Source organism: Cervus canadensis, chromosome 11 (genome assembly GCF_019320065.1).
Source record: "Cervus canadensis isolate Bull #8, Minnesota chromosome 11, ASM1932006v1, whole genome shotgun sequence".
In the NCBI taxonomy this organism is placed as follows: Eukaryota; Metazoa; Chordata; class Mammalia; order Artiodactyla; family Cervidae; genus Cervus; species Cervus canadensis.
In genome coordinates this window covers 21,120,576-21,263,495 of record NC_057396.1, presented here as the reverse complement: position 1 = coordinate 21,263,495, position 142,920 = coordinate 21,120,576, and the positions used below count along the sequence as shown (strand labels likewise).

Below are 142,920 nucleotides of genomic sequence, written 5' to 3'. Positions count from 1 at the left end.
TCAGGGTGTGAATGGGGAAACGGCTGGGCTCAGCCCTGCCTCCAGCTCCCCCACTCCCGTCTCCCCGAGCTCCTCCCCGGCTGCCTTCAATGTCCACATCCAGTGTCCCTGTTGGCCTGGGTCTGTTTATAAAGAGCCTATTCTGTGCCAGGTGGGGCTTCCCAGGTGGCGCTAGTAGTAAAGAATCTGTCTGTCAGTGTAGGGGACATAAGAGACGTGGATTCAGTCCTTGGGTTAGGAAGATCCTGTGGAGGAGGGCATGGCAACCCACTCCAGTATTCTTGCCTGGAGAATCCCATGGGCAGCGGAGCCTGGTGGGCTACAGTCCATGGGATCGCAAAGAGCCAGATACGACTGAAGCGACTCTACACACACACATGCACGTTCTGTGCCAGGCACTTTGCGTCTGTCATCATGTAATCTGTAAAATGAGCTTTTGAGAAAGACTGACCCCCCACCCCACTTTCACCAGAGGGAGAGCTGGGGATCTTAGAGCATGATTTACTGCAACCCCACAGATGGAAGAGGACAGAGCTCAGACTTACTCTGGGCCTGTGTGACCCCACCAGTTCATCTCCATTGTTGTGACATGGACTCTGCAGGGGCCCGGGGTTTAGGACAAAGAAGGATGACCAGATTGCGATCAAACAGCCTATTGCAATAGTAATGGTTGCCATTTTTGAGAGAGTGGCCAGGCATTTAGTAGCTGGCGAGTATTCAGTTTTTACATGAAAACAGTATATTCAGGTACTGTCCCAGCACATTATTACCCATCTCATTTAGCTTTACTGCCATGCTGCCAGAGAAGTAAATTTATCCCCATTTTACAGATGAACAAACTGAGACACAAGGAGATTAAATTCCTTCTCCATTGTAATACTTTTAATTGAAGTATAGTTGATATACAGTGTTGTGTTCATTTCTGCTGCATAGTAGAGTGATTCAGATATCTACATATATATAGACAGGTAAATGCATAATCTTTTAAAAGTTTTCTTTCCATTATGGTTTATCACAGGATATTGAATATAGTTCTCTGTGCTATGTTAGACCTTGTTGTTTATCCATTCTAGACATAAAAAGCTTACATCTGCTAGCCCCAACCTCCCACTCCACCCCTCCCACGACCCGCTCCCCCACTCTTGGCAACCACCAGCCTATTATCCATCCCTGATTCTGTTCCTGTTTCATAGATATGTTCATTTGTGTCATATTTTAGACTCTGTATATAAGTGATTTCATAAGGTATTTGTCTTTCTTGTTCTGACTTACTTCACTTACTATGATAATCTCTAGTTACATCCATGTTGCTGCAAATGGCATTATTTCATTTTTATGGCTGACTAATACTCTCTCTCTCTCTCTATATATATATATATATATGCCACATATTCTTTATCTGTTCATCTGTTGATGGACACTTAGGTTTTTTCCCATGTCTTGGCTATTGTAAATAGTGCTGCTACAAATATTGGCATGCATATATCTTTTTGAATGACAGTTCTGTCTGGATATATGCCCAGGAATGGGGTTGCTGGTAATTCTATTTTTAGTCTTCTGAGGAAACTCCATTCTGTTTTCCACAGCAGCTGCACCAACTTATATTCCTACCAACAGCAGAGGAGCATTCTATTTTCTCCATACCCTCTCCAGCATTTGTTATTTGTAAACTTTTTAATGATGACCATTCTGACCAGTGTGATGTGGGATCTCATTGTTGTTTCAATTTTCATTTCTCTAATAATTAGTGATGTTGAGCATCTTTTCATATGCCTATTGGCCATCTGTATGTCTTCTTTGGGGAAAAGTTTAGGTCTTCTGTTCATTTTTCCATTGGGTTGTTGTTTTTTGTATGGACTCTTCATATATTTCGGAAATCAAGCCTTTGTTGGTCACATCATTTGCAAATGTTTTCTCCCAACTGAGCAGCAGAATAGCCTGGGAATGTTTTGCAAAATATATGAGCCCCTTCCAACCCCCCAATGTCCTCCATCCACTTCTCCATCCTCTACTAACGCAGATTCAGTTCGCTTGCCTATAGTTTGAGTGGTGTGCTTTGAAAAAAACTTTTCAGGTGATACTGATGTGCAGGTTTGGTTAAGACAAATGAACAAGTGAATGAATGAATGAAACATACGAGCTAATAGGAGGAGTTTTAGTTGGGACCAAGAAACTGTGGGAGCAAAGACAGATGAGCCTTCTTTACAGTTTAGGAAATTGGTAAGGTTGATCTCTCACTAGTCTTCCTTCCTTCCACTCAATTGGCAAAATAAACACCACTAGCTGGGGAAGCAAGGAGCGGCTCCTTCCCCTTTCCTATCATTCCTTCTCTTTCTTTCTAGAAGTCAATAATTGCTCGGAAACAGGAGTCTAGCCTTTTCTCTTTGGGTTCCAATTTGCAGGTCGCCATGGTTGCTGTCTTGTTGTTAGCACGTAGATTGGATTGGAAATTGAGGTCATGGTGAGGGAGGGAGCTACTAATGGGAGAAGGAATGAGCCAATTCGAAATCTGGTGATTAATGCATCGTGCTCAGCTCAATCCATCAGGACCCTGGAGTCTGAGGAACCGTTTAAGATATTTAACCTGGGCAGTAACAGAGAAAGTCAGGGATGAGGGTGAGAAAGAAAGAGACTAGCCAGTCAGCCCTGCAGGCAGTGTGAAGGGGACCCCTCTCGACTCACCTGCTAACAGAAGGAGGCACAGAAGTAGCCGCTCTGCTCTGTGAGGACACACCTTCTCGGCCTTCAGAGCCCTCCACAGTCGGCCAGGGGGAAGCAAGGGGTGTGAATCAGGAACATGAACTGAGTTCAGGAATCTGCAAACCACCAATGGCTGGGCTTACAGTAATATTTATTAGAAATAGCAAGATAATGTACATAAGAATAACAAAACCCCAGAAGTGGTTTTGGCTATCAATGTCCAGTGATATTTTCTGCAGTGGTGGAAATGTTCTACGGTGGGCTGTCCAACAGGTCAGCCACTAGCTGCATGGCTTCGCAGGTAGCACTGTGTTAAAGAATCCACCTGCCAATGCAGGAGACCCTAGAGGCATGGGTTCGATCCCTGGGTCGGGAAGATTCCCTGGAGAAGGAAATGGCAACACATTCCAGTATTCTTGCCTGGAAAAGTCCATGGACAGAGAAGCCTGACTGGCTATAGTCCATGGGTCCCAAAGAGTTGGCCACAATTGAGCATATGCACACACACACTAGCTAGTGTGTCTGTGTGTAAAGTGATTAGAACAAGGAACTGACTTAAATTTTATTTCATGTTATTGAATTTAAATTTAAATAGCCACATTAGTCAGTGGCTGCCACATGGGTAGCTCAGCTCTAGGCAGAGAGCTGAATCGGTGGGCAAGGAGTAGGAAAACATTGACACATATGTTGGGCAAAAATTACAAGTCCCTGGTGTGTGTGGGGGGATTACTTTATAAAACATTGACCCTCATAGTGAGAGCCAGGCTCTCTGAGCTGTGGCTTCTTGAGACCTTGGCCTAATGAAGAGAATTCTCATTTTCATGGCACCATAAGGGGAGGCTACCACTGCATCTTGCAGCATTCAAGGGAGAAATGAATCTGTTCTTCCACTGCAACTGTTCTCAAAACACTTGCCTTAAGCAGCCACTACAGAGAACACTATGGAGGCTCCTAAAAAACTAAACATTAGAGCTACCATATGATTCTGCAACCTCACTCCCGAACATATATCTGGAAAAGGCAAAAACTCTAATTCAGAAAGATACATGTACCTCAGTGTTCATAGCAGCACTGTTTATAATACCCAAGATGCGGAAGCAGCCTAAATGCCCATCAGATGAATGGATAAAGAAGACATGGAATATACACACAATGGAACGTTATCCATAAAAGGCTTCTCAGGTGGCGCTAGTGGTAAAGAATCCGCCTGCCAATACAGAAGACTCAAGCGACATGGGTTTGATCTCAGGGTCAGGAAGATCCCCTGGAGGAGGAGATGGCAACCCATTCCAGTGTTCTTGCCTGGAAAAGTCCATGGGCAGAGGAGCCTGGCAGGCTACAGTTCATGGGGCCACAAAGAGTCTGGACACGACTGAGCGACTGAGCACACATCTGTAATGAAGAATGAGACAATGCTATTTGCAGCAACAGGGATGGGCTTAGAGATGATCATACTAAGTACAGTAGGTCAGATAGAGAAAGACAAATATCTTATGATACCACTCATATGTGAAATCTAAAAAAATGATACAAAAAACACAGACTTTCGAAACAAACTTACGGTTACTGAAGGGGAAATAGGGGGGAGTATATATTTTGTAGCATAAGGAATTATATTCAATATTTTGTAATAACCTAGAATGGAAAAGAATCTGAAATATATATGTGTAACTGAATTACTTTGCTATATATTTGATACTGGACTTCCCAGGTGGCGCTAGTGGTAAAGAACCTACCTGCCAATACAAGAGACATAAGAGACACAGGTTTGATCCCTGGGTCCAGGAGATCCCGGGAGAAGGGAATGGCAACCCACTCCAGTATTTTTGCCTGGAGAATCCCATGGACAGAGGAACCTGGTGAGTTATAGTTCATGGGGTCACAAAGAGTCAGACCCAACAGAGGCAACTTAACACACATACTTGAAATGAATATATCATTGTAAATTAACTATACTTCAATTTAAAGAAGAAAAGCCTTAACACGAAGGAGTCACTAGAAGAAAAAGCCTCTTGCTGGACCAAGCGCAGAGCTGGGATTAGAGCTCAGAGCTGTCTGGCTCCAGAGCCCCAGACACTCGACTCTGTGCAGCCACCTCTCAGATGGGCGTCCAGACCTCCCCGAGTCAGAGCAGTTATTAACTTGCTGAGGGGCATTAAGAAAAATCATTTGATTTACCTGAACCTTATCTATAAAATGAGGGAGTCAACAGCCCCTAAGATGCCCAAGGTTCTTTATGGATGAAAAATACTGTTTCTGAAGCATTTAAAATCCCCCCACTAGATCCCAGTTGAAATCAAATGGGCAGCGGAATGGCTTCTCTTACTACTGTGAGCTTTCCTTTCAATGCTAAATAGCCTCGACATTAACTGTTTTATTTATTAATATTGTCATTACTATTAGAACAGATTATATTTTCTGCAATTCAGCCTGGATCACTCCCAGGAAAACCACTGCCAGCTGGAAACTTGCACAGTCTGGCCCTGAAACCAGTGGGGTTCACATGGCAAGAACTGTAATCCTGCCTTCTCTCGCTCCCTTTTCTGTTTTTAATCATCCCCCCACTTCTCTTTTCCCATTTCCTCTCTTCTGTTTCTCCACTTTTTCTTTGTCGAAGTATAATTGCTATACAAAGTTTTGTTAATTTTTTCTGTACATGGAAGTGAATCATATATACATATATATCCCCTCCCTCTTAAATCTCCCTCCCACTCTCCCCCATCCCACCCATCCTGGTCATCACAGAGCATGGGTGGAGCCTTCATGAATGGGATTAGTGCCCTTATAGGAGTTAGGAGAGAACTTGCTTTTTCTCTCTTCCTGCCACATAAAGAAAAACTGGCTGTTTGCAACCTGGAAGAGAGTTCTCACTAAGGCCCCCTTTCCAGCCCTATTCCTCTTTGTCAGTGGTAGCTGAGAAGCAAGGGAGGGGAAGACCTGTTGTCTCTAAGTCTGCAGAGTCAGTCTGGAGGAGTGAAAAGAACCCTAAGTCTGGGTTCCTGGCCAGAGCTACCACTTATGAGCCTTGTGTTCCCTCCAAGCCTCATTTTTTTTTCATATGTGAAATGGGAATAGGACACCTCCTTCACTGGGGACCTTATGAGAATGGAAAGGGTAGTAATAGATACCCCTTTGTCTTGGATGGTGAACAGGGGGTTTGGTTAACCTGGAAGCTGGGGGATGGACTCAATAACCTCTTTAGGTCACTGCCTTGCTTGGGAGTCTATAACTATAGGGAAACTTAAGTGATTTCAGAAATGACTGTGCAATTGGCTGAGATAGGTGAGGCTTAACAGCTCATTACTTGTGTGGCTGACAAAGCGACAGGGCCCTCAAGCAATTTCGAGAGAGTCAAGAGAAGGTGGCAATAATGGGCATCTGTTTAGCATCCGGAGCGAGTATCTCGAGCATCATACATCAATTTCCACGGCTCCTGCTGATTTGGTTTTCACTGTGGTGTGGTGTGGAATGGCTACCATTGATACGCTGGGAAGGGGAGAACAAAGGGAGCGTTGTCACTTTTGAGTAATGTCGCCATTCAGCCAGGAACAAAGGCGCTTGTTATGCAATAGACATAATGGGAAGGGCCAGCCCAGGGCAGCAGCCTTGAATTGTAGAGCCATGGAGCAATTTCACCAAGGGAGACAGAACCAAACTAACTTCAGGTTCCAGCCTTGGGCAATGGGAGGAAAGTGGCTAAACTGAAAGAGACTGTCCAGCCTTCAAGAAGAGAGATGTTCTTGATAACTACCCACCAGGGCCACTAGTGGTTACTAGTCCAGTGTTGCTAGTTTGGGTAGTAACATAGGCTTGAGGGCAATGAGTGATGAGTGCAGGGCTATAAAGAAACGGCAGGTAATAGGTCAGTTATGGGGAGCCGAGATGCCAGGAAGCTGGTTAAGATAAAGGATCAGGTAAGTCTCAATGACCAAGGGCAATGTGGATACCAGAAGGGCCAGAGCTCATGGTGCCAGTGACCAGCAGGCACCTCCCCACAGAAGCTCCCTGTTCTCCCCTCGCTAACATCTCTGCAGAATTAGTCAAACTGAAGGAAGCTGGAGCCAGAGGCAGAATGCAGAAACTTGCTTAGAACCAGGGCAGAGCTATTAGGTGTCCCTTCAGGTTGGGACTTTCTTGTGGAAAAAGAAAGGGCATGCCACATTCTGGGATGGGTGATTTATTTAAAGAAGGGTGACAGGTGGTGCTAGTGGTAAAGAACTCATCTGCCAAAGCAGGAGACATAAGAGACACAGGTTTGATCCCTGGGTTGGGAAGATCCCCTGGAGGAGGGCATGGCAGCCCACTCCAGGGTTCTTGCCTGGAAAATCCCATGGACGGTGGGTGGAGGCGGGGGCTGGCAGCTTGCAGTCCATAGGGCTGAATGAAGTTGGACATGACTGAGTGACTTAGCATTCATGCACACATGCATGCAAGACGTCCTGACGTCTGTATCTGTCGAGGAAAGAGAGTCTAATGGAGCAGTAACACTGCCAGTGAAATCAGAGGAAGAGTTTCCTGATTATGAAGATGGTGAGCATGTGAACAGAAAGTTGGGAGATTTCTTTTGAAAGAGACAGGGTAGCAAGCAGTATGGGAGGGGTTTCAAGGAGATTTTCTTTCCATCTGGGATGGTTAGGGGTAGTTCATCTTATAGGAAAGGGCATGCAAATCGTCTCTCTGATTGTCAGGTTCTACAATCTTCTGATCCACCTGTACGGTTCCCCTTGCTGCCCAAACCATCTAACCAGACTCAACGTATATGATAGGGGTGGGTGACTTAGCAGCCATACAGCTTATCACAGCAGATCATGTTCCATCTAAATACCCGCCAGGATCCAGCTGCATGAATAGGAGGGCTATCATTTTTTGGTGTCCACGAATAATATTTCAAATATCTTGATATTACCTCCTTCTTCACTGTGCTGCTATGTGAAAGAAGTCAGCCTTCTCTACCTCTTTTGTCTCTATTTCTGTCTCTGTCTGTCTGTCTCTCTCACACACACACGCCCCGATCAGAATCCAGCCCTGGACCCGACATCTAAACTTGGTCTGCACATCCTGATGTATTCACTGGCGGGGGGCACACACGGGCCATTTGCATAAGTGAATCGAGACTAGTTATTACCAGGATACTGTTGTGATGGTTCTTCCCTTGGCTTCTTGCCATTCAAGTTGTCTGAGGACTGCATTCCTCAACTGCATGCGGAGATAACCTAAGAAGAAACACAAGGAGGTTCCGGAGCTGTGGAGCACAGAGCAAGGAGGGCAGAAGCAATTTTCTTGCCCTCTTTCCGTCTCCAGGGGAGACTGGGAAACACCGCAGTCATGATGATAAAGGTCACCATTGCTGAGCCCCTGCTATGAGTGGACACACACACAGAGATGCTGATCATGACACACGCCACTCTTTAGTCTCTGTCCCTAAGATGCATGTATCTTACATACATTACTGCATTTACTCCTCTCATCAAGCTCAGGAGCAAAGCATCATTATTCTCATTTTACAATTTTTCCATTTTATCACAGATATCTTCTATATAGGATGAGGCATCTGCCCAGCCTCATAGGCAATAGAACAGTCAGAATTTCCAAACCCAGGTTACTCTGGCTCTAGAGTCTCTGTACTCAGTTACCCACTGCTGTTTCCTGTTGACACATATATATGAATATACATATTATTTTCCAGATTCTTTTACATTATAGTTTGTTACAAGGTATTGGGTATAGTTCCCTGAGCTATGTAATAGGTCCTTGTTGTTATCTATTTTATATGTAGTTGTGTGTATCTGTCAATTCCAAACTCCTAATCTATCCCTCCCCCACCCTTCCCCTTTGGTAACCATAGGTTTGCTTTCTATGTCTGTGAGTCTGTTTCTGTTTTGTAAATAAGTTCATTTGTATCTTATCTTAGTTAACTTTTTTGACAGCACAGCACAGTTTGTGGGATCTCAGCTCCCTTAGTGCGGATTGCTACCAGGGCCCTCGACAGTGAAAATGCTGAGTCCTAACTATTGGACTACCAGGGAATTTCCTGTATCATATTTTAGATTCCACATATAAGTGATATCAAATGATATTTGTCTTTCTCTGTCTGATTTACTTTACTTAATATGATAAACTCTAGGCGCATCCATGTTGCTGCAATTGGCATTATTTCATTCTTTTTTTTATGGCTAATATTACATTCTATATATCTACTACATCTTCTTTATCCATTTATCTGTCAATGGACATTTGGGTTGCTTCAAATACAAAAGTTGCTTGGCTATTGTAAACAGTGCTTCCATGAACATTATTAGTCTGAAACGGTATGAAATCAACACCAAGACAGCTAAAAACGTTCATACCTTGTGACCCAGTAATTCCTCTTATAAGAATTTATCTTATAAAAATGTTTACAATGTAAGGGCAAGTAAACTTGCAAAATACTTGTATAAATGGATGTGTGTATCTTTTTGAATTATAGTTTTACCTGAATATACATATAAAACTAACTTTAATTTGTAGTAAGTGTGAATCACTTATTTTTCCAAGAAAAGTCAATAAACTGCAAGCACCTATTAAAACTCTTATATAATAATAGTAATAACAAAAAGAAAACACCCTGTTTCTATTCAGCTAAAGGATCTTTTTTAAAATTATAAATGAATGTTGCATTTTATCAAAAGACCTTCCCACAACTATTGGGATAGTCATATAATTTTTCTCCTTACCCTATTAATAAGGTAAATGACCTTGGTCAATTTTTCTAATGTTGAATCAGCTTTGCATTTCAGCATTAAATCCAACTTACTCATGCTACATATCTTTCTACAAATCATTGGATTTGCTTTCTAAATTTTTTTGAAAATTATTGCTTCTATGTGCAACAGTGAGATTTGCTTATAAGTTTCATTTCTTTTAATATTTCTGCCAGGTTTTGGTATCCAAGTTATGCTTATGTTGGAATGTATTTACTTACTTTTTATTTCTTATGATCATATAAAAATTCAGTTTTCAAGACACATTTACAACTTCTTAGACACTTGTTTCTTCGAAAGGTGGAACCTAATCCATAAATTTCTGATAGACTCACTGGTGAAATCAAATATGAAATTAATATGGTGAAAATAAAACTTGGAGTTTTATATTCAGAAATGTATATTTACTACTAATTCAATTTCTTTATTGCTTACACAGAATTTTTCAGTACTTCTCCATAACTTAATTGAACTCTATTAATGGAAATGCTAATCACTTTGAGTTTTCACTAACAAAGGGTACTGCAATGAACACATTTATACAAGTATTTTGTCAGTGTATGTGTCTTTACATTGTAAACATTTTAATAAGATAAATTCTTATGAGAGGAATTTCTGGGCCACAAAGTATGAACATTTTTCGCTGTCTTGGTGTTGATTTCAGACCATTTCTTCCCTGAGGGGGCAGCACTGGAGAAAGCAATGCCCTCTGTATTAGTTATTTATTGTGGGTAACAAATGACTGCAAAACCTGATGGTTCAAAGCAATGATAGACAATGATTATCCTCACAGTTTCTGTGACTCAGAAGTTGGGAGTGGGTTAGCTGAGCGGTTCTGATGTGAGATGGTCATCAAGATGTTAGCCAGGACTGCAACATATGAAGGCTTGTTGGAGGCTGGAGCACCACTTCCAGATGGCTCACTCACGTCGCTGGAAGTTGGTGCCGGTCCTTGTTGGGTGGCCACAGTTTCTTCCCCAGTGTGGCCTCGTCACATGGTTCTTGAGTATCACAGCATGGCAGTCAAGTTCCCCAGAACAAGCTATCCCAGAGAGGCAGATACACACACACACACAGGAGCGGTGAGATGGGAGCAGCAGTAGCTTTTGGGCAAACTTTAGAAATCACACACCATCACTTCCGCTCTACTCTATTCCTTAGAAACGCATCATGGACTGTAGCCCACATTGAAAGGATGGGGTATTAGACTCCACCTTTTGAAGGAACAAGTGTCAAAGAATCTGTAAGTGTGTTTTGAAACCATCACAGCCTCTCTGTACACCTAGTTTAAGTAGATCGATCTCCTTGAGTGAACCTTCAGAAATGTGTTTCATTTCAGTGGGCCTTCAGCCATTGAAGTCTCCAAGGCAAATGGCATCAGCTGGTGAGTGTAAAATTGGAGCTGTGAGCTGTCAAGCACCTGCTGCCCTTAGTGTCCAGTGTCTTTAGAGTCCTGGCTACTATCCAGCCTCAAGATTTATGTCTTAATTATGTAAATAGGGCAATTATGCCATCAGGGGCTCTGGTAAGCTAATTACTAAACAAGAAATCAATGCCGCTGAAGTCAGGCTTAATGAATCCCAAGGCACCCAACACTCTGACTGTAACCACAATATTGGGGATCTTATTTCAATAGATGATGCTCAAGAGCTTGGAGGGATAAGGGTCCTTCTCGCCATGACCAATGCACTGAGACCCTATCCAAGCTTCCTGTTCTCACGGATATTGGGGCCTGGAACCAACCCCTGGTCTCCTTCTCCTGTCCCATGGCCAGTTCTGCACATACCCAATCAGAGCTGAGGTTCTGGGAAGCGACCATGTGGATGATTAAACAGTGCCAGTGTGGAGGGAGAGGCTCCAAGCAGAGCATCAGCTCAGCTGGATGTGACATTTACATTGAAACAGAAAGAGAGGGTTTCAATGCGACCCCTTTCTCCCCAACTCTCTGCCTTGCATGAGATATTAGATTGCCCCGACAATGGACAAGACGGGACAGAGAGGTCTCCTGACCCTAAAGGTCCCTGAAGACACAAGAGTACCTACTCTCCTCATCCAACCCTTTGTCCTCCCCTACTCCCAAATCACAAGCCTCTGGGCTCTGTCTCTCTTGCTTTATGTAGCAACTTTCCAAACTGCCTTGTCTCACCCTTGGCTTTTATCCAGTGCTACTACAAGGAATAGCCACGTGCAATCTGGTTCTGTAATTATTATAAAACTACTGTTGAGGACCCTGACTTGTACATCTGTAACACATGATGGGGGAAGGGTGTTGTCTTCTGTCCCGGAATTGTGAACCATGTCCAAGCCAAAGCAGTTGACAAGATGCCCTGAGGAACTCCGCATTCTGTACAGTGCTGCCCAGGCACTTCCCAGGTGGCCCGCTGGTTAAGACCTTCCCATGCAGGGAATGCAGGTTGGATCCAAAATGTGGGTCGGGGAGCTAAGATGCCACATACCTCACAGCCAAAACAACGAAACAGAAAAGAAGTGATACTGTAACAAAAATCAATAAAGAGTTTAAAAATGGTCCACATCAAAAAACAATCTTAAAGAGCACTGCCCAGGAGCAGAACCCGTGCATCCTGGCAATGACAAAGTAGTTTGACACAGGCTGCAGAATCAGCCTGCCCCCTTCCAGCCACTCTCCATCCTGACCCTTGTCCTTCCACTCTTGTCTATATGGAAAGAGGGTCAGGGAATGTGGGGAGATGGCATCAGAGCTGCCAGCCTTAAGGTGCTCCTGATGAGGGGCGATTCCGTTTTCTCCCCAGGGAAAGAGAAATGTGATGACAGAGACCACTGGCTACTTCTGGTCCAGAAGTTTCTGTAGGGTTTCTGTGGAGGTGGCCCGTGCCAGCAGAGGAAGAAGGGACTGCGGAGGACCTGGGAAGGAAGAGCTAGAGGAATCCACATCCCAGTTCCCCTTGCCCTTGGAGAGCATAAAGGAAGTCCACAGTCTTTCCTGCGGTTGCACCGCAGGAGGTGCGTGGAATGAGGGGAGTCAGGAGCTGTGAAGAGTGAGGAGAGCCTCCATCCAGAGGAGGTTGGGGACCATAACCCGGGTTGAAGGAGGACTCTGCCATCTCCACTGTGAGTGAGTCCTCCTATGAGAGGAGACCCAGGTTAAGTTGAGCATTTCTCCAAAACACGCCCCACTCCCACTTTCCATGTAGAATCCACCAGCCTCACAGGGATCAGACTGAACCAGGAGAAGGTTGAAGGTGCTTCCTCCCCAGCACTGGGCCTCAACCATGCCGAGATGCCTCCTGCCTCCCCATCCCTCCATCTAAACCTAGAAAGCCAGACCCAGGAGAGGGAGGAACAGCAGAGGGAAAAGAAGAGACAACACTGCTCCTTCCTCCGGGTCCTTGGAGCCATGATCTTCCTGGGCTTTGAGTGGGAGGAAGAGCTTTGAATCAGATACAAATGAGCAGTTTTAATCTGGACTGAGTTTTTAATAACTGAAAGTGACAGGAACGTTCACTTTCTGCCCAAAATTTCATTAAGTGATGAGGAAAAGGGATTTGACAGAACACAGCAGAAGGCAGTGACTGGAAAAAATTAACTTTTTGTTTATACCCCACTGAGTTGAGACTCTTCAATAACCCACTGCACATCATTCCAGTCAGTGCTCCCTAAATAAAGCCCTGTGGAGGGAAATTATTTTCAGAATTTTTTGCAAGGCTCTCTAGGCCGTGAGGAAATGAACACATGTACACATGATGGGAGTTAAGGTAAATTTGGAAGGTCTTTGAGGAGGACATTGGAAATGTATATCATAATCCTTGGAAAGTGCATACCTTTGACCCAGCAGCTTTATTCTTAGGAATATAGTTATTTATTCAACAGAGTTTCACAGAGTCCCAATTGTGTGCTGGGCACTGTTCAGGTACATTGAACAAGACAGGCATGATCCCTATTCTACAGACCTTACAATTTACTGAAGGGGAGACAGAGAAACAGGATATTACAGTATAGCCTGAATGATGCTCTAGCAGAATGAAGGGCTGGTGACGGTGGCCACGATGGGAGGGATGTGTGATCCTGGTGATAATGGTGAAGGCAGGGTGACAGGGGAGATTCATCTGAGGAAGTGATGTCTGAACAAGGAGAAGGGTGAGCTAGGCATGGGATCACAGGTGACGAGAGAACGCTCTAGGCCGGAAGAGTGCATACAAGATCACAGAGGCAGAGAGAGCATGGTGCGCTTCAGGAACCTTAGAAAGTTTATTTGGCCAGAAAGAGAAGCAAGAGCGAGAGGATGAAAGTGAGACAGGATGGAAAGGAAGGCAGGGGACCCTAAGGAAATAATTGGTGCATACGAAAACTCACCACAGCATCAGTGATGGTTACACAGCTGAAGCCCGAAGACAACTTAGATGTCAAATAATAGGTTCTCCGTAACACCAGTACCACAGAACACTGCGCAGCTACAAAGGATGCTGTGGAAGAATAACTGACACAGAAAGTGCTCAGTGCTACACTGTCAAATACAAAAACAAGGATACACATTGTATGTATAGTATGGTCTTATTTTTATGTTTAAAATTATGCATAGATTCTGGGGGAAAAAAACATAAGTTATTAACACTTACCTCTGGGTGCTGGGGTCATAGGTAAATGTCATTCCTTCCTTTTCACTCAGTTGTAGTTGTGACTGTGGTTTATCTCTGTGCAGGTACTGCTGTGGTAATAAAGCGCTGAAAGTTACAAGGCACAAAATCACTGAACTGTAAGCTGAAACAATCAGAGGCCAGGAAAATCTTGGTTTTCCTGTTAAGCTGAAGAAATTATCCAAAATTGAGAAGGGGAAGTTGGTGTAAGTGCAACGGACATGGAGTATTAATTTTAACATTTGTGGGCTTCCATCGACTCTGCAGGCACATTCAGACTGCCCAACCCCGTGCACGCGGCCATGTCCAGCCTCACGCAGGAGTGGCAGGGCTCCTAGGCAGCACCACCAATTCTGGCTTCTTGGTCCTTGAATAACAAAGCTACGTTCTCTAGTTTCATCTCAGATGCTTCCTTTAATTTCTTTTAGGCAGCTTTGTTGAGGCATAATTTATATACCAAAAAACCCCATGCTTGTTTAATGGATAAAATTTGATGAGTTTGGACATATGCATACACCTCAATCAAAGTAATAGACGTGTATCACCTCCAAAAGTTTCCTGGTGCCTCTTTGTGGTTTATGTGTGTGCCTGTGTGTTATTAACACTTTACATGGAATCCACCTTCTTAACAAAATTTAAAGGGCACAAGACATTATTGTTCACTATAGGCTCTATGTTGTATAATGAATCTCTAGAATGAATTCATTTTGTATACTTGAAACTCTAAACCCACTGAAAGATTTGCAAGAAGATAATTCACTATGAATTCCAGTGAACTCAACTGGGTCATGTAGCTTTGTCTAGGAAATAAGCATATTTTGCTGCTCTTGTACCCACTTTGGTACCTGCACACACACACACATTTCGAAATTATGAATATATATGGAGGTTTGTACAGTCTAGGGTAGAGGAGTTGGCAGTGTGCTTTCTCCCATTGGATAACAATTCTTTGTTAGTTATCATGATTCCTTTTTCCCTGGATGCTTGTAGTGCTCAATTATTAGGATGAAAAGGAGCTGTTTAGAGTCAGCACTTTGAGTTCAGTCTCATCCTTGTATGTGGTGTTGCTCCAGCCACATGGTCCTTCTGACTCAAGCAGACCAATCTCCTCTGTCTATTGAAAGAAGCTTGTTTTCCCCATTGCCATACCTGTGTTCACACTGGTCCCCTCACCAAGGATTTCTTCTCTGTACCACTTATGGTCTAGCCAAATGCTACTGATTTGCCACAATCAACTTGAGTCTCACCTGTGGGTCAGCCTCCCAGACGCCACTATTTACATGTACCTGGAGTCTACATTCTTCATGGAAAGAGCATAGACTTTACCACTAGAAGCCCTAAGATCCCGTTGTGACTTCACTATGTACTAGTTGAGTGATCTTGGGAGGTTTACTTAACCTTTGAGAAATTCAATTTTTCACAGAAATGTCACAAGGATTACAAGATAATTTAAGTCCCTTAAATTACCAAACACTGCATGTGTTCAACAAGCATTTATTGAGCACCAGCAATGCAACCAACATTAAACTAGACATTACACATATGCCAGTTCTAAGACTCAATAATTAGTAATAGTCTTCCAGGGAATCTAGCAACTAACATCTGCTTTGTGCTTTTCATGTTTCACCTGCGAATATCTCATTAACTCTTTTGCATTTTTCAGGTTAACTATTTTGTGTTATGAAATAGTTATCAAATTTCTACTGTGAGCCTAGTGGGAATAAAATGGTGAAGAACCCATCCTCCTGCAGTGAGTTGAGTACAAAGATGAACTTTTGAAGGCTCTAAGGAAGGCAGTGATTTGATGTGACTTATATCTTCAAAAAATAGTTTTATCTACTTTTGTTGGAACTGTCTTCTCTTTGTTGCCTGGCTAAGTCTTAATGTTCATTGTTTCTCAAATTTGATGTTACCTGCTCTAAGGATGGGCTTTCTAGGTGGCGCTAGTGATAAAGAACCTGCCTGCCAATGCAGGAAACATAAGAGACTGGGGGTCTATCCTTGGATGGGGAAGATCCCCTGGAGGAGGGCATGGCAACCCACTCCAGTGTTCTTGCCTGGAGAATCCCATTGACAGAGGAGCCTGCTGGGCTACAGTCCATGGGATTGCACAGAGTCAGACATGACTGAGTGACTTAGCACACACACTCCAAGAATACTTTTCTGACGTCCCATCCTGGGTTTGTGCCCTCCCATGTGTCTTTTTTTTAAAAGTGCAAGTATAGCTGATTAACAATGTTGTGTTAATTTCTACTGTACAGCAAAGTGATTCATTTATATATATATACAATATACATTCTTTTTAAAAATATTCTTTTCCATTATAGTTCTCTGTGCTATACAGTAGGACCTTGTTGTTTATCCATTCTAGATATACAAACTTACATCTAACCTTAATCTCCCACTCCACCCCTCCCCTGAGCCCCTCCCCCTCGGCCAGCACTAGTCTGTTCTCTACGTCTCTGATTCTGTTTCATCGGTAGGTTCATTTGCGTCATATTTTAGATTCCACATATAAGTGATATCATATGGCACTTGTCTTTCTGACTTACTTCACTTAGTATGATAATTGATGATCTCTAGTTGCACCCATGATGCTGCAAATGTCATTATTTCATTCTTTTTTATGGCTGAGTAATATTCTATTGTATATGTGTATCACATCTTCTTTATCAATTCATCTGTTGATGGACATTTAGGCTGCTTCCCTGTCTTGGCTATTGTAAATAGTGCTGCTATGAACATAGGGGTGCATGTATTTATTAAATTTTGGCTTTTTCTGGATTTATGTCCAGGAGTGGGATTGCTGGATCACAAGATAAGCCTATGTTTAATTTTCTGAGGAAACTCCATACTGTTTTCTACAGTGGTTGCACCAAAGTACATTCCTACTAAAAGTGGAGGAGGGTTCCTTTTTCTTTACACCCTCTCCAGCATTTGTTATTTGTAGCCTTTTTAATGATGGCCATTCTGACTAGTGTGAGGTGATATTTCATTGTAGTTTTGATTTGCTATGTGCACTCTTTATGTCTCCATACAGCTCTCAGCACACTGTCTTGTAATTATCTGGTTACCTGTCTAGGTAACCTGTCTAGGTACCTGTCTAGGTAGCCCTAGACCATGAGCTCCATGGGCCAACAGAGGTCCTGCGTGTCTTTCAATATTTATATTTTCAATATCCAGCTGGAGCACAGAGGACAGGTTTGGTAAACACTGCTGAAAAAATAGTGACCCTGGCAAGAGCAGTTTCAGGGAAGTAGTGGAGCAAAGTCAGACAACAGCAAGATGAAGCAAGAATGAGGGTCGATGAGACGAGGCACTTCTTTTGAGAATATTACTTGAGAAGAATATGAGTGAGTAAGGCAATAGCTAGAAAAACACACGGGGAGATGGAGGGCATGTTTTGTAAGATGGAAGAGACTTAGACATTTAAATACAGCTGAAGACTGTTTGGAAGGAGATTCAGATATCAGAGTCTATGTTAGTCAATACTAACACTGCAATAACGCTGAGTAACAAGCAAGACCCAGTCCCAGCCATTCATGGTGAGGACAAACATTTAATTGACTCACTTGTGTGTCTGCAGGTTGATTCTGTGCCGTGTTGCAGGTCTGCATATCAGGCTGCTCCATGTGGCTCCCACCCTTCGGCCAGTGAGATAGCCAGGCGTGTTCTTCTCATCATGTTGGCAGAGGCTGAAGAGAGAGGAGCAGAAAGAGGTAAGGCTCTTAAGGTCTTGGCTCAGAACAGACACACTGTCACTTCTGCTCATGTTCTGCTATGCAAAGTAAGTCAGGTGGCAGTCTCAATGTGGACATCGATCAGGCAGCAAAAAGTGCTCTGCCTACAGAGAACCATTGCAAAGCGGGGAAGAAAGATTTGTGATCTGAGAATAGAGAGGTTTGCATGCTTGGGGGAGGGAGAAAGAGACAGACAGAGAGAGAGAGAGAGGAAACAGAACCAGCTGGTGTGTGTAACCTGAGGATGGAAGACAGCAATAGAGTAGCTCAAATAATAAACCATGTAGTCCAGGCTAGACAGAGAAGAATGGAAAGAAGGCAAAGGCTGAGAGGGTGAGTGAGTACAGGGAATAAGAGGGGCTGGTAAGGCTGAGGATGAGATGGGTCCAAGTACCTGAGTCAGAGGTGGGGAGAAAAGAGGCTAAAGGAAGAGACTGAGGCCTTTGAATGTGAACTTTTTGAAAGTGGTGTAGTCCAAGCCTCTGACCAGACTCAAGCTGTGACTATAAGTAGCTGGAGTGGAAGGGAGATGAAGGTAGTCAGAGCTAAGGCCAGCAAGGCACTGGGAGGCCCAGGGCTTGGATGAGTGGTCCACGCAGATGATGAAATCCTGAGGGTTATGGCAGCACTGGTTTGGAGAACTAAAGAGTCTCTTGATGAAAGTGAAAGAGGAGAGTGAAAAAGTTGGCTTAAAACTCAACATTCTGAAAACTAAGATCATGGCATCTGGTCCTATCACTTCATGGCAAACAGATGGGGAAACAATGGAAACAGTGACAGACTTTATTTTTGGGGGCTCCAAAGTCACTGTAGATGGTGACTGCAGCCATGAAATTAAATGATGCTTGCTCCTTGGAAGAAAAGCTATGACCAACCTAGATTGGTCATAAAAAAGCAGAAATATTACTTTACCAACAAAGGTCTGTCTAGTCAAAGCTATGGTTTTTTCAGTAGTCATGTTTGGATGTGAGAGTTGGACCATGAAAAATGCTGAGCACTTAAGAATTCAAGCTTTTAAACTGTGGTGTTGGAGAAGACTCTTGAGAGTCCCTTGGACTGCAAAGAGATCCAACCAGTCAATCCTAAAGGAAATCAGTCCTGAATATTCATTGGAAGGACTGATGCTGCAGCTGAAACTCCAACACTTTGGCCAGCTGGTGCAAAGAACCGACTCATTGCAAAAGACCCTGATGCTGGGAAAGATTGAAGGCGGGAGGAGAAGGGGACAACAGACGATGAGATGGTTGGATGGCATCACCGACGTGATGGACATGAGTTTGAGTCGGCTCCAGGAGTTGGTGATGGACAGGGAAACCTGGCGTGCTGTAGTTCATGGGGTCGCAAAGAGTCGGACACAACCGAGCGTCTGAACTGAACTGGGTTGGAGGAGACTGTGAGGCAGGCTGTCTCCAGGGAACCTGGAGAAGATAGAGGTGGAGCGGGGAGGGACACAGACCTCTGGAAGGCAAGGCCTTACATGGAAGCAAAGGCACAATTTGTGAAAGCTGCATCAGGGAGCTTGAAGGATGTCATTCCTGGCTCCTGACAGAGACATCTATGGATGGTGGAAGAAAGAGCAATTCCTCATTGAGAAGCCTGCAGGGGAAACAGCATTTGAAGGAGGTTCCAGTTAAGCTAGGATGAGAAGAGCCATTCAGCTAAAGAGTCTGAGGGAATGGGAAAGTCTTTACTGAAAAGTTGGTTCTATGGGAAACCATGGCATCTGGCATTGTGGTGGAGGAAGCCCAAAGCAGTGGGAGAGGAGAGAGACATCAGAGGAAAGAGCGTGGATGTGAGGCACGGTAGGGTCAGTGGGGGAAAGAAAGTCCTGGGTATTTCTGGAAAGAAGGAATCCAAAGCCAGGGAGTTAGGGGAGTTAGTTCCTGACACTCTCTCTCATCATGTGGGGAGAAGAACAGGTGTCCTCGAGGATGAGGCAGCCCTAACCCACTAGAAAAGTACCAGGTGCTTGAGAGACACTTAATAGAATGAATACATGTCCAGAGAAAATACTGGATCCATGAGACACCTTATCCTCTGCCGGAAAGGGCGAGGGCTCGAACCTTGTCCCGAACAGGGAAAAGTCAGCAGCCTGCTGAGCTGCAGGAGCCTGACCCCTGTGGCTCCCAAACATGGGAATTTCCTGCCCAGAAATTTCAAAACCTTTGATTATGGGTTTTGATTTCTCATTCACTTTATGGGGTTTACCTTAGCAATTAAATTACATGTGTTATTTACCAGGTCATCATCTCCAGTTGAGATGATAATGAGCTTCTGTGTTCTGCCAGATATGTATCAGCCTCTCTATGAAAAAGAGCTTAATGAAACACTCAGGACAGGTAATCACGTTAATAAGGGGGAGCCCCTGGGGAGGATTTGAGATGTCTGACAATAGAGTGGAGGGTGACGGGACTTCATGGTAAACAGTACTGACAGTCACAGACCCAGTGGCCCTGGAGGAGAGTCTGGGCCAGCTGGGAAGACTGGGTGCTTCTTCCCTTGGCAGATCACAGAGACAGGAGGCTGGTGCAACAATGTGAGCAACAGGTCTTGACAGAATGAAGGCCAATGACAACTTCTACTGCTGCTGAAATTTGTCAAATGCCTACTGTGTATAAGGTATTGTGCCAGGGGTTCTAAAAGCATTATGCCAAGTCAGACTTGCTGAAAGCTTCTACGTACTACACTAAGTGGTATTTTCCTGACAAAGCAACTGAGGCCCAAGGGACGCAGTAACTTGCCTGAGGTTATATGGCAGAGAAGTAGCAAAGCTGAGAGAAAAACAAATATGTATTAATGCATATATGTGGAATCTAGAAAACTGGTACAGATGAATCTATATCTAGGGCAGGAATAGAGATGCAGACACAGAGACCAGACTTGTGGACAAGGGGTGGGGGAGGAGGGGCTGGATGAATGGGGATAGCAGCACTGTTGTATATATATACTCAGTCAGTGCAGTTCAGTCACTCAGTCTTGTCCGACTCTTTGTGATCCCATGGACTGCAGCACACCAGGCTTCCCTGTCCATCACCAGTTCCCAGAGCTTGCTCAAACTCATGTCCATCGAGTCAGTGATGCCATCCAACCAGCTCATCCTCTGTTGTCCCCTTCTCCTCCCGCCTTCAATCTTTCCCAGCATCAGGGTCTTTCCGAAAGAGTCAGTTCTTTGCACCAGGTGGCCAAAGTATTGGAGTTTCAGCTGCAGCATCAGTCCTTCCAATAATATTCATTTCCTTTAGGATTGACTGGTTGGATCTCCTTGCAGTCCAAGGGAGTGTCAAGAGTCATATACTACCATGTGTAAAATAGATAATTAGCGGGGTGTAGCTGCTATATAGCACAGGGAGCTCAATTCGGTGCTTTATGACGACCTAGATAAAAGGGGTGGGGGTGGGGGGAGGTGCAGGAGGGAGAGGATATATGTATCCATACAGCTGATTCACTTCATTGCACAGCGGACAGTAACACAATATTATAAAGCAACTATACCCTAATTTAAAAAAGAAAAGAAAAAAAAAGTAATAAAGCTGAAAGTTGAACTCTGGTTGAGAGTCTGCCCTGTGGCAGGAGAGCAATGTAAAGCAGAGAGGTTCTGGTTCCGACAGTGCCTGCTCCCACACCCGTGTGGCTGCCACAAAAACGGCTTTGACCAAAGGCGGCAAATATGTGACACATGTACTACTGCCTGTCACTCCCTCCGATTCTCCCTGTGCCAGACATCTCTAATTTATCATGCTACTCTCCCACGGAGCACAGATGTGGCCTCGTAATCCTTCTCACCACAGCACTCTAGGCAGTGACTAAGTCAATCAGAACTGACAGGTGAGATGAAATCTCTTTGCCATCCCTGGTATAGGTGATGCTCCATGAAAACACAAGGGACCAAGCACTGGGGCCTGGAGTTCGAGGGACCCAGCTTTGAATCCTGGTTCTCCCTCTTTGAACAGTCCTAGAGCCCATCTTGCCATCTGTGACATCCGAGGGCTGTGGGGATCCAACACCATCAGAGGAAGCACAGAGCCTGCAGCAGAGTAAGCCCCAGGGAGGAGTCGTTTCCTTTTTCTGTAGACAGCGACCAATGCATTCAGACTTGGATCGGAGGCAAGGGTGTGTGTTCAGAGCCACAGAAAACTCCGTGGAGGACACAGGCAGTGAGAGAATAGCCTGGACCCCAGGGAAGGCAAGGGGAGTGTCAGGGTCCTGGGGTGAGGACCAATAGTGATGAGAGTGACTGAGGGGCTCAAGAGCAGTCTCTCCGGGTTTGCAGAAAGGCTGCCAGGGAGCGGAGAGGCAAGGAAGCTACCAACCAAGGACCGACTCAGACCTCATTCTCTTCTGATTTCTTTCCACTGGTCCCAGAGTGCAGGGGGCCTTCACGCAGTCCATGCAGTTCAGCTCCAGGGCACACCGCAGATGGAGAAGGCTAGAGAGAGGCTTTTAAGCTCTTCCCTTCTCCAGGAGATCTTCCCAACCTAGGGATTGCACCCAGGTCTCCGGCATTGCAGGTGGATTCTTTACCAGTTGAGCCACAAGGGAAGCCCAAGAATACTGGAGTGGGTAGCCTATCCCTTTTCCAGCGGATCTTCCTGACCCAGGAATCGAACCGGCGTCTCCTGCATTGCAGATGGATTCTTTACCAACTGAGCTATCAGGGAAGCCAGAAAGCAGGCTAGGAAGGGTAAAGTCTGACATCTCCAACGTGGAGACTTTTTTTTTCTTTAAAGATGTTTTATGTGGACCATTTTTAAAGTCTTTATTGAATTTGTTACAATATTGCCTCTGTTGTTTATGTTCTGCTCTTTTGACCATGAGGCATGTGGGATCTTAGCTTTCTGACCAGGGATGGAACCCTCACCCCCTGCATTGGAAAGCATAGTCTTACCCACCGGACCACTAGGGGAATCCATGGAGATGGTCTTAAATTGAGAACTTGATCACTGCTCTGTGGTTCCTTCATTTTCTGGCTTGAGTTTAGCTGATCTATTACCCCGTGGCTAGCAGAGAACCAGTCAAAGGAGATGGAGGCCAAAGTAGCAGTAAAGACCACCTGCTGTTGAAAGAGCAGGCCCCAGAAAACAGAGCCCTGTAGGCCTGGAGGGCCGGCCAGTCTGGCAGGTGGATGTCTGGGGACTGGGGAACAAGCAGCAGGGTACAGGGGGTCCACGTGGAGGCTCACAGATGGTCCATCCAGCTGGTTAGGCAGCTGTGAGGATGCTCAGGCTGGCGTGAGACCTCAGCAGACAAACTCAGCTCAACATTAACTGAGTTGTTTTCTCTATTTCTGGCCCCATGGTAGGCACTGAGAAAACTAAAGATGGGTGAAATAATCCTTCCTAGTAATTCCAGCATAATGGGAAGTGTGGTTAGATAGAGGGGCACAGTGTGCTCTGGGGGCCCCACTGGGGACCTGCTGGAGAGAAGGATGCCTGGGGACAGAAATGCATTCCAACAGAGGGAGGCGTATGAGCAAACACCTGTGGACGTGAAAGCCTGCGGCGTGGTTGGGCACCGCTGCAGAGTCAAGTGGGAGAGGAGGAGGCGCAAGAGGCGTGGCTGAGGACTGCGGGGAGGCAGGAGAGGCTGTACGCATGCTGGGAGCAGACATGGAGGACCATGCTCCCTCGGGGCCGATGGGCAGCCCTTGAAGGGCTTAGCAGAGGGGCAAGGTGGTTACATCTGCCATGGGATGACTCTCTCTGGACCCTGAGCCAAAGTTGGATCTAGGGGTAAGTTAGGAGGCAGAGAGAGCAGTGAGGACGCAGTTACAATGGTCCAGATGGGAGGGGACCAGGGCCTGAGCTAGACAAGTGTGCCAGTGGGAACTGATCCTGCAGACTCCATCAGAGTTCAGCTACCGGCCCTGCGCCAATCATACCTAGCGTGGTGCTGGGAACCCTCCCCCAAAGGACTGAAAATATTGCTGCTGCTGCCTCCTCGTTGCAGGTGGCTTTCCCCAGCTGTCTGAGTAAGCAGTAAGTTCCCCTAAACCATCCTTAGGATTGTCATAGTCCCCAACAAATTATATTGCCTATACGTAATTATGGGATTATTTATGAGGCTAAGGGAAACCTGGGCAGTTCTCAGGTTCCCAGCCTGAGTGGCAAAGAGGGAAGCCAATGCCCTCTAGGAGGGCCTGATGGATGCTGCTAGGAGCTAGGCAGGGTGGGGAAAGATGAGAAAGGATCCCATCCCTTCGCTGGAGAAGATATTCCCCAGGAGAGTCTCAAGAGAGAATGGGATGCCTGTGAAAGTAGACAGGTTTACTCCATAATTCCCATTAAGTCAGTTGCCATCACTAAAAAACAGTAAATCCCATGTAAAGAGCCCTTCCTATGGGTCAAACATTCTTTCTCAGGAAACTACCACATACAGGGTCACATATAATTTTCACTAAACTTTTAAAAATGAATTATTATATCCATTTTACAGATAAGGAAACTATGACTCATTCAAAGCCACAGAGCTAGGCAGAGGCACACAACGTTTGGGGCCCTTCACGGGTGTGGTCATCTCAGCGCAGACCCCTGTAGCAAGTGTGTGATAGAACTCGGGGAGGGAGAATCAGACAGGAAAGCTGGTTGCTTGGCTCTGTGGGAGGGTCAGGACACGGGCAAGGGAGCTCTGCTCCTAGAACCCAAGCAGACCAGGGACTCAGGTGGGCCTGGGAGACTGGTGTGGTGTCTCCTTTCTCTCCTAGCTCTTTGCAGAGGAGAAGGGGCTACACCCAAAACAGGAACATGTCACACAACAAAGAGAGGCAGGTATGTCTTTGGTCTCATCCTCCTCCTCATCTTTCTCCTTCTTTCTCTGCTACCTCTCACCTCTCCCTACATTTCCCTCCCCCATTCTCCCCTTGTCTCCTTCCCTGGGACTTCAGAGTCAAGTCGACACCCAACTACTCTCTCGAAAGCCCTGATAATTAAACCCACTTGTCCAGCAACCCTCTGTCCACACTCTGGGCATCTGGACCTCTCTCCTTAGCCCCTAGCTCTCCCCATTCTTACTCCCCATCAAGGCTTCCACATCCCCAGAGACTCTCGGCTACAAAGTTAGGAAGCAATGAAATAAAACAACTCACAGTAAATTGGGTACAACAGACAACTCTCTTTTAAGCCCTCAGGGGTGTCTGTTCATTAAGCCAAATGGATGACTAACTGGGGAGATTTCTCTTGATAACTATTACTGAGAGTCTGTTCTGTGCTGGGGGATGGAGTGAGGGACGCAGGGGAGCCAGGGGATTTCACTGCTTAGTCAAGAAGTAAGACAAGAACACAAATAATCATGCCGTGGATGTCACAAAAAGGTGCGTGAGTTTACTAAAACTGGGGAGGGGCATTATGTCTGGGTGGGGTGAGGGAGACGAGGAAAGGCCTATGGAGCACAGTATCTGAGCTAGGCTTTGGAAGACCAGTGGGAATCAGACATATAGATGGTGGTGGGGCGGTGGCGGGGGGGGGGGAGGGGGTTGTCAATCATTTCAGACAAAGAGAGCACTGCGGACACAGCCCTGGAGATGGGCCTGGAACATGACTCAGTGGGCAATTCCAGTGTGAGAAAGAGGCTTCTGCTTGAAAGTAGGCAGAGAAAGGGATTTAAGTCCCATCCCCTGGCTTGTTACTGCAGTGGAAAGACCCAAGATCGAGGATCCCTCTTCCTCTCTCTTCCCATGATGCCCCACCCAGTCAGCTCCCGTCCTCACTGCAGGGAGGGGCCAGGGGGTGTTTAGTCTCTCTCCAGTCTTTATTTTTTTTTAATATTTTTTCATTTATTTGGCTGCTCCAGGTCTTATTTGTGGCATGTGGGATCTAGTTCCCTGACCAGGGATCAAACAAAGGCCCCCTGCATTGGAAGTGTGGGGTCTAAGACACGGACCCCCAGGGAACTTCCCTCTCTCCAGTCTTATCTAAGGGCTGGCCTTGAATCACCTCTCATCAACTCAGCTCCCAAATGACTCCAAGTCTGTGGCAACCTCACCTGCCATCAGACCTGCTAGAGCCCAGATGATAGACCTGGGGGCCCTCTATGGAGCCTTAGAGCTGCACCATAATCTTTCCCAATGGCTCCTTTCCCTCTCCCCATAAAGCTGACCCTCGCCAAATCTTGGATTTCTATTCAGTTCAGTCACTCAGTCATGGCCAACTCTTTGCAACCCCCTGGACTGTAGCACGCCAGGCTTCCCTGTCTATCACCAACTCCTAGAGCCTACTCAAACTCATGTCCATTGAGTCAGTGATGCCATCCAACCATCTCATCCTCTGTTGTCCCCTTCTCCTCCTGTCTTCAATCTTTCCCAGCATCAGGGTCTTTTCCAATGAGTCAGCTCTTCACATCAGGTGGCCAAAGTATTGGAGTTTCAGCTTCAGCATCAGTCCTTCCAATGAATATTCGGGACTGATTTCCTTGAGGATTGACTGGTTTGATCTCCTTGCAGTCCAAGGGACTCTCAAGAGTCCTCTTCAACACCACAGTTCAAAAGCATCAGTTCTTCAGCACTCAGCTTTCTTTAAGGTCCAACTCTCACATCCATACACGACTACTAGAAAAACCTTAGCTTTGACTAGATGAACCTTTGTTGGTAAAGTAATGTCTCTGCTTTTTAATATGCTGTCTAGGTTTGTCATAGCTTTTCTTCCAAGGAGCAAGCATCTTTTAATTTCATGGCTGCAGTCACCATCTGCAGTAACTTTGGAGCCCCAAAAATAAAGTCTGTCACTGTTTCCATTGTTTCCCCATCTATCTGCCACGAAGTAATAGGACTGTATGCCATGATCTTAGTTTTCTGAATGTTGAGTTTTAAACCAATTTTTTCACTCTCCTCTTTCACTTTCATCAAGAGGCTCTTTAGTTCTTCTTCACTTTCTGCCATAAGGGTGGTGTCATCTGCGTATCTGAGGTTATTGATATTTCTCCCAGCAATCTTGATTCCAGCTTGTGCTTCATCCAGCCTGGCATTTTGCCTGATGTACTCTGCATATAAGTTTCTGTAACTGCAATTATATTCCTCTCTCAGAGGAAGGGCTTACTCTTCTGTAAACTTATTCCCTCTGTAAGTTTGCCCACTTTTTCTTTAGTTGCTGTGTCTGACTCTATGCAACCCTAGGGACTGTAGCCTGCCAGGGTCCTCTGTCCGTGAAATTTCCCAGGCAGGAATATAGGAATGGTTTGTCATTTCCTGCTCCAAATTACCATGCTCTATGTGCCCAATAATTACATGTAGAAAACTAAATCGGTCCAATCAACTTTGCTCAAAGTTTTGCTTCATTGCAGCACGAAAACTGATTCATACACACTGAGTATTTAACCTATTCAGGCCTTGGCTCACATGTCTATGAAGTGAGGGGGGTGGATTAGACAGTGTTTCCTCATCTGGCTAGTGCTTGGAACTGCTGGTTGGCTTTTTAGAAATACTGGAACCCCCGTCCCCTGAATTCTGATCTGGTAGGTCTGACGTTGGGCTCCCATACCTGTATTTCTCTCAGTTTCCCCGGCATTTCTATTGCATCTAACCCAAGGACTGATGTTTGGGAAACTCTAGGTAGCTCATTTCTGTGATTCTTCCTGACACTCATTGATTCATTCTCTGCAAAGGGGACACCAGCAGAGATGAGACTGGAGAGAGGCAAGGGACAGATGTGGCAGATTTAATCCATTTAAACAAGATTAGAATTTATCTCAAAGGCAAGGGAAAGACTTTGCAGGGTTTTCAGCAGAGGTGACATGATCAAATTTATGTTTTAGAAACAGCTCTCTCATGCAGTGTGGAAGACGGGCTGGAGGTGGGGGACCTGAGAAAAGGCTTTGGTGATAACTGTCTGAGATGCTGCTGCTGAGCTGGATTGCACTGGTGGCAGCGAGCGCGCGTCCAGAAAGTAGAGAGGACGGAACTGGGTTGTCTCTTGTTTCCTTTGGATCTGGGACGCGGTGGGTCATCGCTGTTCGGCTCTGCAGCCTCCTTCCAACACTGGAGAGCCCCTCACTGTGTAGTTCTCGGTCAGCTCAACAGGAGACAAGTGCCCCCGATTTTGACCAGGTGCTGATGACTCAGAGAGGCAGAGACCACAGAGCATCCACTCCAGAGGTGGCACAGGCAGCCCCAACTTTCAGTTTCCAGAAGCAGCAGGACAGAGTGTCAGAGGGAGGCCAGAGTCAGATGCCGTCTGGTGCCCTGGGTTTACCTGCAACAACTGAATGCTTCCTGGACCACTAGGTGGGCTTGATTTTAGTTGCAGATCTAACATCATCTGGCTGTTTTGTTGCTGCCTGTTTTATAAGGCTGATGTTCTCATCTCCCTCGTGACTCTGTGAGCCTTACAATATTTTCAGTGACTTCCTTCCCTGCTTAAACTGCCCAAGTTGTTTGTTTCTTGCATCCACGTTCCCTGACTGATACCCTGACTACGTCAGAGGCAGCAAGGGCATGAGCAGCTGGGTAGGGTCCTCAGACAAGGCAAATGTGTAAAGGGGCAGGGCGTGAGAAGAAATCCTGAATGCTGCTAGTTGGCTTACAGACTGAAAATACCTCTGCTTCTGATTTGTTCATCCTCGATAAGGAAAGCTCAAATGGAGCTTTTCTTAGAAGGCTCTTAGAAGAAAGCTCCACTTGAGCTTTCCTTCACTATTAGAACTTTCTCTGAACTGTACCACTCCATTCAAAACCTGAATGCTTAACGAGTTTGGGATCAACACATATATACTACTCTATGTAAAACAGTAACCAACCAGGACCTACTGTACGGCACCCAGGACTATACTCAATATCTTATAATAAGCTATAATGGAAGAGAAGGTAAAAAAAGAATACATACATACATATATATATGTGTACACACACACACATATAATTGAATCACCTTAGTGTTCATCTGAAACTAACACAACATTGTAAATCAATTATATTTGATAAAAATTCAACAAACAAACAAAGCTGAGTGCTTGAATGTGCAGACTGTCAGAAAACTATCACCCTCGTCTATTCCTATGTTCTAGAAGGGGACGCCCCTTAACCTTTCCAGCGCTCACCCCAAATCATGATATTTTTGACATCACAGAGCTACTGGAAGTAGATGAATCACAGAAAGGGCTGAGGAAATCTAAGGCAGTACTGACTGAACTTCCCTAAATACAACTTCCCAAGTTAGATATAAATTGATCACTTTCTAAATTCAGTCACTTTTCCACCTATTTAATATCTGGTAATTTCCAAGATGTTTTATTTTGTTTTCATATATATGGTGACTTCAGTGGCTACTGAAACACAAGATTTATATATTTTATGTATGTATAGTATACATACTATATACAGTAAAATATAGATAATATATAATTTATCAGCTTAGTGATTTTTAAGCATACAGTTTAGTGACATCAAGTAAATTCGTATTGTCGTGCAACCCATCACCACCATCCATCTCCAGAATAGGCTTCATCTTCTGAAACAGAAACTCTGTACCTTTAAAATACTAACTCCCTATTCACCACTCCCTCCAGCCCCTGGCAACTGCAACTGGAATCTCCTCCTTCCCTAGGTACCTCATGTAAATGGGATCCTACAGTATTTGTCCTCTGTGACTGGCTTAAGTCACTTAGCTTAATGTCCTAAGTTTCATCCATCTTGGAGTGTGTGACAGGATTTCCTGCCTTTTAAGATTGGATTAATACCCCCACTCTATGTAGTACTTTGTTTCATTTATCTGTTCATCTGTTGATAGGCACTTGGGTGGCTTCTACCTTCTGGCTGCTGTGAATAATGCTACTATGAACATGGGTGTACCAATAAGGCATATATTTTTATGACCTCTGCCCATCAAGCATTAAGTAAATTTTTCATGTGAATAATTACATTTTATCTGTTTTGTAACTCTGTTGTATAATAGATGTTCTTAAAGTGGGTCACACCTGTATTCTTTACTGTTCCACAACAGGAGGATGCAAAGAGCATCTATAAATGTCCATTTCACACTGATGTGGGAAATCCCTGTGAGCATCTACAAATGTCCATTTCACACTGATGTGGGAAATCCCTGTGAGGAAATGAGTCTCTAAGGGTGACCTGCACACGCAGACGTCAAAACTCTCAGGTAACTCTCTCTCTGCTCTCCTGTCTTGGTCAAGGAGTGTGCCCTGAACCTTGCCTTTTACAAGAATCCTCTCCATCCCACCCCTTCCTTGGGAGGCCCAGCCCCCGCTTTCTTCAGTCCCTTCACTAGGCTATTCTGACATGGGGCCATGGATCTCTCAGCAACATGGGTAACCAAGAACTCTCTCTCTAAGGTTTTCTGCACTTTGATAAAAATAATGAAGTCTAAAAAGGACACGTGCATTTTCTTTGTGCCCTGTACCTCCTCTGATCCAGAAAGATTGCCACCTTAGCATTCTCAGAGTTGTCTGCAACTGGGATAAGCACAAAATGACAAAAGGGAAGAGGACAAGAAAAGAAGCATTCCCAGAGTTTGAAAGTAACGACTCTGTTTTCATCTGTGAGGTAGGTTAAGAAATCTGAAAAGTAGGCTGGGACACCACAAAGAGTTGTGTGCATTTCTGTCAGCACTTCTCTGGTTGAAGTTTTCAGTGAGAGCAGAAAGCAGGCAAAACGTATTGATTGAGCACCGATATGCCGGTGGTCGTTCCCACTTAATTTCCACGATAACGCTGAGATAGGATCGGCATCCCCGCTTCACAAAATGAGGAAGCGAAGCGGGGGCTGGGAGACATTCAGAACTTCCCCAAGGGCGTGGAATGTGGCGGTGAACTCCTGTGAGTCTCCAGCGATGCTGCTTCCCTGATCCGGCTCTGCTTCCTACCCCTCCAGTGAGGGCACGGCCCTCGTCTCCTGTGGAATGATTTCCAGAAAGGGCCCTTTGACAGCCTGTTTGTGTCTCTCTCTGTGGATGCAGGGTTTGACAGAGACCAGCAAGGGACTCTCCCTTCCAAGCCCCAGCCATGCCTCCTCCTCTGGCTCAGAAGCCATTCTTGGAGCACAGAGGGAGTTCTAGATTTTCCTTCCTGTTTGTTGGATCCATCCTTTGCTTCCTTGTTACCATGGGCCAGCAAAATTTCTACCTGCCTTAACCCATCCTCTGCCCCTAATAGTCATTGCTAAACATTGCTTTACCGTTTTCAAGGATAAAGAGTAGAAATAGAGGTATAGATACCACACCAGGAACAACTTCCTGACTCTGAGGTTCTGGAACATATGGAAACTCAAGGAGGCTCCTGTGGCCCCCTTTCCAGGAAAGCTGTAAGGGAAAGGGCCACCCTGACACTGCCCGGCCTGCTTGGACTGGGGACAGTTCTGCCTGGAACAGAGGGGAGGCACCCAATGATCTCCAGAGGGCCCTGCCACTCTGGGAAGCCTGAGTCTCCGGTACAGCCACCTGCTTGGCCACAGATGTTCCCTGTCATCAATCATTCAGGGCATCTGTTTGCTGTGCCACTTGTTTAAAGAGCGAGGCGTTTGCTAATTGAAAACTAAAAGATCCATCCGTCTCACTCAGAGCCAGCATGAAATCCACTCAGCCATGCAAGATCAGGGTGGAAAAGGCAGAACAGAGCTACCGCTAATGTATCTTTGGGTTGGCGCAGAGATGACCCACGGAGGTCATCTCCTATTTCCTGAGCAAGCCTGGCTCCCCTCCCCACCTTGTAGCAGCCAGGGGCTGCCCATGTTATCATTTCTCTAATACTTCCTCATCTATTATCCCCAGTGTACTCCAGAGAGATAGGTATTTTTAGCCCCAATTTATAGATGGGGGATCTGAGGCTTAGAGAGATTAAACTATTTATCCAAGGTCACACAACGGGTAGGTGACAGAAGCAGGACATCAACCCAGGTCTTCTGACTGGTCAGGAGAGGGGTGGCCTGTCCACTGTGTGGCTGTGGGCCTCGACTGATGCACAGGTGCTGAGCCAGGAGGTACCAAGTGCTTCTTTAAGTGGATTTTAAACGTCACTTGGGAAGAGTGATGTGAGGCTATGCAAGGCAGAACCCTGAGATTTCAACTATGTCTGCAATTTTTTATTGCTTTAATAGCAGACATGGCAAAATGTTAGGATTCCTGATTGTTATAATATCTCCCCATCAAGCCTGCAGGGAAATTGGAATGGTCCAGATCCACGTATAGCGCCAAAGGCATAGAGCAGGGGAAGAGACGTGTCACGCCACTAACGTTTCTTCCCTTCCCTCCGGTTGCCTCCAGAAATGATAGATGTGCTGGTCTGAGCCCCCAGAGACGGGGGACTGATGCAGAGCTGGATCTCCGTGGCATCTGGAAGGGATTCCATTTCTCTGTACCTCAGTTCTCTCTTGCAGAGTGATGAGTGGGATTTAGATGAATGTTAATTTGTTTTTCCAACTCTAATTCTTGATAATTGTGTGTGTCACTGAAGGAAATGCTGAGTCAAATTTAACCTTTAGGGCCTAGAGCCTCAAAGTCTTGGAGCGGCTTGACTCCAGCCACGATGGACTGACTCCCTGATATATAAGTCTAATTCTCCATGCTATTCCCCCCTGCCTGGAACACTGCCTTCTTCCCCCAAGGGAACTGGTATTTGCTTCTTCAATGCCTAGCTCCTGTCAGGCTTCCCTTTTTGTTTGTTCCATGGCACTGGTATAAGCTACAGGTACGTTGGCTTAAACTGGGAGGAGGTGAGAGCAGGAGCCTGGTTTCATTCCTCTTTGCGACTCTTGAATCTGACACAGCCTGGCAAAGGAAGGACAGTCAGTAACTACAGCTAACCCTTGAACAATGTGGGGGCTAGGGGTGCTAACCCTCAAAAATCAGCATTTAATATACAGTCCACCCTCCTTACCCACCTTCTCCATGAGTGGTTTGAACCAACCCCATATAATATAGGTGGTTTAGTCACTAAGTCATGACCTGCTCTTGCGACCCCATGGACTGTAGCCCATCAGGCTCCTCTGTCCATGTAGTAGTGTATTATTCACTGTTGAAAAATATCTCATTTTGATCTGTGATGTTCAAATTCCTGTTGTTCAAGGGCCAGTTCCTTGAAGTAAAGGGAAGAGGGAAAGGTGGGAAGGCGGTTCCTCTGCAGGCAAAGACCAGCGGCAGAGGACCAGCAGCAGAGCAGTCCTCGCCACCATCTCCCTTCCTCTCACTCCAACCCCTTACTGCTTCTGGCATCAAAGGTGAGCTGGAATCTCTGGGCCTCTTGAATTTCCATGTCAAGTCAGCTCCAAGCAGGCTTTCTTTCCCCTGGAAATGAGGTAAGCAACGGAACTGCTCTGACCAGAGCTTTGAAGAGATCCTGGATCTCTCCTTCTTCGACTCCCTGGATGGGAGGTGCCTCCCCCAACCCTTGTCCTCTGACTCCTCAAAGGAGGGAAGAGACAGGCGACGACAACACCTGTCCCCGCCGCCAGGCATTTACAGATTGCTACTTTGGGGGTGTGGTGGGACAGCTCAGTTCCTGCCTGGGCTCCATCTGCCTCAAAGTCAAGGATGGCGGCAATGCCCACCTGCCAGCGACTCGGGTGTTGCCGGCACTAGAGGCTCGCTTACCAACGGGGGCGGGACGGGGCGGGGCGGGGCCTGTCCCGGGGGCGTGGCCTGTTCCGGGGGCGGGGCTCGAGGCGCCCCGTGGTCCAGGCGGCCCCGCCCCGCCCTCCCGCGCTCCCCGCGCTCTCCGCGCTGGAGCGCCGCGGAGCTGTCCAGCTTTTCAGTGCCGGAGCCGGCCGCCTGCCGCGCGCAACGCGCCGCCTCCGCGCCAGGTCTCTGCGCCGCTCGCCCGCCCCGCGCCCTGCCGGCCCTGCCCCGCCCCGCCCCGCCGCGGCCGGTCCACTGCTCCCCGCGGGCCGAAGCCGGCCAAGCGGCTGCCCGCCGGGGCTCTGAACGGCGCGGCGGGGCCGGGAGCCAGGGACCCGCCGAGGAGAGCGGCGGCCCCGGACGGCTGCCGGAGGGGCGGCCGCGCGTGGATGCGGCGGGAGCCGGAAGCCTCGAGCAGCCGGCGCCGTCTCTGCCCCGGGGCGCCCTATGGCTTGAAGGTAAGCGCCGACAGGGTGCAGGACAGGCGGCCCGGGCCCAAGCAGGGTCAGTGGGAGAGGAGGAGGGAGCTCGAAGGGCGGCGCGGCTGGGACCAGAAGTTTGTCCGGCCACTCTGGCGCTCGTCTGCCCGGGGACCGCCCTGCCCTGCTCTTCCCGGACTCTCCGTCGGGCCGCTTCCCCGGGGACGAAGGTGAACATCGGCGGCTATCCTCTCTCCCACCCTCTGAGCATCCTTCGCACTGCCCGCGTGCGAATTCTCGCTCCGGACACGGGCGGGCAGTGCCATGTAGCCTCCGGCGGAGCGCCGAGAGCGAACCCCGCGAAGCCGGGGCTTCGCAGGGCGGCCGGCTCCCGGACCATCTCGTGAGGGCACTTTTCGCCCGGCACCCAAGCCGGGAGCCCCCCGTGCGCGCGGCCAGAGTTCCGATCGCCCTGGAGGGAAAAGGGTTGTTCTTGGCAACTCTGCATTTGTGCGACCTGAGACTTTTCAGTTTCTAAGGACCGAAGCCAGTGATTCTAACTAATTGCTCTCACAGCCAATATGCCGCTGTCCTTGGTTCTGAATTTCCGTTCTTGGCCGTCTCTCCGTTTGTGATTCAGTGGAGGAAGGAGGTTGGGGTTTCAGACCCATCTCAACCCGGGAATGGGGGTGACGATAGGCGCAGAGGCAATGGGTGATTCTCCTACTTTGGAATGGACCAAAAGCCCCGGTAGGGCGGTGTACAAAGACAAGAGGCAGCTGTAAGCGCCAGACAGAGCGCGTGTGCATCTCTGGCTGCCGCCGGTAGCCTGTGAGCCATTCCTCTTGAAGAGCAGAGGTTAGAGGGTGCCTGTGCATCTACACAACAGGCTTCGCCATGGACACAAGTCACAGCACTGCGCCTCCGTAGGGACAGGTCCTTTCTCTCAGCCTCGGGGAAGCTATCTGAGTGAATGAGTCACACTGTTCGCCTACCTCACACCCCACTACTTTTTGTCCTGGGGGGTCCTGAGGTTGGTAAGGTGCAAGACAGTTTGTGGATCCCTCTCTAGTTCCTTCTTCAGATCCAACCATTTCTGGATTTTGACCAGGCTATAAACCTTTCAGACTAATTCTTGCTCCTCCCCAGGACGACATCAACAGGGATTCTTACCCCATTGGATGCAAATGCTCTGCTTACCCCTGATTCATCCTGTGTCATTAGGACCACTTGAAAAAGAAATCATTTTTTGTTTCATTTTTCTCCCTGTTGCTGCTATTTAATGAAGGTGGACAGAAAGAGAGGCTTGTGGTGAATGTGACCAATTGCAAGAGAATTAGTGACCTGATTTGTTGTGTCCCAGTCCCCTGCCTTTGACTTGTCTGCTTAGTATTCAGGATTCCTGGCATATTTGACTGGGATGGGAGCTGCTGATGCCTTCTCTGAAATCAGACATCTGGTGGGAAGACATTTGAGAGGGTTAGACTGAGAGCCAAGTGAAGGCCACCATGGTTCTAGCCTTGGTCTCTTGAAGAACATTCTGAGTTCCTTCCGTCTTACCTGTACCTCCTGGGGGGAGGAATGTGCCTAGAACAGAGGAGATTCTGAATTATTATAGAGGTCTGGGACAGCATTTCTCTAAGGGCTGGGTTTTGTTTTAATAAACTCTCTGTATCTGAATCACCAGAGAAGCTAGTTTAAAATGCATGATTTTGTTTCTTGTCTGAAGAACAGCTGAATGATAGTCTCAAGCTGAGGCTCAGAAATGTATATTTTAACAGTATTTCTGGGTGATTCATATGTACACTGGGTTAAGAAATCATCTCTCATACAAGTTATTACTTCCTTAACTAGAGAGAACATGATTAAGGTCTTGAGTCAACCCCCCTGCCTTCTGCAGTTACACGTGTTAAATTCTTTGGTTGTGGGCTTGTGGATGAACCATCCTCCTGGTCCAGTCCCTTTGCTGTGATAGAGGTTGCAGCCCAGTCTCCTCCCACAGGATCTGCCTGGGCTTCCCTTTTTTTCTAAAACAGATTTTTGGTCTCTCTAAGAATCACCAATATGGGTTTACATTGACCTGTGTAAATACTAAGTCTCCTCTGGGGGCCAACCCAGTGTGTTTTCCCTCCCCTCCCCTTGTAGGGGAATCATCGTCGTTCAGTATGTTTATGCCGTGATCTGCTAACCCAACTGCTCCTGAAATGCCAAGGAGTGATTAGTTCAGCTTAGTAGCACACCATGTTCCCCAAGGCTGATAGCCATGTGTGCCCTATTGGCAGTGACATATTGACTGTATCGATCTGGTTCTTGTGCTCTATAAAAGCTGGGAAGCTTGTAGCGGTGAATAAGGCCAGTGATAAGGCTTGTGGGCTAGTCAGTTTTTTTCCTTCACCTGTAAGGTTGAATTATTTCTGTCTAGAATGTGCAGTGATATAGGAGAATCTGAACTTGGGAGAAAGCCTGTTTTTTCCTCCTACCAGTGGAAACAAAGGGAGCTCAGGATCTCATAAAAATTTGGCCTCACACATACCTGGGGCTGACCTGCTGAAGCTAGACTGGTCTAAGATCCCTGTTCTCTGTTTAAACATGTATCGGGGAAAGGCCTGTGGACTCGGTCTGCAGGGAGCTGGCTCCATCTTCCTTGCACGTGGAAGTTGTATTTCGGTGTTGGGGAAGAAGCTATGAAGATAGCACAGGTGATGTGTGTGGTGAAGGTAGGGGGCAGAGCGTGATGAGACTTTCTTGAGTCAATCCTTCCCCTTCCAGTGACTCATACATTCTGACCTGCCACCCCTCATTTTGCCCTCCCATGTGGTGTAATACCCATGAATCTCCAACAGTGAAGGCTGAGGAAGGGAGAGGAGAATCAAAGTTGATTTATAATGCTGGGACCCCAAGCCATATCTCCAGCATCTCCCAGAATCAGATTGTGTATCGCAGGTCACAGCAACCTAAGATATGAGGGCTTGAAAAGAACAGGATGACTGCCCAGTCAGTTCCATTTCCCCTCAGACATAGTTACCAGGACTTTAAAATCCTTAGATTATTTGGACTTCCTCAGAAATCATTCTGGATGTTCCTGACTCCAAATACGGCAGCTTTTTCTTTAGTCCAGAAATATGGTTTCTGTCTCCTGTTAAGAAATTTCTCCAAAAACTGAGTGGTGCACACTTATAGAAAGAACTTATGGTTGCCAGGAGGAAGGGATAGTTATGGAATTTGGGGTGGACATGTCTACACTGCTGTATTTAAAATAGATAACCAACAAAGAGCTAATGTATAGCACAGGGAACTCTGCCAAATGTTATGTGGCAGCCTGGATGGGAGGGGAATTTGGGGGAGAATGGATGCATGTATATTTGTGGCTGAGTCCCTTCAGCTGTCCACCTGAAACTGAAGCTATTGCAACATTGTTAATCAGCTACACCCCAATACAAAATTAAAAGTTTAAAAAAATAAAAAAGTAGGAGATTAACTTAAAAAATATAGCCTGTAAATAAATTTCTTTAAAAAAAAAAAAAGTGGTGTAAGCTTTGCAGTTCCAGTGCACCAGGATTGAGCTTGGCAATCAAAGCTTCTCTGTCTTATCAAGAGCCCTGCTAGCAGGAGAGCATCCTGCATCTAGGAAGTACTTGGAAACTACAGGCAGCAGAAAGGGCTCAGCTTCCCAGTAGGCGTCCTCCTCTGTGTGTGGCCTCTCACTTAGATGACCCCCAGTGTCATAGTTCCTTCCTTTCACCCCCCAGTAGGGCCTCTTACGGCCCTGGGAAGACTACAGCATTTGCTTTGGGATTCTGTATGAACTCTCAAGGTTACTACATAGAGCCACTAAGCAAGTTACTTATTTACCAATTCTGGGTGGTAGACTGATATTATCTCCAGCCTATTTAATTATTGCAGCAGTGTTGGAATCCGATGTTAATATACTGCTGCCTCTAACCTGTCCCTGTCACCAGTGTAATGGAAGATTTCTTTCTTGTTTTGTTTTTTTAAAAAACAATAGAATCATATTATCTAAATGCATAGGCTTGGAAAATAGCTTGATTATAGTGTCAGTACATGTGGGTGGAGGAGTAAAACTCCACGATCCAGCCACTTGGTTTGTTCCTGTTTGGGTCCAGAGAAAGGAGAGAAATTTGCCCTTCTGGTCTTGTACATTTCCCCTCTTCTTCTCCCTTTCACATCAATCTGATGAATGAGGTAAATCAACACCCTTGGCAGGTGGGAAGCCCCCTGGAGGGTGCAACCTCCTTTCTCCCTAGGAGACCTGGGAACGTGTCTCTGGAGGAGCAGAGGCCCCTGCTGGCTTCAGCGAACAGAAAGGAGCCAGAGACAATGCCCTCGGGCCTGGGGATTCCCCCTTCCCAGGGATAGAAAAGGCTGTGCCCACGCAGGGTCCCAAACTCAGAGCCCTGGACGCCGTGGGGGCCTCTGAGAGTGTGGGGCAAGCGTCATGGATGTGGGAGCTGAGGAAAGTGAATTCTTGAGGGCCCTTGGAAGCAGTTGATGTTCAATATGCATGTGTAAGGCATCAGTGTGGCGCAGATGGGTGATTTGTCGTAATCCGATGGCACCTGTGAGGATTTGCACTTTTTCCAGGAACAGACAGGGCAGGAGGCGTCAGCCCCTCACCACACAGACCCGCCCACAGAGCTGCAAGCATCCTAATGACATGGCAGCCGACTTTCCCTAGAATAAGTGATCCAACAGTAGAAGAAGGTGGAAATCATGTCTCCAGTGATGGCGGGATGGGAGGGAGGGGGAAGAAGGGAGGACCCCTGGCTTTCCCTGGAGCCCTCTGAGTGATGTCATTGTGTTCCCAGACAGAGGATGATGGTTAAGTGAAGTCAGACAGATTCGGCCCCGAGGGGCCTTGTCTATAAGCCTGCAGTCAGCCCGGGCAGTCAGCCCGGGCAGACCCAGCTTCCAGGGCACTGAGGTTCAGCACCCAGAATGGCAGCCACAGTCCCCAAGGACATCCCCCTGCAGACGTCTGGGAGCCAAAGTGAGTCGTGGGGCACGTGCATTTGTCACCGGGCTCCTTCAGAACGTGCCTCATTTGCACCCCCACCTTGTTGTTATTGTTTAGAGTCTAAGTGGCCCAGCAGGGGAAAGGCATTAGAAATGAAATTATGTTTGTTACACGCTGTATAATTGCCTCCTCTCCTTTCTGTTACCCCAGGCAGCAACATCACTAGCAATTCCCCTGGAACCTTTGGTCTGGAAAAGTGGCTTACTCACAGGCTTCCTTACAAGGGCTGCTCTGAACAAGTGACCCCGCTCACCAGTCCCTCTGTCACTGACCTAATCATCGTAACAGCCACCATTTGTCATGCATTTGCTCTGTGCAGGACACTGTGCTGCCCACATGACATGTGTTTTTTATTTCAACTCCCATTCCCACGACAACTCTAGGAAACAGGCACTGTTATTATCCCCATCTTACAGAAGAAGTGTGGCCTTAGAGAGGTAGGTAGCTTGCGCAAGGTCATGGCTAATGAGGGAATTCAAAGCCGGACCGTCTGATGCTAAAACAGTGCTTCTCTCTAAGTGGCATACAGAATGAGGGAAGAGAATATGGATAAGAAGTGGCATACAGAATGAGGGAAGAGAATATGGATAAGAAGGCATTTTCTTCGATAAACTGGGGTGACTGTGACCTTTGCATATGAAGGCAGGAAAGGAGGAGATAGCAGAGGGGAAAGAAAGGATGAAATAACTTCTTGGGATTCTGAAAGCTGAGGACCATCTAGGAAGTAGCTCGGCAACTAGATCTAGGTGTTTTTGGATGAAATGCACTAGGAATGAACCTCAACAAGTCCTGGGGGTAGAGGTGGAAGAGGTAGGAGCAGGAGGAGGCCTGGGGGTGGAGGAGCAGGAGAGTATGGACTGATACAAGCTTTCCTGAAAAACACTGATAATATCACCTCCTGTTTCACACCTCTCCAAGGTGAACTGAACTGTCCAAAACCGGTAAAACCCAGACTTCTTCCAACCTTTAGGCCTTTGGTGTTGCTTTCTTATTATCACAGGATGAAAACTTGTTACATCTCCAAGACTAAACTCCTAGATTTTCCAGAGGCAGCAGGGGAGTGGGGCAGGGGGGTAGCATGGCCTGGGACCCTGCACAGATGCAGGAATGACTCATGGGAGCTGGGTGGGCGGTCAGTGCTTTTCTGGTGGATGAAGGCAGTAGAGGTCCAGTAGCCCTGAGCAGGGTACTTGGCCACATTGATTTCTTCAGGAATAAAATCACGGGATTGAGATTCAGCAGCACAGAAGGCTCCACTGAAGTGATGAGATAATGGTGTTCACCTCGTAATGAGCTGGAAGACTTCCAGACCATTGTGTTGAATCTCCCCATGAATTCTATGAATGATACTCACCAGCATTTGTTCCCTTTTTTAAACCCTTTAAAAACAATATAGTGTGGTGGTTACAGCTGTGGGCTCTGGGGTAACACTGCCAGTGTTCAAATCCTGACTCTAAATACTGAACTGAACTGATGGTACCTTAAACAAGTTGGTTAACCTCTATCACCTTGAGTTTCTCATCTATAAGTGGGTATATTAATACTGACTTCATTGGGTTGTGGTGATTGATTAAGGCATTTAGATGTAAGACATTTGGGAGTCCCTGACAAAAAGAAACACTGTATAAATGTTAACTCCAATGACTGTTAGTTATTATTAAGAAACTTTAAGAGGAACATTTTCAGCTGTTTTTCTTCTGCACGAATTCAGCCTCTGATTTTACATGTCTGAAATTAAGCATGTTTTTAGAACTTTCACAGACTTCAAGCTTACCTTTCTTTCTTCCATTCTATTTATCTGCACCACAATTCTTTGGCACTTGCCTGTCGAAAGCTCTTACTCATCTTGAGCGAGAGGGGTTCAAGTTGCTTGTCATCCCTTTGAATTAGGTTCCGCTGAGCTCCCATCTTACCACGCACAAGCCGGGAGGAGGCGTTGGCCTTCTTGGTGATGCTTTGGCACAGCCTCCGTTTTCTTCCTGGCTTCTCAGGCCCTCCATCTGCCTCCTCGTGATTGGAATCTTCTTGATTGTCATTGTCACATGGTGTGGTGCACTCTGGCACAGACCACTTTTTATTATAAATGAAAAACAAAGAGAATATATTGCTGCCCAAGGACAAGGAGATTTTTCTTTTTCTAAAATCTCCAAAGCTGGTGGAAATGCACATTCTCCATCTTTTGGAGTCATTAACGGCAGGAGCAAATGCTACCCATTTTTTTTTTTGGATGAAGTATGGGACCTGTCTGAGAAAGGAGGATGGAACACGATAGCTGCAGCCTTAAGAGTCTCCAGTCATGAAAGAAACACCCTCTTTTGGGCTTTTTCTTTTCTCATGAAGCCTTCCTTGGGTAGCATTCTTTCTTAATTGACACATATACTTCTAGGCAATTAAAAAGGCTTACTGTTTAACCATGGTAGGGGATTTCTGAGGCCACACTGGTATTCTGTTCCCTGACCATCTTCCTTAGGTCATGTGGCCACTCCTTTCTTAGACTCTGGGCTCCCTCTCCTCTTTCATTTATTAATGGCAGGATCAACAAGAGAAATGTGCTGGCAAGCAGAAACCAGCATCCAGGGTCCCAAATGGAAGAAGTCAGGTACCCTAAAATGGATCCATGTTTCCATACATTGCCTTGAGGAATGTGTACAGCGGAAGGCCTGGAATTGCTGTTGATGACTTGTGACACAAAGTCTGCCTTCTGGCCAGTCGTCTCTGGTCAGCCAAAGAGGGTGGGGGGAGATGATGACTGCTCTCCATAGATCCATGCTGCTGCCACACATTCTGCATTCTTGCTGAGTTTCATTCTGTGGTAACCAGCCTCCAAGATGACCCTCAATACTACTCCCTGCCTTCTGGTATTCATGTTATTTTGTAATCTTCTCTTACATGAAGTAGGGCAGACCTGTGTAACAATAGAATAATGCATCAATGACAGATTGTGACTTCTGAGGATAGATCATGAAAGATATCATGATTTCCACCTTCTTCTGCTGTTGGATCACTTATTCTAGGGAAAGTTGGCTGCCATGTCATCAGGATGCTTGCAGCTCTGTGGACGGGTCTGCGTGGTGAGGGACTGAAGCCTCCTGCCAATAGCCACATGAATGAACCATCTTGGAAGCCCATCTCCCCTCCCCTGACAAGCCTTCAGATGACCGTGGCCGCCTCCAAGGTTTTAACCACACCTTTTGAAAGACCCTGAGCCAGAACCACCTGACTGAGCTGCCTGAATTCCTGACCCACAGGAGCTATAAGATAATAAATTTTTGTTGTCTTAAATTGCTAGGATTTGGAGTAATTTATTATACCTAGTAGAAAACTAATGCACGCTCTGAAATTATTCAAACTTTTCTTCTACAATGACATGGAGTCTATTTGCTCAATTGTGTCCGACTCTTTGTGACCCCATGAACTGTAGCCCTCCAGGTTCCTCTGTCTATGGGGTTTTCCAGGCAAGACTACTGGAGTGGGTTGCCATTTCCTTCTTCAGGTGATCTACCCAACCCAGGGATCGAACCCAGGTCTCCCGCATTGCAGGTGAATTCTTTACCTTCTGAGTCACCAGGAAAGCCCTTTAAATCACTAGGATTTGGAATAATTTATTATGCATAGTAGGAAACCAACACACACTTGGAAATTATTCAAACTTTTCTTCTACAGTGACGTGGAGTCTCTTCATTCTCCATGTGTAAAGACGGATTCCTCTCATTGGATTAAAACTGCCTCTGTGAGTTTTAAGGGGTGCTCTCTTGCTTGTTATTTTAGGATTCTAAATCACTCATGTTTCACACATTGCGGTCATGAACTTCTCAGCCACCATCATCCCAAGACCAGGCTGCTGATTTCTGTATTCTGCCTTCCTGTACTCAGTCTTGCAAGAATGACTTCTGATGTGGCAGCCATTCAACATACATTTCACTTCTCATTCTTTCATTGAGCAAAAATCATTGAGAAACTACTACATACTAGGTACTCATTTTGGTGCATTGCAAATGCACCAATGATGAAACAAAGATCCCTGCACACATTCTGGTGGCAGGAGAAAAATGATAAACAATAAGTATAAAGAATGAATTCATGAATGTGTTAGAAGGCAATAAGTACTTGGAAAAAGACAAAATTGATTAGGATTAGGTGATGTGGAGTGCTGAAGGGTGGGAGGAAAGGAAGGTTTGCATTATTAAATAGGTGGTCAGGATGGACGTCATTGAGAAAGTGACATGTGAAAAATGACACAGGATATGGGAAAGTGAGCTACGTATATATCAGAAGGAAGAGCATTCAAGGCAGAGGGAGTCTACAGTCTACATGAATTTTTAAGCATTTTAAGTAATTGTCTTATTCCCTAAAGAGCAACAGTAATAATAAGCTGCATTTGGAACTCCATTTTCATTTTTAAAACCCATGAGACAATAGTAATTTCTTTCATTTGTAACTCACTTTCACATATTGTTGTTCAGTCACTAAGTCACGTCTAGCCCTTTGTGACTGCATGGACTGCAGCATGCCAGGCTTTCCTGTCCTTCACTATCTCCCAAAGCTTGCTCAAATTCATGTCATTGAGTTGGTGATACTATCTAATCATCTCATCCTCTGCCACCCTCTTCTCCTTTTGCCTTCAATCTTTCCCAGCATCAGGGTCATTTCTAATCAGTTGGCTCTTCACATCAGGTGGCCAAAGTACTGGAGCTTCAGCTTTAGCATCAGTCTTTCCAGTGAATATTCAGGACTGATTTCCTTTAGGATTGACTGGTTTGATCTCCTTGCAGTCCAAGGGACTCTCCAACACCACACTTCAAAAGTATCCATTCTTTGGCACTCAGCTTTCTGTATGGTCCAACTCTCACATCCATGCATGACTACTGGAAAAACCATAGTTTTGACTAGATGGACCTTTGTCAGCAAAGTAATGTCTCTGCTTTTTAATATGCTATGTTTGTCATAGCTTTTCTTCCAAGGACCAAGTGTTTTTTAATTTCATGGCTACAGTCACCATCTGTAGTGATTTTGGAGCCCAGGAAAATAGTCTGTTATTGTTTCCAATGTTTCTCCATCTATTCGCCATGAAGTGATGGGACCAGATGCCATGATCTTAGTTTTCTGAATGTTGAGTTTTAAGTCAGCTTTTTCACTCTCCTCTTTCACTTTCATCAATGAAACTTTCACTTTCATCACCTCATCACTTTCATCTTTAGGTCCTCTTCACTTTCTGCCAGAAGGGTGGTATCATCTGCATATCTGAGGTTGTTGATATTTCTCCCTGCAGTCTTGATTCCAGCTTGTGCTTCATCCAGCCTGGCATTTCACATGATGTGCTCTGTGTATAGGTTAAATAAGCAGTGTGACAATATACAGCTTTGACATACCCCTTTCCCAATTTGCAACCAGTCTGTTTTTCCATGCCTGGTTCTAACTGTTGCTTCTTGACCTCCATACAGATTTCTCAGGAGGCAGGTGTTCCCATCTCTTGAAAAATTTTCACAGTTTGTTGTGATCCACACAGTCAAAGGCTTTAGCATAGTCAATGAAGCAGAAGTAGATGTTTTTCTGGAATTCTCTTGCTTTTTTAAATGATCCAGTGGATGTTGGCAATTTGATCTCTGGTTCCTCTGCCTTTTCTAAATCCAGCTTGAACAACTGAAAATTCTCGGTTCATGTACTGTTGAAGCCTAGCTTGGAGAATTTTGAGCATTACTTTGCTAGCGTGTGAGATGAATGCAATTGTGCGGTACTTTGAACATTCTTTGGCATTGCCTTTCTTTGGGATTGGATTGAAAACTGACCTTTTCCAGGCCTGTGGCCACTGCTGAGTTTTCCAAATTTTCTGGCATATTGAGTGCAGCACTTTCACAGCATCATCTTTTAGGATTTGAAATAGCTCAACTGGAATTCCATCACCTCCTCTAGCTTTGTTCGTAGTGATGCTTTCTAAGGCCCACTTGACTTCACATTCCAGGATGTCTGGCTCTAGGTGAGTGATCACACCATCGTGATTATCTGGTCATGAAGATCTTTTTTGTATAGTTCTTCTGTGTTTTCTTGCCACCTCTTCTTAATATCTTCTGCTTCTGTTAGGTCCATATCATTTCTGTCCTTTATTGAACCCATCTTTGCATGAAATGTTCCCTTGGTATCTCTAATTTTCTTGAAGAGATCTCTAGTCTTTCCCATTCTGTTGTTTTCCTCTATTTCTTTGCATTGATCACTGAGGAAGGCTTTCTTATCTGTCCTTGCTATTCTTTGGAAATTTGCATTCAGATGAGAATATCTTTCCTTTCTCCTTTGCCTTTAGCTTCGCTCCTTTTCTCAGCTATTTGTAAGTCCTCCTCAGACAACCATTTTGCCTTTTTACATTTCTTTTTCTTGCAGATGGTATTGATCATGACCTCCTATACAATGCCACGAACCTCTGTCCATAGTCCTTCAGGCACTCTGTCTATCAGATCTAATCCCTTGAATCTATTTGTCACTTACACTGTATAATCATAAGGGATTTGATTTAGGTCATACTTGAATGGTCTATGGTTTTCCCTAGTTTCTGTAGTTTAAGTCTGAATTTGGCAATAAGGAGTTCATGATCTGAGCCATAGTCAGCTCCCAGTCTTGTTTTTGCTGACTGTATACAGCTTCTCCATCTTCGGCTGCAAAGAATATAGTCAATCTGATTTCGGTATTGACCATCTGGTGATGTCCATGTATAGAGTCTTCTCTTGTGTTGTTGGAAGAGGTTATTTACTATGACCAGTGCGTTCTTTTGGCAAAACTCTGTTATCCTTTGCCTTGCTTCATTTGGTACTCCAAGGCAAAGCTTGCCTGTTACTCCAGGTATCTCTTGACTTCCTACTTTTGCATTCCAGTCTCCTATCATGAAAAGGACATCTTTTTTTGGTGTTAGTTCTACAAGGTCTTGTAGGTCATCATAGAACCGTTCAACTTCAGCTTCTTCAGCATTAGTGGTTGGGGCATAGACTGGATTACTGGGATGTTGAATGGCTTGCGTTGGAAACAAACATGAGATCATTCTGTCATTTTTGAGATTGCAGACTCTTTTGTTGACTGTGAGAGCTACTTCATTTCTTCTAAATGATTCTTGCTCACAGTAGTAGATATAATGGCCATGTGAATTAAATTCACCCATTCCAGTCTACTGGATTCCTAAAATTAGTTCACTGATTCCTAAAATGTCAGTGTTCACTCTTGCCATCTCCTGTTTGACCACTTTCAATTTACCTTGATTCATGGACCTAACATTCCAGGTTCCTCTGCAATATTGCTCTTTACAGCATTGTGCTTTACTTCCATCACCAGTCACATCCCCAACTGGTCATTGTTTTTGCTTTGGCTCCGTCTCTTCATTCTTTCTGGAGTTATTTCTCCACTCTTCTCCAGTAGCATATTGGTCACCTTGGGAGTTCATCTTTCAATGTGATATCTTTTTACCTTTTCATACTGTTCATGAGGTTCTCAAGGCAAGACTACTGAAGTGTTTTGCCATTCCCTTCTCCAGTGGACCATATTTTGTCAGAACTCTCCACCATGACCTGTCCATCTTGGGTGGCCCTACATGGCATGGCTCATAGTTTCATTGAGTTAGACAAGGCTGTGGTCCATGTGATCAGTTTGGTTAGTTTTTTGTGACTGTGGTTTTCATTCTGTCTGCCCTCTGGTGGATAAGAATAAGAGGCTTGTGGAAGCTTGCTGATGGGAGAGACTAACTGTGGGGGAATCTGGGGCTTGTTCTGATGGGTGGGGCCATACTAAGTAAATCTTTAATCCAATTTTCTGTTGATGGGCGAGGCTGTGTTCCTTCCCTGTTGTTTGGCCTGAGGTCAAACTATGATAGGGGTAATTGTAGTAATGGTGACCTCCTTCCAAAGGACTACGCCCACACTGTTTTATTCGGTGCCCCTGACCCTGAAGCAGGCCACTCTCGATCCATGCCTCTGCCTCCTCCAGAGACTCCTGGACACTCACAGGCAAGTCTTGCTCAGTCCTTTGTGAGGACACTGCTCCTTGCTCCTGGGTCCTGGTGTTTGCAAGGTTTTGTTTGTGCCCTCTAAGAGTTTGTTTCCCCAGCCCTGTGGAAGTTCTGTAACCCAGTTCCACTGGCCTCCAAAGTCAAATTCCCTGGGGGTTCTCAGGCCCTTTTTCTGATCCCCAGATTGGGAAATCTGTTGTGGGTCCTAGAACTTTCTTAACAGTGTGAGATTTCTTTGGTATAATTGTTCTGCACTTTGTGGGTCATCTGCTTGGCAGCTCTATGTTGGGGCTAATGGTGACCTCCTCCAAGAGGGCTTATGCCACACGCTGTGTGTCCCAGGTCTGCTGCAGCCAGAGCCCCTGTCCCCGTGGCAGATCACTGCTGATGTGTGCCTCTGCAGGAGACACTCAAACACTCAAAGGCAGGTCTGGCTCACTCTCTGTGGGATCTCTGGGTCCTGGTGCACACACGGTTTTGTTTGAGCCCTCCGAGTGTCTCTGGTGGGTATGGGTTTGATTCTAAAAGTGATTTCACCCTTCCTAACACCTTGTTGGGGCTTCTCCTTTGCCCTTGGATGTGGGGTATCTTTTTTTGGTGGGATCCAACATTCATCCGGTCAATGGTTATTTAGCAGCAAGTTGCAATTTTGGAATTCTCGCAGGGGAAGATGAACACACGTCCTTCTACTCTGATGACAATTCTTGTGCTCCTTTCTTATATTGCCATCTTAATGTTCAATGCTAATCTCTCAGTGATGCATTTCTTGTCTTCCCCACCTGACTGAGATCTCCTTGAATCAGAGAGTCTGTCTCAAATTTCTCCTGAAGCTATTATAAATGAAAATGATGTTAAGCCCTTGGTAGTCACTTAAATTGTTGACTGAGGGAGTGGGTGAGTGACAGTTTACCTCTCATGGCCACACTTACTTGAAGCCCAGCAAGGATGTCTGCTGTATCTGGGGAATCCCCTACAGGCGGAGGGGTTCAGCAAGATGCTTCATCTCTCTTTCATCATCAGCCAACACTCTTTGGGTACCTTCATCAATGAGCATCTTATAGTTTGGTTAGAAAATCTTCACAGTTGTGGGCATGGAAGTAGGGGTTATTGAATAGTTGGAGCCTGCTTCAATCAGACATGTATATAGAGAAGAAGGTATTGGGTGAACTGTCAAGGAAACACATACAGATGTGTTGGTCCAGATCAGCCTGGCGGCCTGAAAACAAACAGAATGGAACACTCCTTGGGAGTGGTCTTTGGGGCTTTAGGTGGTTTGTTCTGAAGCTGGAATTTAGAGATTGGGGAACTAGGCTGAGCCTTTAGTTTAAAAAGTACAGAGAAATCCATGGCTGATTCATGTCAATGTATGGCAAAAACCACTAAAATATTGTAAAGTAATTAGCCTCCAATGAATAAAAATAAATGGAAAAAAAATAAAGAAAAAAGAATAAAGCTGGAAGCAGAAAAAATAAATAAATAAAAAGTATAGAGAAGCAATAATTACCTAAGACCCTTATTTATTAAGTAGTAATAGTTTAAACCTTCTTCTAAAATCACTTCTAAAAAATGAGATACTTACTGCCTGCCCATCTAACTATTCAATATAACAAAGTGATTCAGAAGATGATCTTGGGAGCCAGACTGATACAGGCTCAGACCTGTGTTCTGCCAGAAACCTCAGTCAAATTACTATAACCCCTTTGAGATCAGCATTTTTCTTTCATAGACTGGGGATGACCGTGACACTTGCTTCATAAGGTTTTATAGGAAGTGAATGAATCATGCACATAAAGTACTTAGCCTAGTGCCTGACATGTGGCAAACTTCTAGTAAACATTCTCTATCATCATTCTATCATAATTAGTAGGAAGCATTTAAATGTCCACAGGATCCTTCCCAATTTCCAAGTTTTATCTTCTCTCTACTGGAGGGAAGAAGGATGTCATTGCAGGTGAGGGAATTAGACAAGTTGGGATTTGACTCATAGAGCATTATCCTTGGAAGGACCCACTGTCACACAGCAAGAGAGCAGAGCAGAGCAGGACTAGGATTCACCTCTGCTCCCCAGGGCCTTTTCTGCCATATCCTGCTGTCACCAACCTCAGGTTAGAGCATGGAGTATTCAAGGAACTCAAAGAAACTGAGTGCTGAAGAATGGAGTTTGAGCTGGGCATGGTAGATCCCCTGGAGAAGGGAATGGCCCACTCCAGTATTCTTGCCTGGAGAAGTCCATGGACCAGGCTACAGTCCATGGGGTCGCAAAGAGAATGGACATGACGAGAGTGACTAACACAACAGTCCCAGGTGAGACCAGAGACAGGGGCAGGGGCCAGACTAGGAACCCTGAAGCTTTTGTGAAGGAGACTGGACTCCATCCTGAGGGCAACAGAAGTCATCTCAACGGGTTGGGTTTTAGGCAGTAGAATAACTCAGTTGATCTTATTTGCATTAAAATAAAAATCACAGAGGCTGCCCAGTGGGAGACCTGATGGTAGAGAAGGAAGTTGGAAGCAGAGCGGTGAGGAGAGTTTCCAGTTGTCTGAGACAGTCGTGCTGGAGGCTGGTGGGCAGTGGAGATGGAAAGACAGGGGTGATTTGAAAAATTATTTAAAATTCAATAGAACTTGATGATTGATGGACCAAGGAAGATGAAAGCAAGGGAGAAGGCAAGGATGATTTAAGGACAACGAAGCAAGGAAATTAAGGGTATTTGTAAAAGTGTCTGAATGTTGGGCTAGAAATCTGATTCAGCTAGAAAGGAAAGTGGAGACTGTGGATATTAAAGGGGAATTGGAATCGGTGGACTGATGGCATGGATGAGGTCAGTGACCCACTATACTTGGAGTAATTGGTCGACTGAACTGGGATGCAGAGAGAGAGAATGAAATGTGGTCACACAGAGAGAGAACAAAGTTTCTGACTTCAGAGAGGAGCAGTCCTAGCAGATGACAAGGTCCAGGATACAATCATGAAAATAGGTGAACTGAAGTGGAACATGTACTGGAGATGGGGGGTGGGGAGGGTCAAGGAGCTGAGAGGCCAAGATACTTGAAGCTGATTCCACCCAGTCAGTGGCAGGACATGGACTGGTGTGGAAGATGTTGAGCTACATGCCAGTCATCAGTGAAGTAGGGGATGTGACTGGGAATCTGTGGGTGACCCTGACAGAGGGATGGAGGGGTCATGGAAGGGTGGCAGGTACCTCAAGAGAACAGGGTCTTGTGAGAGGGTGGGTGAGGTGGTCATGAGTCACAGGGAAGGGATGTGGGGGAAGAAGTGCCCTGGTAGAGGCTAGGAGGGGAGGAGCCCCCTCCTGGGACCCAGTACCCACCTTTTTCAGACCTCAACACACCAGATTTCTCCTCACTCCCTCACTAGCTCATGAACTCATTGGATTACATTCTTCTCTTTATCTAAAGAGAGTGGAAGAGAAAGATGACAAGAAAAGAGAGAGAGAAAAAAAAAAAGGGTGGTGTGATGGTATAAAGCTGTGGATTAGAGAGGTGAAAGGGTTGGATATTACAAGGAAGAGGAACAAAAAGGATCTGTGGACACTCGTTCCTCTGTGCTCACTGTCCCACACTCAGCCCCTGAGTATGTTGTTTTCTCTGCCTGAATGCTCCAGCCCTTGACCTGAAAGACTGACTTTTAGTCAGCTTTAAACTGAGCAGAGGCATCACCTCTTACAGGCAGTCTTCAATGATTTCCCCTATACTATTCCACCAGCCTAGGCTAGGGACCTTTCTTCATATTACCATAGGAAGAAGTGTAAGATTTATCATGGTGTACTGTAATTGCCTGTTTACTTGTCCCTTTCCCCACTAGATAATAAATTCCTCAAAGGCAAAAATGCAGTCCTTACTTTTCTAGGCTTAGGTACCAGCTTCACTAAATTCCACACGGCAAGACTGTGATCAGGGGAATTCCCCTGCACCCCACGTACATACAATAATAAGATAGGAGGGCATGCTGTCTTCTGCTCATCCTTAAATTCCCCCGCATTATTAAGGCAGGCTAGAATGTTCCTCCAGAGAAAGATTTAGACAGGAGAGCCCCCAGCGTGTCAAGGCTGTAAATAACCTTAGGAACCTCAAATAACTCTTCACGCATGGATGAAAAAATTGTGCCCAGAGAGGCATTGAGTGAGGCATCCAGAGTGTTATTGCAGGAAGGGGGACTGCCTTCCAAGGCCCAAAAGTGGGCTCTTGTCTAACACTTGGAAATGAATTGTCTGAGGAGACACACATGCTGACAAAGCAAGAGACTTTATTGGGAAAGGGCACCCGGGTGGAGAGCAGTAGGTGAGGAAACCCAGGAGGACTGCTCTGTCACGTGGCTCGCAGTCTTGGGTTTTATGATGATGGGATTAGTTTCCGGGTTTTCTTTGACCAGTCATCTGACTCAGAGTCCTTCCTGGTGGCACATGCATTGCTCAGCCAAGATGGATGCCAGTGAGAAGGATTCTGGGACGTGGTCGGACACGTGGTGTCTCCTTTTGACCTTTCCTGAACTCTTCTGGTTGATGGTGACTTACTAGTTCCATGTTCCTTACTAGGACTTCCTGTTGTAAAATAACTCACGCAAATGGTTGCTATGGTGCCTGGCCAGTCAATTTCAGTCAATATGCTTCCCCTAACAGTCTGAAGGCTGCTAAGCCCAGACCAAACCCAGATCCCAGATCTGCCAGTGACCAACTCATTTCCCACCACACCAAGCCTGTGTCCTGTACTGTGCTTGATAGATAGAGATGGTGTTTGCCACACAGTTTGGCCTCAGGTAGCCGCAGCAAAAGTTTCCTCAATGTAACCAAGATCCAAAAATCATCCCTTTGTCCTTTCTTCCTGTTTCTAGGTCCAGAATTGCTGAGTCGATGACCTTTATTACTCATATCTACTGTGTTGCCTGGAAAATGCAGATGAGTGAAATGAAGTAGGACCCAGTGGGCACTTCATGTATTTTGAGGGGCTTACAGCTTTGAGTGATGGGGTTGCCTTAATGGCTATGAATGTTCCCCTTTTCTCATAAAGAAGAAGACTGCAGGCAAGCTGGTACTCGCTCTATATAGCGTATGACATGCGAAGGCCTTTGAATGCTATGTTACTATTATTCACAATAACATATTAAGGTACCCTGGTCACTCCTTGGTCGTCAGTCACATCTTAGGGCTGGGCAGCAGGGAAAGAGCAGGAGGAGGAGTTTCCGGGCCCTACCTTGAGCGTATGCTTGGTGGTTGGTAGGATATCAATAAACAATTGTTGCATGAATGAATGAAGACTATTCTCATGCAGTGCAAACTGAGATTTGCTCAAACTTGATCTGATTCATCACATCTTGAAGAAGCTGGATAAAACCCAGGAAACCAGGCTGGAAAAGCCAAACGTCTGCTGTCTTCATTTCTAATTACTTTTGCTTGGCTCCCAAGTGTGATAAGAAAAGAATGTGAAAAGAGATGACTGCAAACCTGTGTGGGTTCCCTGAGCTCTGGGGCATCAAGAAACCTGAAATCAAGGCGCCAGCAAGGCTCTAGGTGATTAAGGTGCTCTGAAGGCTCTAGGCTCTCTTTGCCTCTTGCAGCTTCTCATGGCTCCGGGCCTCCTTGGCTTGTGGCAGCATAACTCCATTCTCTGCCCCCATCTGCACATTGTCTTTGTCTCCCTGTGTCTGTCTGTCTCCTCTTCTCTTAGAAGGGTACCAGCTTTTGGATTTAAGTGAAAGTGAAGTCGCTCAGTCGTATCTGACTCTTTGCGACCCCATGGATTGTAGTCTACGAGGCTCTCCCATACATGGGATTCTCCAGGCAAGAGTACTGGAGTGGATTGCCATTTCCTTCTCCATTTGGATTTAAGACCCACCCTAATCCCATAAGATCCTTTCTAGACCCTTAACTAATTATCTTTGCAAAGACTTGTTTGCAATAAGGTCAGACACTGAAGCTCTGGATGGACATAAATTTGGGGGACACTGTCCAACCCACTCCCAGGAGCTTTCTGCCTCCCTGGTTCCTGGTCCCTAGAGACATCCTTTGCCTCCTCCCAGGCAGGACCACTTCCCTTCCAGACACCTGTTCTTAGAACAGCTGCTTTCTTATTTGATTGAAACCTTGTCTCCTGAGTTAGAAAGCAAATAAGGACAAGAAAGAAAGCAATGAGTAAGACTGGGAGTTCAGGATTAAAAGGGATCCACCGACTTGCTGGCTAGGTGGTTAGTAAGAGGGAGGCTAGGGGAAAAATTTAAGGGGTGAGAGGAGAAGGAAGGGGGTCCCTTGAATGTTCAGAAAGGAGAAGGGATGTGGGAACCTGAATTGCTGCAGCAATTTAGCTGAGGCCCCATGAAGGTGGTGGTGGTGGTTGTTTAGTTGCTAAATTGTGTCTGATTCTGTGATCCCATGGACTACAGCACACCAGGCTTACTTGTCCTCCATTATCTCCCAGAGTTTGCTTAAGTTCATGTCCATTGAGTCAGTGATGCCATCTAACCATCTTATCTTTTGCCGCTCTCTTCTCTTTTTGCCTTTCTCAAAGGCTGGTGGCTTGGTGCAAATATTAAGTGCCTGAAGTAGTTGGAAGGAGCACAGAAATGTGGAGCTGCTCACTCAACATTCATCCTACAGACATTTACTAAATGTCTCCTATGTGCCCAGGTCCTCAGTCTGACACACTCATTTCACAGGTGAAAACCCTGAGGCTCCAGGGGGCCAAAGGAATCATCCAAGGTCTCTTGGGGGCAGAGTCAGGACCAAAAGCCAAGTCTTCTAACTCAGTACTTTGTACCTCATACAAAGCATTGTTCTTCTCTCATTTGCTCCAGTCTGACAGGGAATCTCTGGACTCCACCAGGGAGTAGTAATAATAGTAGCAACCTGTGTGTATGGACAGGGCTTGATCACGTGCAGGGTGTGTCTCTGGAAGTCATTTTACTACTGCGCCTTGAGGCAGTGGGACTGGAGGCAACAGTGTGGAGAGCTTCCTGGCTCCTGCCCCGGAGCTCAGCTTGGCTGGGAGTAGAGGAAGGGAGGAATGAGATCCCCCTGGAGAGAAGAAGGGCTGGGACCACAGACAGAGGCTAGCAGACTCTGCATTATAAACCACACATCCCGAGGGAACCCCATTGTCAAGTTTGTCCAGCTGGCCAGTCCTCCAGAACCTGGGAGATGCCGAAGGTGCTCGGGAGCCTTCTGGGCCCTTGGTGTGGATTACATGCCTGCAGATAAGGAACCCACAGCCTTGCAGATTTACCTCCTTGGAGTCCTGCCTTAGAAGCCAGCGTGGCAGCTGCTCATAGTGTCTCCCAGTGGGCCTACCTCCCCCTGAACCTTCCCTCCTGGACTTTTCAATTTGGACGCTGGTCTATAATGACCTGGTCCATAGCAGATGTTCAGTAATTCTATATTAAGTGAATGAATCTATTCACAGTGATAGGCATGTGTGCGTGTGTGTGTGTGTGTGTGTGTGTGTGTGTGTGTGTGTGGTGGGGGAGGGTGGGGAGTGGAGGGTTGGGTAGCTGTAATCAGGGAGGGAGCTGTTCTGTGCCCAGCTTTGGGATTTGAAGTCAAAGGTTCAGCCTGAGGCCTGGCTTGGGACCTGCCCCAGCATCCTGAGCACCAGAATGCCAGGGCCCAGCTTCTCTGGTTTCCCCAGCAGTTACCTGCTCTCCATAGCATTTCTCTACTCTGTCTCCATGGCAATGTCATAGCCCAGGGGTCCATGGTCCTGCTGGGGGGAGAGGTGGAAAAGGGCAAGGGCAGGAGGACATGTGGCCGGCAGTGTCCACGTGCCTCTTCTGAGCAGTGAGACTCCAGCAGGTGAGGGAGGGGGCCCCCATCCAGGCTGGCAGTGAGGAGGGCCTCATGGCAGTGCCCCTGGACATTTCAGAGAAGGAGCCTGGAGCTCTGGAGCAACAGGTGGAGGGGGCTTTTGGAGGCTGGTGGCTCAAGGACCTCTTTGGATCCCTGCAGGGTCGTCAGCTACCAGCACTAGCAACTTGGGCCCTGGGAGCAGCTGGATAAACTAGGTAATGATCAAAACGTGCAACTTGTCTGAAGACAGCAGATCGGATGGTGCCTCTCGGCATGTCCTCGGAGTTTCAGTCCACCAGACAGAGACCCGGGAAAACCTAACAGAATGGACACAAAGAGCAAAGACATACGAGGCAGAGCTGGACTCCAGTGTGTTTCTGTCAGATTATGGTGCTGCCCTTTGGAGCCTGCTGCCCAGTTTCTTGGTGATCCCATCTGGCAATCTGCTAATTTGCTTTCTGTTTATGCAACCAAGACCCACATGGGCTTTTGTAGGGGTCTAGGGAGTCAGGAGTCTTCGGTTATAGTCTTAGAAAGCATTATTCTGACATTTGTGAAGACAGTAGGGGAGACTTGATTCAGGACTCTGGTCATAGGTGTCAAGATGATCATAAGACTGGCTGGAGGGCTGCCTCAACTCCAAATATACAAAGACAGCAGTGGTGGTGGGGGCGTGGATACAACTAGTGGGTAGAATGGAAATAAGGGTGGGGAGTCAGGAGCAGTGGATGGGAGATTGCTAAGCAGAGACATCAGGGAGAGGGGAATTCTTACTGAAGCCAAAGCCAATGTGATCAGGTGCCAGGGATGAGGAATTCTGTCTAAACTGACAGCAGGATTCTTGCTAAAGCTGGGCTGGGCCAAGAGAGGTCCCAAGGACAAAGTCTAGTAGAAAGAAGTTCTCTGAGGAGCTTGAGTAAAGCTTGATCAACCCTAGCCAGATGGCCTAGGAATATTTAACCTCCTCTGTCTTCTGATTTCTATTTCTGAGGATGAGATTGGATTGGATGAGGTCTCTTCCAGCGCAAACAGACCATGGCCAGCAGCAGCTGCTCTAATCCTGTCTCCCTTCACCCAGTGTGGCATCTGAGAGTCACAAGCATTGCTTTGAAACACATCTACTATTTAGGTGTTAATTTTATAATCAGATTCCTTCTTACCAATGGTATTCAAATTGCAAGGGAATAATATCTACCAGTTTAAAATCCTGGCTTTGCTACATATGCTACATATCTCCTACACATCGTCTTTAATCCTTGTGAGAGCCCTTGAAAGATAGGAACCATGATCCTCACTTTACAGATGAGAAAACTGAGTTTCAGAGATATTGAGTAAATTTTGTATTCAAGGCCACACAGGTGCTAGGAAATGAAGCTGTATTGAGCACGGGTCTGGCTGGTATGGCTGCCCCTGGGCCACCTTAAGTTCTCCAAGTACTTGGTTTATTTCCTTGACTTTTATTATAGTACCTGCCACAATGTATTGTAATGACTCACCTCCCCAAAATCACCCCTGCAAATTAGGGCAGCTTCCTCTCCTTGGTGTTTAGTGGACCCTCATGAATGATGTAGAATGAACATATGAATGAAGGAGTATGTATATTCCAAAAATTTGGAACTTGGGGAAATTTGGGAATATATGTATATATATTCCATAGTGTTATGCACAATAATGGAAATCCAATGAATTCTAATTCACATGCACACACACACACACATACCCACAAGTCATCAGTGTTTGTTTGTGGTGGTATCCACACGGCCTAAATTGTGATGGACCAGCATTTTTTTTTCCAAATCACAAATGATACATGTCCTTTCAAATAAATTAGTTCATTAATCTTGGCTGACACATTTGGAGGAAGAGTAAACCTGCCCACCAGTGCAAGGGTAACCCCTGTGGCCTCTCCATCAAAATCTATCCAGAGCTGTCTCTCCACATGGCAAAAACATCGAGACGCAGTAAGCACAACCTTTTTCTCATTTTTTTTTTCTAGTGATATTTGTAGGCTTACACCTGGCATTCTGTGTCACCGATGTGGGCCAGAAATTACAAATGCAGAAGAGTCAAGTCATGAAATGAGGAAACTGGAGAGAGAAGCATTTATCAAAATAGGAAGGAAGCCTGGAAAATGATCATATAATTTGAAAAATTACATTTGTGTGTTTATATATAAAAATTACTAAATACTCAGGTTAGTTACAATTAACCAGCTGAGCTATTGCCTCGGGCTGTTGTTTTTCTAATTATAGGTCTCTGCTGTGTCACCAGCAAGCTAGAAGCCCCGGGGGAGCTAAGTCTCATTCTGTCCTTTTAATCCCTTTTAGAGAGTCTTGCTCCCTTATCCACAAACCCCCATGCCGGCTGCTTCTAGGAAAGTGCAGGTCTTCGGAGCCCCTCCCTAGCCCAGGTGGTCCTGGCGGGGCCCTGCCCCGTGCCCAGTGGGCAGCCCTGGGAACCAGTGGTTCCTGGCAAGTCTAGCTTCCAGGGCTGAGCGGTAATTGGCCCAGGCTCTACTGAGCAGGGCCAAGGTGACAAGGTCCATCAGTTGCTTAGAAGTGCTACCTGCAGAGGGACCAGGCTGAGCATCAAACCAGCCGCCTGGAGAGCTGCCACTTGGATGGTGCACATAATTTCCAAATTAGATATTTCTGAGGCTTGGATCTTGCGGTGCAGACAGCACTCAGAGGTGGCTCTGGCTGAAGCTGCAGAAAGCAAACAAATGGAAATCTTACACGGAAAAGTGATTTCATTCACAGTCCACACGCTCGGGTTTCCCTCTCCCTCTCCACCTTTTTCATTAAGATGCAAATAGAGCTTTTGTTGCCAGGAAGTCCCGCTGCTCTCATCCTGGTCCTGGGGGCGGTGGTGACGGCGGCGAGAGATTCCAGCTCTGGTTCCTGAGGACCCAGTTACGGGGGCCTGGAGGAGGGAAAGGCTTCCCTGGTGGTTCAAAGAGTAAAGAATCTGCCTGCAATGCAGGAGATCGGGTTTGATCCCTAGGTTGGGAAGATCCCCTGGAGAAGGGAATGGCAGCCCACTGCAGTATTCTTGCCTGGGAAACCCCATGGATGGAGGGAGAGATTGGCGGGCTCCAGTCCAGAGGAGGGAAAGGAGGTGTTGGAGTCAGCGAAGCTGGAGCTGGCTGAGAGCCATTTCTACCACACAACTTTGGTTCAGTGGAAGCAGAAAAGCTATCAGCCCTATAGATTAATCCCCAAGTCCCCTGCCTAGAATGATACAGACACAGATCACGGAGAAGTGAGGTATGAGAGCGCAGGGTCACTGTTTCTGTCACTGAGAGCTGTCCTTCTTGCTCTTTACATACAGCTCTCTCTGATAGAAAGGATGGAAATTCATTGAACAAAACAACACACTGTATGAGGCTTATATCCTTTAATTCATTTTTATCCAGATGCACTGAGGGAAGAGATACCATCTCCATTTTACAGATGTGTCTGCTGAGCCTCAGAGAGGTGGCGTGACTGATCCAAGGAAGAGGCACAATCAGGATTCAAAAGCAGCTCCATGTGCCCTTTCCAGCAGCTCCCCTGCACTGGCCTGCCTCTCCTACACACACGTGAGCTTTGAGAAGGAGCGTGCTGTCTCTTTATCACCCCTAGCAAAGTGCTTTGCATCCAGTAGGCACAGATGCATATTTGTTAAAATGAATGCATATGTTTTTAGAATTTTTCTATAACTACTGAAACGTGTAGAATTCTTTTAAAACTACTGAAACTCAGTTAGCTACTGAAACTTGGGCAAATTACAGACATTTTATTTCTCCGATTCCTTCTGGGAATATCTTAGATGACAGTCACCTCCAGAGCCGGTTGGATATTGGATTGTCTGAGGTCCGTCTCCCAGCACAGTGGCTCTGGAGATGGAGAAGTCTGCCTCTTGGTGAGTCTAATGGGCTACAGTCCATGGGGTCACAAAGCGCAGGATACAACTGAGTGACTAACACTTTCATACTATCACCATCTTAACCACTTTTAAAGTGTACAGTTCAATGGTGTTAAGTGTATTCACATTGTTATGTAACAGGTCTTCAGAACTTTCTCATTTTGCAACACAGAAACTCTATACCCCATAAACACTAATTCCCTGTTTGCCCCTCTTCTCAGCCCCTGGCAACCACCATTTCACTTTCTGTTTCTATGAATTTGATTGCTTACATTCCTCCTATAAGTGAAATCACAATACTTGTCCTTTCATGATGGGCTTAGTTCACTTAGCATAATGTCTTCAAGGTTCATCTATGTTGTAGCACATGTGAGAATTTCCTGCCTTTTCAAGACTGGATAGTATTCCATTGTATGTATATATCACATTGAGATCCTGTTTCAATACTTTTAGGTGTATACCTCAAAGTAGGATTGGTGGTAACCGATTTTTTGAGGAATCTTCATACTATATTTCAGAGGTTCCAGCATTTTACATTTCTACCATCTGTGCACAAGGGTTCCAATTTCTTCAAATACTCGCCAACACCTATTATTTTCTGTTTTTTAAACAGTGGCCACCTTAATGGTGTGATGTGATGTCTCACTGTGGTTTTGACTTGCAGTTTTCGAATGACTGGTGAGGGCTTCCCTGGTGGCTCAGTGGTAAAAAGTCTGCCTGCCAATGCAAGAGACATGGGTTTGATCCCTGGGTTGGGAAGACCCCCTGGAGAAGGAAATGGCAACCCACTCCAGTCTTCTTGCCTGGGAAATCCCATGCACAGAGGAGTCTGGTGGGCTACAGTCCGTGGGATTGCAAAAGAGCCAGACATGACTTAGTGACTAAAACAAAAGCAATGACTAGTGAGGTTGAACATCTTTTCACAGGTTCATTCATTGTTGGTGGAACTGAACAAGAATCTTCACAGTGGATAATAAAAAGGCAGATATCACAGGGCTCCTTGGCCTGGGTCCAGGGAGCCCTATTTTCACAAGGAGGCTGAGTAGAGGGTGAAGCTTTTCTGCTCTGCCCTTCAGCCAGGACAAGGTATAGAGGATGCGCTAATCGGCTGTTGATCAAGCCCACTAGGGCCTGACAGGGGAGGAGGGCAGTTGTAATTTACAAAGAGAAAAGCCAGGGCTTTAGAATGAGAGCAGTTCAAATCCTAAGTCTGCTTTTTATGGCCTGTGTGATCTGGAGCAAATTACTTAACCTCTCTGAACCTTAATGTCTTCATCTTAAAATAGATTATTGTGGAAGATCCTTGTGGTTTTGTGTGGTTAATGTTTTGACAACGAGCTTTCCAAGAGAAACTAATGCTCTGGTTTGTAGCACTTGCTGATTTTGTTACGTAAGTACTCAGACCGAGGGTAATTTCAAGCCGCCAACTTGGGACGCAGTTGGGAGGAGGGATCCGCAGACCGGCTCCAGCACATCACTGGTCCTCCCATGAGTTGCCTCACCCAGGATTTGGCAGGTGTCAGGGTCTCAGCAAAGTTCCCTTCCTCACCTCCTTCCACCGCAGGGACTCTGTGTGACCTGAGAAAGAATTCTTGGGTTTATTTAACATGTTTTTTCAACTATGTATTTGTATGTATTGAGCTCCTATTATGTACAAAACCCTGTCCTTGGAGCAGAGTATAAGGGCAGGAACCCAACAGGCAGGAAATCTGCTTTGAGTCTGTTATTGTCAGAGACTCCAGCTTGGCTAGGTGATCCTCCCATAGGCTTTAATCTCTCTCATGTAGTATTTTAACCACCTTTGTGCTTGTCTTTCCCACCAAGCTGTGATCGCCTTGAAGACAATGACTGTGTGTTTGTTTGGTATCCACGCCGTCTGGCACCTTGAAGTTCTCCAACAAGTATTTGTCAGGTGATTTCTGAAGCTCGAAAGCTATCTAAGGAAGAGATGTAGCTAATGCATCTGAAACATTCAGAGAGTAATACAAGAGCCATAATTACAAAGCTTTCCATTTGATAAGAATCCTAGTGCTTCAAAGCATTTTCAGTTCAAACAGTTAATGCCTACTGAATGCTTGTGGTATATCAGGTATCAACAATCATTCAGTGTTATCTCATTTAATCTTTGCAACAACTGAGTGGAATTGGTGCTGTTTTTACCATTATCCACATTTCATATATGAGTAAACTGAACAACAGCAGTTAAATATTTGCTTGGGAGTGGACCTTTTGGCCAACCCAGTGGATTTCCCAGTGGTTTTGATTATATGGGTAGAGCCAGGATGTACACCTCAAATTTGATCATGACTGCCCCAAGCAGTGGAGAAAGGGGTTCTGTTGTTATTTCTATCAACATTACAAAATCTCTCCTCGATGAAGGTGAGAAAACAGACTTCGAGAGGGAGAGAGAGACTAAGTGACTTGTCCAAAGTCACACAGCGAACAGGGTGTGGAACCAAGACTAAGGCCTAGGCTTTCTAACAGGATAATAAAGTACAGTGTGAGGGGACGTACGAACAAACACTGTTCCAGATAAAGTTGGCACTACTGGATGTCAAGTGGTCAGGGAAGCTTCCAGAAGACATTGAGCTTGAGTCGGAGCCTGGGGAGCTGGAGGGAGACCTGGATCCGCAGATGTCATCCTCCTGTCCTCAAACACGGACACACACACACACACACACACACACACACACACAGCCCAGTGCCCCTGACCCCTGGTCTCCAGTGTGGAAAGCAAGGGGATAATGTTCAGACAAGCTCACCCCATCTCATGGAGACTCCACAGGAGATGTGCCAGCAGCAGCTGCTGTATCTCCCATGTGGATATTTGTTGTTTATATAAAGGATCCACCAGCCCCTAGGTTGCTTAGATGGCATTGACCTTTCTCATGGCCTTCATCTCTGACTCCAGGAGAGGCTGTCATGCTTCCAATCACTTAGAAAGTGCCTGTCTCCTACACATAATCCAGTGTCAGCCCCTCTCACTTTGAGGACAGGGTGCAACCACAAGGGCAGAGCCTGAAGCCATGAATCACCGCTTGAGGAGGCAGTGTGGACGCTGTCCCCCAGGCAGGCAGAGTGTGGACCGCGCTCTGGGCTGGCAGGAAGCCAGGTGAGGGAGAGAGAAATGAGACAGTGAAGTTCACTGCTCCATCCCCAGATGCTGGAATCCCTGTCAGTGCTTAATTTATGAGTCATGTGAACTGTTAAATAATTTTCAAAAGGTTAAAAACATTAATCAAAGGTTAAAGGTTAAAAATCAAAGGTTAAAAACTGTTAATCAAACAGTTACATGTTAACAATTTATTTACCTTATTAATGAAGCAACCAGTAAGATGACAAGCTAGATTCGAAAGAGGATAAAGGAAGAAAAAATCGGTGAAAGAAAGGAAGCAAGCTGGAATAAGATTGCTAAATTTGATAAAGAGCATTAATGTCTTATAGGGCAATAAAATCATAGAATTTGGGACTATCTTCTCTACTGGGTGGAAGACATTTGCATACTACCAGTTTCTCTCTGTTAATATCTGTCTTACAGGGTTGGGCCCCTAATGGATAGTGAACAGCAGATAAACAAAGGGCACTCCCCTCCAGTGGCCTTGTTGGCTTATTTCCACATTTTCTTAACAGCTCAAAGGAACCCAGCTGGTCCCGTGCTATTTGGGATTCTGCCAGTTGCTGAGTATGTTTAGTTCAAGTATGCATTCCCGGTCTGGGGACAGAACCACAACATGGGTTCGGTGACCCATTGGACCTATTGTGAGAAGCATTGAGCTCAAAGACCCACTGATCACCTGTCTTCTGTAAGCTCCTGTGAGGACTGGTGGATCGCAGTGATGTTTGGGTTTCCTGGCATTGGTGTCTGTTCACTGCCAGAGTACACTATACGCAGAGTTCAGAGAGATAGCGGCTTCAGTTCCAGACTGCCCCAATAAAGCAAATATCTCAATAAAGTGAATCACATGAATTTTTTGGATTCCCAGCACATACAAAAGTTATGTTTACAATATACTGTAGTTTATATGTCCCCCAAAATACATACCTTAATTAAAAAATGCTCTATTGCTCAAAAATGCTAACCATGACCTGACAATGCAGGGTTGCCACAAACGTTCAAATCTGTGAAAAATGTAATATCTTTGAAGTGCAACAAAACAGGGTAGGCTGCAGTCCCAGAAAAGTCAGATTATTTCCTTTTCTCCAGTGCACGGTCACCCTGGTAACAGACTAAAGATCCCTTTGGGGAAGGCTGGGAGAAAGATTAGCTATTAATTTTTCACCATGTAGTGAGGATCTTCCTCAAGGGGCCCTGGCCTCCCCTTCATTCAAGGGATTCTGGGTAAATGAATTGGGTCTGGGAATTAACTGAGGGTTGATGACTCCCTTTTTTGGTTATTTAAGTTAGACTTCTGTTTACTTGATCTAGAACTCTTCCACTTAAACACATCAGGTAGGAATTTAGAAGATGACCATTCATGTCTCTTCTGGAAACACCACGGTCAACCAGCTGGTTCAACAGGTCCCTGTGAGTCAGACTTTTCTGACTGCTGCTTTGATTTTGCTGTCCATTAGGGCCTGGAGACAACGTGGGCTCTGGGGAGAGAGCTCATGAGAAAGAATAAGATGTGAGTTCTGGTTCTGCCTTTGCTACTAACTAGCTGGGTGACCTTGGGCAAATTAATAAGCCTCTCTGAGTAATCTTCCTTAACCTTTAAAAAGGGAATACTAACCCTGCCCTGCTGGTAAAGAAGGCTGTTGTGAAGCCTTTGAAAAATATAACCATGTCTTTATTATTTTTTTTTAATTGAAGTATGGTTGATTTACAATGTTGTGTTAGTTTCAAGTGTACAACAAAGTGATCCAGTTAAACACAGTGCCTTTAGACTGTGGCTACTTGTGTAGCTTTGGTGTTTTAGATGGTGTGAATGGAGGATGCAAGCTGCATCTGATCTATCAAAGTGCTTTGGCTCAAATGATGTGATTAGCTTGTTGCCAGCATTTTAAAATAAGGGGATTTCAAATAAACATCTTGATTCTGGTTGTTTTTGAAGCACTGGAATTTCTGGCACATTCTTGTATGAGGGCGATAGACTGTAAGGTATCCTTTAAGAGCTGTTGTTTCCGGTTAACCTGCCCTGCCTGCTACTTCTCTCCCGAGGATTGAGTTTATGGAGGCAGCCCGCAGGTGCCTGGTATGATGCTGGGAAGAGAAGCTTACCAGATGCAAACGTTGGGTTAACAATTCAGCGTGACAAGTGCCACCCAGGGGTCGGTGCCAGTCTGAGCAGGAGGTCAGGAAGCCATCAGTGCTCCCACAGAGTGATGTATCTCTGCCCCCTAAACACCACCCCCAGACTCCTTCCTGGTTTTCAGCCATCTTGCTCTGACTTGGGGGCTGATTTTTGCTTCTCTGGTCATCTCTCTAGTTCCAGTTCTTAGAAGACCCATCTGACTTGTCTGAGCTGATTCACTTGCCAGATACTAAGGCTAGTTCTGTTCATTTTCAACTGTGACTCCAGCTTGAAATCTTGGCTTTGAACTCCCCATTGCTATCCCCCTGGCAAATGCCATCTAGTTGGAAACAGCTCCAGGTCACCCTGCTACTCTGCCAGGGGAGCGTATACTAATTCAGCACATTTTCCTGGGCATCTGCTATGGGTGTGTGCCCCGTGGGAGAAGCCCTGCACTCTTCGGCCTGCCCTTGGCCGCGGTGACCTGTGCTGGCGGGGGCAACAGCCGCCTATCACAGCTCAGGGCATGGCACTCACTTGCCTCGCCTCAGCCTCATGAATTCTGAATTCTTGCCATCTGGCCTGCCCACCTTCCACCTGCCCAAGGCATCTTGGGCACCCCCTCCCCAGGGATCTAGGCTGCTTCTCAGCTTTATAATGGAAGCTAGTTAAGAATGTTGCCTTGTCTGAGCCTCATGTCACTGCTCTGAGGGAATCAGGGTGCCGAGTCCAGTGGTCAGGGAAGGTCTCCTTTAGGAGGTGGGCTTTGCCCCTCCAAGGGTCCGTGGGATGTGGAGAGTGGGGAGGCAGGTGGATAGACGGCAGCTTTCAGAGTTGAGGGAACAGGGAGGGTGACGCAAGAGGAGGACGGAAAAGCACAGATCAGCTCCAACTCGAGTCTGCTTCCCATAGCAGAGCAGCAGGTTTCATTTAGGGAGGTCAAAAATAGAAGGATCTAGACTGTCTCCTTTGGGGGAAGTGGTTGGTTGAAGGTATTTTGAGCGAGGTGGTGACGGCAGCCAAAAGCCGTGGCTTGAAGAGGTGATCTCAGGAGAGCTTTGCAGGTAGTCTGGAGGTGAGGCCGGAGATGGGGTTCAGGGGAGAGACTCTGGGTTCTGGCTCCCCCATCATGTCGCCTCCACCCGCCTGTGGCCTCTGGGCCTGATCTCACCCCACAGGCCACGCTTGGCTCAGGTCCTTGGGGGCGGCCAAGGAGTGCTGCCTGCTCCTTGTTGCCCTTTCCCACCTCAGGAGGACCCGAGTGAAGTCCGATCTGTCATTTCCAAGCCTCTCCGGGAAGCAGGATGGGGCTTGAGAGAAGCACCAGGCAGATTGTGTTTCCCTTGCCCTTGGGTGGGGCAGTCAGCAGCCCCAGGCCCCTCTGCTTCGGCCCTCCCCAGGCTCCTTCTTTCTTGGCTGGACTGGGAGAGTCTGGAAAGGGGAGAGGAGATTAATACTGCTTCCAGGAAGAACCACGTGGCAATTACTGAGACACCAGCTCCTTCCAAGGGGAAAATATTGTGGCAGGAACTCCTGGGCTTATTAGAGTGGGGAGCAGCTCTGGGAGGGTGCCAGGCGTCCCTGTGTTTCCAGAAATAAGCAGAGCAGAGAGTGTGGTCTCCAGCCACAGCTCCTCTGGGCAATGGTGGTCAGCCAGTTGCCACCATGGCTGGTTTGCCCTGTTGCTCTGGGTTACCCTCTGGGCAGGAGTGCTCTGCTGGCCCATGGACTTGAGATCTCATCAGAACTTTCAGAAGGGTGTCAGAAGACGGCTGAGCCTTCCTGTCTCAGAGCTCATTATCCCTGTGACTCACCCAGCTCTGTTTCCGGGCCCCATTTCACTGAGTGATGGTGACTTCTTGTCTGAAGTTCTTCTGAGCGTGTTCTATCGCCGGCCCCCTCTCAGAGACCTCTTGGGGTCCTTTATGGGGTCTTGCCCTCATCATGACCGCAGACATCTGCTTTAGTGGGCAGTAACTGCAGCAGACAGCAGTCCCCAGACTGATGAGGTGGATGGGGGACTGCCCAGGCCCTCTGATTACCCTCCTTCCACCCCGAGCCCTCAGCCCTGGCTGGGCTGGAGCTCGCATGGTGACAGGTGGGAGGACATTGAGGGGAAGAAGCCTTGGAGCTGCTCCAGGGTGGCCATATGTCCCTGTTAGAAAAGGAAACCGAGGCTCAGAGGTCACACGGCTGGAGGCGCAGGGCACAGCTGGCCTCCTGTGTCCATTCATCCATCTTGTCCCCAGGTACTTACCCAGCTCCGGAGCTCTGCCTGGGCGCCAGGTGATGACAGCAGCGTGGCTGGCTGACCTGTGTGTTCTCGGAGCGCTGAGAAAGCTGCATCTTTTCTGTCTTTTTTTCCCCCAGAGTGTGATAGGGGAGCCTTGAAAAGTTTTAAAATTTTCTTTGTCTTGTTCTTACAGCCACTTCCATCAGCCAGGCCAGGCCTCCTATGCAACAAGGATGCAAATTCAACAGGAAACCCGAAAGAGTGGGCCAGGAAAGGTGCGGGAGTGGGAGATGATGTTACGATCACTAAAAACAGCCTCTTGAAACCATGCAATTGCCAGCGCAGAGCAGTGGGCACAAACATGCAGACAGAGGAACGGAACGTTCCTGAGCAGGGAGTGGGTCTCTGGCCCTTGGCCCACGCCGCTCCCCGTCCAGGCCCCGTGTGTGGGGGAAGGGCTGCTATCTTTGGAGGTTGGAGCAGAGTTTGGACTTCCAAGGGCAAAGACACGCTCCTGGGTCCGTCCTGGCGGGCTCTGAAGGCTTCGGCCCAGATCTGTATCAGCTCAGCGCTCTCAGGAGAGTTCTAGCTCTGCTGCGGTCCAGGCTGTCATGAGATCACAGGAGGCCAGTCGGGGTTCTGTGACCCCAGCCGGTCAGCACGGGCGGCAGGCGGGCAGGCAGAGGGGACAGTGTGGATGGTCCCGTGAAGCTTCTCCCACTTCGGAACACGGAGCGCATGACTCACTGTAGTGACAGCATCGCCTTCATCAGTCACAGACACCCACTTCCTAAATGGTGCCCTCATGACGACACAGCTCCCCGGACTTCCTTTGGTTGGGTTGTGCATTACCAACCAGTGGTGTCAGGCCACAGGGACTTGGCTTTGGTGATGGCAGAAGTGTGGGCTTTGGGGGAGACCAAGGGACCTGGCTGAGAACCCCAGATCTGTCATTTACCAGCTGTGATGGTCAGGAAGTTTCTGGGTGGAATGACAGGTGAGAACCGTGTATGTATACATGCTAAGTCACTTTAGTCGTATCTGACTCTTTGCAACCCCATGCACTGTAGCCTGCCAGGCTCCTCTGTCCATGGGATTCTCCAGGCAAGAATAGGCCATGTCCTTCTCCAGGGGATCTCCCTGACCCAGGGATCGAACCCACGTCTCTTAAGTCTCCTGCATCGGCAGGTGTGTTCTTTACCACTAGCGCCACCAGCAGCACCTTATTCCGGGAAAGATGGCATTCTGCTTTCTGGCTTCACACATTGGCATGATAAATGTTACCTGATTCTTCTTATTTTCACGATGACTTGCCTAAACCTATGTTGTGAAATGGGGTTGTTGTACTGACTCTGGAGGGCTGCTGTGAGGCTGAGTGGTGAGACTGGTAAAATCTCTGAGTGTCTTGCTTTCCAAGCACTTGGTAGGGGCTTACAGCCTAGTGGACAAGAGGGACTCTGCTACTAGACACACCCAGGCTTCAGTTCCCCACTGTGCTAAGTTGTGACCCCCTTAGACTCCCCTGCTTCGTCTGTAATGAAAGGATTGATAGTATTTACTTTTTAAGGTGGTTTAAAGAATTACGAAAAAGGAGTGTAAAGTGTGCAACATGGTACTGAGTACACAGCCAATGGTCAAGAAACAGTAGCTGCTATTACTATGACTGTTGTTGTTGTTATAAATGAGAATCCATTTTCTCTAGCACTTTCAGCAGTCCCATTTCTGACCCTCAATGGCATAGGGGTAGACAATGGTTTTCTCAGCAGAAATAGTTATAAGAAACACTTGGATGGCGAGGGTGCCTGGGTAATTAAGGGTGGGATCCGTGGACCTCAGGCTCAGAGAGCAGTTCCAAGGGGAACTGGAGCTAAGACTGTCCGTTTGCTTCCTGTGCATGAAGCAGAGTCCACGTGTCCCAGCAGGAGAGATACAGGCCCTGTGACCTGCCAGGAAGCCCCAGGAGGAGGAATGGAGGACAGGCAGAGAAAAACTTCCTGAATCAGGACAGTGGGCAACTCACTGGAACTCACAGACTCAGGCCCCTGGAAAGGCACCAGAGCCTTGGCTGGGAATCACCTCCAAGCCAGGCGACTCTCAGCATCTCTGTATCCAGAACGGGCTCTGGGCACAGGCTGACCTTGGGTAGAGACCTGCTTCCACCACCCTCCAGCTGGGACTGTGCGTACATTGTTGACCCTCTCTGGGCCTCAGTCTCCTGAAAAATGGGGTCATTATGAGAGCTAAAGGAGCACAAATAAGGAATATTTCTATGTCCAGAACACAATAGGGGATCAAAATGACTGGTGTGGATCAATTGGCAGATATTAATATTAATTTGGCTCTTTCTCCTTCACCCTTTGCCCTTACACTGGAAGCTTGATGCCTACCTGATTCTGTCTGTGCTCCATCCAAGGGGGAATGGACGGGGGACCTCCTCTTTGCTCAGGAGGCATTCTGGCCTCCTGTCTGCTGGTGGAGCTGCAGCCCTGCCCCTTCACCCAGACACCTGGGTACTGGAGGTGCCATCCACTTGACCACGCAGCACTCCACATCTGAACGCTTGTTTTTGTTTGAGATACTTTTAGACTTTCTGAAGAGTTGCAGAAGTAGTACAGAGAGTTCTCTTCTACCTTCCACCTAGCTTCCCCTAATGTTAGCATCCTATCGAGCCCCAGCACAATTACCAAAACTAAGGAAGTAAGGTTTGTTCAATGCTATAATTAAATGGCAGGCTCCATGTGGCACAGCGGTAAAGAGTCCGCCTGCCAGTGCAGGAGACGCATGAGATGTGCGTTTCTTCCTGGTTTGGGAAGACTCCCCTGGAGAAAGAAATGGCAACCCACTCCAGTCTTCTTGCCTGGAAAATCCCATGGATAGAGGAGCCTGGTGGGCTACAGTCCATGGGGTTGCAAAGAGTTGGACACGACTGAGTGACTAACATTAATACTACTAGCACCCATTTATGATTTAAAAATAACCCTCCAGAAAATGGGCATAGGGGGAATCTACCTCAACATAATAAAGGCCATATACAACAAACCTACAGCTCGCGTCATACTCAATGGTGAAAAGCTGTAAGCATTTCCTCTAAGGTCAGGAACAAGACAAGGATGTCCATTCTTACCACTTTACACAGTAGAAGCCCTTTAGCTCAGCATGGTTGATTGACCAATTGAAAAATTTCATTAATGAGAAGATGCATTAAAAATGATACTTCAAACATATCATTGTAACTTAGAATATTTATGTCCATTAATTTACCAGACTTTTGGTATATATTTTGAGTTTTTTCTTTGAGTATGAATCCACCTACTAGAGTTTTGCCTCATCTTGTTTGCATTAGAATCCCTATAACGCTTTAGCTACAACTTCCAGTATTTTTGCTTTTATTTTTAAAAGTAGAGCAAAGACTTAAATTTACAAAAGAATATAAATGTAGACTCCTGGATTTCAGAATTTTTTGCATCATCTTATTCACATATAACTAGTCAGGATTTTTTTTAAAGCAATTTTTCTTTATCAAAAAAATGTCCCCAGTCTGTTCAAATTAGTTTTCATGAAATCAGTATTTTAATTTGGTATTCATATTTTATTGTTTATTAAACAGTGAACTAGATTAATGGCAATTAGAAGGAAAACTAGCATGGATGGATTTGGGAACAGATGTGACGGGAAAGCAGACAGCTCTCCAGGTGTGCAGGGAGAGGAGCAGAGCGTGGGTTCCTACAGTGGCTGCGCTATGTGCCGTGGGTACAGTCAGCATCTTTTCCTGGGAGTGAGAACTAATTCAATGGGCCAGCAGCGTGGAGGGTCTTGGAGAGCTTTCAAAGTATATGATCTTTCTGGCCCTCCTCCCATCAGGAGGAGGAATCCACGCCCTTCCTTTGGAGCTTGGTGGGCCTTTGTGACTGCCCTGATGAGTAGAATGCAGTAGAAGTGGTGCTGTGGGAGGTCCAAAGCAGCATTTGGAAAGTTTCTGCAGTGTCTGCAGGCTTCCCTTAGGACAGTCCCTCGAGGAGGGAGTGAAGAGAAATGCCCTAGAAGCCCCAGCTGCTTGAATCTTCCCAGCTCCAGCACTAGACCTACAAGTGAAGAAAACTTTGAGACAACCCACATCTAGCCACTTTCTGACAGTAATTGCGTGAGAGATCCTGAAGGAGAACTGACCCATGGACTCACCAACTTCATTAGTAACTAATGACATCATTACTGTTTTTTTTTAATAAGTCTGTTTATTTACTTATTTTTGGCTGTGCTGTCTTCCTTGCTGTGTAGGCTTTTCTCTATTTGCTACGAGCGGTAGCTGCTCTAGAGGTGTGGTGCTCGGGCTTCTTGTTATGGTGGCTTCTCTTGTTGCAGAGCATGGGCTCTAGGGCACCCAGGCTTCGGGAATTAAGTAGGTGTGGCTCCTGGACTCTAGAGCACATGCTCAATAGTTGTGGCACATGGGCTTAGTTGTTCCTTGGTATGTGGGATCATCCCAAACTAGGAATCGAATCTGTGACTCCTGCATTGGCAGGTGGATTCTTTACCACGGAGCCGTCAGGGAAGCTCTGTCATTACTGTTTTAAGCCAGTATTTTGGAGTGGTTTGTTAGGCAGTGAGGACCAAAGGCCTTTCACTGTTAATCATTTATATATTTTGAACTTTGAATCACATCAATGTATTTCTTATTTAAAAAGTAAATAAAACTAAAATTATCCCCCCTCAGATAAAGCAAATGATCTTTCATCGTAATTTCATTGTTATTTGTGGGGCTCCCACTTCATGGCTAGCATGTCCCAGATGCTGGAGGTACAAAAGAAGAATAAGATATAGACCTTGCCTTGAAAGAGCACAGGAGCTGGGAAGACATAGATTTGCAGGTTTTGATACCACAGATGCCAAAAAGGAAAAAAATCCTATTTGTGAAATGGAAGAGGAATAAACAAGTAACCCTCCCTTGAAGCGGACCATGGAAGGCTTCTTGGAGGAGGTGGCATCAGAGACCACAGGTGAGAATGGGGTTTGGAAGAAGCAGGGATCACCGAGCATCATCCTCTCAAGGAACTCAGGATGGAGGTGTTCTCTGAAACAGAAGCAGAAGGTACCAGCTCTTCACTCTTGTTAGCATCCTCCCTGGAGGGGACAGGATCCTTGGGCCTCCCCTCCAACAAGTAAGCCCTGGTGTGTTTGTTAGAATTAACAGATATGGGAGGAGGATGGGGCGACAGAAGCAGTCTTCTCTTGGGGAAGCCCAGCACTTCACAGAGTGAAGAAGGCAGCAGAGATATCCTATGGGCACCTCTCCTAGCTCAGTAGCAGCCTGCCTGTCATGCTGGTACATGAGGCAAACTCCAGACCTCGGTTTGCCACATACCAGGAAGATGGAATGTTTTGTCTCAGCCTGCGATGTGCACCCCATTTGCTGAAGAGATTACCGCTTCCTGAGCCGCAACTGTAATTAGATGATCAATCATAGAAAGTCTAAAGCCAAGGCAGGCTTGGGGGAGAGAGATTTGTTTTACGGTGTCAGTTCTAATATCAGCTGGGCAGAAAGGGCCCCAAGAGAGGCTGTGCTTCAGACACAAGGGCCTCCAGCAAGAGCGCTGAAGCCTTCAGGCAGGGCTAGGAGTGGTAGGAAAATCTCAGCTTTGTCCAAATGGCACTGGTGTTTCCTAAAGCCTCCCCAGCCCTGAGGGTTCCCATCTTCTTGCGGCCACCAGGCTTAAGGGTGCAGATCAGGTGGGGAGACCCTAGAGTACTGTTCAGACCAGTCTTTGTAGTCCAGCAATGTCTCTGCAACTCAGTTCCCCCGGATACTGTTACAAAACAGGGGCTGCAAACTTAAATGTATGCGGGGCCTGGAATGAAACGTAACCTGAGTGACACCAGCTGGGTGCAGGGTTGTAAGGACTGGTGAGGGGACTTCCCTGATGGTCCGGTGGCTAAGACTCCAAACTCCCAATGCAGGGGGCCTGGCTTCGATCCCTGTCGAGGGAACTAGATCTCACATGCGGAAACTAAGGAGTCTGTCTGCTGCAGCAAAGACCTGGCACAGCCAAATAAATAAATGAGATTGGTGGGGACTGTGGCAAACCTGAGGACACTGTGCCCCAACTTGTTGGAAGGGGGAAGGAAGAGGAGGAAGGGAGCTCTGCTAAAGCCTTGGGCCCTGGCCCCTTGCAAACTGGGATGAGTGAGGAGAACGCAGGGAGTGAGGGACACAGAGTAGGGATGGAGCTCCTCCTGCCCCCTCCATCCTTGGAGTGCAAAGACTGTCTCTTCCCCAAAGCTGGCCCCTCCTCTGTCTGGGCAGGGCCACTGCCTTCTTTAGTTACTGCGTACTCTGTGTAAACGGGGCTGCCTTCTTTGGAGAAATGTCTGTTTAGATCTTTGGCCCATTTTTTTGATTGGATCATTTATTTTTCTGGAATTGAGCTGCAGGAGTTGCTTGTATATTTTTGAGGTGAATCCTTTGTCTATTTCTTCATTTGCTATTATTTTCTCCCATTCTGAAGGCTGTCTTTTCACCTTGCTTATAGTTTCCTTTGTTGTGCAAAAGCTTTTAAGTTTAATCAGGTCCCATTTGTTTATTTTTGCTTTTATTTCCAATATTCTGGGAGGTGGGTCATAGAGGATCTTGCTGTGATTTATGTTGGAGAGTGTTTTGCCTATGTTCTCGTCTAGGAGTTTTATAGTTTCTGGTCTTACATTTAGATCTTTAGCCCATTTTGAGTTTATTTTTGTGTATGGTGTTAGGAAGTGTTCTAGTTTCATTCTTTTACAAGTGGTTGACCAGTTTTCCCAGCACCACTTGTTAAAGAGGTTGTCTTTTTTCCATAGTATATTCTTGCCTCCTTTGTCGAAGATAAGTTGTCCATTTTGTTCCATTGATCTATATTTCTGTCTTTGTGCCAGTACCATACTGTCTTGATGACTGTGGCTTTGTAGTAGAGTCTGAAGTCAGGCAGGTTGATTCCTCCAGTTCCATTCTTCTTTCTCAAGATTGCTTTGGCTATTCTAGGTTTTTTGTATTTCCATACAAATTGTGAAATTATTTGTTCTAGTTCTGTGAAGAATACCGTTGGTAGCTTGATAGGGATTGCATTGAATCTATAGATTGCTTTGGGTAGTATAGTCATTTTCACAATATTGATTCTTCTAATCCATGAACACAGTATATTTCTCCATCTATTTGTGTCCTCTTTGATTTCTTTCATCAGTGTTTTATAGTTTTTTTATGTATAGGTCTTTTGTTTCTTTAGATAGATGTACTCCTAGGTATTTTATTATTTTTGTTGCAATGGTGAATGATATTGTTTCCTTAATTTCTCTTTCTGTTTTCTCATTGTTAGTGTGTAGGAATGCAAGGGATTTCTGTGTGTTAATTTTATATCCTGCAACTACAGATGGCTAACAAACACATGAAAAGATGCTCAACATCACTCATTATCAGAGAAATGCAAATCAAAACCACAATGAGGTACCATTACACGCCAGTCAGAAATGGCGCTATCCAAAAGTCTACAAGCAATAAATGCTGGAGAGGGTGTGGAGAAAAGAGAACCCTCTTACACTATTGGTGGGAATGCAAACTAGTATAGTCACTGTGGAGAACAGTGTGGAGATTCCTTAAAAAACTGGAAATAGAACTGCCATATGACCCAGCAATCCCACTCCTGGGCATACACACTGAGGAAACCAGATCTGAAAGAGACACGTGTACCCCAATGTTCATTGCAGCACTGTTTATAATAGCCAGGACATGAAGCAACCTAGATGCCCATCAGCAGACAAATCGATAAGAAAGCTGTGGCACATATACACAATGGAATATTACTCAGCCATTAAAAAGAATACATTGGAATCAGTTCTAATGAGATGGATAAAACTGGAGCCCATTATACAGAGTGAAGTAAGCCAGAAAGGTAAACACCAATACAGTATACTAACGCATATATATGGAATTTAGAAAGACGGTAACGATAACCCTATATGCAAGACAGAAAAAAAGACACAGATGTATAGAACAGACTTTTGGACTCTATGGAGAAGGCGAGGGTGGGATGATCTGAGAGAACAGCATTGAAACATGTGTATTATCAAGTGTGAAACAGATCGCCAGTCCAGGTTGGATGCATGAGACAAGTGCTCGGGGCTGGTGCACTGGGAAGACCCAGAGGGATGGGATGGGGAGGGAGGTGGGAGGGGGCTTCAGGATGGGGAACACATGTAAATCCATGGCTGATTCGTGTCAATGTATGGCAAAAACCACTACAATATTGTAAAGTAATTAGCCTCAAACTAATAAAAATAATTGGGGAAAAAAAAAGAAATCATGATAGAAAATAGTAGGCAGAAGTTACAGAATCTAGAACTATACATATAAAATGGATACATTTCTAAAGTATTTTAAAAAGCAAGTGGCTGACTATGTGCAGGCATTTTTAAAGTTAAAAAACTTGCAAAATTACCATATTTGTTTGTGAATGCATATATTTGTAGCAGTCCATAAAATTATACAGATCATTGAAGAGATACAAATCTTACTCATAAAACGTGATTGCTTATGAGGAGGGACATATAAGACAATTTAACCAGGAACATGCTTTTAAAATGTAGGTACAATACAAAAAGAAACATAGCAAAATGCTATTATTTTGATGAGGACCAGGAATATGAATGTAGATATTTATTTTAATAACTTTGTGATTATTTGAAATAAATGTGAAAACAAAACAAAACAAAAAAGTGGGGGGGCTGCCTCTTTTGACCCCAGTGTGTTGTTCCCTCGTGAGAATTCTGACCCAGTGTTTCCAAAATCCTGTGATTCTTTTGATGGGAACCTGTATTTTCATGTGACAACCCCAAAGTTTAAATATTGGCAACAAGTTGCAATCTTTCAACAATGCTATATAAGCCCAACAAAACCTGTCTGCAAACCAAATGTGGCCAATAGGCTGCCAGTTGGCAACTTCTGTTGTCAAAGGGTTAGCTAGCCAGTGCTGGGTCTCTGTTGCTGGACTGGCAGAAAACAACCAAGGAGTTGGCAAACTTGTGAATAGAAAGGATTTTACCAGCCTGCCATCACCAACCTTCACTTTTCCCATACAACAAAATAGATGGACCCTGTGTTCTGGCATGTTCAGGTGTGTTCTGGACCCTTTGTTGGGCTAATGGGCTGTCTCCTTCCTTTCAGAGAGGATGATGGCTTGGCTGGTAGGGACAGGAAGTGGGGGTGGAGGCCTACTTTAAAGACAGACAACCACTGCTGAACTCCTGTTCTGTGCCAGTCACCCTGTGGAGTGCCAAACACATGCATTCATTTAATCTGCACAGCAGCCCTATGAGATTAGATACTATTTCCATGTTAAGACGAAGAAACAGGCACAGAGAGAGTAACTCACCCAGCGTCACCCAACTGCAGTGGCTTATGCACACAGGTGTATCTGCCTACAAGACCCAGGCTCCTCTCCTTATACCAGGAGGTGAGTCCAGGTCTAGAGCAAGGAGTGAGGTCTGTGGGACCAAGCCCCAGAGACACCCAGGAGACAGGTGCCTTTATTTCTCCGCAGACAGGGTTCCTTCATGAGTGTGTCCAGAGTCTTACTTCACCAGGCTCTTAGGGTTCAGGCTGGAGCCCACAGGAGGCCCTCGGACCCTTCACAGCCTTCTAAAGAGGGAAGATGCAGTCCAGGCCATACCTGTGTTTCCTCAGAGTCCTGGGTGCCCTTAGGCAACCGGACATTCTGGCATGTTCTGGCTTGCCCAAAGCTGTTCCTGCGTTGGGGCTTATGGCATGCGGCTCATTTGGAGGAAGACAGCCAACTCTGTTTCTCGGATACCCAGCAGGTTAGACTTCTTGGACAGCGACTTTGTGTGTGACAGAACGTGGCTTGTGGGGAGAAGCCGAGGTGCCTTGGCATCAGTAGGTTATTTTCACAAACTTGGCAGCTCCAACTATTCCCCGAGAAGAACTTCGCCTCCCTCCTGCCACAGCCATCAGAGCTCTCCATCAGCCTGTGCCTTGAGGAGCTGTCACAGCCTCATTACTGCTAATTCATCTTCACTTAGTGCATCAAAAGGCTGGCGGATTTATCAAATAGGATGGGTGCACGGGAAGTTTGATTAGCGATGTTGTGTTGTCTGCCCTGTTGGGCTGAGAAGACTTAGCTGCTCTGTGTCCCAGGAGTCCCAAGACAAGACCGAAAGTATTTGTGTTCCACCTCAGATACTCTCAGGATCAGAAGCTAGCATGAGAACTCCAGCCAGAGGTGTTTCCTTAGTGACTTCCCCAAGGGGAACCTTTTCCGTGTTTCTCTCCATCCCTCCCTTCCTCTGTCTCCTGACTCCATAGGTGGGTTCCCAGCTGAGCAGGGTTTCTGGTCACATTCCTTATCCTTTGTGGCTGAGCAGCTCTGCCCCCTGGGAATCCTCTATCGCATGCATCCCTCCTGGACTTGGATTATTGGCTCCTGCTGTTGTCTCCAGCCTTGGCCATGTCAGGCTGCTGAGCAGCAAAGCCAGAGATTCAACCCTTTCCTTGGACTCCTGGGGAAGAATGTGTGTGTGTGTGCACGTGTGCTTGCGTGCTCAATTATGGCCTACTCTTTGATACCCCATGGACTGTAGCCTGCCAGGCTCCTCTGTCCACAGAATTTAGGACAGAAAAGCCTCCTCCAAAAGTTGTCTCCAGGAGCAGCTTCACACAAAGAAACCTAACACACCCTGTGGCCCCAGGACTGCTCCCTGAACAGATGTTCAGGACACAGTCCACGAGCATGTAACATGCGATGTACACGGCTTCATCAATATCCAGGGGAAAGCGAGAGAAGAATGTCAGGTTTAGAGAGCAATGATTATAAAGAAAGGATTATTTCCAGGGTGAGCGGGCTGAGTGGGGACTGGATGTATAGACGGCTCCTGGATGCCTGCTGTTGTTCATCTCTGCTGACGTATCTCTGGGCGAGATGAGCATACACAAGAAACTGGATGAATTCAGGTTAGACTGAGGAGAGATACAGAGCCTCCAGAGTCACCCTGTCTTTAGCTGACTTAATAGCTTTGAAGATGCAGCTGATGATGACGATCATAGAGACCGTGATGGTAGCTAATACCTGCTATTTATTGAGCCCTTTGTAGGAGCCACAGAGGCCATGTAAGGTCAAGCTGGGGGCCCATTTAGAGATCTTAATGGCATTCCTGGTAATGAAAACCACCAGCTCCGTGAACTTGGGTGAGTTTTTACACTTTTCTGGGTCTTAGTTTTTTGATCTGTAAAATAAAGGGACTATATTAGATAAGATTTCTTTGACAAGCAAAATTCAATATTCTACATTTTTTTCCCCGTCAAGAGAATAGGAATAACTGAATGCCTCCTCTGGGCCAGAGACTCTGCTAAGGGCTTGAAGTATCTCATTTAACCTTCAAAATAACCCCACAAGGAAGGTGGTCTCAGCGTGTTTTAGAGCTGCACTATTGCTGTTAACACCCACCAGTACTACCGACACACATTAACTCTTAGCAAGCTGGTATCCTTCTCAATAGGGGCTTCCCAGGCGGTGCAGTGGTGCAGAATCTGCCTGCCAGTGCAGGAGACTCAGGAGACTTGAATTCTATCCTTGGGACAGGAAGACCACTAGGAGAGGGAAATGGCAACCCACTCCTGTATTCTTGCTGGGGAAATTCTATCGTATGGAGGGCTACTGATGATGGAGTTGCCAAGAGTCAGATACGACTGAACGACTGAGCAGGCACCCAAGGAGATGCTAAGGATATAAATGGGTTTAAGACAACCTCTGCCCAGCAGGCTTCACAGACCCATCATCACAGAGGCAGGACAGACATTGAAGCCAGGAAGTACCAAAGAATATGTACACACAGCCGGTGAATGGCACCAGCCCCCAACCCTCTAGTGAGGATGTCTGTGGGATCAATTTACAGATGACAAAGGAAGGTCTAGGTTGAAGTGCTAATAGCACAGTAACATTTTATAGGACTTTAGACTTTGTAGTGGAGAAGGAAATGGCAACCCACTCCAGTATTCTTGCCTAGATAATCCCGTGAACCCGGGCGCCTGGTGAGCTGCTCTACATGGGGTCACGCAGAGTCGGACACAACTGAAGCGACTTAGCATGCATGCATGCATTGGAGAAGGAAATGGCAGCCCACTCCAGTGTTTTTGCCTAGAGAATCCTGGGGACAGAGGAGCCTGGTGGGCTGCCATCTATGGGGTTGCACAGAATCGGACTTGACTGAAACGACTTAGCAGCAGCAGCAACAGACTTTGTAGGGCATTTTGAAATATATCAATTTACATGATTATTTCAGGTATGACTGCTCTCATTAAATTATTATCAATTATTAAGTTGAGAATTAGGGAAGTAGCTCATCTAAGGGAACTAGATTATTCTTCTGCCTATCAGACTCCACCAGGTGGATGAAATAATCCACTGCTGATGGTGGACTCTCAGAGTCCCTAAGGTCTCACTGGATGCCTGGCCCACCTCTGCCTTAGAGAGTAGAGACATCCCATAGCTGTTTTAGCCATAGAATTTATCAGGAAGGTTCCTGGCCAACTAGAGTTTTTCCTTGAAGTCAAGGTGGCTGAACATCCACTTGAGACACTCTGAGAAGATCATAACCAAGGTCACCTGCCAGGTGTCCCCAACATCTCTTGGCCTTTAGCTCAGGGCTGGTTGGTGGGAGCCAAATGTTGGCTGTGACTGGAGTCCCTCCAGAGTGTTCAGAAGATTGGGGGCCACGGAGAAGTAGGAGGTTTCTTTCTCTCAAGGGCACTCATCCCAGTGTGGGTCTTTTGATAGTGGTACTGGTGGGCACTGACAGCAACAGTGCTACTCTGCGTGGCTCTAAAACAGGGTGAGACCACGTTCCTCATGGATTATTTTGAAGCTTAAACAAGACACATCAAGTCTTTAACATAGTGTTTGGCCCAGAGGAGACCCTTTTGCTGGAACCTGGCAGAGTTCCACACCCCCTACCCCTGCCTCCAACAGTGAAACGAGTTTCTGATTATTGAGTCTCTTATTGACCCCTTCATTTTGCATTTTCCACATTAATTTCACAACCACTCCAATGAGGAGGGATTTATCATCCCCATTTTACAGATGAGAAAACCAAGGCCCAGGACTATGACACTGTCAAGGCCACAGTGCATGTAGATATTGGAAATGAGACTGAAACCCAGGTCTATCTGTTTGATTAAAAACAACCAGGCCAACCTGGCTGTTCTCCTTCAATTCTCAGGACAGAAGGAAGCCCCTCCTCTTTCTTCTCTGGTCATCACTGCTTAAAAAAACCTTAATGTTGAGGATGGGGATGGGGGAGGGTAACGCAGTGACAGTGGGCGCATAGCTCACCATCAAGGCTCTGTGCCCATCATCGACACTGCCCTTCTGATCTACTTTTGTCCTGTGGGAGAGGAAGGTGAGGCTCTATTTGAGATCCCCAGCCTTTCGCTGCAGCAGGGAAACTGCCCCCCACTGCCTTCTGTGACTGTGTGGTGAGCCCCTCCCCTGAGTGAGGTGCCAGCAGTCCAGGACGGGGCTGGGGGAGCGGAAGGGGGTGCTGGATGCCTGGACCCGCAGCGCCCCCACCCCATGGAAGGAAAGGAAACACAGGAAGGACAGGAGGAAGGCGGGCTGAACTGGCCCAGAGGGATGAGCCTGGAGACAGTCTAGGCTCTTCCTTGCCATGCAGAATCCAGCATGTCTGTCCTCCTCTGCCTCACTTGATCCAGGCAGCCTAATGCTCTGGAGACCTCTAGAGTGTCGTTTTCTGGAAAGCATCTGGTTGCCTAGGGGCAGTCAGGGCTCTGAGGAAACACGGGTGAGGCTGAGACTGCATCTTCCCTCTTTGTTAGGCTGAGAAGGGTCCGAGGGGCTCCTGTGGGCTTCAGTCTGAGCCCTAATAGCCTGGTGAAGTTATAGACCCAGATTCATCCCCTGGTATGAGGAGCGGAGACTGGGTCCTGTAGGCAGATACATAAGGCCCTGCACTTGGGTGAACTTGGGCGAATTACCCTCTCTGTGTCTGTTTCTTGGTCTGCAGCATGGAAATAGTATCTAATTTCATAGGACTGCTGTGCGGGGTAAATGAATGCATGTGGTTGGTGCTTCACACAGTGACTGGCATAGAATTAGGAGTTCAGTAGTGGCTATGTTTGTCATTAAAGTGGGCATCCACTCTTACCTCCCGTCCCTACCAGCAGAGCCATTGTCCTCTGTGAAAAGGAGGAGATAGCCCATTGGATCAAGGAAGGGTCCCAGGGCTCCAGCTGTCCTGGGCAGGGCACAGCAGTGATGCGGACAAGGAGATGGTCTATTGGGGGCCCCTCCGGCAAGAAAGGAAGTCAGCATTTATAATAAGGGAGCAGGATGGGAATGCTGGCTTGAAGCCTGGTTTATATCCATGTTGTTTTGGGGGGGGAGTGGGTGATGAGGGCTAAAAAGAAAGTTAGATGTTTGAAAAACAGTTATAGAATATTGTAAACATGCACACAATTAGAAAGAATAATATAATGAACCTCAATGTATCCATCACCCAGCTTTAACCATAATCAGCTTATAGCAGATTTTGTTTCGTCTGTTCCATCTTATATTATTTTCAGATAAATCCCAGGCATCATATAATTTCAACTGTAAATATTTCAAGTATGTTTCTCTCAAAGATAAGGACTCTAAAACGATGAACCGGAATGCCATTGCCACACCTAAAACTTGTTGTCAGTAACTCCTTAATATCATCCAAAATGTACTCTTTTAAACACTTAGTTGTCTCATGAATGTCACGAAAAGTTGGTTTCTTTTGAATCAAGATTCCAGTAAGGTCCACACGTTGCAATTGGCTGATAGGCATTTAAGTTTCTGTTATTATGAAGGCTCTCTCCCCACCCCCATCTTTTTCTATTGTGTCCTTGCAATTTATTTTTGGAAGAAACCATACCATTTGTTCTGGTTCATTTTCCACAATCTGGATTTTGCTGATTGCATTCCTGTGGCGAAGTTTTACCCTCCATTCATCTTTGAGATATGGACACCAAACCCTATTTGCGTGGGAGTCCTGAAGTTACAGCTTGCTTGCCACCACCCCCAACCTCCCACCCCCCTTCAGAAAGGGCTTTATCCTTTGTGGAAAAGAAATGTCCCCAGCATCCCCTGAGCCAGCCTGCTGGGGTTGAAGGATGAGGGAGCCAGGAGAGGGGCTTCCCGGCGGTCCCCAGCATATGACGGATGTGGGCTTTTATTTGGACTGGCCGCTCTCTCTGTTTTTATGAACAGGGATGTCTTTTCATAAAGCAGAACAATTTTCTGCCAGATAGCGAGGATTGTTTTTCATCCTTCTAGAGCAATAAGGTTCAGGATTTGTCTCCCTCTTGACTTTCAAGAGCGTGTTTTCTCAATTCTTTCCTGAAATTAAAGTAAAGGTCAAGGAGGCTGGTCTGAGGCCGGGTCCTCCTTCCTCTCCAGCTCCTGCTGGTGAGTTCGGCAGCTAAGTGGGGTCCTGCCCCCTGGCCTCGGGAGACCCGGCCCGGCCCGGCCCCTGGGGCAAACCCAGCTCCACTTCCCAATTCTTTCCTTCCTGGGGGAACCTTGAGGAGGATGAGGAAAGAAAACAGAAAACAAGCCTGTGGACTGCCTTCTGACTTTAGATTTCCTGAGCAGCTTCTGGAGGTTTCGTCCCCACAGGGTCCCGTTCCTCGGGGAAGGGGCCCCAGAGCCCCAGCCCTCCGCCCTGCTTCCCGCCTGCCCTTCTGCACGTGAGCTCCCCCAGGGATCCGCACTCTGCTGAGCGCTGAGGAGTTTTTTCATCAAAAGGCAGAGCAGGCAGAGAACGGTGCCGCCGCCCCCCACTCCCCACCCCCTCCCCACACTGAGTCACTCCAGCTAACACTTAATTAATTTGTGACACTTTGACAGTTTGTGAGGAGACTTTTTTTTTTTTTTAATACGGAGCCATCAAAATCCACAGGGACGGGGCTGTCAGGCAGAGGCCCGTTCCCGCGTGCACCCGTCCCTCTTCTGTTAGACTAGGGACCCTGGCCCAGCCCCCGGGAGACCTGGGGCGAGGCCACGAGGCCCTGACGCCAGACCCAGGGACGCTGGCCGCCTTGCGGAGAAGCGGAACCTCAGAGGGGGCGTCCGGGACGAAGCCTCAGAGCGGAGGAGGCTGGTTGCGCTGTCCTCTGGTCTCCTGCTTTCACTCAGAAGCCCCCTTTCCCCAGCTGGCCCGCGAGCTGTGGCTGCCTCTCCCTGGGACCCCCCCCACCCACCGCAGTTCCTCGGTTGGGCTGGCTCTCAGCCGCGCCCAGCGTGCCCCGGGAAGGCTTTAGAGCTCAGTGAGGGGCTGACTCCTGGCCGCCGCCTTGGCCGGCTGAGACTTCACACCCACAGGGGGCGCTAGTCTGGATGCTGCCGCTGGGTCCCCAGGCCTTCCGGTAGACCAGAAGCCCTCCCCTCCAGCCTCTGTACTCCCCTTTCTACAGAATTCGAGTTACCTCCCCACCCACTTCCCAACATACCTACACTCACCTTCATGGAGCATTCTCTTTTTTCTTTCAATGCTTCTTAACCCTGTGTGCCCAGGCATGGCCTACATGGATGATTCCCCAACCATCTGGACATCTGACCCCAGCTACCTCGTAACTGGGACCCAGGGGGCCAGGGAGAGATCCCAAAGGAGGCTCCTGGGTACCCCTTGAGGAGGATCCAGGGGAGAAACAGCAACCAGGGTAGAGACAGACCAAGGGGCTGGCTCCTTCACACCAGAGCGAAGCACTACCTCCCGTGGACACCTCTCAGACATTTAAGGCGCACCTGCCATAGCCAGGAGCCATGCTGGGAGGCGAGAAAGCCACGCTGAGTCGAGACAGGTGTGAGTCGTACACGGGTGAAGCCCACGGTTTGGCAAAAACAGACACTAAATAAATAATTAGACAAGTAACAGCTTAATTTTACCTGTGATAATGCCACCAAGGAGCATGTGCGCCAGGAGAGCTTGAAGTAACAGGTCGGCTCTGTGCTGGAGCATCAGGGAGCCTTGCCGGGGAGGGGCTGTCCTGAAGGATGAGAAGGAGGAGGACCTGAGCCAGGAGGGCGTCCTGAGCCTGGGTGGGGGGGATGGGCTGGGAAGGGCGGCAGACACTGCAAGTTGTCTGAGGCTCTGGTGAACTGATGTTGAATGAACGAGTGTCCCAGGGTAGCTTCTGTTGGCTCTGAGGTGGGAGACGATGCCTGACCACGTGTAACTCCAGGGCAGAGTGGGGCCAGTTCACCAACTTTAGAGGCTGGGTAACTGAAGGCCCTCAAAGGCCCACCCTCCTGGCTCCAGCTGGGTTGGACCAGACACAGCGGGACAGCAGGAATGGGAGGGCTTCCCCCACGTTGTTGCACACACTGTAAGGAGCCCTGGGCAGTTCTCCCAACAGATAAGTGGTCTGAGTTCTGCTGCCGAGCTGCCCTGTGGAACTCTGGGTTGGGCCAGGGAGGCTTGAAGGCCTGGAGGAGCACTAGGGGGTGGTGTCAGTGTGACCTCTGCTCCCCCCAAGCCACTGCAGACAGGTTTACCCACTAAACCTTTCCCCAAACAAGGTTCCTCGTTTTATTGTTCAGTTGCTCAGTCACATCTAACTCTTTGCGACTGCATGAACTGCAGCACACCAAGCTTCCCTGTCCTTCACTATCTCCTGGAGTTTGCTCAAACTCATGTCCATTGAGTCGATGATGCCAACCAACCACCTCATCCTCTGTTGCCCCCTTCTCCTCCTGCCCTCAGTCTTTCCCAGCATCAGGGTTTTTTTTCCAATGAGTCAGTTCTTCACATCAGGTGGCCAAAGTATTCAGTTTCAGGGTCAGTCCTTCCAATGAATATTCAGGATTGATTTCCTTTGGGATTGACTGGTTTGATCTCCTTGCAGTCCAAGGGACTCTCAAGAGTCTTCTCCAGCACCACCATTCAAAAGCATTGATTCTTTGGTGCTCAGCCTTCTTTATGGCTCCTTTCAGCAGTCCTGATCTGTCCCCCCACAGGCAGCATTGAGGTTCTGGGCGGAGGGAGGCAGCCATGTGGGCAGCCATGGGAAGAACCTCGGAATTTCTGGGAACTGGACCTTTGTCTGAGTCCTGGAGGGTCCCTCTCCAATAACGGCAGAAAATCAACTGGGATTCTTCCTTCCAGCTGCTGCTGCTTGACAGACTCAGCCTCACCACCCAGCTCCCCTGTGCATGTGGGTCTGGGCCACTGGGAAAGATGCTCAAGGCCAGGAGAGACTGAGCACTGAGGCAGCATTAACACTCCCGTTGCACCAGCCCCACAACTCAGTCTCCCTTATTCTCCTCAATATACCTCCGTCTCCGCTCCTCCTGCCCCCCCATTCCAAAGACCCTTCCCCACCATCCCACCCACTCCCCCAGCTCAGCAGCCTTTCTGCTCCTTAGCCTTTCCAGGTAAGACGGGACTGCACCTGTCAATGGCCCACGCCAGCCTTCCCAAAATCTGGATGCGGAAGGCTCTTGAGGCTGCATGGACTTGGGCCCTGGGCATCCCTGCCCTGATGAGGCCACCCTCCAGGGTCAATAAGTGAGGCCTTGTTCACAGACTCTTCTCCTTTTTCCTTTGAAGAAGGAAGGAATGGAGTTGGGGTGGGGGCTTCTTCCCCCTTCCCCTCCCACCCATCCTTCCCAGAGCTGCCTGAGGAGCTGGAGGAGTGCCCACCCCAAGTCACAGCCTGGACCTTGGTCTGGAGGCGCAGAGGGTGACCTGAATCACTGGGGTTGTGGGGAGGAGCCCCCTTACCACTCACTCCCAATTCCCACCCAGCGCCAGCAGCTGCTTTTGAAATGCAAATGCGAAGCACCTCCCGCCCCCCTTTTTCATTGAAATGCTTCAAGTCTCAGAAATGAGGGAAAAATGATGTGTTTAAGACAGCAGTGTCTCACCCGCCATCGAGCCCAATAAGGGATTGTTAAATTTTAATTAGACAATTTGACTCCTTCAAATGCCAACCTCCCAGGGGAGGCAGCAGCAGGGAAACAGGTTGCTGAAGTTTCTTCTGTGCCAAGCATTCCTCACCCCTTCCTCCTAGCCCGTGCCCTGGCGTTTCCCTGGTGGAGGGAATCCAAACCAGGGAACAGGATCCTCGCACCTCTCCTCCCCTATCCCTCCAGCTCTCCTCCAGGGTCCCAGGCACCCTAGCAGATTGACGCTTTTGCCTTCACCCTGCCGGGCTAGGGACCAGGGCGACCACAGCCTCTCTGTCCTTCCTGAGAGGAAAATATCAGGCTGAGGTGTCAGCCTCGGACTGTGGAGCTTCAGAGGAGTTTTTCCTCTTCCAGCAGACCTGTTGGAAGCTGTTTCTGTTTACAGGCTGGAAAGTGACCTTAGCTCAGCCCCCCTCCCGGCTGCCCTGTCTGCCCATCCCCCACCACTGGGCAGGGTGGGCGTGAGCCCAGTGGGCCGCTGGCCTGGGCCCTCTCGATGGGCCAGTTCAGCCCCAGGTGGCTGTCTGGGCTCACAGAGCACTTCTCCGCTTGAGAGCTAGCATATTTTCAAATTAGAGCACACACACAAAATGCTAACAGTCAGAAAGCACAGTGTAATGGCAGAGGCCCTGGGGGCGGGGCACGCCCAGGTCCACCGTCCACTTGCCCTGATCGCCCCACGCAGCCCCATCCTCCTAGACATCTCCTGAGGAAGCTCTGCCGTGGAGACTATGAAGACAGCAGGTTTCACACCAGGCTGGAGTCAGACTGGCCATTAGGGAGAACTTGACAGAAGGGTCCTGCCTGCCAATGCAGGAGACATAAGAGATGTGGGTTTGATCCCTGAGTTGGGAAGATCCCCTGGAGTAGGAAACGGCCACCCACTCCAGTATTCTTGCCCGGAGAATCCCATGGACAGAGGAGGCTGGTGGGCCTCCTGCATAAAAAGCTCCAAGTCGCAGTCCCCAGTCCATGGGGTCGCAAAGAGTCAGACACGACTGAAGCGACATAGCACGCACGCATGATGGCCGTGTACTGACCACCAGCGTGGATGATTCTAGAAGTTCTTTTAGTAGGTCTTTGGCCTTCTGCGAGGGGTGAGGCAGTGAGTCCTGAAGATACATGAGGCCCGGGTGAGCTCTGGCACTCTGATGGCCAGAGGCTTGCAGGCTCCCACACAGATGGGGTCTCCCCTTGCTCCTGGCTCTTTCCACTTTCCCCCACACTCAGGCAGTTAAAGAAGAAGAGCACAGGTGGTGTCAGAGCACACCCGGAAGCCTCTGCTGATGAGGCTGGGGGTCAGGGCATGGTTGCCCCACCCCGCAGTTGCCCCTCTGCTGATGAGGCTGGGGGTCAGGGCATGGTTGCCCCACCCTGCAGTTGCCCCTCTGCTGATGAGGCTGGGGGTCAGGGCATGGTTGCCCCACCCCGCAGTTGCCCCTCTGCTGATGAGGCTGGGGGTCAGGGCATGGTTGCCCCAACCTGCAGTTGCCCCTCTGCTGATGAGGCTGGGGGTCAGGGCATGGTTGCCCCAACCTGCAGCTGGCCCTCTGCTGATGAGGCTGGGGGTCAGGGCATGGTTGCCCCACCCCGCAGTTGCCCCTCTGCTGATGAGGCTGGGGGTCAGGGCATGGTTGCCCCAACCTGCAGTTGCCCCGCTGCTGATGAGGCTGGGGTTGGAAGCAGTGGTTGCCCCACTTTGCTGCCCAGGTGAGGATGGTACTTAGGGGAAGAGGCTGTGAGCAAGGCCTGGCATCTGCACGTGTCTTTGTCAGCTTGCTTGGGCTGCCTTCATAAAACACCTAGACTGGGGGGCTCAATGAGAGAAATTACTTCCTCATAGTTCTGGAGGCGGGGAGTCAGGGACCAGGGGGCTAGGGTGGTCAGGCTGTGCTGAGAGCTCTTTGCCTGGCTGGTAGATGGCTGCTCCTCACTGTGTGCTCACGTGGCAGGGAGAAAGAGAGGTCGAGCTCTCTGGCGTCTTTCCTTAGAAGGGCAGCCACCCTACCCTCACGCTTCCTTGTTGGCTCAGAGCCTGAGAAAGAACCTTGGCAAAGAATCTGCCTGCAATGCAGGAGACCTGGGTTCGATCCCTGGATCGGGAAGAGCCCTAGAGGAGGGCTTAGCAACCCACTCCAGGATTTTTGCTGGGAAATCCCATGGACAGTGGAACCTGGCAAGCTATAGTCCATGGGATCGCAGAGACTCAGACACGACTAAGCGACTAACACACACATCCCTACCCTTTTGAGGACCCTGCCCCCGTGACCTTCTCCTGACCAAAGGCCCCATCTCCAAATAGGATCACGCTGAGGGTTAGGACTTCATATGAATTTTGTATGAACACAGCTCAGTCCATTGCAGCAGGCTCAGATCATCCATCCTGCTCCCAGGAGACAGAACCAGGCAGTTAACCCCCCCAAGAGCTTAGAAGCAGCCACAAGCATGCATGTGTTTGGAGCTCATCGAGTGATATTGACTGGGGACTGCGACTTGGAGCTTTTATGAATGTGGCAGGAGCCCCCTGAAAGGAAGGACGGAGGTGGCATGTGGAGGCTGGTGAGCAAGTTGATCATGTTCTCATAATCCCAAATCAAAATGCTTGTTCTAATAAAAAAAATTTTTTTAATAATATGCAATATTATTTATCTGAGGTCTTTTAACTGTAGGAATAATTCTCCTTGGGTTATACCATAAAGCCTAACTCCTTTTTTCAAAAGAGCAAGAAATGTGGACCATCCTGGCACATCCAGGGAGACAGCTTTGTGTGGTATTTCCATCTTATAGGAGCCCCTAATCTCACCTGGCTGATCTCACCCGGCTTCTCCAGACCCAGGGCCAGACCAGACTTACCTAGAGCTCTCCCCCGACAGGCGCAGGCTCTGACACAGATGAAGTTTGAGGGGCAGGGAAGGGGCAGGAATTGGAGGGGAGCCTCTGGAGTAAGAAAGACCACAGCCTGGCTTCTCCTTTGTTCTATCTTCTGACAGATGCCCCTGGGAGCCCTGGGCAGAAGGAAAAGAGGAAGGGCTGGGGCTGGAGCAGGGGGAGCCTGGGGACCAGCAGGCTTTCTTAGAAAATTCCTCCTGAGAAAATGCCAGCAGAGAAATGCCTGCAGATCACTCTATTTTATGCATGCTAAGATGCAGAGCCTCTCCGACATTTTAAAGTCTCTGAAGTCATAATGCCTTTTGCAATCAATGCCATCTAAGAACTGTATTGGAGTTTGATGGCATTTCTTCTTTCCAAGTGGTACATAAGACAACTTACTTTTAATTCTGTCTTAAAACCTAGGAAATACGATAGTCTCCAGTAAGGAGCAAGTGGGCTGGGAGAGCTGGTCCTTCCAGGCCAGCTGCTACCCCATCCCGAGGGTCTTTCAGATTCATCCAGCAACCACAGTCTAGGAATACACTTTACCTTTTCTTTCCTTCACTCCTTCCCAAGGACTCAATTGCTGCATCTCAGAATTTTCTCCTCGTCTAGCGCCCACTCTCCAAGCATGAGCGGCCAGGTTTCACAGGAGGAGCCCAGCAGGTCCTCTAACCTTGATGGGCTGCATTTGGACAGCGCCTGTCACTTCATCTCTTGGGGGTCTTAGGTTTGTTGTCTGATTGCTTGTTTCTTTGGATTATTTTGCTTGGTTTGTTTTCTCAAAGGTTTGATTTTTCCATAAAGGTTTACCCGTGCCGGCCACATATGCATCACCTTACTCAATCCTCACAACAGAAACTGCTGTCCCTATTTTGCAGATGGGAAAACCGAGGCTTAGGAAAGCCAAAAAATCTGGCCAAGACCCCCGAGTTAGGAGAGCTACAGTTGGTATTTAACCCACGTGTTCTGGTCTCCAGCCCCTATGTTATAGCAGTGTCTCTCATGCCAATAAACCCCATCTGTGGGGGTGGATGTCCAGATTTGCTGATGTCCAGATCCCAGATCAGTCTGAGAGCCAGCCGGGCAGCCCCTGTGGTTAAGAGATGTCAGCCCCGATTAGGAAGGTTGCTGAGGACACAGGAGAATCTGGAGCTCACTCAGCACTGGTTAATAGGGTCTGCAGGTAATTAGGCATGTTCCATACTTTCCCAGTTTTTTTCTACAATGTGATTATGTTACATTTGTATCAGCAAAAAGCTGTAAGAACAATTAAGAATAAATGTTCAATTTGAAAATTAAATGCATGAGGCCTTTCCAGCCTTTGGCAAGACTTACTCTGTGGAGTAACCAGCACCAAAGGGGAGTAAGTGTTACCCCTAGCCACCACCCCCACCCCCCGTCTCGCCCATCAGTACTCGCATTTGCCATCAAAATTGCACCCATAATGTAAGTCTCAGTTGAAGTTCTTCCCTCTCCAGGAAGCTTTCCATGAACACCCCGGCTGTGCCCACACACACATGCTCCCTGGGGCCTGAGCATCACTGTATCCCCAGTAGATCTGCGTGTTGCCTCCTCCTCTGTCTGCTTCCTGGGGACCAACGTGTAACACCCATGATACTCTTGGGTTGCATCTCCCCTTTGTCACTTGTTGATCTGATGAGTTACGCTAGCAGTTACATTTCAAGTGTGGAGGGGTTTTCTTCCCAGTTGGACTCACCCTTTGATTCAGTTCTGCAAACATCTGTTAAACACTTACTGCCTGCCAATCATAGCGTTAAGAGTGAAAAGGGAAAAATAAGATAGTATGCTTTTTTGTTTATTCCACGAGTAAGATGAGGCGTGAGCAAGACATGGTGTAACCCTGGAGATGCTTGCACACACACACACACACACACACACACATGAACCGAACAGACACACACACACACACACACACACGAACCGAACAGACACACACACACACACACACACATGAACCGAACAGACACACACACACACACACACACACATGAACCGAACAGACACACACACACACACACACACACGAACTAACAGACACAACACACACACACACACACACACATGAACGAACAGACACACACCACACAACAACACACACGTACCGAACAACACACACACACACACACACACGAACCGAACTTACACACACACACACTACAGCAGAACCCGCCCAACACGACACACACAACCCACACGAACCGAAACAGACCACACACACACACACACACACGGAACGAACAGACACACACACAACAACGAACTGAACAGACACACACACACCACACACACACACACACCACACATGAACCGAAAAGACACACACCACACACACAACGAAGTTCGCGTGGATTTGACAACACACACACACACACACACATGAACCGAACAGACACACACACACACAACACACACACACACGAACCGAACAAGACACACACACACACAACACACACGAACCGAACAGACACACACACACACACACACACACGAACCAACAGACCACACACACACACACAACACACACAACCGAAACAGACACACACTGCACACACACACACACACACGAACCGAACAGACACACACACACACACACACACACACACATGAACCGAACAGACACACACACACACACACACGAACCGAACAGACACACACACACACACACACACACATGAACCGAACAGACACACACACACACACACACACACATGAACCGAACAGACACAACACACACAACACACACACACACACACATGAACCGTACAGACACACACACACACACACATGAATCCGAAACAGGACACACACACACACACACACACCTGGAGATGCTTACACACACACACACACACACACGAACCGAACAGACACACACACACACACACACACACACCACACATGAACCGACAGGACCACACACACACACACACCACACACACAACATGAACCGAACAGAACACACCACACACACACATGAACCGAACAGACACACACACACACACAACAACACACACACACATGAACCGAAACAGAACACACACACACCACCACACATGAACCGAAACAGACACACACACCACACACACACACACACCCCCTGAGATGCTTACACACACACACACACACACACACACACATGAAACCGAACAGACAACACACCACACACACACAGAACCGAACACCACCACACACACCCACACAAATGAACCGAACAGACACACACACACACACACACACAAATGAACCGAACAGACACACACACACACACACACACAAATGAACCGAACAGACACACACACACACACACACACAAATGAACCGAACAGACACACACACACACACACACACACACACCTGGAGATGCTTACACACACACACACACACACACCTGGAGATGCTTACACACACACACACACACACAAATGAACCGAACAGACACACACACGAATGGAGAATGTTCCAAAACAGAACCATGAGGCAATGCCTTGGCAGCCCCCAGGAAGGAGGGAGATGGTCCAGCCAGGAGAACTTGGGACAGATTCCAGGACAGGAGGATTCTGGGAGGGGCTTGCTTTGAAAGACATGTAGGACTGGCCAGTAGGCGCAAGGGAAAAGAAGTTTTCCAGGTACTTTTCTGATTTGTAGAGTGAGGATGAGAACTACAAGCCTTAGAGGTTATTTTGAGGGTAAATGAGATAGCATATCTAAAAAAGAAAAAAAACTTGGCAAATGATCACATCCTTTGCAGGCAGATGAAGCTGTCATCGTATGTAGGTTCAGAATTGTGCTGCAGAAATGAAAGTCTGGTTGGGCATGGAGAATGGGTGGGATGGGAGGGACAGGGGGCTGAAAGTCCCCAGCAGATGCCGCCGGCTCTACGGAGAGAGGAACCAGAGGTAGGAGCAGGGCAGAGAGACGCAGTCAGGATCGTGGGGGAAGGGAGTGTGTCTCTGACTTCTCAGGCCCCTGACAGTGCTGGGCACAGTGCTTTCTGCCCGGCAAGCTCGATAGATGCTGATGGAGTAAATGAATGGCGGGAGCAGCCCCTGCTGCCTGATCGATATAGACATGCAGGTCTCCTGCTGTGTGCTCCAAATGGGAAGAGGAGCCAGTGGGCTTTGCAGAGGGCAGCCTCCACGTGGCCCAGTGCTTCGCTCCCTTGGAACAGGAAGACTTGTTGCAAGGATGGCATTCCATGTCACTCCACATGGAATTAGGCGTTTTGCTTTCCCCTAAGAGGCTCCGGAGTGGTGGTGCTGGGTTGGACATCATCTATCCTCCTCTGCTGAGAGCTGGCAGAGCAGATGTGTTAGCGAGGCGAAGCTGGGCAGACCCTTCTCCAGGGCTCCCCTCTGACCCGTCGAGGCTGGTGTGCCCTCCTCCCTGATTTGGATATGGTACCATGTTCAGATCGATTGGAATAAACTGCTGGATTTCAAATCCATTCGGATAGCAAAACACCTGGAAGTTGTGGAGTTCTGTATGGAATGCCTTGAAGTACTGTTCATTTAGTTCCATTGTGTGAAATAGGAACACTTTTGTTAGCAGGAGAGCCAACTGTATTATGTGTGCATTATGTTTCAATCACAACCAAAACACAGGCTGTCAAGCTCATCCATGCCTGCTGCCTCTGAGCCCCTCCGCTTTCTTTTTTCAATAAGAAGCATCTCCAAGCCTCTCAGAGCCCAGTGCAGAAATCTGGAGTTATCCTCGTCTCCTTCTCTCCTGGCTTGCCTACCCCCACTCCCACCCCACATCTATTCAGTGACCAAATTCCATGAAATCGACAGGTTAGCTACTGACTCTGAACATGTCTCTCCATGTTTATTCCCATGCCATCATTCAGAGGACCACCATCTCTTACCTGAATTATAGTCACAACCTCACTTCCTGCTAACATCCCAGCTGACTGCACAGTCAGCAACCTTTCCTAAATACTAATCCAATGGAATCATTCCTTTGTACCTGAACTTTCAGGGACTCCAAGCTTATAAGACCCATTCTGACCCCACGAAGAGCCCTCTGGCTTAATTTTCCCCAGCTTCTCCATTATGCTCTACAGTTTTTTAGCCAAATAGAATTAATTTCTATCTGGGACCGTGTCAAGTTCCCTCTGGCTGGGGCGTATCCCCTGGACTCAGTTGCCCGGCTCACTCCTCTGTCTACTTCATCTCCGATGACGCCTCCCTCAGGAAGTCTTTTCCCTCTGAGATGAGATGCCCATTTCTCAGGGCTCTCAGTGCACAAAGGCAGAACCTCACCAGCTCTTTCTGGGGTCCCTGCAACCTCCCAGTTGGTGACCTGCCTCTCCACTTAGCAGCACCCTTCTATTCTCTGCACGGCAGTCAGACTCCTCTCTGAAAGGCAAATCTCATCATGTGGCTCCTGCTGCCCTTGAGGTCAAGTCTGAACTCCTAGAGTGATTTATAAAACCTTCCAGGATCAAGCCCATTGCAGCCTCCAGTTCAGCTCATTCCAAGCTCTCTGCGCTCCAGCTGCCCCGGATCCCCCACTATCCCTCTCACATGGCACCCACTCTCCAGCTTCATTATTTGCTTACCTGCTTCCTATGCCTGGACCCTTCCCCTGGCTCCCAACTGTTTACCTAACAACATTCTGCAAGTGTCTGTTGAACATCACTTCCTCAGGAAAGCCTTCTTTGAAACCCTAATCTAGGTTGTGTCTCTCTCCTCATTCCATTTTCTAATGCCTACCACTCAGACATTTAATTGCTTGGTTAATTGGCTATTGTTTCTTTTAGAATGTGAGCTGGAGAACTATGTATATTTTGTTCCTGCCTGTTTCTGGCATTTATAGAACAATGTTCAATAAGCAATTACAGAATCAAGACGGAATGAATTCATATTTCTGTTCTTACCACTGGAATCTAGAATTTTTGTGGGGCATGGGATGTGCTTAATTGTTTGTTGAATAAGTGGGTGAATAAATGATCAGCTCTTTTCAAGCTCATTGATTTTATTATACTTTAAAAAATGGTACTTTCTCATTTGTCTTACCATCAGCAAGAACCTGCTAGCAGAAGAGTGGCAGCAGGCTGCAATGTTTCAAGAAAATCTGGGGATGCAATCTTAAAATCCTGAGGCTGGAGAATTCTCTTTTAACCTCCTGTGGTGGGTGTTAGCCCCGAGCCTCCAATGGGTAACTGCATGCTTTGGGAGGTCCTCCTGCTCACTCCCTGTGTCTGTTTCTCCTGGCCAGAGCCTGGCCACCCAGTGGCCCCGCCGCCCCCATGGATCCGCTGAACTTGTCCTGGTATGATGATGATCCAGAGAGCCGGAACTGGAGTCGACCCTTCAACGGGTCCGAAGGGAAGGCCGACAGGCCCCACTACAACTACTATGCCATGCTGCTCACCCTGCTCATCTTCATCATCGTCTTTGGCAACGTGCTGGTGTGCATGGCTGTGTCCCGTGAGAAGGCGCTGCAGACCACCACCAACTACCTGATCGTCAGCCTCGCTGTGGCCGACCTCCTGGTGGCCACGCTGGTCATGCCCTGGGTGGTCTACCTGGAGGTAGGTCTGGGCCCCTGCAGAGCTCTGGCACCTCCCCCGGAGATGCTCCTCACTGGTTCCCATCCAAGGAGGAGTCCAGCCTCCTCACTGGTTCCCATCAAGAGTGTGCCTTCTCAGGTAGGCCCTCTCTCCACTCTGGGCTCAGTCTCACAAAAATGAGTGGATCGTCTCCTTAACAGTCCTGGCTACAGGTTATAAGGTGCTTACTAAGTAAATGCCAGGGGCTTCCCAGGTGGTGCTAGTGGTAAAGAAACTGCCTGCCAGTGCAGAAGATGTAAGCGATGTGGGTTTGATCCCTGGGTCTGGAAGATCCCCTGGAGGAGGAAATGGCACCCCACACCGGTATTCTTGCCTGGAGAATCCCATGCACAGAGGAGCCTGGTGGGCTGCAGTCCATAGGGTTGCACAGAATCGGACATAACCGAATCAATTGAGCACATGTGCATGCAATAACTGTCAGGCCTCACGTTAGTCCTTCAAAGACAGCATCTCCCCACTGAGTCTTCACAGCATCTTCTAGATGGTGAGCTGGATGGTCGGATAACTTAGGTGACTTCTCCAGCCTCACACGGAGACTGGAGCCAGGGCCCCAGAGTCGGTTCATTGGGTCACGTGGAGAATGGGAGTCATTGACGAGGATCCCCGAGGACAGCAGAGGCTCGTGCTCCCAGGCCTGATGTCTTCATCCCTCTCCCCCTGACTTCAGAATGGGGGCGGCGGCTCCACACTCTCCTCTCTGCCTCCCCACCGCACTGTGTGTCCGGGATCTCGAGGTTGAGGTGGCTGTGAACTGTGCTCCAGTTCCTTTCTTTAGGAAGGGCCACACAGTGACCCACTGCTCGGCTGGGGACAGAGCCTACCCAGCCCGAAGCCCCCACTGGGGGCCAGGAGCTACCGGGCTCTTTACAGACCCACTCTCAGCAAATACTCCTGCTGCTCCTGAGTTGATACCATTCTTCGCAGTTTAAGGAAGGGGAAACAGAAGCTGTGAGAAGTTGCCTGTCTGTATCCAGATCACACAGCAAAGGGAGATCACACTCTGGGATTCCCAAAGTGGGGCCCCGCTTCCAGGAGGACACTGTCCAGAGCTGACAGGTGGGAGGGTCTAGGGCAGTGGCGTGGGCACAGGCTGGTCCTACTCGAGAAGTTGCCTGTCTGTTTCCAGATCACACAGCAAAGGGAGAAACCTCTGGGATTCCCAAAGTGGGGCCCTGCCTCCAGGAGGACACTGTCTAGAGCTGACAGGTAGATGTGGGAGGGACTAGGGGACTGGGGTGGGCACAGGCTGGGTGCCCTTTTCTCTTCCCAGGGTTCTGGGGTTGTGTCTGGCTGCATGGGAAGCTGGGCAGGTATTCAGATGCCAAGGTCACTAAGATCTCTGTGTCATGACCTTCTTGCCCTGGATGCGAGGGGAAATTACCTGTGCTGTAGAGGCAAGGCCCTTCCTGGGAGGGAAAGGCTTGCACCTCTCAAAGGAAACAAGAAACGGTTGTGGGTTGAGCAGAGGAGACATCCAGGAGAAGAAGCAGAGGTGGGAAGGGGAGGTTGGTCCCTCTGTCTCCATGTCCCCAGGGCCTCCTGTTGTCACGACCACAGGGAGCTCTGGGCCATCACTCCCCTGGTTTTCTCTGGCATAACCCGGACAGGTTGTAACCTTCAAAGTGACCTGAATGTTAAGAGAGAACCAGCAAGAAACAAACAGTAGAAACAACACAACCTAAAAACGCACAGGGACCACGGACCCGGCATCCGGTTCCTCCATGATGGCACGTTTACGGGGACCCCAAGCCTCAGTCTGTCCCACATCCTGTCTGAGGGCCTTGCCCTCTGGAACACTTTTCTGATTCTTAGGGCTATTCCCCTCCTGCTCCCTTGTAAAGTGGGTTCCCAGGTCACACACCAGTAGGCAAAAAATGATGGGTAGCTGGCCAAGCAAGCAACTTCTCTGTGCCTGGTCTTCTCATCTACAGAATGGAGATAATCACAGTACTTACGTCATAAGCGTTGTTTGAGACTCACGTGGATTAATATACGAAGAGTACTTAGAATGGCAGCAGGCACATAATAAGCAGCGTGTGAAAGTAGCCATGATGACGGTGATGAAGATGAAGGTGACGATAAATTGTCACACCCCCTCCAAACTGAAGGACCCTCCCTGTGGCCAGGCAAAGAGATGCCCTCTTCCAGAGGAAGGCATGCTCTACCCAGGGCTCTGGGCGTGGGTTCTGGGGCTTTCAGACCCACCATCCCTACCCAGACCCTCTAAGGCAGGACCCAATGTGTGCATTAGGGCACCTAGGAGTCTTTAAGTCCTTCACACGGATATTTTAAACATTATCTGTTCACATTATTTTAAAGGTGAAGCTCAGTGTTTCAGGGGAGAGAGGAGAGTGGTAGTTCAGACAGCAGTGCTCAAACTCTTCCATCAAAACAAGAGCTGGACAGTGGGCCTTGCTTACATGACATCATCTCAGCTACTTAGTGTCCCTAGAGAGTGTCCCAAGTGGAGGCTCACCCCATCCCAACATCCTGTTAAAGCATTCTCTCAGCCTATACTGTGTTCTCTCCAGAAGGTGCTCTAGTTGTCCAGAATTTTCCATCCGGTTCCATCTCCAGGGATGTTAAATCCTATGATAACATCAGCCGGCACCTGGCTAGGTGGGACTGGATGTGCATCCTTTATTCTGCTCAGAATAAGGAAAGCACGCTGGCTTTGGAGTGAGAGGACCAGGCTCCGGTCTTGACCCTACCACTTTGCATCTGGAGAAGCTGAGAGAGGAGAGCCAGGGCTCCGTTGCCAGCTGTGCTGTTTCAACCTCACAGCCGTTTGAAGGGAGGTTTGCTGGGTGCATTTTCCAGAAGAGCAGATGTAACAGACTCAGATCACAGTTACTGACATAGTCAACAGCCACGAGCATCTTCGGGGCTGGGGTCTGAGGCCCCGGCAAGGCCATTACAGTGGAATCTGATGGAAATGACAAAGCCCGTTCTGCAGATCCCAGCCTCATGTGAGCAAGGATGTTGATGAGTGTTGTCAAAGGTTCCGAGGAAACAGCCCTCGAGTGGGACAAGCAAACTTGAGGGTCCGTCCTCCCTCTGCTACTAAATCACCAGGAGAGCCTGGACAAATCTTTTTCCTTCCTGACCTCGAATTAGTCTACCTGTACAGTTACAATCGCTCCTTTCCCACTTTATGCTTCTCTAGTGCTTGTGTCAGCCGTGTCTAGACTAGATATGCTTATCTAGTCAGCTGTGTCCAACTCTGTGACCACATGGACTGTAGCCCACCAGGCTCCTCTGTCCATGGAATTTTCCGGGCAAGAATACTGTAGGAGTGGGTTGCCATTTCCTCCTCCAGGGGATCTTCCTGCTCCAGGAATCAAACCTGTGTCTCTTGCTTCTCCTGCATTGGTAGGCAGATTTTTTACCACTAGCGCCACCTGGGAAGCCCTGTTTATCTAAGGACTTTTCACTTAATTTTCTCCTCTTTTGACAAACTAGATGGTCCCTTCCAAGGCAGCTCGGGAGAGAGCATAGGATGTGCTGCCCCAAAAACTTGCTTCAAATCCCCGCCCTGCTGCACATGATCTGGGTGTACTCCAGAGCTTCACCCCTCATCCAGGAGTGGGCATAAGCAGCACCCGCTTGTATGAGCTTTAATTTACAATAAATGAGGTAAAGTGCTTGCGGGAGATGTTCTATAAACAGTGACTACTGACACACTTTCTTGAGCCTTTCCCCAACCTGCGTTCTAGAGCAGCTGTTCCTGGGACCTTGCAGGAAGCCCCCCTCCCACTTCTTCTGTGCTCCGGGAAACCCTTTAGGGACAGGGGTTGAGAGCTCCCTAAAGACTTTGTCAGGATTTTTCACTGTTGTGCCCCAGAGTCTAGGACAGAGCTGGACACATAATAAGATGCTCAGTAAGTGTCTATTAGAAGTAAGGAAGGCAGGGAAGAGGGAAGGAAGCGAGGAGGATGGAGGAGACGACCCTGATATCTCAGACCTAGGTTGCCAGGGGGGTGAGAGCAGCTTGGAAATACTGGTCCTACCCTAGGAGGACGTCAAGGTGGGGCACAGAGCAGGTGTGCCTGGGACTCTCCCAGGGGTGCCTTAAAGGTAGACTCTGTTGATGCCAGGGAAGCCCCTCCTATCCCATGCCCCCCACTCTGGCCTCGTGCCTGCCTGGCCAGTGCTTAGATACCCTTGCCTCACGTGAGCCCCAGAGAGGGCAGTGCCAAACAAGAGGCTTCCTGTCTTCCAGGGAAAGCTACAGATTCCTCCATGCACTGCCCATCTCTGTCCTTAATGCCAGCAATTTGTTTTACACCTGCGAGCGGCTAAGAGGGCAGCGCTGAGAATCAGCTTTGTATCTAGCCCTGCTGTGCACACACAGTGGCCACTGCTCTGCTCACATCGCCAGGACAGGCTTTCCTGCTCCTCCTTCTCCAATAGGTAGTGGCCCAAGTTGTACCTCCCTGTCTTGACTGTCCCCAGGGATGGAGCTGCTCCAAGCTTCCACAGCCGCCAGGGTAGCCTGCTAAGTGAGTGGGTGTGTCTGTATGGGTAAAGGGGAGTTATGGGGTGGGGGTGTGCATGCGGGGTGTGAGTGTGTGTGTCAGGCAAAAGAGGAGTGCAAAATGCTTGTGTCAAAAGCTGGACTTCTGGTTCTGCACTGAACCAGGGATGATTTATTACACGTCTTCCCCAGCCCGTTCTGTTCTTCCGAAAGCTTCCCCCTCTTTCATTCTCCAAGTGCAGCGAGGAGCAGAAATGTCTTCACTGTTTCATAATCACATCCTCACTGTTGTTCTTCACAGACACTGAGTCTCAACTCTGTGCCATACCCCATGCTGCACTGAAGGAGCAGCCCAGCCCCCACCCCCAGACGCCTGGGCCAGGGCCGGGCCAGAAACTGAGCTGGAAGGCCTCGGGCGAGTCCCCACCCTTCTCTGGGGCAGTTTCCCCACTGGTAACATGAGATTCGTAAGGTTTTCACACAGAGGTTTTACAGATGAAGGTTCAAAGCTGAAGCACTTGTGCAATTTCATCTTCTTTCTTCTACCAAACTTCTTGGCATAGAATGCATGGCCTTACCTGTCTAGGAGGAGGGGTGACCCAGGCAAGGACCTCGGACACCCACGAGCACAACTCCCCATGGCAGAAAATTGCCCCTTTTCTCCCCAGGCTGGAGACCCATCACTGAGACCCATCAGACCTCAGCTGAGCTCGTCACCCCAGGAGACCTGCCCCAGGAGACCCAGCTCTGGTGCATGAGCCAGTATCCTCTGCTGTCCACCCATTATGTTGGTTTGTCTCCAGGTGGTGGGCGAGTGGAAATTCAGCAGGATTCACTGTGACATCTTTGTCACCCTGGACGTCATGATGTGCACAGCCAGCATCCTGAACCTGTGTGCCATCAGCATTGACAGGTGAGCCCAGCCAGGGCGGGAGAGGTGACCCAGACCATTCACCGTGTGGGCTGCCCTGCCTCTCCTGCAGGGTTAGGCCCTGTCCACAGTGCTGAACGGCTGGCTGTGTGCCCGAGTCCACCTGTCTGTATGCATGTGCGTGTGCATGCGTGTCTGGCTGGCAGAGGACAGACCTCATAAAGGGAGGTGTGTGTGGACAACGATGCTACCAAGAATCCCTGGACAGAGATCAGCATACAAGACAAAGCGCTCGACCTGACAGCAGGAGACCCTATCACTTCTTACTTATGTGACCTTGGGCAGACTGAGGATGTTCTTAGAACCCGAGTTTCACTGTCTAGACACCAAGATGATGACACCTGCCCATGTGTGACTCTACCGTCAGTTGAGCATTTTGTGTCCTGCACAGGGCACCTGGCCAAGGGGACTCGGGCTCTGCTCATTTTGCTAAGTTCTACATTTGGAGCCTTTTACTAATTTGCACACACAAGTCATATGGGCTTCCAGAAGCCCTGGCTCTCTGCCCTTCACAGGATTCTTGGAAGATGAATGGAGCTGATGTCAGAGAAGTGCTGAGCAGAACCATGTGTGGCATCATAAACAATTACCGTTGTTATTCTTTTCTGCTGAATGAGACCTAATCCTTGCTTTATGGGGCCCAAGTACCAATCCATCAATAAACACTTCTACCCTCCATGTGCCCAGCACAGGTGCAGCAGGTGCAGTTTCAAAGGTGCAAAGACCCAGGCCATGGCCCCTCAAGAAACCTAAAATCCAAGCAGGGAGACTGGAGTGGTAGACACAGTCTAGGATTGAATGGTAGCCTGTCAGTCATTAAGCACTTGATGAGTGTCACCAACTTCCTTACTAAGTCCGGGACAGGAAAGGGTTGAACAGGAGGGAGACCAATTTTCCATCCTCCCAAAGTGGGGTGTCTCTGTGGAGAGAGGAGTCCCTGGGCCTGCACCCCAGACTCAGGGCCACACCCTGTGCCCTTGCAGGTACACGGCCGTGGCCATGCCCATGCTCTACAACACACGTTACAGCTCCAAGCGCCGAGTCACGGTCATGATAGCCATCGTCTGGGTCCTGTCCTTCACCATCTCCTGCCCGATGCTCTTCGGACTCAACAACACAGGTGAGTCCTGCCTCTGTCCTCCTGGGGCTCAGCTGGCCCCTGAGGGAGCTGAACCCTGGTGAGGATATGGGTGGTGGCCCACCAAGAGCCTGTTCACCACCTTGGACTGAAGCCAGGCTGAGTCTCCTGGGTCAAGGTGACTCAGATCTCCTGGATTTTCCCTGGTAAGGTCAGAGAGGAAAAATGGCTTGGAGCACAATGGTGTTGGGTGAGGAATGGGGATAATGTTTAGGGAGGATGACTGGCGATTTTCAACTTTATTAAATTGGAGTCGACCAGACAGCCTGGCAGACTGCATGTCTGTGCCTGTCTGTTTGTGTACACCCAGGGTGGGAGGCTGCTGGGCCTCCATCACCTCTGATAATGAAGCTGCAGCCCCAAGGGCTAGCCAAACCCAGGCCAGGCCTGAGCCACCTGGAGCAGAAAAGATAGAAGGAAGTAAGAGCCCATTGTGACTGGGTCCTGTGTGAGGCAGTCAGGAGCATCTCAGACAGAGAAGGCACAGCCTCCATGAGGGAGGTGACATAATGCCAGCGTGCCTCTGGAGACCATTACTGAACAGGACACAAGGAAGACTCAAAAGCATGTGGTTCAAAATCTAAGTGTTGTGGGAATTTCAAGAAGCAGGAATGGGGCTAAACATGCTTGAATTCATCTGGAAAGAGGCCCTGGGAGACAGCACAGTCATCTGCCAGATCTGACAGGGAACTTGGAAAGACAGTGGAACAACAGGTTCAGCAAAGAGGACCAAGTTGTCTTGTTCCTAAAATTAAAAGGTATCAGATCTACCCCCCCCCCCCCCCGCTCCGCCACTCCATACACAGGAAAAGCTTCAGTAATAATCTACTTTTTAAAAATTATTTTCTCCTATTATTTTTTCCAAAAAACCCCATGGCTCCACTTGTGCGCTCCTGAATGACAAAACGAATGAGGAAGCAATGAGGGGTTATTAATGGAAACGCTTGGAAGCAGCTTTTTGTTCATGGTTGTTTTTAATACTCCGATTTGCAAATTTGTTTACATCTAACGCTTCCAGGCCACCTTAGGCATCTAGTCCTACTCTCTGTAACATTGCTCCTTGGCGGCAGGAAGGCACTGTAGCCCCAGGTTGGGGGCCCTCGCTGACGCACCCATCCCCGGGGCTTTCTCCCCCCTCCCCCAGACCAGAATGAGTGCATCATCGCCAACCCCGCCTTCGTGGTCTACTCCTCCATCGTCTCCTTCTACGTGCCCTTCATCGTCACCCTGCTGGTCTACATCAAGATCTACATCGTCCTCCGCAGGCGGCGCAAGCGCGTCAGCACCAAGCGCAGCAGCCGGGCTTTCCGCGCCAACCTGAAGGCCCCGCTCAAGGTCCCGAGACCCCCGGGGCGACGCGGGTGGGGGGAGGGCTGGGGTCCAGGCTGAAGGAGCCACGAGGAGGGCAGATTTCAGAGCTGGGGCCTCAGTGGGCAGCTTGAGTCTCCAGGACGGGGAGGTGGGGAAGGGGTGGAGGCCACCCGGGAGGAGACCTTTGCCGGAGCGCAGCAGCTCTTGGCGCCCGGCTTGCTCCTCCTCTCCTTCCTCTTCCTTCGCTCACTCTAGCCTTCCATCTCCCTTTCCGGCGCTCGGATGCCTTCATCCCATCTTCTTTTCTGTGCTCCGTCCTCTTACGCTCAAACCTCCCTCTGCTCACCTGCTGTCACCTGCTTCCCTCCTCTGCCCCCTTTGCATTTCCACCCTGTGTCTTGTGACTTCTTTCCCACCCCCCACCCCCCACTCAGCCCTGCCAGAGGAAGATGGTATGTGGGCACAGAAGGAATAAGAGCGTGGGGCTTAGACACATCATGTTCAAGTCCTGGCACTGCTGCTTTTTTGCTGAGTGACCTTGGGCAAGTTGCTTAACCTCTCTGAGCCTCCGTCTTCTCATCTGTTAAATGTGAATCAGAATACCGATCTCACAGGGTGGTCTTGAGGATTCAGCGTGAGAGGGACTGGGCATGCCCGGTAGGGTGCCAGAGCCTTAGCAGGTGCCACGTAGAAGTCAGAGTCCTGTTGTCCCTCCTCCTGCCCACCTCGTCGCATCACACTACCAGCCTTCAACCTTGCCTTAGTTGCCTCCTCAGGCCCCACCCTCCTAATCTCTGCCCTTCTCTGAGCTCCCATGCCCAGTCTGACTACCCTGCATTGGGTTTCTGTCCCCACCCCCTCCCCATCATGACCCATGTGCTGGCTCACTCCACAGGCCAACTGTACTCACCCTGAGGACATGAAACTCTGCACCGTAATCATGAAGTCTAATGGGAGTTTCCCAGTGAACAGGCGGAGAGCGGTAAGTGTTCAGGTCAGGGACCCAGAGCCCGGTCTGTCTGCCTCCAGGGAAACGACCTGCCATGGTTCTCAGAGACCTCACCAGCTGGTCCGAGGGACAAGCCCCTCCCAGGACCCCCCACGTTGCCTCAGCTGAGGCCAGGCTCACCACACACACTTGTAAGCAGGCATGGAGCAAGACAGCTCAATTAATTCTACAGGGCACAGAGAAGTACCCTTAGTGCAAGGAGGTGGATGGGAGAAAGCACTTGGCCATATAACAGTAATATTAATGGCCATGCCCATTAATTGAACACCTACCATCTTCCTATTTTCTCATCAAGTCCTCACAGCGACCCTGAGAGGTAAGTCTTATTGATCTTGTGGAACTTCATTTTACAGAAGACGAAACAGAGGCTCAGAGAGGTTAGGTAACTCACCCAAGACTAAACAGTTAGCGACAGAGTGAATAGCTGAGCCCAGACCTAAGTGACTCTCTGAAACCCATGCCCATGTTCTTTTTACTTGCACATACCGCCTGACAGACAGGCAGGTCTGGGGGCCTGAGGCTGGGAGCTGGTGGAGGGAGGGAGGGAGCAGAGCACTCGGGGATCACAGTGCAGTGCAGCCTGGAATTAGAGCCCAGAAACCCAGAGTCCCAGCAGACCCCAGGCTGTGCCCAGGGATAGTAGCACCGGGGTCCAAGCAGCACATGTCCCTTCCCCCAGCATGAGCAGAGGATGGGGGCCAGGGAACACGGGGAGGACTGTACACCGAGTCCAGGTCAGGTGTCTTCAGCAAGCAGGGCCCCTGCTTGTCACCTGAACAGTTGATGTTCACCTGCAAGGGCAGGACTCCAAGGACCCATTTGAGAACAAGGATCAGGGCACAGTGAGGCTGCATTTCAGAAGCTCAGGCTGAGCCCCCAAAGCCTGGAATAAGGGGGCATGGGGAAGGACCTGGGAGGCCATGAAGACCTGAGGTCAGGGCCCTCCAGATCAGCGCAGCAGGGAAGATGTGGGCATAGAGGGGTTCGTCCTTCGGGACCTCCAGCGGTCTAGCAGGAGAAGTGGAGCTCACCTGTGAGTGCTGGTGTAAGTGCCTCGGGTCAGCCGGGGCGGGGAGAACAGGGTGCCCTCTCTGTAGTTAGAACATGAGCTCCTGGAGAGGCAGGCATCAAACATCAATCACTAACTTACTCTCAGCCTCCAGCTTGGCTCCCGGGACCAGCTGGCACTCAGCAGCTGTTGCTCAGCTCCTGGAAGAGAAGGGCCTGGGCCTGAAGCCCCCACAGTGTAGCAGTGGGGTCATTGAGGCTGCTTGAGGATTGCTCCAGGGAGGGGCTGGGGGTGACCCGGCAGGTGGGGGCTGTCGTGGGCCCTGGGTCCTGTACCCACCCAGCCCTGGCCTCCCAGTGACCATCCCCCTTGCCTCTCTGGCAGAGGGACTCTGGGGTGCTTGCAGGAGTCTTCAGAGGGAGATAAGGGAGTCTGGGTGAGGCCAGGTGAGGCCAGGCGAGGCTGGGGTGGCCGAGGGCTGAGAGCTTGCCTGGCTCCACCCAGTGCTCTCTGCCTCTGTGCAGGATGCCGCCCGCCGAGCCCAGGAGCTAGAGATGGAGATGCTCTCCAGCACCAGCCCGCCCGAGAGGACCCGGTACAGCCCCATCCCCCCCAGCCACCACCAGCTGACCCTCCCCGACCCATCCCACCACGGCCTCCACAGCACACCCGACAGCCCCACCAAACCAGAGAAGAACGGGCATGCCAAAGACCACCCCAAGATTGCCAAGATCTTTGAGATCCAGTCCATGCCCAATGGCAAAACCCGGACCTCTCTCAAGACCATGAGCCGCAGGAAGCTCTCCCAGCAGAAGGAGAAGAAGGCCACCCAGATGCTCGCCATTGTTCTCGGTGAGTCGGTCCTGGCCTCTGGCCACAGCCTGGCCTGCCCAACCCTGGCTGGGCGACGGACCCAGCAATGTAGGCTCCCTTACCCGCCATCACTCCCTAACCAAGGCTGGCAGGTCACAGGACTGGCACTTTTCAGGCACAGGTCAAACCCAACGGCATACCTGACTAGGTAGATGCTATAATTATGCTCATTTTAAAGATGGGGAAATTGAGGTTCAGAGAGCTTGTGTAACTTGATCAAAGAGGATGCATGATTTAAACTTAGGCAGCATTCTTGCCTGGAGAATCCCATGGACAGAAGAGCCTGGCGGGCTACAGTCCATAGGGTTGCACAGAGTCGGGACACCAGTGAAGCAACTTAGCACACATACAAGCACATGCCGATTCTGGAATCTGAACTTGACCAGTGTACCATCGTGGCTTTGAGAACCTAGTGACCCTGAGCAAGTCACTTCTCTCAATCTCCTTATCAGCAGAGGAGACTACTTCTCAGGGTTGTTGTGGTCATCAAGTGATGCACGGTGGTGAAAGCATTTTACAACCGCAAGTCAGTACCGTTCACCGTTGTTAATGCTGCTATTGTTGAGGAATCAGGAAGTTTACTTGCCTCAACCAAGACCCAGTGGAACCAACGCTGTGAACAATTAAAGGGGCAGTGAGGGACCCGGCTCGCCCACTACCCCCCTCCCCATCCCCTCCGCCCCCCAGCTAAATGAGGGTGAGCGAGACAAGGCTTTTGGGCGTGAGCTTTGGTGCCTGGGCGGGGCTGCAGCGAGCGATCCGGTCCAGGTCCCCCACCCCCTCCCCCACCCGGTGCACCCTCGGGCCCCGCCCCTCCCGGCCCCGCGCCGGGCCCCCTGACAGCCGCCCTCTCCCCAGGCGTGTTCATCATCTGCTGGCTGCCCTTCTTCATCACCCACATCCTGAACATACACTGTGACTGCAACATCCCGCCCGTGCTCTACAGCGCCTTCACGTGGCTGGGCTACGTCAACAGCGCCGTGAACCCCATCATCTACACCACCTTCAACATCGAGTTCCGCAAGGCCTTCCTGAAGATCCTACACTGCTGACCCTGCTGCCTACCTGCACAGCAGCCCGCCGCTCCCCTTCCCTGCCCCGCGGCCCCGCCTGGGGCCCCGGGAGCCGCGGGCAAGGGGGGCAGGGCGGCCTCGGCCATGTCCTCGCCCGCGGGCCCTGCAGTGTTAGCTCGGCTCCCGCCCCGCAACGCCCGTGCACCTTGGAGCGGCGAGCGGCAGCGCTAGAGAGCGAGGCGCCACGGGCGGACCCCGGGCTCACGGGCAGCTCACGGGCAGCTCACGGGGCCCCCCGCCCACTCCCAGACCCTCCCTCCTTGGCACCAAAGACGCAGCTGCCTTCTCCGACCTTTCTCTGGGGCTCTGGGGTGGCGGGGCCAGTGTCGAGGCTCGGAGGCCTGGTTTTCACAGGCCGAGCCGGAGCGGGCGGTGGGGAGGGGTGGACAGTCACAGCCCCCCAGGGCCCACACCTGAGAAGCCAGAGCTCTGGCCGCGGCCACAGGCAGTGTCAGGCCTGGGAGACCCGCGTACACCCCAGGTCTGGACGGACCCCAGGGAAGCCGAAGCCCAAACTCCTCACCCCTTCTCCCACCTGGCCTGGCAGAAGCCGCTCAGTTATCCACAGCAGGGGTCCTGATCCCAGCCCTGCCCACCAGAAGGTTTCCACGCCCCTGAGAGGGAGGAGCCCTGGTCTCCAAGGGCCTGGGGTGGGGGTGGTCTGTGTGGACAGGACCCCCGCACCCCAAGCCCGCTTGGCTGACGGACACGGGTACAGCCCTTCTCTTAGCAAATGCTGGGCCAGCGGGGGCTCCGGCAGAGAAGGGGGACTCTGGCAGAGAAGGCGGGCTTGTCACATGTCTGGGGCCGGGGTTGGAGGTGTCTGGGGTCCTTGGTGGGGGGCCTGCCACCCTCTGCCACAAGCCACTGTCCTTTTCTCTTCCTCTCGCCTCTTCGCAGTCCCGTCCCCTTTCTCTGTTGCCTCTGCCTTAGAGGGGCCCACGGCTGAGCGGCTGCTAAAGGGAGAGGGGCAGCCTCTCCTCTTGGGGGGGGCCCCCAGGCCCCACACTCTGTAACATCACCACACATGCTCCACACTAATAAAACTTTGACAAGAGTCCCCTCCAGGCTCCCTCGGGCAGGGGGTGCAGTGTCCCCTCCGTCCTCCGCATCGGGTGTGGCCAGGGCTCTGTGTGTGCGGGGCTGCGAGCTGGAGAGACCCTGGGGTGGGGGGGCCCTGACACCATCAGAGGTGCTGGGCGGGGTGGCGGAGGAGCACAGGGGCTGTGCTGGGAGGACCAGGAGAAGAGGTACGTGCCTGTGTGTGTCCCCCTCATCCCGGCCCCTCCTCCCCAGTGGACCTGAGCGCTCAGGGCTGCTGTGGGGTGGCCCTGTGCTTCAACTGTCGGCAGGATGGGGGCAGAACATTTCCAGTGGGAATCGTGTGGAGTCCCCAGGGTTCCCTAAAGCACCAGAGCCGCAGGGCAAGCCAGGCTGCCCCCTGCCCTTCGCCTCCTCTCTCCAGGTCCGAGCACCTCTACAAGCTCAGGCTTCAGCCCTGCTCACCCACCAGGGCAGACGAGGCTTCCGGAAACAGTGGCCTTTGAGGTGCGGCCCTGCCCAGGTCTGTGTCTGCGCCTTGCCCCGTCTGGTATCAGGACCCACTTACTGCGTGACGTGGTCTGGTGTCCTCCTGGCCTCCAGACCAGTCACAGCTCCAAGCCTTCTGGGGCCACGACTTGGCAGAGACCTAACAACAGAAGTTTGGCTTTTTAAAAATGAAATATAAGTCAAGCCAGTGAAGGAGGAATATTCTTACCACCTTGAGAATAACAGCGGTGGTAACAAACAAGGTGCTGGCACCCACGGGCTCAGGCTCCTGGGAGCTGTCAGGGCATAATTTGCATGCTAAATACAATATTTTTAGCACCAAAAGTTTGGAGCACTTGACTTGCCCTGAACACTTAATTATGGACTTTGATCTTCTCCCTGAACCTGAACATAGTACTAAGCCCTGGGAGAGGCTCCTGTCCCCAGAACACCCGATTCCAGAAGATGGGCAGAGCAGGCTCCTAGTCTAGCTCAGGGGAGGCGGTTGATAACCCAGCCACCCCCTCCTGGGAAAGGCATTAGGCCCCCAAGGGGGCTAGAACCCCCAAGGACCTCTCAGCTCTGTTACCCACCCGGGAGTCAAGGCACATGCATGAGGGCACATGCACACACACACACGTGCACACACACATGCGCGCACACACACACATGCGCGCGCGCACACGTGCACACACACGTACACACAGTCTATGAATGATCTTGACCTGGAACAGGAGCTTAAAAACTCCTGTTATCATTAGAAATCTTAGGGAGTCACACAGGGTGGAAGAGATGACAAAAGGACGGAGAGAGAAAAAGAGAGGAGGGAGGGAGGAAGGGAAGAAGGAGAGAGGGAAGGGAGGGAGGGAGGGAAGTTAGCCTGAGAGCAGGTTGGGGAGAGCACTGACAAAAGAGGGGAAGAGGGCAGGCAGGGGTGGGAGGCGGGAGGGCAGGCAGGGGTGGGAGGCTGGGCGGGGAAAGCTGCCCACAGCTGTCACGAAGCTTCAAGTCTTTGTGCCAGACAGCAGATTGACAGCTGGAGTGGGCAGGGGGAGGGCTGGGCTCCACCTCCTCCCCCCTCAGTGCGTCGGGGGCAAAGGGATGGCGGGGGACCCAGGAGCACAAGGTGGAAGGGGGCGGCCCAGGCTCTGGCTGACTCCTTTGCCCCGATCAGCGAGGGCAGAAGGGAGCCCCAGGCTGGGCGTAGCAGCCCTCTGATTTTCTCTTTCCTGGCCATTCCCCTGTGCTTCCGCCTCCATGCCAGTCTTTGTCTGTAGAATGCCTTTTAATCAAAGGATCATTGATCTGCCTTTATGGAACATGGAGTCTGCACGCCGGGCGCCCTCCCCCAGAGTGCAGCCAGGAAGCACCACTTAATGCAGGAGCCTTCCTGGTCAGGCACGGTGGGGCACAGTGCAGCCATCCTCTCAGATGTCTGCTTGTGGCCACGAGTCTCCAAAGCTTCAGTCCCTTATTCATCCCCCGCTGGGCTCTGGAGGAGGTCCAGGTGGCCACGGGCTCAGGAGATGTCCCAGGAATTGAAAAAGTGGTAGTGCAGGATAAACTGCATCCATTCATCCATCCATCCATCCATCCACCCAGCATGGTCTTACTTGGTGAATATTCACTGAGCAACTGTTTATGGTACTCCAGACCCTGAGCGAAGTGCTAGGAATGAGCAGTGAAGAAGGGGGTTACCATCCCTGCTTTTGCGGAGTTCACAATCCAATGGACGTCGGGCGTTAGCCCAACAATCACACAACGGTGGTGAAAGCTCTGGGGAGGGTCCTGGCTGGGTGCGGCAACCACTGTCACGGGCACACAATGCCCAGCCCTGTGGCACTCTTTACCTAAATGACGAGGGCGACTCGGGAGGTAGCAGCCCCAGGGTGCCTTGACCCCGGAGCAAATAGCTAGGGACCTGGGGAGGGCAGGAAGTCTGATGTCAGAGAACTTCCTCAATGGTGGGGCAGAGGCCCCTGGAAGCCACTGCACGTTCTGCTCCGGGTGGGCTCAGAACAGGGCAGTCAGCTGCCTGCACCCGGGGGCTTTGAGGACTAGTGTGCTTTGGGGGTTTGCTGGGGGGCCCACCTACCTGGGTTGCCTTCCCACACTACCCATGTCCTGCGGATGTGTGGCCTGGCCTGTGCCCCCCTGCCTCTCCACCCTCCTGGGCCCCAGGACCCAGGCTGTGTCCGTGGCTTTAGCAGACACCTCTGCCTCACATGCTGTCCTCCCTCCTTGTGACCCCCGGTGGTCAGTCCATATGACCCCCCATTACAGAGGAGAGACCTTTCAAATAGGGAGGGTGGTTGTCAGGGGTCAAGGCTGGCCTTTGAGCCCAGGCCTTTCAACTCTGCATCTGATGTTGTTCATCCAGCCCCTTCTCTGACCAGCCCTGAGTGGAGCTAGGAGAAGGCACTGTAGTCAGGAAAAAAATTTTTTTAAACAGGAGAGAGAAAAAGAAAACCATGTGGGACCAGACTTTTAGGGTGTGGCCCATAGGGTGACTGTGAGTAGAACAATGACCATTTGCGCAGCTGGACCACATGAGTATGTGCTGGGGGTGGGCGTGCAGGTTAGGAGGAGCGGGTTTTGGTGGGTTTTCAGTAGCAGTAGGCAGGAGTCTGGGCATCCATGTGACTGAAGGTCCCCTCCTGCCAACCAGGCATCCCTCCCTTGCCTCTGGTTCTGGGGGGATCAAGGGAAGTAGGAAGCTGGCGGGGAGAGAGTAGACCCTCTTTGCAGAGGGAGATGACGCTGGCTTAGTGGATCTCTGGGGGGCAGGGAGAAGGGGGCACTTGGTAGGATCAGCTTCCCACTCCCTCTCCCATCCCAGCTCTGCTACTTGGCAAACAAAGCAAGGTGAACGTTGCTGGGCACAGCCCCCGGCCGGCAGGGCGTCCGGAAAGGACTTTTACGTGGTTGGAGCCATGCAGGTCCGAGTCCACAGAAGATGCTGTGAGACCACCTCACTCGATGGTGCTTTCTGCCATCTTCACCCAGCTCTGTCTAGGGATGTGTGTGTGAGGCTGGAGAGAGGAAGGCAGACCCCAAACCCCCAAACCCCCGAATCCTCAGGGTCAGATGCTAGGAGTCAGATGCTGAGGAAGAAGCCGGGGGTTGGGGGGAGGGAGGTGGTACCAGTTGGGACATGGGAGAGGCAGGCGGTTTCTTTCGTAGGGTTTTCCTGACCAGGTGCAACTGCAAACACTGTCCTATTGGCCCCATGAGTGTAGTCTAAGGAGGCCAGGCTCCGAGCTGCATCCAGGACACGGAAAGGATGGCGTGGGCAAGAGAGAAAGGAAATTGCCTGGAGGAGACAAGTTTTGTGGTCTAGTTCTTCCGACAGCAGGTGCTGCTGTGGGTTACAGAGCCAAAAAGCCCAAAGCCGGGACACCCCCGCCCCAGCCGATCTCAGTCTCATCCAAATCGTTTCCCCTGCCCGATCCGCCATCCTGTTCATCTTCGGAGCAGGTTGAGCCCTCACGCTGTGCCTCTGCCCACTGGAACGTCAGCCCTGGACCCTTCCCTCTCCTGGTAGATGCAGGCACGGCCGCCTTACTTTGCTGACATGGAAGCGCTTGTATGTCTCCTGGGGCCTCGCAGCTGTGTGTCGGGGGCATGCTGGCCTGATACTACTTTAGGTGTGTTGCAAGAGGTCCCAGGGTCACAGCCCACCCCCAAGGTACTGAAGGAGAGCCACCCCTTCTTCCTCTGGATGGGCTGGCAAAGAAAAATAGTCAGCTCCTTCCAAGAGTATCCTTGACAAAAGACTGCAGAAGGCTGGGTTGTTGGGGTCCTCCTCCAAGAGAAAAATTCCTCTGACTTGGGAAAAACTGCAAGAAAATAATGTGTTAAGTGCTTACTAACAGATCTGCCCTCTGACCACAGGGCATCTGATTATTATCACAAGCCAGTTAGATAAGCAGGAGATAAGCTGTTAGATGATGCAACCAAGTCTAAGAAAGTTTCAGCAGCCTAACGTCACACACCGGCGTGATACCCTGGAGGAGGGCATGGCAACCCACTGCAGTAGTCTTGCCTGGGAAATCCCACGGAGAGAGGAGCCTGGTGGGCTACAGTCCATAGGGTTGCAAAGACTCAGGTATGATTGAGTGACTAACACACACACAAGGTCATATGCTAGCGGATGGCCCAGCTTCATGGTCTTTCCACTACCCAGCCCCCGACACCTTCCCTCCTCATCTCAGCCCTGCCTGGCAGCTACCGCCATCCCTTCAGTTACATTAACAACCCTGCTGCCTGTATCTGACCCAGCAGGCATGGATGGAGTGCGAAGGGAGGACCAGGTATTAATAGAATGCGGAAATAAGCAGATGCAGTGATGGGGAGAAGGCAATGGCAACCCACTCCACTACTTTTGCCTGGAAAATCCCGTGGACGGAGGAGCCTGGTAGGCTGCCGTCCATGGGGTCACACAGAGTCGGACATGACTGAAGCGACTTAGCAGCAGCAGCAGTGATGGGCTCACACCCAGGTAGGAACCTCGCTGTAGGGAGTTTTGGGACAGAGTGACTGTCTCCGGCCAGGCAATTGGAGATGTCTTCGCGGGCAGGGACAGGTGAGTTGGGTGTTGAAAGATGATAGGTAGGCCTCTGACCCACACTGGGAGGAGAAGGGCCCGGGACCACGAAGGGAAGCAGGACCAGCTGGAGGGCCAGAGGCAAGCAGGCCTGGGGGTGCTGGAGGCCCCTCTGGAGCCCCCTCTGGAACTGTGTTCTGTGGGTGCTGGTGGGGGTGGGAAGGCGGTGAATGGTCTTGAACAGAGGACCTGAGCTGCTGTTCCTGCGCTCAGGAAGCCCCGAGGCCCCGCTGGTGCTCTGCCCACTGGCTGTGCCTCCCCTGCTCCCGGCCACAGGCTGGAGACCAGGCCCATCCTCCGTCCAGCCCAGCACTCTTTCACGGAGCTCCACCTTCCCAGGTTGGCTTTGGTGGGACAGTCTCCCAGCCCCCTCATTCCTTGATACTTCTAGGGTGTCTTTTCAGTCCCAGGCTTTTTCAGTGGGGTTGGGTTCCCTGGGGGAACCCCCACGACTGCAGTGTGAGGTTACACAGGTGCCGCACCTGGGGACTGGTTCCCAGGGTCGGTCTGGACTTCCTCCCTGCCTTTAACTCCTGTTAACACAGCTTGCCAACCCCTCTGCTCCTTCTGGACTCCTGACCCCACAACCAGGAGGCCTCCCAGGCAGAACAAATCCCATCAGCATCTCTGGGACAGTTAGACAGGCAGTGCTGTCTCCAAGGGCGGGGCTTCCCTGGTGGCTGAGCTGGTAAAGAATCCCCTGCAATGCAGGAGACCCCGTTTCAATTCCTGGGTCGGGAAGATCCCCTGGAAAAGGGATAGGCTACCGACTCCAGTATACTTGGGCTTCCCTTGTGGCTCAGCTGGTAAAGAATCCCCCTGCAATGCAGGAGACCTGGGTTCGATCCCTGGGTTGGGAAGATCCCCTGGAGAAAGGAAAGACTACCCACTCCAGTATTCTGGCCTGGAGAATTCCATCAACTGGATAGTCCATGGGGTCGCAAAGAGTCGGATACAATTGAAGGACTTTCACTTTTCATCTCCCAGGGCTCTCCTTGGTGGGTGGGGGGTGGGGGGGTGGGATGTATTGGCTTAAGCAGTGGTGTTGAGGATTGTCTAGACAGAGGGTAGTGAGTAGGTGAACAAAATGATGATGAGAAAAAGGTGGGACCAGAACGATGGAGGAGAAGAAAGTGAAGGGAGTCCCTGTACAGACTGGCGACGTGCATCCTCTCATTTCATCCCCTCAACAGTACATGTTACAGAGAGGGAGGCGGCGCTCAGAGTCTAGGTAAAGAAGCCACCCCAGGGACTCCCCTGGTGGTCCAGTGGCTAAGACTCTGTGCTCCTAATGCAGAGGGCCCGGATTCAATCCCTGGTCAGGGATCTAGGTCCCGCATGCTGTAGCTAAGACCCAGTTCAGTCAAATAAATAAATATAAAAAAAAAAGAGAGAGAGAGAGAATCCACCCCAGCTCTGCCAGACTCCAAGGCCCCTCACAGGAGGACTCCCTTCTCTATCACCCCTTTCCTCCTCCTACATGTGGTGAGGGGTCTTTGGAAGACACGGTTTGTTCTGATGGAATCCTCCTTCTTGGTGGAGTGACCGCAGCTCCCAACTCTGAGTCCAAGCTCTGGAATTAGGAAGGGTGTCAAGGTCTCCCCGTGAAGTGCCCACCCTCTCGCCTGCCATCTGCTCTTCTGCTGGGCTGTCCACACCCACAGACAGGCTCATTGCTCATTCACATTCCCTGGCCTCTGGGGTCCCCACCCCTTCCAGCTAGTCCACACCTTGCCCCTTGTCCGCCGTGTCCTTGTCATTCTCCAACATTGCAGCTCCCGGAAAGCCCTTCCCAGGGAGCTTAGTAACTGATTGGATGGGGGCGGTGAGGGGAGAGGGAGAGGAGAGGGGTGAGGCACCCCCTGTTTATGCACCAGCCACCTGTGGCTGCTCAGATTTAACAGATCGAAATGAAAAATCAGATCCCTTGGTTGCATCAGCCACATTTCAAGTGCTCAGCAGCACATGGAGTTAGTGGCAGACATGGAATATTTCCGTCCTCCTGGAAAGTTCTGTTGAACAGTACTGGTCTAGAAAGACTCCTAGATTGGGGGCTGGGGTCCCCGCGACTAAATGACTCAATGGCACGTCCATCTAATGGACATGAGTTTGAGCAAACTCTGGGAGATAGTGAAGGATGGGGAAGCCTGGCGTGCTGCTGTCCATGGGTCACAAAGAGTCAGACACGACTCAGTGACTAAACAAGAACTAAGGGAGGGAAAAGGGCAAGGAGTAGGGCTTGTGGGGGTTCCATTTGGGACGCTGAGTTTAAGGGTCTGTAGGACCCCCACGTGGAAACGTCCAGTAGGAAATCAAAGGTTCCTCTCCTCCTCCACCCCAATCCCCCCTAAACAGGTTTGAAATTCAACTGAGATCCTCTCCTTGGGAATTTCAAGGGCCTTAGTAAAATCCAATTCTAAATATCCCTAGGAAACCCCTAGAAGGGAGCTGTGCTGAAATGGCACTCAGGGTAGAAGCTGTGTGTGTTTGTAGGGTCTGTGTCTGTGTCTGGCTTGGGATGGCTCGGGAAGGGAGAAGAAGGTGCTAGTAGGCAACAAGAGAGCTGTCTTGGCTGGAGCTGGCCTGACACTGAGAACTCCATTATCTCTTGGAGGAAGAGAGTAGAGAAAGCAAGGGTCTGGGGAATCACCGTTTAGACCCTGGGGTCATCAGAACTGAAGTGAATCCTAGGGATAATCCTGTTTGCATCTCTGTGGGATCCTCGCCATTTATGGGACAATAGGTGCAAAATCCTAAAAAATCATTTACTTTTTCTAACTTGGTTCTTCAAATTCTCTCCTCAAACTCTTCCTAATAGGATAGTGAAAGTGAAAGTCACTCAGTTGTGTCTGACTCTTTGTGACCCCATGGACTATACAGTCCATGGAATTCTCCAGGCCAGAATACTGGAGTGGGTAGCCATTCCCTTCTCCAGGGGATCGTCCCAACCCAGCCCAGGGATCGAAGCCAGGTCTCCTGCATTGCAGGCAGATTCTTTACCAACTGAGCCACAGAGGAAGCCCTTATCCCAATAGGATAAGTCAGGCACTATTGCCCTTCCGTGGTTCTCTCCTGACTGTTGATCTGAGCTCACTTGGCTTTGAACATGAAGCTCCACACCCCTTCTCTGGCTCGTTCAGAATCCTAGGCATGGTGCTAAACTCAGATCTCAGGGTGTGAGGAGAAACAAACACCATCATGTCCCCTCTTTCCCTCTTCTTGCTCCAGCATGTTCTAGAAAAGACACAGCTCCCAGGGGCATTTGGAACTACAAGTTTTGCCCAAGCAGGATGGGCCAGGCAGTCAGCAGAGAGCAGGCGGATGGAATAGTCCACTGAGTTCACCCTGTCCCGGCGCCCGGGGTCCCCACTTATCCAACCAGGAGAGGAAAAGACCACCACCCTGGGCTGCTGGCCAGTGACCGTCTTCACGGTGATGCTAAGAAGGACACAGAGAGAAAAACTACAGGACGCCCCCTGGCGGTTATCCTCAGCCTTGGCTGTTCTCCAGCTAATATCAGGATCTCAGGGCATAGCTCAGTCAGTAAAGAATCTGCCTGCAATGCAGGGGACCCGGGTTCAGTTCCTGGGTGGGGAAGATCTTCTCAAGAATGAAATGGCAACCCACTTCAGTATTCTCACCTGGAGAATCCCATAGACAGAGGAGCCTGGCAGGCTACAGTTCATGGGATCCCAAGGGTTGACATGACTTAGGGACTAAACCACCACCACCCTGGTTTAGGTTTAACTGGCTTGGGGTGGGGTCAGTTCTGGTTTACCTGCTCAAGGGTGGGGCCAGGTGTTTTAAAAACTCTTACATTCCTCCTCACCCTGCCACACCTCACCCAGGAGATCCTAATATGCAGGCTTGATTTATAGCCTGTGTTCTAGGGCACGACCCCTTTCAAAGGTGCTCCCAGGGCTCTCTGCGGTAGACTGTGCTTTGTGTGGGGAGAAGTGTCCAAGGCCCCTGAGGCTGGCACCACGATCCAGAGACCACAGCATAGGAGACACGTTGCGGCCAGCGTTGCTAGAAAGGACTCCTGCACTCGGCATGTGCATGGGACAAACAGGTGTCTTCTGCTCCACCTCTGGATCTGGAGCAGAGGCTGTGCCAAGGGCACTGCAGCAGCCCACGAGGGGGACACTCGAAGGCAGGCCTGGGGTTGCAGCTCGTTAGGGGTTGTGAAACCGCGTAACTCAGATTGGGACTTAAACCCACTGGGCCCACTCACACTCCACAGACAGAGTGTGGGTCATCTCTCAAGGTGAGAGCTGCCTCAAAATATGGCATGGTTAGTTTTAAGGGCTGGGTAATTTCACAGGCTAATGAGTAAGAGGAGTATTCCAACTATTTTGGGAAGAAGTTGGGGGGGCAGATTTCCAGGAATTGCGCCACCACCCACTTTGATGGTTGGCCTCAGAACGTCAGGGTCCGTCAGGGGGGTATGTCATTTAGCTTGCTGCTGTGTTGCCATAAGCCTATATTGAGGCTCAAGGTCTAGTGTAGTTGGCTCTTCTGCCATCTTGGGCCCACTTGGTTTCAATGTTGATGGCATGTCCTCAGGTTATGTCATTCTTTTAAATGTTGTGCCCTGCCCTCTCCCCTCCTGTGTCAGTTGGGGTGGAAGATTTTCTCTTCTCTGACAACTGCAAACATCCTTGAGTTGGAGGGGGGCTTCCCCAGTGGCTCAGGCGGTAAAGAGCCTGCCTGCAATGCAGGACCCCCGGGTTCCATCCCTGGGTTAGGAAGATCCCCTGGAGAAGGAAACAGCAACCCACTCCAGTATTCTTGCCTGGGAAAATCCCATGGACAGAGGGCTACGGTCCACGGGGTCTCAAAGAGCCAGACACAACTGAGCGACTAACACTTTTTGAGTTGGAGGGGCTGCTCCAGCATCATGAAGAGGGAGAAAGGAGCTGGACAGGACCCCTAGGGCACTCCTACCCTCGCCCACAGTCCTGCCCCACCCCCTCCCAACAGTGGGCCAGCCCTAGCAGAGCCAGAGAGGAAACAGAAGCCACTGGCTGCAAGCCTAGGCTGGGTCACACAAGGCTAGTGTGAGCAGCCCCAGCCCTGCTGACGGGGGCGGCTGACAGGGGCAGGACAGAGCTCCTTGAGCCACTTCCCAGGAAGAAGTCCCTGCCCAGCGAGCTTCACACGGAGCCCAGAGAGCTGCACCCTCACCAGGTGACATCACCACCCTGTCCCCAGGTGACATCACCCTGCCCCAGGTGACATTACCACCCCGCCTCCAAGTGATGTCACCGCCCCACCCCCAGGTGATATCACCACCCCGCCCCAGGTGACATCACCACCCCCCAGGTGATATCACCACCCCACCCCCAGGTGACATCACCACCCCGCCCCAGGTGACATCACCACCCCGCCCCCCAGGTGACATCACCACTCCACTCCCCCAGGTGACATCACCACCCCGCCCCATGTGACAACACCACCCCGCCCCCAGGTGACATCACCACCACCCCCTCCCTGCACCTGCCCCCTGCCTCCTCCCTGGTGGGAACTCACATGTACACGTCATACACACCACACATGTGCACACACACATACACACGCACCCTGTACTAACACTACTGGCCCTCATATCCAACCTGGCCCTGTAGCTCAGTCCACCTTTTGGGAGTTACTCAGAAACACAGCTTTATTGAAGTTAGATTTGAAACTAGATTTGAAACTTTATTGAAGTTAAGTTTGGTCATTTAACTGGACAGAGTGAGGGTGAGGCTGGGGGGACAGGGACCAGCGTCCCATGGAGGATCACTCACGAGATGCTGGAGCAGACCCTCCCATCCCCCACAAGAGACTATACAGCAGACCTGGGCACTGGGGCCAGGGCCACCAGGGAGGCGGTCAGTATAGCAACAGGGGGCTGGCTAGGGCTCTCAACCGGAAGTGGACATTTCCTCTGAGCTTTTAGCGCCTGTCCTTCCACAAACACATGTGTCTGTCTGTCCTGACCCTGTCCCAGTCATACAGACATGACCTGGGAGGGAGTGCTTCCCTCTTCTCTGTGCCTCCCTTCTTCTTCAGAGTTCGTTCCAGGATGCAAGGGCTCCTGTGAGTTCAGGGGCAAGTGATTAAAGGTGGAAGGAATCTGGGAATAAAGAGGGAACTCTCTGTGGGGGCTTGAGCCCGGGTGCAGCGAGGAGCCGGAGAAGGCAATGGCACCCCACTCCAGTCCTCTTGCCTGGAAAATCCCATGGACAGAGGAGCCTGGTAGCCTGCAGTCCATGGGGTCGCTAAGAGTCGGACACAACTGAGCGACTTCACTTTCACTTTTCACTTTCATGCATTGGAGAAGAAAATGGCAGCCCACTCCAGTATTCTTGCCTGGAGAATCCCAGGGACGGGGGAGCCTGGTGGGCTGCCGTCTATGGGGTCGCACAGAGTCGGACATGACTGAAGCAACTTAGCAGCAGCGAGAAGCAGGCTGAGAGTCTGCTCGAGATACACATGGAGGAGGGGCTGAAAGGAGGTATCCAGCCAGGGGCCCCTTCCGCGGCTACAATCTCAGTGCCATCTCCCTGCCCCTCCATCACCCAGGGGACCAGGTTCCTGTCTGCTCTCCAGGTCACAGGGGCAAGTGGCAAGCACAGGGAAAGGGCCCTGCCGGGAGCCCAGGCTCACTTCCACCAGCCTGTGTTCCTTACAGGGAAGGAGACCCCAGGCGGTCTAAACTTCCGTCTGGGCTCCCGGCTCAGCTCCGCCCAGAATGGCCAGTGAGGGCTTCCTGCCCTCTGGGAAGGCGATGATGCCCTGCTTCTGGCTCCAGAGGGCCAGCTGCAGGGGTGTGCAGCCAACACCTTCCTAGATGTCCAGCTGGGAGTCAGCCTTGACCAGCACTCTGAGGATGGCCATGTTGCCCTTGAGGGTGGCCAGGTGTCCAGCCCACCTTGTTGTGGGCATGGACGTCTGCACGGTGCTCCAGGAGGTGAATGATGCTCAGGAAGGCCCCCCTCTGGACCGCCAGGTGAAGGGGCGTCCAGCCCGACTGCTCAGCGGCATTGGGGTCAGCCCCACATTTCAGGAGGGTGGACACCACCACCTCTGCCCCGTGGCGGGCAGCCAGGTGCAGGGGGGCGGTCCAGTTCATGCCTCCAGGAGCCCCTACATCGGCCTGGCTCTCAGCCAGCAGGTGGATGATCTCCAGGTGGCCCTTGTAGGCTGCTAGATGCAGGGGTGTCCAGCCCTGTTGGGTCGGCAGCTCCAGGTTGGCCCCATACCTGAGCAGCATCTTGCAGATAAGGTGCTTGCCCCTGGCAGCGGCGGTGGGCAGTGGGCTGTAGCTGCTCTGGTCGAGGGCATCAGGGGCCACCCCACTTTTTAACAGATGTTGGATGGCCCTCCCTTTGCCTCCCTCCACTGCGAGGTGCAGTGGCGTTCTCAGGTTTCTCTGCCGACCATCCAACTCCGCCCCCTGGGCTGTCGGCAGCTTGACCAGGCTGACGTGGCCAAAGTAGGCGGCCACATGCAGAGGGGTCTTGCCCTCAGCCTCCCGCAGGTTGGGATCAGCTTGATGGGAGACCAGAAGCCGGGCCACATTCTCAGAGTTGTTCTGTGCCGCCAGGTGGAGTGGGGTCCACCCCTCGTGCTCCTGGGCATCCACGCAGGCCCCCTGGTCCAGGAGCAGATGGGCGGAGCGGTCGTCCCCATTCTGGGCTGCAAAGTGCAAGGGGGCCCAGCCGTCCTCATCCACCAGGTTGGCATCTGCGCGGTGCTCCAGGAGCCTGCTTATCTTGAGCAGTGAAGAGGAGGGGCGTGTAGCCGCAGGCTGTCTGGCAGTCCATGTCCACCTCCTGAGCCAGCAGCAGCCTCACCCGCTCCAGGTGGCCCCAGGCTACCCGGAAGTGGAGGGGGGGTGAGCTTGTTCTCATAGATGCACTCCTGCTCATCACTAGGGACCAGGCTCTCACTGTCCACCTGAGAGTCACAGAACCTGCTTCAAATAGTCTGAGTCTGATGGGAGGAAGACAAGATTGAGAAAAGGACCTCTGACTTTGTCCAGGGGTCATCTCAGCCAGCCCTCTACCTCCTGGAAGTGAACAGAATTTCCTGGATGGGGTGAGTACAGGTCCTTTCCCTAGATCCCAGATCTCTACTCAGACTCCACCGCCCTAGACAGCAGCTGAGTCTGGCAGTTCTTCCTGTAAGGATGAGGCAGAAAGAGGCCCGTCCGGAAGTAAACCCTGACTCCACCCCTTAGCACCACTTGCTCTCTGCCTCCTTGAGCCTGGGGGTCCTGATCCCCAAGGAGGACACAAGCAATGCCCACCTCGTGCTACCATCAGGAAGACAAACCTTGTAGGTAAGAACTTCCAGAGAAGTGCCCGGCACAAAGTAAATGAATGCAAACTGAAGATAAATTTGTGGTGGAGCTCCGTGATGTGAACTCCTCTGGAGGTGCTCAGGGACCCATTTCCTCCTGCTCTACCCGTGGTATATTAAAATTAAAAGCAACAATTTCCAAAATGAAAAAAAAAAAAAAAAAACCCACAAACAAATGGAAATCACTGCTCAGACCAAACCCCAAGAGATTCTGAGTAAATAAATTATTCTAGGGTGGCTCAGGCATCGGATACTCTTTCATTCCCTCAAGAAATTCCATTATGCCACCAGGATTGAAAACTGATGTTCCCCTTTCCCCGGCCAGGGAGGGAGGAGTCCAGCCCCAAAAGAACACAGTCCTGAAGGGGAAGCAGAGCCAGGCCCCCCAGGGGCACGGGCATTTCTGGAACTCAGGGCCGGGTGCGCAGAAAGGGAACACAGACTCCAGGCCTGCAGAGGAGGGTAGGCCAGGGAGGATGGCAGAAAATTGGTTTGAGTTCCCTTTCTCCTCTGCTGTGCATTCTCAGGTTCCAGCTGAGACCTGTCTGGACTCACCGCTGTCTGTTCAGTTCAGTGGCTCAGTCGTGTCCGTCTCTTTGCGACCCCATGGACTGCAGCACACCAGGCCTCCCTGTCCATCACCAACTCTCGGAGTTTACTCAAACTCATGTCCATTGAGTCGGTGATGCCACCCAACCATCTCATCTCTGTCGTCCCTTTTCCTCCTGCCCTCAATCTTTTCTAGCATCAGGGTCCTTTCAAATGAGTCAGCTCCTCGCATCAGATGGCCAAAGTATTGGAATCTCAGCTTCAGCATCAGTCCTTCCAATGAACACCCAGGACTGATCTCCTCTAGGATGGACTGGTTGGATCTCCTTGCAGTCTAAGGGACTCTCAAGAGTCTGTTAGCTCCTGGCAGATCTCCTCACTGACCTGGGGAACCGGAAGACAGGGGGCGGATCAGATAAGCGCAGGGTGGTTCTGGCCCGTGCCGGCCTCGCCTCCTCCCTTCGCCTCTCAGGACTTTCCTCCCACCCTGTGCCAGGAGACCCCTCCTCGCTCATGCCCACCACCAGCTGTGTCTAGGGGAAGGCCCTGAGCTGGGGATGCCCTGTCCAAGAAAGAGTGGCCCAGGGCCTCGGCTGCCCCCTGGGCCACAGGGAAGGCAGGGTGGTAGCCCTGTGGGTTCAGCCCGGAGTCCCGCACTAGCTCACGGCTGGTTCCCCGGTGAGGCGGGTAAGGACAGCGGAGCAGGGATGATGCTGACGGGCAGGGTGGGAAAGCGGGGGCAAGCCATGGGCACCCTCTGCAGGACAGGCCCTGTTTAACCCCACACACGTCAGGGAGGGCATGTCCTTCTCAGGGGTGGCCGCGGCCACCACCAGCTCTCAGAGCACCCTCGAGCAAATTAGGAAAAGGTATCCCTGAGTGGCTGTGCGGCTTGGCCAGCAGAGCATGCGCTGAGTCTGGTCCCCACCTGCCCCTTAGCCAGGCGGCCTCGTGGGGCGTGCACACTTGCACGTGCATCCTCAGTGCCCACGAGATGAGGCCCCGCCGCGCATGTACGCACCTCCCCGGGCCAGCACGCTGCGCAGGACACCTTCCCGGCCAAGGCCTCGCTCTCACGGTGGGCCACCGGACTCTGGAGCAGCGAAAGCAGCATGTCTGTCTCCACTATGATGTCTGCTCCAAGAAACATTAGTAGTGTAGTGTTAGATGCTCAGTTGTGTCTGACTCTTTGCGACCCCATGGACTGTAGCCCGCCAGGCTCCTCTGTCCATGGGATTCTCCAGGCAAGAATACTGGAGTGGGTTGCCATTTTCTTCTTCAGAGGATCTTCCCAACCTAGGGATCGAACCTGGGTCTTCTGCGTTGCAGGCAGATTGTTTACTATCTGAGCTACAGGGAAATCCCCAAGAAACAGACACACAGCAAAAGAAGCCACAGGTTGGCCTGCAGTTCTTCCCCATTTTAAATGTTTTTCCCTCTACCATGTCTCCTGTACCTCCTCCCAAAACCCAGCCCCGGGCTTAGGGGCACCCGCACATGAGCATCAGGAAGCAGGCAAGTTGGGACCCTGTCTTGGAGGAGTGTGTGTGTGTGTGTGTGTGTGTGCATGCACAAGCATTGCTTCAGTCATGTCTGACTCTTTGAGGCTCTATGGACTGTAGCCCACAAGGATCCTCTGTCCTTGGGATTCTCCAGGCAAGAATATTGGAGTGGGTTGCCATGTCCTCCTCTAGGAGATCTTCCTGGCCCAGGGATCAACCCCACTTCTCGTATGTCTCCTGCATTGGCAGGAGGCTTAGATTTGAGCAGCCGGGTCTCTGGACCGCCTCCAGATCCTCCCAGGCCAAGACTAGCCATAGCCCCTCACTGTGAGCCTTTCCTGTCCAAAGGCAGCCGGACTGACTGGCAGGCCTAGTTATAGGCTTTGATTTTGAACTTTGCTAGATTATCCAAGTTCCCTGACAGTCTGTTTACCTGACACCATGGCAGGGCTCAGGGGTGGGAGAGACAGGAAAGAATATTTTGAAGCAGAATATCAGAGGCAGAAAGCATGGTCTGGGCTGAAGTTTGCCCTTTCTTTCACTGTCGTGTGAGCTCTAGAAAGCAGGGGGAGGAAAGTAGGAGGGTGAGGTCCCCAACATAAACCTGCACCTGCCCCGCCCCCACGAACCCCTCACCTCCCACAGTCCCTTCCAGGTCCCCATCTGACGACACGACTGTCACCTGCTACCTGAGTACAGCTTCTTCTGAGTGAGGATCTCCCAGATCACGATCCCGAAGCTGCAGACAGGACAAGTGCGCCCTGAGTGACTTCCTCGGGTATCCAGCCAGAGGGGCCCCGTGGACCACAAAATCCCAGGCAAAGCCTCTTTGGCCAGAGTCCCGCCGCACCCCTCCTCCTCCCACATGGGCAGGGCGGGACCCGACGTCACCCCTGTCCTGCCCTCTGGGCCTTGGGGTCCAGGCAGCATGGTGACAGCAAGCTGCTTGCTGGGTATGTGGCCGGGAGCCCCGCCCCCAGCTCACCCGTACATGTCGTATTTGGGCCCTGGATCCTTGTTACTCTCCAGGAACATTTCAGGGGGATGTAGCTGAGGGTGCCCTGCAGAGCTGACCTCTTGACGCACTGCATCTGGGTCGACTGTTCCATCCTCTTGGACAGGTCAAAGTCTGAAACCTGGAAGGAAGCCCAGGGTGGGGGTGGGAGGGCAATAGAGTCTTACTTCCAGAAATCTGCCTGAGTTCCTCATCCCTCCCGCCTTCCTCATTTCCACTGTTGTGTAGTCACTGAGAGGACAGGCTCTCTCCCATAGCTACCGTGGACGACAGGATGACCTCGGACAAGTTACCTTCTTAGAGCCTCCATTTCCTCATCTATAAAATGGGAATAATATCAGAACTTAACTCGTAGTGCTATTATGAGCATTAAATGAGGAAATAAACAAAAAGCACTTAGATAGCGCCTGGTGCACAATGAGTACTTGGTAGGTATGGCCATTACCCGAAGGGTCTGTGGGTAAAGTTGCTGCCTTTGGTGAGCTTCTGTTCATCCCACTTCCATGGGCCCTGAAGCATTGACACCATGTATATTTATCCCATACTCTGCTTCCATCCGTTGATTCATTCATATACCAATTGCCAGTTCACTGAATTCCAACCAGGCTGGGTACTGAGAATCAGACAGCAGATAAGAAAGATGAAACCGGGACTTCCCTGGTGGTCTAGTGGTTGCGAATCCACCTTCCGATGCAGGGGACACGAACTTAATCTCTGGTTGGGGAACCAAGATCCCATATGCTGTGGGGAATCTAAGCTCACGAGGTGCAACTATTGAGCCTGTGTGCGCTAGAGTCCGTGGTCTGCAACGAGAAGCCCACATGCCACAGCTAAAGAAAGCCCTCACGGGCCACAACAAAGAGCCCACAAACCACAATGAAGATCCAACGTGGCCAAAAAAAAAAAAAAGCCAATTTCTTCTATGAAAGATGAACCCCCCACACCCATTACTCTTCTAAGTGGTTATTCAAATAAGGAGTAGAGTTATTAATGAAACAGTTTCATAAATGACTATATACTTACAATTGGGGTTAGCAATATGAAGAGACAGACACAGTGAGGATATATAACAGAGGCATGTGGGGGTGGATCAAGGAAAACTTCCCTGAGGAGGTGTTATTTAAGCTGAGAGCAGAAAGATGAGGAGAGCTTTGCTAGACAAGGAGGGACTAGGGGAATGCTGTTCTTGACAGTGTAAATAGAATATGCAAAGGTTCCAGGGCAGAATGAAAGTGTAACAAATCTTAGGAACTGAAAAAAAAACCACAAAAGGTCATCATGACCCTTCTTAAAAACATCTCACTTACACACATCATTACTTGAATCAAAGAATGGGATAGAGATGATTCTGTTCACATTGGAAATGGAAGACTGAGGTCCAAAGAGGGTTATTGCAGGCATCCTGATACCCAGTTTCATGCCCCAAATTTAACTATGCATCCATCTGTTTTGGGTGTGATCCCTGCCTTTAGTATTTGGCCATGAAGGGAGCTGCTTAGAACTCTTTGACAGGCCAACCAGACAGTAGATAATCCAGCTCATATGGAGGAGACTCTGGAGTGGCAGGGGACAGACAGGGTCCTCACCTTGACATGCGTGTAGCTGTCTAGGAGGATGTTGCCTGGCTTGAGGTCCAGATGGAGCAGCGGCGGTTTAATGCTGTGGAGGAAGTTCATGGCCAGGCTGGTCTCATGGATAGTGCAGATTTTGAGCTGCCAGCCGAAGCTGTGAGTGGAAAGCATCTTCTCCAGGGAGCCACTGGCCGTGAATGTCATCACAACACCTAGGGGCTGCCTGCAAACCCCACAGATGGACATGATGTGCTGAAACTTGATCTTCTCCATTTTGGCTGCTTCTTCAATGAGGCAATTCACATCAGAGCTATGGAGAAGGGGGCGTGAAAGATGGAAGCTGGCGACCCTTTAATTATGAGAGGAACTAGCAGGACACACAAACTAGACTTAATGCCAGGCTGCACAGACCCAGAGACCTCCTTGGGAGCTTGTGAGGTGGTGGAAGAGGAAAGAGAGATATGAAAGGATGCTCAGATGAGGGTCCAGCAACAAAACAGGAAGTGAAGGAGTCTGTGAATTTAGGAGTCAGCCCATTCTACAGAAGCAGCCACAAAAAGCCCGCTGTTTATTCTGGCTACCTGTATATGTCTATCTCCCACAGGAGACCACAAGCCCATGGAGGACCAAACAGGCCTCCTTGTTCTGTTTTAAAATATTTATCGAGGTACCAGCTTACACCAATCAGAACGACCATCATTAAAATGTCTACAAATAGCAAATGCTGGAGAGGAAGTGGAAAAAAGAGAACCCTCCTACACTGTTGGTGGGAATGTAAGTTGGTGCTGCCACCGTGGAAGGCAGTATGGAAGTTCCTCAAAAAAGCTAAAAACTGCTGAACAATCTGGCAATCCCACTCCTGGGCATATATTCAGACAAAACTATAACTCAGATATATGCACCCTATATTCATATCAGCACTATCCACAATAGGCAATATATGGAAACAAACTAAATATCCATCAACAGATGAGTGGATAAAGAAGATGTGGTATGTATACACAGTGGAAGACTACTCAGCCATAACAATGAGAGAATGCCATTTGCAGCAACATGGATGCAACTAGAGATTATCTTACTAACTGAAGTCAGAAAGAGAAAGATAAATACATATGATATCACTTATATGTGGAACCTAAAATACAATGCAAATGAACTTATCGATGAAACAGAACAGAATCATGGACATGGAGAACAGACCAGTGGTTTCCAAGGGGAAGGGGGTTCATAGAGGGATGGAGTGTAAGGCTGGGTTAGCAGATGTAAGCTTTTATCTATAGAATGGATAGAAAATAAGGTTCTACTGTGTAGCACAGACAACTATATTCAATATCCAATGATAAACCACAATGGCAAACAGTATTTAGAGAAAGCATATATATATACATATACATATATGTATATATATATATGTAACTGAGTCACTTTGCTATATAGCAAAAATTAACACAACATTGTAAATTAACTATCCTTTAATAAAATATGGAAGAGTATCATTTATTGCCTTTTTGATTATGGAAGTAATAGATACATATGTGTATGTATACACACACACACACATACCTTGTAGAACATCAAGGGACTAGAGAATTAGGGAATTCCCTGGTGGTCCAGTGGTTAGCACTCAGCGCTTTCACTGTGGGACCTAGGTTCAATCCTTGATCGGGGAACTAAGATCCCACAAGCTGCACGGCATGCCCCCCTCCCCTCACCAATTAAATCATCAGTAACCCAACCTTCTGGAGAAGGCAACGGCACCCTGTACTCTTGCCTGGAAAATCCCATGGACAGAGGAGCCTGGTGGGCTGCAGTCCATGGGGTCGTAAAGAGTCAGACACTGACTGAGCGACTTCACTTTCACTTTTCACTTTCACGCATTGGAGAAGGAAATGGCAACCCACTCCAGTGTTCTTGCCTGGAGAATCCCAGGAACGGGGAAGCCTGCTGGGCTGCCGTCTGTGAGGTCGCACAGAGTCGCATGACTGAAGTGACTTAGCAGCCGCAGCAACAACCCAACCTTCTAGAGTTGGCCTCTGTTAATAATTTACTATATTCTTTCACAATACATTTCAAGGAGCCTCTCTCCTCTTCTCCCTCCCTATCCCTCTTTCCTCCTATACTCTCCCTTGCCATCACATAGTGTGGGCTGTTTTTGACCTGCTTTTCCCTGTCAGGGTAGCGTGAGCATGTTCTGAATCATTATTCTCCCGAGGCGAGCTCTGTAATGGCTGTATGGGATTCCATTTTGGAGATGAACTATAATTATTCATCTTTGTACTCGTCACAGCACACAGCCACACATAGCACAAGGCATCTTTGCTGAATTGAAGTCAAGACTGAAGGGAAAGCCTTACAGAATAAGCATTTGCAAAACCTTTCACTCTTTTCACTATCCATGCCCACAGAACAGCAAATATGCAGATTGTTATAGATTGTTTGGGGACAGTGGAGATGAAGATTAAGGAGAAATGACATTTAAAAAAATAAAGCAAAGTATTTGCAAAGCTGCGCTGGCATTGCAGTCAGAGGCTGGTGGAAATGTGTTCATAGGGCCTCCCTGGGAAGCCAGCCAGAGACACCTCACCTCCAGGAAAAGGCACCTGCCCCTGCCCAACCGCCCCCCACCCCTTCCCATCCCCGCAACTGGACAGGTTGGCTGGTCCAGGTTTAGGTGTTCTTGTCTTCTCTACTATTTAAGAGATCTCCCTGCCCCTCCCCCAACCTCTGCAATTTATTTATTTTTTTTAATCTGTCTCCTCTTGTCCTTTTGAGATCATAAGAATTGAGAAGACATCCATCAGGAAGTGGAAAAAACACAGGATCTGGGGCCACATTGCCTTGCTTTCCAATCCCAATTTCATCTCTGTATGACCTTGAACAAGCAAACTCTCTGGGTCTCAGTCTGTTAACTGTAAAATGGAAACAACAGGGACACGCACAACTCTTCTTGGCACCTACTCTGCTTGAAAGTGTTTGCTACACCTACCGTCTCTCTCTCTTCCTCACCTCCCCCACCCTTTCATCTGGTTTCCGGTCCTAATATCTCACTGGTCAGTTATTTACTATAGCCTACAGGCAATTTTCTGTCCTTGGAGTGGAATTGGTCCCTCCTTCACAGGCTCCTGTTCTGTTACTTGATCACTAGACCCAGTCCCAGTGTCTCCAGGCAACCTCAGCATCTCTAACTGGGTATTCACATTTAAAGTGTCTAAAACTGAACTCCCGATTCTCTCTTCAAACCCAGTCCCCGCTCAGTCTTCCCCATCTCAGTGAATGGGTTCCACCCCTCTAGTCTTCAAAGATCTTGATTCTCCTGGACTCCTCTCTTCCTCTCCTTCCCACAACCTGCTCCTCAGCACATCCCGTCAGTGCTACCTTCAAAATACAGCGAGAATCTGGGGGAAGAGGGGAGGAATTAATTGGGAGTTTAGGATTAACAAATACAAAGTGCATCAGTTCAGTTCAGTCGCTCAGTCATGTCCGACTCTTTGCGACCCCATGAACCGCAGAACGCCAGGCCTCCCTGTCCATCACCAACTCCCGGAGTCCACCCAAACCCATGTCTATAGAGTCAGTGATGCCATCCAACTATCTCATCCTCTGTCGTCCCCTTCTCCTCCTGCCCTTAATCTTTCCCAGCATCAGGGTCTTTTCAGATGAGTCAGCTCTTCGCATCAGGTGGCCAAAGTATTGGAGTTTCAGCTTCACTATCAGTCCTTCCAATGAACACCCAGGACTAATCTCCTTTAGGATGGACTGGTTGGATCTCCTTGCAGTCCAAGGGACTCTCAAGAGTCTTCTCCAACACCACAGTTCAAATTCATCATTTCTTTGGCACTCAGCTTTCTTCATAGTCCAACTCTCACATCCACACATGACTACTGGAAAAACCATAGCCTTGACTAGATGGACCTTTGTTGACAAAGTAATGTCTCTGCTTTTTAATATGCTGTCTAGGCTGGTCATAACTTTCCTTCCAAGGAGTAAGCGTCTTTTAATTCCATGCCTGCAATCACCATCTGCAGTGATTTTGGAGCCCAGAAAAATAAAGTCAGCCACTGTTTCCACTGTTTCCCCATCTATTTGCCATGAAGTGATGGGACCAGATGCCATGATCTTAGTTTTCTGAATGTTGAACTTTAAGCCAACTTTTTCACTCTCCTCTCACTTTCATCAAGAGGCTCTTTAGTTCTTCTTCACTTTCTACTATAAGGGCGGTGTCATCTGCATATCCATGTTTGCATGCTAGTTTGCTCATTCCTGTCCAACTCTTTGTGACCCCATGGACTGTAGCCCGCCAGGCTCCTCTGTCCATGGGATTCTCCAGGCAAGAATACTGGAGTGGGTTGCTATGCCCTCCTCCAGGGAATCTTCTTAACCCAGGGATCAAACCTGTGTCTCTTACATCTCCTGCATTGGCAGGCAAGTTCTTTACCACTAGTGCCGCCTGGGAAGCCCCATATACACACTACTACATTTAAAATAGTGGGCTTCCCAGGTGGAGATAGTGGTTAAGAACCCTCCTGCCAATACAAGAGACCTAAAAGATGCAGGTTTGATCCCTGGGTCAGGAAGATCCCCTTGGAGGAGCACATGGCTCCTGACACCAGTACTCTTGCCTGGAGAATCTTGCATGGACAGAGGAGCCTGCGGGCTACGGTCCATAAGGGCGCATAGAGTCAGACAGGACTGAAGCGACTTAGCACACACAACGCACACACACTTAAAATAGATAACCAAAATACCCAAACATAAAACAGAGGCAATATTATAACAAATTCTATAAAGATTTTTTAAATGGTCCACATCCAAAAAAATCTTAAAAAAAAAAGATAACCAAGGAAGACCTATTGTATAGTTCAGGGAACTCTTCTCAATATTCACATCTGTAATAATTTAAATGGAAAAAGAATTTGAAAAAGAAAAGCTATATGTACATGCACAAGTGAGTCACTTTGCCGTACACATGAAACTACCACAACACTGTTAATCAAGTATGTGTGTGCTGTGTGTTTAGTCTCTCAGTCGTGTCTGACTCTTTGTGACCCTGTAGACTGTAGCCCATGGACTCCTCTGTCCATGGGATTCTCCAGGCAAGAATACTGGAGTGGGTTGCCATGCCCTCCTCCAGCAATGAAACCCTACCTTGCTTTAATTTTTCGTGAGTTCAGTATAAGCTGGACTGCTCAAATGGATTTGGTAGTTTGTTTTTTAAAGGTATCTGGGTACAAACCCTAGGATATCGACCCACGCAAAGAGCAGAAGAGTTCCTATGACATTTTCCTTATCAATTTGTTATAAGCGTTATAACAAATGTATAAGCAAAAACAAAATTATAAAGCATTGTTAGGTTTTCATGTAAGTCTCCTGCCACTCCTGCTTTGGCAGATGGATTCTGTATCACTGAGTCACCATGGAAGCATATCTGGTGCATTCATCATTATATTCATTATATCTTAGGGTCCAGCACAGCACCTGGCACATAATAGATGAGCAATAAACATTCATCAAGAGGACAAATGAATGAAAAGATGGAAGGAGGATCCAGTGAAGTCATACTCATAAAACTCCCAGGGGAGCACTCCACAGGTGGCAGGCGCTAATTACTGTAAATAAATCTCTTAGTCCTTTGGGATTGGGAAGGGAATTGGGATGGGAGTTACTGTCAACGTCTCATTGATAAGAGTTGTCTTATCAATGCCATCTGTTTCCCTTTGCTCTTTGCTTCAAAGGCTGTAAATGATCTGGACAGATTCTAGAATGATCTGACTCTACTCCCAAGCCAGGATGTTGAAGGAGGAAGACGGGTGAGTCTGGGACTGTCTCACTTTGCCTTTATTTGTTAAGCAGGAAGGGGTCTGGGAACTAGGAAGGGACTTGGCTGTGTGGGATGGGAGGCTGTGTCTTGGGAGCTTGCGTAGTGACCATGGAGAATGTCCAGAAAAGATGCCACACTGTCCGCCGCACCCCCAAGGACCTCCAGTTGACATCCCAGGAGGCTTGGGAGGAGGACATGGTGACCATCTCAGACTTCACATCCCAAAGTGCCTCCTCCGTGGCTGCACTAGGGGCCAGGGCACGGCCAAGTCCTGGCCAATCTGGTAGGAATGGGACTGGAGATGCATTTCAGCGGGAAGGCAGAGATGGGTGGAAGCATTGCGGGAGAGGAAGCACCAGGGGACAGGAGGCCTGCCAGGGAGAGGCCACAGCATGTATCATGGGACTTGGGAGGAGCCAGAGACAAAAAACGACAGAGACTGTAGCATGCCAGGCTTGGGCAGCTGGCAGTGCCACTGTGAGGGCCGGCAGATGAGTGGGCTGGGCAGGTTCTCAGGCCAGTAGGCCGGCAGCCTCCACCTTCCAAGCCCCCTGCAGCCTGCACTGGCTGCTCTGGGGCCACACCAGAGGGGATAAGTCACTTCCCCCTAGGTCACCAAGCATCGCATGACTTTTGGCCCCAACCTCAGAGGGATGAGCCCCAGGGCTGGGGTTGATCACCGGGGAGGTGAACTCTTTGGTCCAATTCCTGGGGTGGCTTGTTGCTGGGGTGGGGGTGGGGGTCAGAGGTGAGGCTCAGGGAGCATGTGGAGCATACTGGGGTCCCGTCTCCTGGGAGGAGGGGCAACCTGGGAGCCGAGGACCGCAGAGCAGTGTGGGGCTGTGGAGGAACCAGGTCAAGGGCTCAGGACAGAGACTTGGGGCAGGAAGGGGAGCAAATCCACCTGCAGAGGCCAACGTGGCTGCTGGAGGGAGGGGAAGCCATCCTGAGGGGGAGTCAGCCAAGGGCAGGGCCGGGGGTGGCCCAGGGAAGCACATCCGGGTGGACTCCCCTTCCTTTCTCCTAACTCCCTACTCCCATCCTCTTTCCCTGCATCCACTGTGGGAGGTCCCTTGGTCCTTCTGAGGATAAAGTGAGGAGACAGGATACCTGGTGCTGAGTCTGGAGTAGGGGTGGGGAGTGCCTCTAGGTCTTCGGTCCATGGACTTGCCCTCTCACCTGAGAGACCCTGAGAGCAGGGAAAATTATAAGTGCTTAAACAGGTGGCTCTCCCAGGGCCATTCCAGCGCAGGCAGTGCTAAAGGAGCAGTCACAGGGCAGTGAGGGGTAGGTCACTTCTCACCTGCAACCGGGCAGGTGAGCCAGCATCTGCAGGGAACCTCCCAGAGTGACCGTTCTCAAGTTTGAGGAGCCCACCTACCACAGGAGGACATGCCTTGCCTTTGAGTCCATCTTTGACTCCTATCAGACTCCTGGGGAACAGCATGGGCATGATAGGTGAGTAGGGATTCCAGGCTGGGGCTGGGGCACTTGCTCTTCCATAACAATTGACCTGCCCCTCCCACCCAGGATAAATTCTGGTGGGCAGAGTGGAGAACTGAAAGTTGGCCTGGAGACTGTGCCACTATTGAGCCTTAACTTTGTCCCAGGATCAGTAGCTCTTTTACCTACTGTGCATACTTTATAGATATGATCTTGTTTAAAGCCACAACAGCATTATGAGGTTTAATATCTCTGTTTTTGTGAGGGATGAGAAGACTAGGCTTAAAGACAGTAAGTAGCCAATGACCACATAGCTAGTAAGTGGGAGCTGAGATTCAATCCTGGGTCTGTTTGGTCCCTGTGGAAAGGGCTGGGCATAATGGAGCCTTTAAAGGATATGGCAGAAAAGGGGGAATGGGGCTATGCTCCCTGGAAGAGGGTGGAGGTGATGGAAACTGCTTCTAGAACAGGAGATGTCCCCTAATTACAATGTAGAGGGAGGTCCTGGCTTGCTTTGGCAGGAGTGAGACAACACGATGAAACTTACTGTCCCTGGAGCAGCCGTGCCTGCTCCTGACAAGTCTCAGACCCTCCCCCAGGGAAGCCCGATGATGACGGAGGACATGACTATCAGGAGACCAAGGAGATGTTTCTCACCTTCTGCTGGGTGAGTGAGCATGGAGGTTGGGAAAGTGGCCCACTGGGCCTAAGGAAGGATGACTCTCTGACCTTCAACATGATCTGTCTGGACCACTGGAGGAAATGCCAGGGTCAAATGGCCTGAATCAGTTAAGGAACTTCTCCTTGGATCAGTAACACTTGAAGTGGCTTTCCAGGGAGAGCAAGAAACCAGAAGCTGCCACTGGCCCTCTGCAGCAACCGTCATAGGAATGCTGGAGCTTCGTCCCTGCAGGAGAAGACATCCAGGGCTCAAGACAGACTGCCAGGGTCCTGAATTAAACTCATCTGCTGTTCTTTACAGCATGGGTGGAAGGACAGGAAGGACCCAGGATGTGTTACTGTTGACCTATCTGTTGAAACAGCCAAGCTGAGGGATCAGGCACCCCTACTTCTGAAGAATCTGGCAAAATAGATACGCATGTATACCTAGTCCCTGGGGGTTCAGTGGTATAGAATCTGCCCTCAATGTGGGAGATGCAGGTTTGACCCCTGGGTCGGGAAGATCCCCTAGAGAAGGGAATGGCAACCCACTCCAGTATTCTTGCCTGGAGAATTCCATGGACGGAGAAGCCTGGCGGGCTACAGTCCATGGGGTTGCAAAGAGTCAGATGTGACTATCACTTTCACTTTTTACAAAACAGATATGTTCTTGCAGTTGGGCTTCCTTTATCTCTGTAAAGTGAGTGAGGACAAAAGCCTAGTAGTCTTTGGAAAAACGCTGAGAGAAGTAAGGGGAGGGGCCCTTGTTGAATGCAAAGTCACAGTGGCACAGAGTTCCTGGACCTGTCATTAATAGGTGGGCTGATGCTTAGGGATTTGGGAAAACCCAAAGTCAGTGTAGAGATTGCTGATTTTTTTCCCCAGTGGTCTGAGTGCAGAAGCTCCTAGGTCCTGCCTGCCTGGGAGGTCCACAGCCAGTGGGTAGAGAGCAGAGACTGGAGAGAAAAGCTCCACCTTCACTGCCCTCGGCCCATGAAAGGAAATGGGTATGATGAATGGAAATGAACTAGGTACAATAGTCTGACCGTGGTCCAGTCCCACCAGGAAGAGCAAGAAGCACGTTCTAACCATAGGAATTTTGCTCCAAGATGCTTTCAGTTCTTCCTATTGACTCTATCAGTATATTTTATTTTAGAAGATCAGGGATGAAAATTTTCTGGACTCAGAATTATTAAATGAGTATGTGTGTGTGTGTGTGTGTGTGATTGTTCTGGGGGAGTGGGGGGCTGCCATCCCCAGACCAGTGAAGTGAGCTGGAGGTGCAGTTCTGCAATACTCTGGAAGATGCTGAAATCCAATGTGAACCTTTCCCCAGACTGGAGTGACAAGCTCTTTGCATACAGGGAAGTTCCCCAGTCAGTCCCCATTCTGCACCCTGCAACGTGTCACAGAAGGACACCTGGACCAGTTCAGGCAGGCTCCAACCTTTGGTAGCCCGTGACCTGAGGTGAGGGCAGGGTTGGTCAAGATGAAGGAATGTGTTCAGGAAACTGGGATGTCTGCTCAGAAAAAAGATTCTCCCAGAAAGAAGGGGTGGAATGAGGGAGTGGAAACAGGGCTTAAATGTAAGAGCACATGAGTCAGAAAGCGTGTGCATAGAAGTCACTTCGGTCATGTCCAATTCTCTGCGACCTTATGGACTGTAGCCCACCAGGCTTCTCTGTCCGTGGGATCCTCCAGGAAAGAATACTGGAGTGTTCTGGAGTGGGTATACTGGAGTGTACTGAAAGTATACTGGAGTGGGTTGCCATGCCCTCATCTAGGGGATCTTCCCAATACAGGGATGGAACCCTCGTCTCCTATGTCTCCTGCAGGTGGTTCTTTACCACTAGCGCCACCTGGGACGCCCATGAGGTGGGAAGACCTGCATTCAAACCATAACTTTTTCCTACCTCCTATCAGCAGTTGGGCACTGGTCACATTACCAAATCTCTCTAGTTTCCTCCATCTGTGAAATGGGATGACAATATATACTCATTTTATATTATTATGTTTATACATATTATATAATTATATATATTTATTATACTCATTTCAGAAGGTTGCTATAAGGATTAATCTTTAAATATATGCCAAAATGAACACCCATAGGCAAAGAATGAACTAACCTAATCTCACATTATTCAAAAGTTAATTCAAAATGGATCACTGGAGATGGGCAGGCACCTGGGACTCTTCCCTGCAGTGTTTACACTTAGAGAAACATCTCCTAAAGCAACAAAATACAAAGAAAGGGACTAAAAATAGCTGCAAACATGCTGTAGTTGGTGCAAATTATGAACAAAAGATACAAAAAGCCCAAAAGCCCAAATACTCCTTCTAAGGTGTGGAGAGGGAAAGCAGAGTATTATGTGTGATCCCCGCACAGAGCACCACCAAGGGGGCAGGCAGACCACCTGAGCCACCTTCTGGCCCAACCCGTGGATTCACCCCTACCCTCAAGAGCAAGCAAGGGAAACGGTTACTTGTTTTCACTCCTTGGTGCTATAGGAAGAGTCTCAATAAAGCCTTGCCTGAATTCCTCACCTGGCCTCATTAATTTCATTTGATTAAAGTGTTCAAGAACCCAGGTCAGTAACACATTGACTTAACTGTAAAATGTAAAACTATGAAACTTTTAGTTAAAAAAAAAGAAAATAGATGAAAATCTTCTGAACCTAGGGTTAGGCAAAAAGTTCTTAGGCTAAACACCAAAGGTAGAATCCACAAAAGGAAAAATGGAAAAATTGAACTTATTCAAAATTAAATGCTTCCCCTGTGTGAAAGATCCTGTGGTGAGGATGACAAGTCAAGATGCAGATGAAGACAAAATATTTGCAAACCACATATTTGACAAAGTGCTAACTTTTTAGAATATGTACAGAATTTTCCAAACTCAACAGTAAAAAAAAAAAAAAGCTATCCAATTAGAAAACAGAAATAAGACATGAACAAACATTTCAATGAAGAGGATATACAGATGACAATAAGGGCAAGAAAAGATGTTAGCACCAGTCATTGCTGCTGCTGCTGCTAAGTCACTTCAGTCGTGTCCAACTCTGTGTGACCCCATAGATGGCAGCCCACCAGGCTTCCCCATCCCTGGGATTCTCCAGGCAGGAACACTGGAGTGGGTTGCCATTTCCTTCTCCGGTGCATGAAAGTGAAAAGTGAAAGTGAAGTTGCTCAGTCGTGTCCGACTCTTCGTGACCCCGTGGACTGCAGCCTACCAGACTCCTCCATCCATGGGATTTGCCAGGCAAGAGTACTGGAGTGGGTTGCCATTGCCTTCTCCAGCACCAGTCATTAAGGTAATACAAATTGAAATCACAATGAGATATCACTACACACCTATGAGATTGTCTATAAAGTTTAAAAAAAATAATGACATCACCAAATGCAAATGAAGGTCACTGATAATGTTGCTGGTGGGAATGGAAAATGGTACAGCCATTCTAGAAGTTTCTTATAAAATTAAGCATACAATGACTATACAACTTAGCAAAATTACGTTGGGCATCTGTTCCAAAGAAATGAAAACATATGTTCACACAAAACCCTTTAGCTTAATGTTCATAGCAATTTTATTTGTAGTAGCTAAAATCTGGAAACAGTCCGGATGTCCTTCAACAGGTGAATGTCAAATAAACTGGTATCTGGATACTGTGAAACACTCAGCAATAAAAAAAAAAAAAAAAAAAAAAAAAGGAAGGAACTAGAGATGCACATTAAAAATGTGAAGAATCTCCAGAAAATGCTGTTGAGTAGAAACAAGCCAAGCTCAAATGATCACACTTATGCTACATTTGAGGGATGACAAATTTATAGAGATAGAGACCAGACCAGTGGTTGTCAGAGGTGGAGGGTAGGGTGGAGGTGGTTATAAAAAGGCATCACAAGGAAACTGCTCTGTACCTTGACAGCAGTGATGGTCACATGAATTACACATGTGATAAAACTGAAATGAACTCAACACACACACAATACACATACACATACATGTGCATGTAAAACTGGTGAAATTTTGAATACGGCTTATGAATTGTATTATTTTCACTGTCAATTTCCTGGTTGTGATATTGCACCATAGTTGTGTAAGGTGTCACTATTCGATGGGTGAGAAGGGTAAGGGATCTCTGCATTATTGCTTGTAATTGTGTGTTTATCTATAATTATCTCACAACAAAAAGTTTTTAAAAATTCACGCAAAGCCCTCTTCATCTGCCTCCTTCTCCCATCTTCTTCTTCCTCCTCCAATCTCCCCTCCTCCCTCTCTTCCTCTATCTTTTCCCCTCCTCCCCCTCCTTATTGTTATTTCCAGGCACCATTACATTGTCAGAAGAAAAATTTTTCCATTACTGGGGAAAGAAAGTAATCTAACATTTACCACGGAAAGCCTAGAAAACATCTGGCCCCCTGTGGACACACAGAAGCCCTAAGAAGGGAGAACAAAGGCCACTGTGTTGAAATGTCTGAAGTAGGAGAGGATGGTGGGAGGAAGCCAGCCAGTTCCTTCGAAAACTTGATACTCTGAGCCAGGTGATTTGGTCAGGTAAGCTGGTACTTATGGGTAAGAGCAGAATTACATCTGATAAGTCAAATTTAAAATAGTCATTCAGAAAAAAGATATACTTAACCATTCTCAGAGTTGTTTCAGGGGTCTTTATTCAGGGTACTCACCGAGACTCTTGGGCTTGTGGTCCAGCAGTTGAGATGTGCGGGCATCAGGGTAGGTCTGCAAAGCCAGTGGGACCAGCATGGCACCCCAGGGACCACAGGATGTCCCTACCTGGTCTGCTGCTAGTCAGGTGGGCCCAATGGTGAGGCGCTGGCATATACATCTGCTGGGTTTATTTCTACCAGGCCAGTGGACCAGTTCCTGAATACACCCCCCCCCAAAAAAAAAGTCCCTCTCAGAACCAAAATGAGTACAGAAACAGGAGTGAGAATAAAGTAAACCAAGGAAGGAGTGCAAGTATTTCTGGATTTGGCAGGATATCCATTCTTTACCCCTGATATGGACCCAGGTTCCCCTTGGAAAGGTTTTTGATAAACAAACAAAACTCCCAAGTATCAAGAAGGCAGAAATGGAGACCCTGTGTTTCAGGAAAGATAGTTTTCATTGTCATGACTAAGATCACAGGTTCTTTGTGACCTTGGGGGCTTGTGATCCTGGTTGTGCATGCGTGCCAGTTGCTTGAGTGTATCCAACTCTTTGTGACTCCGTGAACTATAGCCAGCCACGCTTCTCTGTCCATGGGATTTTCCAGGCAAGAATGCTGGAGTGGGTTGCCAACCCCTCCTTCAGGAGATCTTCCCGACCCAGGGATTGAACCAGGGTCTGTTGCATTGCAGGCAGATTCTTTACCGCCGATCTTGGTTGAGGCCATGTCAAAATATGAAACAAATGTCCCAAGAATCCTGCCCCAAGAAGCTTCGAAGGAGCAGTTGGCCATGGCTAGGACTTTAGAGACCTTTGGTCCTACACTGGACCTCCTCAGGCTTAGAGCTCCACACTGGATCCAAGAGGTCATGATCAACATCTTATCTAGCAGTTACAAAGGGGATTTTAATTTAAATATGATTCCTTTTAATTTAGGCTTCCCAGGTGGTGCTGGTGGTCAAGAACCTGCCTGCCAATGCAGAGACATATGAGATGTGGGTTTGATCCCTGGGTCAAGAAGATCCCCTGGAGAAGTGCATGGCAACCCATTCCTGTATTTTTGCCTGGAGAATCCCATGGACAGAGGAGCCTGGTGGGTACAATCCATAGGTTGCAAAGAGTCAGACATGACTGAAGCAACTTAGCATGCACACCTTTTAATTTACTAACAAGTCAGGCAGGGAGATGTGAAGAAAGAAACCGAGACTCCCTTTATGGGGATTCAAGAGGGAGAATACCCCTGAGACATCAGTCTTGACAGTGGTTGGGGCTGGATTGTTGTCTGGGCGTAAGCCAGCCTCTTTTCCCTCTGGGCCCTTCCAGGGTGGGCGGGAGCCAGAAAGGGGGCGCCTAGGGAGTAAACCAAGTGCTAAAGACCACTGTCTCAAGTTGTACCGAGATAGGTTGGGACCTGGGACCCTGGACTTCTGTAAGAGATTAAAAATAATTGTGTGCAGCTGGGGCAAATTATGACGACAAGATACAAAACGGTCCAAACCCAACTGCCATTTCTCAGGTGTCAGGAACAAAAGCAGGGTACTGCACGTGATCCTTGCACAGCACCACCAAGGCGGTGGGCAGACCACCCGAGCCACCCCTACCCTCACCCCATTTAGAGGATGGAGCCAGGGAACCTGCTACTCTTTCTTGCCCCCTTGTGCAGCAGCAAGGGGCCCCCATAAAGTCTCCCCATCTGGCCTCTTATCAATTCCTGCTGATCAGACAGCCCTAGAGCCCAGGCCGGTGACAGTACAACAGGAAGTGCTGGAAACTTGCTGACTCTGAAGGACAAGAGAAGGACTTCTAAGGTGGGACTGATCTCATGCTTCTTGTATTGTGTTTCCTTTTTGTTTACCTTGTGCATGCATGAAGTCTCTTCAGTTGTGTATGACACTTTGCAACCCCATGAACCATAGCCCACCAGGCTCCTCTGTCCATGGGATTCTCCAGGCAAGAATACTAGAGTGGGTTGCCATGCCCTCCTCCAGGGGATCTCCTGACCCAGGGGTCAAACCCTCATCTCTGTATCTCCTGCATTGGCGTCACCTGGGAAACCCTTTTGTTTAAGGTGTGAGAAATTAGACTACATTGGGAACACTAAAAGAAACCAAACAATGATTTTGTTTGTTTGTGTTTGTTCATCATCTGGCATGGATGATTGTGAAAAATGCAACTCTTAAGAGTTGACTTTTAAAAGTCAAACCTCATAAGGGAGCTCAAACCTGGGTCTCTGTGACTATCTAGAGGGTTGGGATGGGGTGGGAGGGAGATTCAAGAGGGAGGGGACTTAAGTATGCCTATGTCTGATTCATGTTGCTATATAGCAGAAACCAACACAATATTGCAAAGCAATTATCCTTTAATTAAAAATAAATAAAAATTTAAAAAGTCAAACCTCAGATAGACTAGTAGAATGTGAGCTCCTGAACAGGAATCATGGGGTGTCTTGTTTACTGCTATGTTCTCAGAATGTGGCATTTAGGAGGGAGTTCAAATCATATCTGATAGCGGATGGGTGAATGAAGGAAGGAATGAATGGGAAGGTGAAACTCATGGGTAGAGGTTGACTTTCGGGCTCCCTCCCATCTTTCTTCAGGGTCCTCTCTGGTCCCATTGAGTTCCTCCTCCCCTTATAGTTTCCACTTCTGCCCACACCCCAGGGCCAGGTTGCAAAGACCTCTGAGCAGTTACGGTTCCCAGCGTTGGAGCTTCTGTGACTGCCTAAGACCCCCTTTCCCTGGGGAAGGTCTCTCAGAGAGTCCCATCACCGCTGGCCTTTTCCTGTCAGTTTCCTTATGATCACTTATGACACTTTATGCATGTTTTTATAAATATGGTTTTCCAAGCAAAGAGCTTTTCTGATGAATCAGAAAGAATTGATGGTGAGGTTTTTAGAGGCCAAAGCAATAATAAGACCTGTCATTTACTGAATCTTCTCTTTGTGCCCACTCCATCTGGAGTGAGGGAGAAGGCAATGGCACCCCACTCCAGTACCCTTGTCTGGAAAATCCCATGGATGGAGGAGCCTGGTAGGCTGCCGTCCGTGGGGTCGCTAAGAGTCGGACACGACTGAGCGACTTCACTTTCCCTTTTCACTTTCATGCACTGGAGAAGGAAATAGCAACCCACTCCAGTGTCCTTGTCTGGAGAATTCCAGGGACGGAGGAGCCTGGTGGGCTGCCGTCTATGGGGTCGCACAGAGTTGGACATGACTGAAGTGACTTAGCAGCAGCAGCAGCATCTGGAGTGATCAACCTGCATTATCTCACTTAATCCAATCCCCTGAAGTAAGCAGTACTGATACTATTACTTCCATTTTTATAGGCTTAGAGAAGCTAAGTAACTTGCCCGTGGTCATGCGGCTGGTACTTAGGTGCCACAGGACTTTAACCTGGCTTGTCTATTGCCATGGCACAGGCTCTTAACACTGTAATATGGCCAGAAGAATCTTGATAAAATCAGACACGGATCCTGAGGTTGTATGGCTCATTCAGGTGAGGTGGTGGGGTCGTGTGTTCTGGACGTCTGGAGCATGTATCAGCTGTAGCAGTTCAGTGATTCTCCCCATCCTCCGTCAGTCTCTCCGGGGAGTGTGAGGGTGGTGAGCTAAAGGAAGGGCTTTGACTAATATTATACTCATCAGGACTTTGCCTGAGGCTAAAAGATATCTTTGGAAGCTGTGCCTTAGAAAGGTCTATATTAGCTCAATCAAATTTCGCTTCTGGAGGAATTTCAGGATTACTTAGTTGCAATGGAAATGTCTCTGCTGTTTTGGCTGGAAAGAAAGCAATCAGTCCTTGAGATTATCAAAAGTCCTTTCCACCAATAAGAGGGAAATGAATATATTTGCTGGTAAACTTGCATCTGAGGCTGCCCACGTGGCTCAGTGGTAAAGAATCTGCCTGTCAGTGCAGGAGAGGAGGGTTCTGTCCCTGTGTCAGGAAGATCCCCTGCAGGAGGGCATGGCAACCCACTCCAGTATTCTTGCCTGGAGAATTCCTCCTTCCAGAGGAGCTTGAAAGGTGATGGTCGATAGGGTCGCAAAGATTTGTACATGACTGAATCGACTTAGCACGGCACAGCAAACTTGCATCTGAGTACGGAAACCTGGCACGTGGGATGTCAAGCAGATGGAGTTTGGGACTGGGAAGGGAGCCCTCTGGATTTTGTCCAGCTCTGAGCTATCCTCTCTCTCCTGGAGGAGTGACCTCAAAGAGAAAGGCGTGATGCTTGGTTCTGGGAGGACTGAATCGACAGCAGTTTGAAGTAGAGAAGGTGAGATATTGAGGACAAAAGACTGATATGCATGGTCTCCTTTCCAGGTGTAACTGGTGGTGGGCATGGACAGCAAGGTTTGACTTTTCACAGAAACCAAGACTGATTTGGGACTTCCCTGGTGGTCCAGTGGGTAAGACTCTGTGTTCTCAATGGAGAGGGCTTGGGTTTGATCCCTGGTCAGGGAGTTAGATCCCTCATGCCACAACTGAGAGCCTGCATGTCACAAGAAAGATCCTGCACGTGACAACTAAGATTTGGGACAGCCAAATTTAAAAAAAGAAAGAAACCAAGACTGATGTGGTGGTGGTTTAGTCGCTAAGTCGTGTCCAACTCTTGCGACCCCATGGACTGTAGCCCACCAGGCTCCTCTGTTCATGGGATTCTCCAGGCCAGAATACTGTAGTGGGTTGCCATTTCCTTCTCCAGGGATCTGCCCAGCTGAGGCATTGAACCCAGGTTTCCTGCATTGTGGGCAGATTTTTACCGACTGAGCTATGAGGGAAGCCACAGGAGCTTATGGGAAGTTACAAATGGTAACACTGAATGATGTTGGAACAGGTAACCAAAGAGAGCTATGACTCTTTTTTACCTTGAAATTCAAAAGAGTGAAAGACCCCCATCTACTTGGTCTCCTGAAAGAGAATCTGGTCTGGTATCAGAGAATGCACAAGGGGACTGACAGAGTCAGGTCAGCCCAGTTGGGAAAAGGGAGGGAGTCAGAGTAC

General features: G+C 49.1%; 2 protein-coding genes across 3 annotated transcripts; one reads left to right on the top strand and one right to left on the bottom strand.

Moving 5' to 3' along the window:
* The first annotated feature begins 30,176 nt into the window (after window positions 1-30,176).
* Window positions 30,177-107,268, top strand: DRD2 (dopamine receptor D2). Of its 2 annotated transcripts, XM_043481700.1 has the most exons (9): window positions 30,177-30,277; window positions 32,794-32,944; window positions 94,036-94,351; window positions 99,671-99,780; window positions 100,782-100,918; window positions 102,081-102,271; window positions 103,143-103,229; window positions 104,790-105,117; window positions 105,997-107,268. In XM_043481700.1, the coding sequence occupies exons 3-9, from the start codon at window positions 94,067-94,069 to the stop codon at window positions 106,188-106,190; spliced, it is 1,332 nt and encodes a 443-aa protein (XP_043337635.1). In that variant the 5' UTR covers window positions 30,177-30,277; window positions 32,794-32,944; window positions 94,036-94,066; the 3' UTR covers window positions 106,191-107,268. The 2 variants fall into 2 exon arrangements, with proteins under 2 accessions (XP_043337635.1, XP_043337634.1); XM_043481699.1 differs by lacking the exons at window positions 30,177-30,277; window positions 32,794-32,944 and adding an exon at window positions 33,656-33,799.
* An 11,775-nt stretch (window positions 107,269-119,043) lies between these two features.
* ANKK1 (ankyrin repeat and kinase domain containing 1) lies at window positions 119,044-138,013 on the bottom strand. Its single transcript, XM_043482220.1, is given in 13 exon segments — window positions 119,044-119,242; window positions 119,244-120,098; window positions 120,100-120,227; window positions 120,229-120,291; window positions 120,293-120,327; window positions 121,767-121,958; window positions 122,212-122,379; window positions 123,437-123,486; window positions 123,733-123,793; window positions 123,796-123,883; window positions 125,349-125,643; window positions 132,331-132,340; window positions 137,935-138,013. Coding segments are annotated over 13 exon segments (2,223 nt in total).
* Between the last annotated feature and the right edge of the window lie 4,907 nt (window positions 138,014-142,920).

What these genes read in the sequence shown, in the direction of transcription:
- DRD2 (XM_043481700.1), top strand. Translation starts at nt 94,067, where the DNA reads ATGGATCCGCTGAACTTGTCCTGGTATGATGATGATCCAGAGAGCCGG. An exon ending in CCTGGGTGGTCTACCTGGAG is followed by an intron (nt 94,352 to 99,670) that starts GTAGGTCTGGGC and finishes GTTTGTCTCCAG; the next exon opens with GTGGTGGGCGAGTGGAAATT. An exon ending in TGTGCCATCAGCATTGACAG is followed by an intron (nt 99,781 to 100,781) that starts GTGAGCCCAGCC and finishes GTGCCCTTGCAG; the next exon opens with GTACACGGCCGTGGCCATGC.